This window comes from Apodemus sylvaticus, chromosome 1 (assembly GCF_947179515.1).
Source record: "Apodemus sylvaticus chromosome 1, mApoSyl1.1, whole genome shotgun sequence".
In the NCBI taxonomy this organism is placed as follows: Eukaryota; Metazoa; Chordata; class Mammalia; order Rodentia; family Muridae; genus Apodemus; species Apodemus sylvaticus.
In genome coordinates, this window is record NC_067472.1 from 11,446,000 (window position 1) to 11,590,178 (window position 144,179).

The window sequence follows — 144,179 nt, forward strand, 5'->3', positions numbered from 1 at the left end:
ATAAAATAATTTTCAGGACATTCAGGCATAATTTAAGGATTAACTTACATGTCCCCCTATTCTACTGGCAGATTGTTTTAGTAGCTTTACAAGTAGGAAAATATTTTTATGAGCGATTTGCCAGTGTATGAGTGCAAAACTGGTGCTTTATATAAAATCCAGAGTTGAAAATTTAAGTCTTAAGAATATTCTAAACCCTGAAATATCTATCAAAATTTAAAAAATATATGAAAGATATACAAACTACATTCTTGGCCAAAATGGCATAAAAGGATCCACCATAAACAACTATAAATTCAGGACCATCAACCCTTGAATAGGATGTTTGAGAGAAGGGAAAATAAATGAGGTAGGGATTATAATTTCAACAGCTCAGAACTGTTTTTGACCTTTTTGGTACACTGAAAGAAAAAAATTATAAGAGAAAAAGCCTTATAATTTTCCTAATTGAAACAGACAAATCAAATTCAAGGGCACAAGCAAGTGTCTAGCAAAACACTGAAAGAGAGAAAGCCACAAAGCAATGTAGAATAAAGAACTAGAAAAGTCTGCTTAATAATCATCATAGGGCAAAACTCTAGGAGATGGCAAATATGGACCACAGGGCAATAAACTAATATGACATTTGTCATTGTTTAGAGCACTTTGCTCAATGTTTTCCCAAACTGAAAAAAACAATGTTCATTGACAGATGAAACAATAAAGAACATATAATGAATTCATTCAAAAGGCTCCTTTGTAGCAGTCTAGATTAATATGATACAAATTAATTCCAAACCACTATGTTCATAGCAAGAATGGCAGGCATAGAATAATCCCAATGTATATTTGTCAAAGAGTTAATTCTACCATGTGAGATTTGGTGTTCTTTGGTGGATTCACCTGCTCAAGCAGGTAATGATTCTCAATAAAGTCACATAAATGGGGCCACTTTGGTCACTGGCCAGGCTGTGCAGTTCTAGAGTGACCTGCTCGCTCTGCTTTACAGGTTCAGTGCACACCCCATTGTAGTCACTGCTCTCTAGCAGTCATTACAGGCTGGTAAGACTTGACATTCGGGTGGGACAATTCCACCACATCCTGGGTGCTGCTGTTTCATCAGAGAAATTAGTGATTCTTGTGATATTAACAGAAGAAACATTAGGCAAAGTTCTTCAAAGTTCCTATCATCCTAGTTGAAACAGCAAGACATGGACAGGAGCCGAGGTCTTGGTGGCAGTTTTAGAGTACCAGGAGGAGTGCTCCTGGCAAAGGGAACATGAGTGGTCGGTGGCACATGCTCAGGCTGAGGAGGTGATGGGGTCTCTGAGCAGCTGGCTGGGCTCTGAAGAGTTGGGCATTTGCTTTCATTCAGGCACATCTGAACAAGGATGCCATGCTGACTCTAGGCAGACACCACCCAACACCATTTTCCTCCCTGCCTTGAGTTTCAGTGTGTCTCTAAATCTGAACCTCTTCAATTTGGCTAGCTTCTGGGATTGTAACTTTTTTTCTCCTGCATCTGGCTTTTCATGTGAATGCTGTTAGTTGAATTCAGGTATTCATGTTTATGTAGCAAGCAGTTTAACAACTGAACAATCTTACCCTTAAATAAATGTTTCTTAATTGTATAGAGATATAATTCTAATATAACTATGATTCTCATTTTGGTACAGTTTATTGCATATATTTTGTATTTTAATAAATTGTATAGTCAAAATATTTTCAAGTCAAAGTAAAACAAAGTTCAGCAAAGTATAATATGTTAGATTTTCCTTCCATTTTTTCTTCCATAAAGATAACAGCCATTCAAATCTCTAACTGAGTTCTTTGGAATTAGCCAGTATCGTATATGTCTCCTATTTATCAAAACTGTTTGCTGGGTGAAATTTACAAGTCTGATCTTTGTAACACATCTCAGCAGTACTTGATTCAGTATGATACGTACAGTAGCTAGTAGGATCTCCATGAAGATACTCTCTGGAAAAGCACATATCTACAGTTGGGTATGTAGTGTTAATTTCCCAAGCACTGATTTCTCCCTTGGTGTCCATGATTAAATATATATCCAACTTATTTCTTAATAAATTGCAACTTGTTATAAAAAAGCTTAAGTTATTTTTCACAAGTTCACAAACCAGAGACACAATCAGATATATTTTACAAGCTATTGGCAATAAACACACTACCTCAGATGCCACCTAGATAGAAATTGTAAAATATCTTAAATAATTTTGTAGTTTAGTACATATAAAATACAACAGCAGAATGTAAATCCTATAGTTTTTCAAGATAATTTTTTTAAAGACAGAAGCTAGGTGTAGTGAATCACACTAGTAATCTTAGGAATTTGAGATTAGAAACAAAATTGTGAAGAGTTTAAAGAAAGCCTGGGATACACAGTAAGAATTTATCTTAGAGAACAATGTTCATGGAACACAAAAATGTAGAAAGTCCTCTCAGAGCAATAAAGATGTGTCTTAATTCTGAGCACAGGGAAACCAACTTTAAGATATACATTTATTTGCTAGTTTTAAATAAGGTCTCTGAGTCTTAGTGCTATGTCATGTAGCCACACTTTTGCTAGTCCCAAAGCTAAGCACAAATGTTTTCCTTTCCTGGCTCCAGTAATACGCTTACTCAAGGGGACACACACACACACACACACACACACACACACACACACACACATCCATTGACAAATACTCTTTAGACATTAATGATCAGAAGTAGTTGATGGTGGAGTTAGAAAAAGGACTGAAGGAGCTGAAAGAGTTTGCATCCCCATAAAAAGAATAATTTCAACCAGCCAGATCCCCCAGAGCTCCCAGGAACTAAAACCACCAACCAAAGAGTATACATGGAGGGACCCATGGCTCCAAATGCATATGTAGCAGAGGATGACCTTGTTGGGCATCAGTGGGAGGAGAGGCCCTTGGTCCTGTGAAGGCTTGATACCCCAGTGTAGGGGAATGCCAGGGCAGGGAGGTGGGAGTGGGTAGGTGGGGGAGCACCCTTATAGAAACAAGGGAAGGGGTTGGGATAGGGGTTTTCTGAGGGGGGAAATTGGGAAAAGGAATAATATTTGATATTTAAATAAAGAAAATATCTAATTAAAATACGAAGAAGAAGGAGGAGGAGGAAGAGGAGGAGGAGGAAGAGGAAGAGGAAGAGGAGGAAGAGGAAGAGGAAGAGGAAGAGGAAGAGGAAGAGGAAGAAGAAGAAGAAGAAGAAGAAGAAGAAGAAGAAGAAGAAGAAGAAGAAGAAGAAGAAGAAGAAGAAGAAGAAGAAGAAGAAGAAAAGATGGAGTTGAGAGCCTAGCTTTCAGAACTAAAACTCTGACCTCTGATACATTCTTAGTTTCATAGTTTATCTAGAAGAAATTCAAACTAATAGTTACATAGACTTTTCTGTGATTTATGATCTTACAAACTAGGTCATGAGTAGGAAATAAGTGCCATTTGTCAACTCTTCAGAGCCAGTGGCATAGAATTAGAGTAAAAGGAGCTGCTGGGGCCAGCAAAGAAATAGCTGTCACTACCCAGGAGGAGCAAGAAACACTGCTCTTCTTTAGCCAGAAGCAGGAACTCCATCATAGTCTTCACTAAATACTACTGTTTCAAGCTATTTTTCAGGTCCAATTGGAAGTCTTAAAAAAAAGAAACTGTCAAAATTAATGTTGAGAATTGATGGTGTGAATAAAAAATGTGCCAAATTATCACTTCAGATTTAATTTTATGTGTGGTACCCTGCCAAGTAAGTTAGAACACTTGTAGGTTATTGGAAAATAAAATAGCACAGAGCATTCTTTACTACTTTTTGCTCTCCTCCTCACTTCTTCATAACATCTCTTCTGGGATTTGGGATGTGTGTGTGTGTGTGTGTGTGTGTGTGTGTGTGTGTTTGTGTGTGTGTATTTGTGTTTGTGTGTGTGTGCATATATGTACCATATGTGTGTGCAGTGTGTGTTGGGGTGCATGAGTGCAGTGTGCGTGGTTTGGAGGGCATATTTATAGAGTCTATGTGCAATTTGTATTTGTATGTGTGTATGTATATGCACTGTGTATTGTGTGTACAGTGTATGTTTGTGTCAAGTGTATGCATTCAAGCAGTACATGTGTGTACATGTCTTAACAAAGAAGAGCCTTAATTGGGTCTCTCTAAAGCTCTCAATCTGCAGGAGAATAAATAGAAGAAAACTCAGTCATAATTTGTTCTTTCTAAGATCCCAAAAGGAAACACCATCCAGTTTCTCAAACGCCTTAGACAATGAAAGCAAGCAAGCAGATAAATGAAATATACAGCTTTCTTAATTTGATCATTTAGTTAAAGGAACATTTTTCTAGATCATGAAATATTCACTATCACTTTTTGTTCAAGTCAGTCGCTGCCCTGAAATAAGCACTGAGCTGTTTCACAGAAAATTTACCTTCTTCTCTATATGCATAGTTTGACTCCAAGCCAAGTGATTACCTTAGATAAGTCAAAACCATGTCTGAATTGCTCCATGAAAATGAAAATTTTATTTATTTGGGAGTAGACATTAAAATTCTGCTATTTTGAACCACACGCCACTTCAGGCTGGAGTATGTCACTATCCTGTGTGAGTCTTTGTGTTATATGTTTATATTCATATAGCTACATTGGGAAAAAGATTTAAGAGACCAACTGGCTTTTTTTCTCTTTTGTAAGAAAGGAAATAGTTCCCTTGTGAAATGCTTCACTTACACTAACAAAGAATAATGGAATTTTGTCTTCCTTACCCCACTAATAGGCTGGGCCTAGCCATGGTATTTCTCTGTGTCACACAACTGGGCTAGGGTCTATGTTCACTTGAAGGCTGTACTTTGTCATTCTAAACAGAAAAACTTAAATGTTTGGTGAGTACATATTTGTACAGTTGGCCTCAAAGATGCTCTTGAAATTTTAATGGAGTTTCTTGTTAATCACCCAAATATCTAGACTCATGTACTGCTCATGTGTCCTAGAGTCCAATGCCTTCAGCATTACCAGCATGAAATTTGGCCTTTCTTAATGGACGGCAGTGCAGGGCCAAGCTGAATGCTGTTTGCTTGGTGTATGGAGCAGAATCCTAAGAAAATGATGGAACTGTCCTCAAGCTGGGAGCTAAGGCAAATACCAAACTCTTGTGAGAAAGGAAGTACAAACAATGAAACATTCAGCAGCAGATAGCTCGAAATCATGCCAAAAATCAAATAAGTCATCCTTTTATTTACACACCTAACAAACACTGCAGAGCACCCATTGTATGAATACATCCCGTATAATGTGATAGAAAAATCAAAGCAAACACCTTGGGTGTTCTGGGTTCAAAAATTCAATTAGAAAGCCATCTCTGAAAAACATGATGTAAGGAAAGCTGAAGAAAAATAGTAATACTAGCAGATATATTTTTTTAATTTCTTAGTACACAGCAAATGCTGTGCTAAGCATTATATACTTAAGATTATTTATATAGTGAACACAAGTTTGATCAATTTTAAGTAATTATTCCAAACAAACTTACAGAGCTATGAAATATGCCTGGCACCAATAGTCAGACTCTGGAAATGCAAGTAGAGAGTCATACTTGCACTAAGAAGACATAGAAGGAATGATGATAGAGCTATACTCTGTGCCTCTCCTGCTCCCTGAGGATGTTGGCCAACCGCCTGAGGGAGAATGGAGGTAGTCAAGGAACAGGGTTCAGAAGGCCATGAGTAGGGACTGAATGGTGTCCAGAAACTGCTGCAGTGAAACAATTCTATTGTACTGTTTCAGGGATGGGATTCATAAGAGCTGTTTCAGAGGTACAGGTAGAACGGGTTAATTGGTCACGACATCAAGTGAGCAGGAAGGGGATGATTGGTTATAGCACAGAACCTAATTATCATGAATGCTGCAAGCTGGAGCAGGACTTATGTGCTGAGTTATGCAGCCTGGCAGGGAACTCTGTACAAGGTCACTCTTTGGACCAGGCCAGACAAGGCTAGCCACCTGTGCTCAGGGATACTCTCCAAACAAAGACAGGAAGAGGCAGGCCATGAAAGAGAGTCCCCAAGTTTGCGCCAAATTCAGAAAACCATCTGGTCATAGAGCACTGCTACCTTAATAGCAAAGTTCCCCAACAATAATCACGTGTAAGTTGAATAGATGAAAATGGCAAGAGAAGGGCAAACGGCTGGGAAATTGGCAAATCCCTGCATGGGTTTTGGAGCCTATACCTCATGTTCATCCTATCTGTTGAAATCCTGTCATTGACTTGCTGGTCCTATGCTGTAGCGTGGTGCCACTGGTGGTTGTTTCAAATAATATGACCTGGGAGCAGAGATACAAATTGCAACTCATATCAGGACAGATGACTTATGAAGGTAACTCTTCCTGTGTCACTCCATCTTAGAAGAAAGATAAGCCCTTTGAATCGTTGGCTTTTGTTTATTTTGTAATTTCCTCTGCCCTAGGCTGTGGGTAAAATCACTCATGAAATCCTTTGAGTCTAAAGAAAACTAGCCTTGAGAAAAGGGGAAGACAATGAGAAAAGCATAGACCTGTCTTTTAATAAAAAATGTTCTTTATCAACTAGGCCTGATGGTACAGACCTCCGATACCAGCTATTTCAAAGACCGAGGCCCAGAGAGCCAAAGTTCACAGAATGATTTTACAGCCAGGCAGGGCACAGGACAGTGACTTTTTCTGAAAAAGTAAAAAGAAAGATGGCGCTATTGTTAGAGTTTACACATCATAGGTTTGATCCCTGCAATCACACAAGTGTATGAATGTCCTCATCTAAATCAAAACAGTTGCTGAGAGAGGTGGCCAGCACACATAATCTTAGTATTTTGGAAGCAGAGGCAGAAGGATCCAGAATAGAAGCTCATCCTGGGCTGGATAGCAAGTTCAAAGCCACATATGTATATTGACAATCTGAAACCAGAATAATGCATTTTACCATGCAGCAGTCGAGAAGAACTCAGGTGGAGTGGGTCTCACACTGAAACTAGATCTATTGGAATGATGCTTTAGTAGTTTCCAAGTGGTTTCTGGTATATTTCATCTTAGTCTTTGACATGGTGAGGTGTCCTCCTCACAGGTGGAGAAGCTGGAATAAAGAGCTAGGGATTCAGACATGGCAATGCTGCTGTTCATAACAGTCCCACCTCGTCACTGCTTTGATGATTCTGCCTGGTCTAGATGCATTGTGCCTGTGGAAGTTTTCCACTTAAGTCTCCAAATATACCTTTCTTAGAAGTAAAAATAAATCCAAAATCTGTATGTTAAGTCCTGAATTTATTAACTATTTCTGCCTTTAATGTGAAGGACAGCCACCCCATCTTGGTGTATTTCACAGAAGACACCAGGACAAGCATGTCTCCCTGTATTTGTTGAGTGAGAAGCTACTCACAGGAACTATTGGAACAGACAAGCACCATGCTGGCCACTCCCTGTTTTGTAATTAACCAGACAATAGACCTCAGTGTGTTATGTACCAGTTCTGAGGTCTGAGATGAGTTATTTAACTCTGAAGTTTGAAATGTTTTGCTTTAATTTGCAAAATTGCGAGAGTAATAAAAGATATCTCATTAGTCTTCTGAGATTGATTAGCATGTATTAAATGCCTCACTCAGTTTTGTAGATTGGTTGTTTTCTTACTAAATGTGCCTTTATTGTTTAACCTCACTGAGGTCTGGAAACATCAGACCACAAAAGTTTTCCCTTTCCATGGGGACTTTCTCAAAGTTAGGATGTACAATATTTCTGTAGTAAAGCCTTGCTCCTTCGGAGCAACCACTGGAGCAGAGGAAAAGGACTTCCCGGCAGATAGTAGATTACAAAGAAGAGCAGATCAGAAAGGACATAGCTTACAGTCTGCCACCCTGCATGTGCGGCACTGTAATGATTGGCCCTTTTGTTAAAGCAGATAGATTGTCCCTGGGGTCTTCTGTCCTTTGCTTTGGCTCTGTGCCCAGGGACTGGTAGCCTATGATTGGGTTGATGAGACCAACCTTCCCTCTCCCTTAGCTCTCAGGATCTGTTTGTTTCTTGTTCAGATCCCTGGGTAGAAGACTTCATAGCTCTCCATAATGACATCTATACTGCTGGTAATTACTTTCCTAAAATGGAAAGGGAATTAAAATAAAAGCCTGAACAGAGAAGGAGGTGGCAGGTTTTTAGAAAAGTGTATTGGCAATTTGAGACATGAATAATTAATTTTGTCTTGAAATTAAGTTCAGCCTGTGTTTATGATCTGTTGGAGGAAAAAAAAAACCCAACAACCCTCTAATGGGTTCTAAATAAATTCAGTATCAATTTAAACTATTAGAGGAAGTTAAATCAAAATAATTAGGATATTAAAATACTTTGTGCATTTCCAATCACCGCCTTCTTGAGGCTCAGGATGTGTTCCAAGGAACAATAATAGCCTGAATATATTAGATCCTCACTTCCTTTAGAACGTAGCTGTTTACTCCTGTAAAGATGATTGAGAACTTGTAGGGAACAGAAAGCCAGGCTGATGTGTTGACATATTCAAGGGAGTTGGTGCCATATAAGTGATGGATTAGTTTGTATATACAGATCAGAAACAACGTAGGGACACTCTACGGCTAAAGTAGTTACACTTGATTATTCTTTATATTCAGTAATTACTAATTCACACTAATGTAAAGGGGGCGTGAATCCTGTGACAGTGTCTATTACTCTAATAGAAGCCTGTACATGACTATGAGTAAGGTGAATTTCAGAACTGAAGCCTTCATTATCTGTGTATTTTTCTTGTGGATTTCAAAACCACATACCCCCACCCCCTACTTTTTTTTCCAGCAGCAATCAAGGAACTCTTTCACTGTATGTGATTTCTAATACAGCATCCCCACACCCCATAGACTCCTGGCGCTTACACAGGGTAGAGCATGACAACAACAAATGGAAAGACTGCTGACTGTTTCTTGCCACTTTTATGAGTTAGCATCACATTTCCTTGTAAAGGATTTTTGATAAAATGATAGACTGACTCCCCTTGGTAGGCTCTCCAGGAACGGTAAAGAGTTCAGGAACTCTTGAAATTATGCAACTTAATACACAGTGTCTGACCTTGATTTCCAAGTGATCTCTTTGAAGTATGTTAATGTTTGATTTTTTTTTACCTAAGCATTCTTCTTTTTTATTAGATATTCTCTTTATTTACATTTCAAATGTTATCCCCCTTTCCTGTTTCCCTTCTGAAAACCCCTTATCCCACGCCCTCCACCCCTGCTCCCTAACCCACCCACTCCCACTTCCCTGTCCTGGCATTCCCCTACACTACGGCAATGAGCCTTCACAGGTCCAAGGGCCTCTCTCATTGATGTCCGACAAGGCCATCCTCTGCAATATATGCTGCTGGAGTCATGGGTCCCTCCATATGTACTCTTTGGTTGGTGACTAAGTGTGTGTGTATAAGTATTTATATTAATATCTGCATCTAGACCTAGATATACATTATTCACTGGAAAAATTCTTAATTATTAATGCATAAATATAATCTGACAAATGTTTATCAAACTTGCCCGATAATTATGGTAATGTATGACCTGTATTCCTCTTAATTTGTTTCCAAAAGAAAGACAAAAGGCAAAATTTGGAAGAATTCAAAGGTAATTTACACTGAAACTGAAATATTGGATTGAATGTTCCCGAGAAAATCAGAAAACATAATAAAAATGCACAAACAAAAATCCCCTACCCTTAGAGATATCATAAAATGTAATTGGCAAGAATATGATAAATGATTCAGCAAAAAATGGCTTGGTTACCAAGAAGCTAAATGAAATGATAAAATTAACAAGCAACTGCAAAATCTGATTTGAATAAAATTATGAGAATGTTTGTTATGCATACTTACAAAATGAGTGAAATACACCTGACTGCACACTATTGAATTTTTCCTTGCTTGAGATACGTGTTTCAGTTTATTATGGTACTGGAAATGCTCTGATTTTCTGTTTTATTAGAAAGTGGTTGTCATGGTTTCAAATCATACAAAATCATACACATTTACATTTTCTGAGACAGAGCTCAGCACCAGCATTGGGAAATTACATTTGTAATGGCTTTTATCTCACACCAGAGGATTAAACAGAGTGGTTCTGCCATTGATACTGACAAGCTTTTTAATGAATGACTTTTTCGTCGCTTATCTAACATTGAGATAATCTCTGCCTTTGTCCCAGGACTTTGATTACTCCCTTGTGCCATTTTTTTTTCCATTGGGAATCTCCTATGCTTTAACTATTCATAGATACAATAGAGATAGGACCATCTTCCAGCTTCATTTAGTCACAGTCCCATACAGCATAAAAAAATCAAACATATTGACTAGCTAAATTCCATTCGATGTGGTGGAAATAACTGAATCTGGAATAAGATAAAACTTGGACTTGCAGAGGAAACTAACATGTAACCCTCATTTCCAAAATAAGTAAATCTATAATATTTCCCTTGTCATTTCTTATTAGAATTAGGATAGTTTGTATGTTCCTATGATAGTGCCTTGTGAGTAATGTATACTTGAAAAATACCATTGCTTTGTTGCTGCATGTGGTAACATCCATGTGGGTGAACACTGGTCATTATTCATGGATTACTTTTGTAGTTTTCAAGTCTTCTGATTTCAGGGCCTATGTGTGCTGGGTAGACAGCTTGGAGAAAGTCTTAGATAAGGCCAGACGTGAAGAGTTGCTTACAACATTTAGAGTTTATGTCAGGGAAGAAGCCAGCACATTCTACTGAACACCAGTCATGTGCAAGTGTGGCAAGAAAGAATCCTATCATGCTTCTCCAACAGTTCCTTCTCTAAAGAAGACCTAGAAATCTAGATTCATGCAAGGTGTTTGTCTTTGAATTCTTGCAACAGACCTAAAAGCATTGTACAAAGCAACAGTTGTAAACTGAGAGCCAGCATGGTTGCAGGAATACCTCAGCCTGTGGATCCACATCTGATATCTCTCACCTATCTACTAAATAACAGTTCAGTAGTTATTTAACAGTCACATAGCATTTGTTGATTGTTCAGAAAAGTATATGTAAGCTTCTCAACGGCCCGTGGTTATAGAAATTGATGGTAAGAATAAAGATGATTACTGTCAAGTCTCAGGGAGTCCAACAGGGAGGCCATCTATCAAGAACTGATCTCAAGAGAGACTAGATGAAAATTTCTTGTGGTTAGACAAAGCCTGAATTCCTCAGGAATTTGTGAAACTGGTTCCCACCTTCCAAAAAGACTCAAGTCATTTTCTTTACCTCTGTCAGAAGTAAATATTAGCTTCTAATTACATATTAGCTACGCATAGATTGGTATCACAAAGCCCATGGTGGCCTCCAGCCTCCCTCAGTATCACAAGTACTTGTTATATACTTCAAAGTTCACAGCCATTTCTGGCACTTCCCTCTCCCCAGCTACTCATAGTCCACATGATTTTTCTACCCTGCTCTTTCGAATCTTTTGCTAATAGCACTCTCTTACTCCCTGTGTATCCTATTTCTGTCTTGCTACTAGCTCTGTCTTGCTATCTTCCCCATCCATTCACCTCTCTTTTGTTATGCACTGTCTTTTGTTATCCCCTATGTATCTGTATCTGTATATATCTGACTACCCTCCTGCTTCCTTGATAGTTTTCTTATTCCCCCTCTCTCTCCTCTCTCTTGCTATGTACTCTTTCTACCTCTCTCTTCATTCCTATCTTTACCTCCCATCTCTATCTCTGGCTATCCTCTTGCTTTCTTTTTATTCTCCCCTCTCTCACAGATATCTCTGGCATCCTTGGCCAGGTCCATTCTGCTTCTCTTTCTCTCTGTTCTGGACTCTTCCAGATGCACCTGAATATTTTCTGTCTTTTCACAATAAACCCATGTCCTTATCCATAGTATGGAGTGGTCATTACAGTGGCTTCCTTACTGCACCCTGTTTGCATATCATCACTGAGTCCATCTCATAGCTGGGGAAGCTAAGGAAAAGAGAAGTGAAATAACTTGCCAAAGAACTGAGGTTTGAATCTAGATTACCCCATTTAAAATTGTTTTCATGTAATGCAAGGGTTTGTAGACCCAAGTAATGATTGATGTTTAGGTCTAAGTTTTTCAACATAGAACCACAGAAACAAAGATTCTATATAGGCCTTAAATTTCATTTCAAGCACAAATCACTTAATAACCTTTAGTAAATATGTTTAGCATACACAGTGTTAATAAGCAATGAGAAGAATAAAGAATTTCAGGTTGTGGGTTTTTCCTTGAATAAATGTGCAAGTACTGAAGTGTTACAGTGGGTGTAGGAGCTTCCTGGGTGCTTCTGAGAATTCTGGTATTTTACTGAAGTTTTTAATTGGTATGTTAATGAATGACCTTACAGTTATAGTGGCTTTATAAAAATCCAAATAAATAGCTTATACTTCAACAGACAAAGATGGAGCCCCTACAGGTCACTAATACACAAATGTGTTGCCTGACAGAGTCAATACTTTAGCAAATATAAAAGAATAGATGAAAAACCTAGTCTTTATAGGATTAGGATTATTAGAAGATGGGAAAAGAAGAACATAAAAATATATCTGTTTATAGAATATCTGCTAATGTGTTTGCTTTTCTCTATTGAAGTTGTAAGAGTTCTTTTTCTAATCAATGTGCATGTGTACATGAATTCATATGCATACGTATTCACTCACTATATAAAAACAATAATAACACATATAGATTAACATTTGGAAGGGCTAAAGTATCACAAACTGTTCTGGAGGATCAGATTTTGAAATGACTTACTGCTGGTCGTCCCGTAACAAAATTGTGAACAATCAAAGAATGATGCTATAAAAATGTTGTTCCTTGCTTCAATTCTAAAATAAAGAACATCAAAGGAAATAGAGGGATATTTTGAAATGAGGCCATAGAAAGCAAGATATATTTTAGAAAAGGAAAAAATGGTTATAGATAGCCATGAATGGGAGCTGAAGATTACTCTACCATTAACTCAAAAGAACTGCCATTCTAGCTACCGTACAAGAATAACATAAGACCTTTGCAATCTATTGCATGCACAAAATGGTTTTGGTAGTCGTAGTGACTTCAAACTTAAACTAGCTCTTGAAATCAAATGCCGATGTTCCATCATTGTCAGAAAGCGGAGAGAAGTTGGTCATACTCTCCTTTTCTTCATTCTAAAAATATAAGCTATTACTTAAAAACCTAAATGTAATTTGAAAATGACTTGTTATTATGACACAATGCACAATATTTTTCAGTAGAAGCAACTAAGCCAAAATCTCCCTAGCTTCATATTCTTAAGACTCTTGTTCCTATTGCTCCTCTAGTTTGTTTGTTTTGCATATTTGGGAGTGTTTAGCAGAATGTACCACCGGAGTTTCAGTTTTACTTTGTTATTATTTTTATCAAAATCTGCTGCAGATCTCCCAGGTTGCATTGAAAAGCCTATATCTCTAATTTACATTGGTTATCAACTTCTGACATGGTACTGGATTCATGCAGTATGACAAACCAGAGGTTGGACCATAATCTGTGAAAGGCCATTTCATCACCCATCACCAAGTGTCTATTTGATGCCAAAGATTTAATTTACTGTACTAAATCACAACTATAAAATTGTCAAAACAGATTTTCCCTATCAACTATAAAGCATTAAAATACAGATTACATTTTAAAGCACACATTTATTATTCTTTCTTATTTCTTTTCTTTCTGTTTCATTTTCCCCAGGGGGCTGGAAAAATGGTTGAAGAAAGCCTGTCTTTGAAGTTATTTTAATCTTTATCTAGTCTTTCCTAGACTCATTTAATCTACTTGATTTTTAAGTCATGATTATATCCTCTAGATACCAATTTGTGACATCCTTCCAAAGAATTGTTCATTAAAATCTAATTTTTACCTTCTAATGCTGTTTTTTTAAGCAAATGAAATAAGTAGTAATTATAAATATCTATCTGGTGAAACCTCAGAGTTATTGGCATGCATATATAAAGGAACGCAGAGAGAGAAGGATATAACTTTGAAACTAGGTTTTCCTTTTCATTTCATTGAAGTTAGTACACATATAGCTATGTATATTTAAGTAAAAGAATCTCATTTAGCCTCTCTCAATATTTTTACACTGTCATTAGAGCTCATTTGAATGGTACCCAAGAGATAGCACATCTAATTTAAACTTCATGGCAGGAGAGACACCAGGAAACTTCAGATTCATTATTTAGCTTGATGATCTGAAAAGATGGAAGATAAGTTTCTGTGATATTCTGCTCTGATCTACCCAAGGTGCCCTGTAGGGATAGCTTCTGTTCAATTTTACTAAAGTTTTAGATGGAATTTTATCGAGGCCACATTATTTATGAGAAGCTGGAACAGTTCCTTGTCTCCTGAGCTCAACCAAACTCAAGCAAAGCAATAAGCTCTAAATTCCCTTGGCACTAGTGCAATAGGCTAAGCATGCATCAAGCTCAGCAGGAGTAAACCTGCAGAGGCCTGGGTGCAGATCCATCCTCTGCTTACACAGTTACAAGTAAAGATCCAATCACCAATGAAGAAGACCAGCAAGAGAGGAAGCTTATCCTTTCAGTTAAGAATGAGCATACTGTGTTGTGAAAAGAGAAAATTACTCAAGGATATAGAGTTGAAATATAACAAGCCAAGGTTCAAATACAGCTCTGTTTGATGGCAAACACATTAAATAAGCACAACTCAGTTTGTTACCAGCAAAACAAGCATTGTTTCTCTATTCACAGAATTAAACTAAAGGTTTCATAAGATATTCATCACCATTTATTGAATATTTTATGAGTCAATTTGTCATTTTCATCTTGAAGTATGCCTTTGAGATTGGATTTGAAGGTTAGATACTACTCAGTCACTGAGTAGTACACTAGAACCCAGAATTAAATGAAGTCTGTTGTTACAAACTGATAGTCACAGTAGCCTTATTAATCAGGTGTAATACTTATGTAAATGTATGCTTTATGTGTCTTCTGTATAGAAAATTTAATGGCAAATACAATCTTCATGATTAGGTTAATTGAGGTGGGAAGACTTACCCATTATGAGTGTAACCATTTCCAGGAATGTGATCCTCTATTGTCTCAAAACGAACAATTTGACTTGGCCATAAATATCCATCTCCTCTGCCTTTCGACAGTATATCAAATATGACCAAGTTCCTCTTAATTTTGATGTAGTATCCAGTGAATCATATTTGTGGCTTTCCAATTTGTTCTATCCTATTCATGCATTACTTACAATATCAGATTAAAATGTCACGAGAACATAGGTCAATCAAAACGGGTATTGAGATCTCCAGAGCACATCGTATCTGCTCTCAAGAACTTATTCTGTTTTGTATTCATTTCTTCTTCAATTTATTTTCTGCAGAGGCCATTAAAAACTCAATCTGCTTCATTTTCTCTCTGGTCCATACATTTTCCATACTAACCTCCAGTTTTCACACTTTCCAATACAGAATGAGAAAAGATATTTCACTCTTCCATAGATTGATTTTGCTGGAGAGAATTTTTTTAAGTTCATTTATATTTTTACTGATTATTGTAAAATTCTAACAAATCCACTTATCTATTCATGGCAGTTAGATAATGCAGTTACAAATGATCAATAATGTTCTCTACTTAAAACTGTTCATTTTCTTGAGCCAATTAGTTGTTTTTTGACTCTTTTTTCTGTGATGGATTATTGTCAGAAACCTATGGATTTACTTTACAAACATGCTTCTGGAATAGCTGAGTCACTCATCCTCAGAACTGATAAATTTGACATCTTAAAAAAGAATATTTCAATCATCAATTTAATATCATATTCTTTAATGTAAATTAATACATATGTGCACTATTATTAACATTTTACATTCATTATATTCTTTATTGTATTCAAATATCTACATACAAATTGCAATGTTGTTATGTATGTTCTCAATGTAGTCTTTGTCACATGTAATTTGTATAATAATTATAAAAGAAAAAGAGATACAATTTTTGTCATTACCTACAATTTTATTATTTTAGTAATTTCAGTATTATGAACAATAATTTACCAATTTGTGTCTGGTTATCTTGATTCATACCTCTTGTGAGGATCATGCGATTGATGTCAAAATTGGCAGGCATAAGAGATACAAGTACAGGCATAGCATTGTTTTACTTTAGCTGGAACTATGAAAAAGGAGTTTGGACTTATATAATACATAAATACATTATTCAATCTCAAAAGTAATTATATTAACCATTATGTAGTGTGTCAACCTCCAAACTCCATAATTGATAGAGCCATTTTGTCTAACTCCACAGAGATAGAAGGTTCAAACTAAAATAGGCTACATGTTCTTGAAGATCCATTTGTAGTTTCACAATGTGGAAACCTTCTATCCCCTTAAAATTACTGTAATTCAGAAATTGAGATCAAGGTTGAAGGCACAACTTGTTAGAAGCTATAACTGGTATGCAATGACCCCACAGTGAAGGTCTATGATTTATTATGTAAATATGGAGGCAAGATTATACATTCGGTTTAATTGTGTGGAAGTTCTTTCTTTGGTGGAGTGTCCAAGCATACAAATGAATATGCCGTAAGCCCAAAATCTGCTTCACAAAGAAATGTATTTATATTGGGATAAAATAGCAAGATTTCAGAACTGGTTTATAGATTTGCTTGTTCAATTTTATGAAACAGTTTTTCTTTAAACAATTGAATCTTATAATAATGAGAAAATTACCCAAAGCTCTTATTTACTTATGTTAAATGAAAAATGATTTAATCTATTTTGGACTATAAAGCCTATTGATTACTTGAGTTGACTACTGAAGTTATACAGTCTGAGAATCTTTTTGACTGATATAACCCTCTGTCAACCACAATATATTACTTCATAAACACACTGTAAAGTATGACTTTACAACACTGCAGCAGCAAGCACTGTTCTACCAAGAAACACAAAGAAATAATTCACATAGTCAAGTGTCCTACAGCCAGGTCAGAGCCACATGTCTCTGGCAGGTGTTTCAAAGATCACACAGCGATGCAACTTATATCTCACATCCAACAATCTGACTTGAATGAGAGAGTTTTCCATAAATAATTTTGTTTCTAACCTTTCTTTTTTCAGACTCCAAATACTTCCTTTTAGCAAAATGATCTCTCTTTAAGGTTAGGAAAATGACCTTTCTTTTTGTCAGGAACAATACATACAGTAAAATATCATCATCGGGAAAATAACAAACATTTCAGTCACAACTAGAATTGGGTTGCTTTGAGCTCTGTGAAGAATTATAAGTAAATTCATATTCCTTCACACAACGTTTAGATTGGGGGAATCACATCTATTTTATAGACAGGAAATCTACAGAGAATTTTAGTTAGTTTTCCCAAGACATACAGCTAAGAAATTGCAGGGCTATGATTTCAAAGGTGATTTTGTTTTTCATTTATTTGTTGTATATACTATAAGAGAGAGAGTATCACTGATTTCGGACCTTGATTTTTAAAAAGTGTGAGAAAAGTTGCATTATAAATTAGAAAGTAATGAATACAAGATCAATAAGAAATGTGCTTATCCACAGTTAAAATATAAATGTATATTTTGATAATCTAGATAATTTGATAGCTTTTACTTAGTTAATTTCACACATCAGATCAGTGATGAAAACATAGTGAAGACTGTGGTATTCATTGCACTTATCTACTATCCAAACTCAGCCAGCTTCCTCCAGATTTCCCTGTTTCCCTATATAATGAGAATTTAATACATTATTTCAAGAAGTAAATTTTAGAACTCATTTTTGGAGTGGTGGTAAAGAAGCAATGTAAAAAGGCACAATTAGCACTCAAAGTGGCAGTTTTTAAGGACATGAGATTTGTAAGGAGTGAAGTAAGCCAACACTAAGATTAACTCAGGTTCTTAAATTGATGATAGCCATCTGCCTTCTAGAATGTGAGTACTGCCATAATCTTTGAAATCCTTCATTACTGAGCTAATAATGCAGAATATTAAGCAAGTTTTGTTTATTTGATTGTTGAATTTTAAATAGCTTTCAGTGCTTCAGGGCCTTTTCTAAAAGGCCCAATGTTTTGAAAGAATACTGGCTAATTTCTTTATGTATGTTTTGTCACGTACTCTTTTTTTTTTTTTTAAATTTTCAAAGGCAGATGAATAGAAAAAATATGCTTTTAAAAGTTCATCTTTTCTATTATTTTTGTTTCACCTGAAGTTATTAATGTTGTTTTTTATCATGAGTTGTCATGGAAATGAATGAGCTACTTTGGAATATATGACAGTTTTTGTCTGGTTCTGAAACTTAGGCAAGAAGATAACTAGACTTAAGAAATGCTCTTCATGGAGACAGAGAAAAGCAGAAGGTAGAGAAAAGGATCAACTGAAGCTAATGATGAAAGAGGAAGACCTGCATAAACATACTATTTTTAACTGAATTAAAGTAACAATTAAAAGAAGCCACCTCAGAGCTGGTCAGACAGCTTCTAGAGGTCCTCAAACCCAAAGACATTATTGACATTGTTCCTGATTGTTCACAAGAACTGAATTGCAGGGCTCCTAAAGGTCCTACATATTTGGGTTGTATACCCTAGTGAAAGAAGCTAAGCTGAAACTGCCCTAGAATTTCTTTTCTGGATAGCTCTCATTGTACCAGAAAGGGAATTGAAGGATGTTCAGAGAGAAACCCCTGTGAAGTCCACAAGCTACTGTAATGACTCACCTCCAAGATAGCCTAACTGATTATAATAGTGGCATGGTTTTTATGGGGGTAACCAACCACTATCTTCAGGAGGAAGGTCATTTCTGGTATAAGAAACCTGGTCATGAGCCCATTTGCCTGGGGACATCTTAGAGGGAACTTGTTACTTTTGTTTATTGAAAAAAATGAAATCAGGAACTGGCTCTTAGATATTTATGTTTATACCTGTAGATTATTGCTACATTTGACCATTGTTAGCAAAACTACATTTTGCAGTGGGGTGAGTCGCAAGTTGTCAAAGTGCTTAGAATAAGTGATTGTGAAGCACTATACTGTAGAGAAATTTTAATCCAGCAACATGGCTGCTCTAGCAAGGGATCCCATCCAAATAACTTCTAGGTCTTTGTGATCCAACTGGAATGATGCATTTTAATCCCTCTGGCTGAAATACAGACACACCCTGCCTTAGTACATAGCTTTAATTCCAAACAATGAAGGCAAAGTTAGTTTGTAGAAGGAAGCAGCCATGTTTGAAATTGATTTTCAATTGAGGGACAAAGTGAAGAATCAGATAAAGATTTGACAGAATGAGTCAGCTACACTCAACTCTCATAGGAAAAGACAGAAAGGAAAGGCTACTTCAGACCAGTTCAGGGTGAGTCAGGGACGAAGGGCAGTTCAGTGAGTACAATTCATTTGGGTTCGGGTCAGTTCAGTTCAGGGCAGTTCCATTCAGTTCAGTCAGCTTGGAGGGAAGTTTTGAGCTAGAACAGGTGAGTTGAAATAGCACCACCCACATACCCCCACCCCCTTCCCACCCCCCAACCCCTGTCCTTGAGTTCAGCAAGAACTAAAAAGGGATTAGCTTATTCAGCAGAAAGCTGAACCATTCTAGACCTATGTCAGCAGATGGAGGCTGGATGCTGAAGCAGTCAAGATTTGGGTTAGCAGAAGATTAGATTTCACTGGGCTCAAGAAACTGTTCTCTACTTTAAACTGCAGGGTTCGAACATAAGTGAGAGCATGAAGATACAGGACAGGACAGAGGAGAGGGAAAGGCTGGCTACTGGGAAGTGGTTACTAATAGATTTAGTGGTGTAGCCATTGATTAGTAAGTAACCCATGTTCCAATAAATTATTTCCTCGCTTAATGTTCAGGCAAGTCAGAAGGCCACAAAAATCTGAAATCAGAAGAGAGACTTCTTGTGCAGAGTAAGGCTCTCAGTGGAAAAGAAAAGAAAATGAGAGAGGTTAATTTATGGACATGTATTTAATATTACACACATATACACACACATACACACATACACACAACACATCACACAGGATGAATTATATATTTTCATATAAAACTTGGTTGATTTATTTGTAATGTTTCCTCTATCAGTGTAGGTGGCCATTGCATATATGTGCTCCTCAAGGGAGAGAAAAGGGTAGAGGGCCTGTTCAAATACTCCTCTCTGTTATGGGAGAGAAATGGATGGCAATGGTGGGGACAATAATAAGTTGATCATATTGATAACTGACCAAAAAAAAAAAAAGGCACAGCATGGCCCTGTCCCACTTCTTTCAACTGTGTTTAATATAAGTGACATTCTGTATTTTTCAGCAAGGAAGGTTTTTAATCAAGGCACAGATGATCTCCTAATTAACAGATTGTGCCTGATGCCCTGGGGTAAGCCATACTTTATTCTTATGGAAATGAAATAGATATGAGAGTTACCTTAGAAGAGTTAGAAGAGTTGGAAAGTTGGTATGCCTACCTTACAAGCTTCACAATTCACCAAATATATTATGCCATATCGATACCAGAGAGGCATATCAAAACAGTATGAAGCATGCTGTGGCCATATTTTCTAATTTTGTCTCATTGAAACCAGTGTTCAAAGTACTTTTGTAGCCTGAGACTCACATATGTGTGATTCCAATTTATAGGAATACATGAGTGTGGAAGTTAGTGACTGACATCAGGCATGTCCCTAATCATCCTCCATCTGATTTTTGAGACAAGGTGTATTACAATGTCTAGAATGCCTAGCTAGCAAGATCCAGGGTTTCACCACTCACAACCCCATAGCACTAGGATTAGAGATGCTGGAAGCCTGGCTTTCTATGTGAATGAAAGGTATCCAAACTCAGGTTTTCCAGCAAATGCTTTTACCAACTGAGCTGCTTCCCCAGTCCCCTTTGTCTGAGTGCATATTCTGTATGCCTTTAAGAGGGAAAACATAGTGGAGCATGTGTCCTTATTGTATGCCAGGGAATCCTCTGGGTATATGCCCAGGAGTGCTATAGCAGGGTCCTCCAGAAGTGTCATGCCTAGTTTTCTGAGGAACCACCAGACTGATTTCCAGAGTGGTTGTACCATCTTGCAATCCCACCAGCAGTGAAGGAGTGTTCCTCTTTCTCCACATCCTTGCCAACACCTGCTGTAACCTGAGTTTTTAATCTTAGCCATTCTTACTGGTATGGGAGATTTTTCCATTTTCTGAAGTCTTCTTCAATTTCCTTCTTCAGAGACCTGAAGTTCTTGTCATATAGATCTTTCACTTGTTTGGTTAGAGTCACACCAAGATACTTTATATTGTTTATGGCTATTGTGAAGGGTGTCATTTCCCTAACTTCTTTCTCAGCCTGCTTATCCTTTGAGTATAGGAAGGCAACTGATTTTCTTGAGTTGATTTTATAACCAGCCACTTTGCTGAACTTGGTTATCAGCTGTAGGAGTTCTCTGATGGAGGTTTTCGGGTCACTTAAGTAGACTATCATGTCATCTGCAAATAGTGATAATTTGACTTCTTCCTTTCCAATTTGTATCCCCTTGACCTCCTTATGTTGTCTAATTGCTCCAGCTAGAACTTCAAGTACTATATTGAAAAGATATGGAGAGAGAGGACAGCCTTGTCTAGTCCCTGATTTTAGTGGGATTGCTTCAAGTTTCTCTCCATTTAGTTTGATGTTGGCTACTGGTTTGCTATATATTGCATTAATGATGTTTAGGTATGGGACTTGAATTCCTGTTCTTTCCAAGACTTTTAGCATGAAAGGATGCTGAATTTTGTCAAATGCTTTTTCTGCATCTAATGAGATGATCATATAGTTTTTTTCTTTGAGTTTGTTTATGTAGTGGATAGCATTGATGGATTTCCTTATATTGAACCATCCCTGCATCTCTGGGATGAAGCCTACTTGATCATGGTGGATGATCGTTTTGATGTGTTCTTGGATTCTTTTGGCGAGAATTTTATTAAGTATTTTTGCATCAATATTCATAAGAGAAATTGTCCTGAAGTTCTCTTTCCTTGTTGGATCTTTGTGTGGTTTTGGTGTCAGCGCAATTGTGGCTTCATAGAACGAGTTGGGTAGAGTTCCTTCTGTTTCTATTTTGTGGAATAATTTGAAGAGTATTGGTGTTAGGTCTTCTATGAAGGTCTGATAGAATTCTGCACTGAAGCCATCTGGTCCCGTGCTTTTTTTGGTTGGGAGACTTTCTATGACCTTTTTTATTTCTTCGGGTGTTATGGGACTGTTTAGATGATCTATTTGATCCTGATTTAGTTTTGGTATCGGATATCTGTCTAGGAAACTGTCCATTTCCTCCAGATTCCTCAGTTGTGTTGAGTAGGCTTTTGTAGTAGGATCTAATGATTTTTTTAATTTCCTCAGTATCTGTTCTTATATCCCCCTTTTCATTTCTAAGCTTGTTAATTTGGATACTGTCTTTGTGCCCTTTGGTTAGTCTGGCTAAGGGTTTATCTATCTTGTTGATTTTCTCAAAGAACCAGCTCCTGGTTTTGTTGATTCTTTTTATGGTTCTCTTTGTTTCTACTTGATTGATTTCAGCCCTGAGTTTGATGATTTCCTGCCTTCTACTCCTCCTGGGTGAAATAGCTTCTTTTTGTTCCAGGGCTTTCAGGTGTGTCATAAAGCTGGTAGTGTATGCTCTCTCCACTTTCTTTTTGGAGGCACTCCTCTTAGCACTGCTTTCATTGTGTCCCATAGATTTGGGTATGTTGTGTTTTCATTTTCATTAAGTTCTAAAAAGTCTTTAATTTCTTTCTTTATTTCTTCCTTGACCAAGGTATCATTGAGTAGAATATTGTACCAGTTTCCATGGGAATGTGGGTTTTCTGTTGTTTTTGTTGCTATTGAAGACCACTTTTACTCCATAGTGATCTGATAGGAGGCATGGGATTAGTTCGATCTTCTTATATTTGTTGAGGTCTGTCTTGTGACCAATTATATGGTCAATTTTGGAGAAGGTATGATGAGGGGCTGAGAGAAAGGTATATTCTTTTGCTTTAGGATATAATGTTATATATACATACATATATACATATATGTTAAATCTAATTGGTCCAAAGCTTCAATTAGTTTTGCATTTTCATTAACTGTTGAGTCCATGGTTTCTATGGTATCTTCAGCACCTGAGATTCTTTCTTCTATCTCTTGTATTCTGTGGTTGATATTTGCATCTCTGTCCCCTGATTTCTTCCCAAGGTTTTCTATTTCCAAAGTTGTCTCCCTTTGAGTTTTCTTAGTTGTTTCTACTTCTGAGTTTAGATCCTGGATGGTTTTGCTTAGTTCCTTCACTTGCTTGTTTGTGCTTTCCTGTAATTCTTTAAGAGATTTTTGTGTTTCCTCTTTCATTACCTCAGCCTGTTGACCAAAGTTCTCCTGTATTTCTTTAAGTGATTTTTGTGTTTCCTCCCTATTGGCTTTTGTATTCTCCTGAATTTCTTTCAATTATTTTTGTGTTTCCCTGTAAGGGCTTCTAACTTTTGATCCATTTTCTCCTGAATTTCTTTAAGTATGTCCTTCATGCATTCCTCTACCAGCGTCATGACCAGTGATTTTAAATCCAAATCTTGTTTTTCTGGTGTGATGGGGTATCTAGGACATACCGTTAAAGGAGAATTGGGTTCAGATGCTGCCTTGATTTCTGTTAGTGATGTTCCTGCATTTGCCTTTTGCCATCTAGTTCTCACTGGTGTTAGTTGGTCTTATCAATACTGGACTCACCCGTGCAAGCTGCCTCTTCCCAGGTGACTTCTGGTGCACAGCTGACTTCCTGCACTGCCTGGAGACAGGGTGCTGTGGCCCAGGCTGTTCAGATCCTGAAGCAGACACCTGAAGGCTCCCAGAGCCTGTAAGCAGAGATGTGAGGAAAGATACTCTTTAGTATGACATGAGATTATGAATGATGGAAAAGTATATCACAATATTAGAATCATTCCTACCTAGTGGTTACATGAAGTTACAGTGAAAAGAATGAAGTAACAGTTAGAACAGGTTTTAAAGTTCTAGTGGCCTAAGTTATATCCTATACTAGCAGGGATATAACTGTTCTTTCTTCTAGACTAAGAAAAGCTAGCCTCTAAGAAAAGCAATATGTTATGCATTATGGACATTTAGAGAAAAATAAGCAGTCATGGAGTGATAGGGTTAGGAGGAGGGTTCAAGTTCCCTTTCAGCAAGCAAAGGGGATGTCGTGTGACCCATCTGTAATCTCGAAATTCCTATTTCCTAATGAAGCTTCCAGAGCTTAATGTCTAGGAAACATCATGACAAATGACCACAGATGCTCCCTTGTCTACTGACAGAGATGCCACAAACTTGATAGGACACTTGATGGGAGGCCCAAGGGAGTGTATTGAATGAGAAAGAAATTCATAGTCACTAGAGCCATTGGAGAGCTGTGGGATCATGGTGAGTGCATATACACCTGTCATCAACCTCTGCCTGACACCTGCTTGTCTCACTGAGGAGCTTGTCTTTCTGGGGTGGTGGGAAGAGGGGCCGGGATCTGCATTTTTCCAAACTTGGTGTCACACATTATCTAAGCTAGAGGATACATGGAGAGTGATAAAAGATCGTGGTTAAGTTCACTGTGGGATGGTGATTTAGGGTGATTCTGCCAGGAGTCAAACTGATATTACTTTATGTTTAGATTCCATTTTAAGAATAGGCTTAGGATTTGACTTCTCCTCCACTACAGACCTTGGAGAAATTGGGTGGTTGGTGGTCACTGTGCCCTGGTAGAAGAAGAAAACATCTTACAGCTGCCAGAGATTCACCTTGGCAGAATGCCCAGGCTACATGGAAAATCCCACTTGCCTTATTTCTTCCCCTGCCTGTATAAGTTCCCTGAGAAAATACAGTTTTGGGGACCTTGAACAAAGTTGGTCTTGGCCTCGTTCTTTGTGTCTCCTGTCCTTTTCATTCTCTGTCCTTCTCTCCTAGGTCCCCTGTCACAAACCCCCATGGGCCAGGGCAACTGGTGCCTAATGTGGGGCATCAGGAGGGCTATTCCTGGTTGTCAGTTTGACTATATCTGGAATAAAATACAATCCAGAATTGGAAGGTTCACATGTGATCTTAATCTGGAGGCTGGGAGATACAAGTTTCTGGCCTGGATCTTGGCATGAAGGTCTTGAGGCATAGCGGCTATGGATCCCAGAAGATTTAGACATGGAGATCTCTGAGTTCAAGGTCATCTGGGACAAAGCAAGTCCCAGATCCAGGCATGGTGACACACACCTTTAATCTGGGCCATGCCTTCTGCTGGAGACCTACATAAGGACCTTGGAAGAAGGAAGATTTGCTCTCACTTTTTTGCCTGCTTGCTTTGTGGGACTGAGCAACTGCTAGATCCTTGAACTTCCATTCACAGCTGCCACTGACCAGAGTTGGGGAGATGAACTACAGACTATAAGTCATCAACAAATTCCCTTACTATATAGAAACTACCAATAAGTTCTGTGACTCCAGAGAACCCTGACTAATACAGCTGTATTTTATTTTGCTGATTTATTTGCAGTGGAAACATAACTGAATTTGGTATACAAAGCTGAGGCCAATAAAACAACATAGCCAGTAAATTCTGTTTCATCTTCTGGCCCTTCTGAAAAATTACCCCTTGTATTAACAATGTCAAGTTCTTGACCCCATCATGAGCTGAAACTTTAGCTTGCATTGGTTTTGTTTTCACAAAATGCTGATCTGAAAATTTTAAGAGCTACAAATTATTTAATATAATTCATGAGATTTGTGTTGATAGCTAATAGCAGTCATAATTCCTCATGATGTTTTATTAACATGTAAAAACTTTTATTTGATGGGAACATATATATTCAATTATCATCTCTTCTTTTTTTCTTTCTTATTTATTTATTTATTTAAACCAACATCATCATCAGTATGGTAGATTTCCAGGTCAATAGCAAATTCTAGCTCAGCTCTTACACAGATCCTTACATAGCTATGCCTTTATACCTTTTTTTTTTTAATTTTCATTGTCCTATGATGAAAAAGAGTCTGCTAGAGAGGGAGATTACAACAACCCATATATATTTTCCATGAACTATTAAGTTCACAATCAGATGTCTTCTGACCATTAGTTACTATGTGGCAGCTACACACCTTTCAGAAGCTTCCAAGGAGTGGAATCACAGCAATCCATCTCTAATACTTTTCCCATGTCAATGAGAACAAGAGAAACTGCAGGAAGAGAAAACTCCTTGTCTGAAGCAAAACAAGTATGCAGCAGTCCCAAGCGATATCTATCAGCACAAACAATATCAGTTTAGAACTGATGAACCAACATGGAGGAATAAAGGGTTTCTTGATTTTGGTTAGATGTCTTACAAAGCTAAACACACCGTCTTGTTCTGTGGTATTGGTGATAACTTTTGACACATACAGGACCTTTATTTGAGTGAAGGATTGATTCCTTATTCACATGGGTCTAAGACTGTTAGGCTTGTTTTCATTCCTGAGAGTAAGATATTCAGCTCTTATTCTGTGAACTTCCTACTTTTCAGTTGAATACAACTTAATGTAAAAGGGCTAAAGTTAAAAGGGATCTCATATGCACCTACCTCTCTAGAAGCTAGGTAAATGAAAGAATCATTAGAGTTTAATTTATTCATAGATATGTTCAAGTCCATAAATCCCATCCTGGAATTAGCTTCTGTCTTCATTTCCCATTTCTGTCTTTAGTTTTTGACCTATTCTATGTTGACCATCTGGCCTAATACAGAAGTGATCGTCCCACCTATACATCACCCCTGAGTGCTGAGATTACAAGAGTGCACTTGATTCTATTCCTAGGAAGGGTTTCCCCAGTTTCTTCTCCATATTTGTACCTGAAGTTCTTTTACACAGGAACACTTCTGGGTCAGAAATTTAGACTGTGGGTTGGTAACACCATCCGTCCTCTTGAGGCACTGTCTATCTGCTGGAAGTGGACTCTATTAGTTACCTCTCTCTACTGTTGGGCATTTCACCTAAGGTCACTCCCACTGAGTCCTGAGAATCTCATTTCCTGGGTCTCTGATACTTTCTAGAGGGTCTCCCCATCTCCCACTTTCTGAGGCTGCATATTCCCATGCATTCTGCTGGCATGTGCTGTCATCTGAGCTTTTGATCTTAGTCATTCTGATTGGTGTAAGGTTGACTCTCTGCCTCATTTTCGTTTGCCTTTCCCTGATGACTAAGGTCTGAATATTTCTTTAGGTTATCCTTGGCCACTGGAAATTTCTCTGTTGTGAATTCTCTGTTTAGCTCTGTACCTCATTTTTCGATTGAGTTATTTGGGGTTTTTTTGGAGGATAGATTCTTGAGTTCTTTATATATTTTAGATATTCGTCCTCTATCAGATGTGGGGTTAGTGAAGATTTTTTTTCCTATTCTGTAGATTGTGGATTTGTTCTATTGACTATATCCTTTGTCTTACAACAGGTTTTAGTTTCAGGAGGTCCCATTTATCAACTGCTGATCTTAGAATATGAGTCATTGGAATTCTGTTTAGGAAAATTTTCCCTGTGCCAATGACTTCGAGGTTTTTTCCCAATTTTTTCTTCTATTAGGTTCAGTGTACCTGGCTTTATCTTGAGATCCTTGATCCACATGGACTTAAGGTTTGTACAAGGTGATAAATATGGATCTATTTTCACTCTTCCTCACACAGAGTGCCAGTTAGACAAACACTATTTATTGTTTGTCTATTATTTCTTTTTTCCCTTGTGTGTTTTTGGCTTCTTTGTCAAAGATCAAGTTTCCATAACTGTGTGGGCTTTTTTTTTTTTTTTTGAGTCTTCAATTCTATTACATTGATTGATCTGTCTGTCTCTGTATCAATACCATGTGGTTTTTATCAGTTTTTCTCTGTAGTACAGCTTGAGGTCAGGGATGGTGATCCCCCTAGAAGGTGGTCTAGTGACCAGCTAAACTTGAGATCTGCCTCATGAGGAGAGACCAAGGCTTGACACTATTACTGATGCTATGATGTGCTTACAGACAGGAGCCTAGCATGGCTCTCCTCTGAGAGGCCCAACCCACAGGTGACTGACACAGATGCAGATACTTACACCCCATCATTGGACTAAAGTTGGGGATCCCTATATATGAATTAGGGGAAGGATGGAAAAAGTGGAAGAGGAGAGTGACCCCATAGGAAGACCAGCACTCTCAACTAACCTGGTCTCCTGGAAACTCCCAGACATTGAGCAATCAACCAGAGAGTATACATGAGCTGATCTGAGGTGCTGCACACATATATAGCAGAGGACTACCTGGTGTGGCCTCAGTGGGAGAAGATGTGCCTAATCCTAAAGAGACTTGAGGACCCAGGGAGAGGAAAAGCCTGGTGGTGGGGGAGAGGGGAGGTGGTGGACCAAAGAAAGAATGGGATGAGGAGCTGAGGGAGAAAGGATTGGAAGGGGAGGACAACAGCTAGATTGTAAATAAGTAATATGTGCATGTGTGCCTGTGTGTGTGTGTGTGTGTGTGTGTGTGTGTGTCACCTTGTGATAATATGTGTAATTCCGGGGTTTTAGTTAATGAGATGTACAAAATCTTTTACTTTTCATTAACTTGGGTGCTAGTGACATCTTTAAATCAATTATTCCAGTGAAAGTATCTAATTGGTCAGGCATAGGACATTAATCAAACCTTAGAATAAAGGAGAATGTTCTCCATTGTGTAAATTGTTTATTGTATATTTCTAAATGGATGCTGGACATGCATATATGTAAATTGTTCAATATACCAGCTTTTAGAAAATAATAATCCCCATTGTTTTTTTGTTTAATGTTTTGTTTACTGTTATTTGGTTTTACTTCTGAACAAAGCTTCTTGTGTTCTTATTGTGTAGAATTGTAACAGCAATCAAATATGCATAGATCACACCCTCGCTTATTTACCATGCAATTATAGATGACATTAAATATTTCTTATTTTCTTGCAAAATTGTGATATTACAAACCAAAAGGGCAAAAATCATCTTTACCGCAAATCTTACATGAGTTCTAACAGTGGTTGCTTAGAAGAAGCTCAGAAAGTAAATATCCATGGCCCTGGGATTCATGGGCCACATGCATGCTGTACATGGAAATATTTTATCGTGACTTCAGGAACTTCCAGTTGTTCTCTTCTTCCTCCTTCACATACTTTATCCTTGCCACAGCACATCAGTATGAAAACCGCCATGCAATCCCCTCTTTGAGGACTTGATTCTCTTTAAAGAATACATTTAGCTTACTGTCTAGGTGACTCTTTTGGCTAATATATTTTTATGTCTTTGTGGAAACCTTGGTTACTCAACTATATTGAATAATCATATGTCAAATTATATTCTTCTCTCATATTTCAGGGTCCTTTTATAACTGCTTTATTAATATTTGTCTCAATGAATAGGGAGAGACACAAAACAGGGGAGAAAAGAGATCATGCTGTTTAAAATGGCTAAGAAGACTTCAGCTGAACATATGTGTTAGTGATGTGCACTAAATATTAGGTCAAATCTGTCTAAAGGCACAGATCAGGTTATTTCATTTCCCAGTTTTCTATCACAGAAATACATATATATGTATTTATACATACATATATATATATATATATGGAAAAAATGGTTTTATAAAAACAGCATTAGTTTATTTGGTTTATATAATTCAGTGGACTCTTGATATTTATATTATTTATCTTTATGTTTATGTGTGCAATTATGCATGAATTGAAAAGGAAGTTAAAAATCGAATGTTTCTTATAATATCTCTTTTAAAATTATTTTTTATGGTAGGGGTTTTTATCATCATAGAATGTTATACATGTATCACATTCATCAGCATTTTTGACTACTCATCTCTCATCCACAGCTCTCCCTGCATCTCCTGTTCTCCTCCTGACCCCTTTCTTCAGCATTGAAGAGTGGTCCCTTCCTATTAAGGTCACAGGAATTCCACTTCTCTCTCCTTTTTACCTCCTTTGGGCCTCAGTTAATTTTTTTTTAGTGTTTTATCATGATTACTTTTCTGTTTTCAAAACACATACATGTGCTCACATGTATATCATCACAGGATGCACATCTAAATTTAAATCTAGATTCTCCCCGTGAGAGAAAATGTGGTATTTGTCTTGAATCTTGCTTATTTCTCTTGACATAATAATCTCCCGTTTCATCCTTATTTTCTGGAAATGCCATGATTTTTTAATACCTTAAATATTTCCTTATGTATATGTACCACATATTATTTACCCACTTATCTGTTGATGGGTATCTTAGCTTCTGTGACTACAGTAGTAGTAAAAAATGGGAATGTGTGTATTTTTGTGGTAACTGACTTAGAATCTTTCAGATACTCACCTAGGACTCATAGCCAGGTCTGGGTTTAGTTTTCTGAGGAATAGCCACACTGCCTTCCATAGTGGCTTCATTAATTTACCCTCTTACCCATTATGACTAGACTGATTCAAAATCTTAAAGCAGACTTGATTTATGCTTCCTCGACGTCTATGGATGTGGAACACCTTTTAAAATATTTACTGGCTGCTTATATTTCTGATTCTGAGAATTTCTATTCAGTTTATAAGACTATTAGTTATATGACTTAGTTTGTGGCATTACCTTTTTTGTTCTTCATATATTCTCAATATGAATCTATTAGTTGTTATATATTTTCACAGTTATTTTTACCATTCAGAACACTATTTCTTCACTCTGCTTCCTTCATTATACAGAAGCCTCATGTAACCCATTGGCCAGTTCTTGTGATAAATCTTTGTACTTAATGGAAAGTCCTTGTTTATCTTCATATGATACAAAGGGCTGTATGCTTCCCTCTAGCAGCTCAAGGTTTCAGGTGTTACATTAAGGCCATGTTAAGTTGAATTTTGTGTGTGGTGGGAGACATGGATCTTACTTCATTCCTTACATGTGGACATTCAGTCTTCCCAGTCCTAGTAGTTAAAGTTTTTACTTATGTTCACCAATGCAAGTTTTTGACACTTTTGTCAAAAGTTATATGACTGTAGCCATGCAAGTTTATTTCTGGGCCCTGTATTCTATTCCTGTATCTTATTTTATGTGTATTCCTGGGCTCTGTGCCTATCTTTGGGTCAGAGCCATACAGTTTTGCTTTCGCTTTCATATCTTTGCAGTAAAATGTGAAACCACATATTGTGATATGTCCAACTTAGTGTGCTTTCTGATCAGGATTTCCTTGGCTATTCAGTTATTTCTATTTTCACCTAAGACTTAAGATTTTTATTTTTTGCTGCAGTAAAGAATCTCATTGAAATTTTTATGAGTTACACTCACTGTCTATATTGCCTTTGGCAATAAAGCCATTTAAACAGTATTAATTCTGCAAAACAACGAGGGTAGGATTTATTTCTGTCTTCTTGTTTTTTCTCTTTCTTCAATTTCATTTTTCAATATCTTAAAATTTTTACTGCAAAGGTCTTTCACCTCTGAAGATAAGCTTAATTGCATTTATTTAAATTTTTGAAGATACTGGGAATGAGATGTTTTTCCTGATTTCTTCATGACAAAGTTCATGACTAGCATATAGAGGAGTTTCTGACTTTATGCGTGACTTTCTACCATATTTCTTGATATGAAGTATTTATCAGGCTTAAGGACATTATGGTTGAGCCGCTAGGGTAATTGAATATAGGAGACTGATTTTTCCCTTTCTGTTTGCATTTCTTCTATTTCTTTCCCTTGACTCATTGCTACAGCTAAAATCAAGCCATGGACAGAAATACAAATGGAGTGCACCATTTGTCTTGTTCTTAATTTTGGAGATAATTACTTCAGTTAATCTCCCCACTATTATAAATACTCATTAGATACAGCTCTTATTACCATTAGACACTTGCCTTCCATTCTTTCCTTTAGAACTTTTATTGTGAAGAAGTACTAATCTTTCTTAAAGGCCTATTTTTATTTATTGTGATCATGTGATACCTACTCATAAGTTTTCTTTATGTGCTACATATTTATAGATTTTCCTATGTTGGATCATCATTAGGATACAACCAACTTGCTTATGGTCTGTGCTTCTGAATTCTCCTTGTGAATATTTTATGCAAAATTTATGAACCTACTTTTTTATAGAAGTGCAACTAGCTCTATAGGTCGGGCTGGTCTTCAACTGACAGAGATCGGCCTATCCCTGACTCCAGAGTGCTAGGATTAAGGGCTTGTGCCACCACTGCCCAGCTCAGAGATCAAGAGATAAAAAGCACTTAGAATTAAATTAAAATTCGTCCTAATAGCTGTGGTCTCTGGTCAAGCTATAAAACATCTTTGAACCTTAGGCTCTCCTCTTGTATATTGGAGGTAACACTGGTATTCAGATGAAGTTCTGTACATAGAAGATGTAGGGAGTCCATCACATCATGGAGATTCAACAGACTATTAGTACCCAGAGTGTTCTCAAAGGAGGAACTGGAGCTCAGTGGTCTGGATTTTTAAGCATCACCCAGCTAGTAAGATTAAGAGCCCAGACTAGTTTTGTATAACTGGATGAGCAACAACAGCACCAGGCTATCGACTCGTACCGACCTGTGCCTCTCCTGTTCTGTATGCAACACCTCACCTACTCATTGGAAACTGTGATTATTGTCTCTGGTGCATGGAAGCAAAACTTCCTGCTGGGATCTATTATAATCCAATTTGTGTTCCAGAACTTTAAATTGCTAATTACGTGATTGTAGCACAAACTTTTCATTTGAGTTTTAGCTTTCTCTGAAGATGCTACACTACAGTATCTTGAGATGGTGCTGTCATACATTTAGCCTTTCCAGTAACACCTGAATCTTATTAGAGTGTCCTAGTGCAGGAGTTGGACCGTAAAACTAGACTCTCTTTTCTGATTCTGTTTGTATTATTTAGTGGCTGTGTTTGTGCCTCAAGGTCCTCATTTATAGAGTAATCAGAATACACTTAAATGAAGTTGCTATACAGAAAAAAGAGACATGGTCACATAGAAAATGTTTTAAAGGTTTATGCTTTCATAGAAATTATCTCTGGAAAGGAAAAACTCCATTATACTTGATCTATCATTTCTGCAAAATAAAAGTTAATTTATACACCTGAGACCAGATTATAAGACGACAATATTCATGTAAAAAATATCTTAGTTTGGAACATTTAAGTTGTAAACATAGTCTTTTGTGATTTTAATGAAATTTTCAAAAATAGAAAATATTTTGCAAATTCAATAGAAGGGAACATTTACAATAGAGTAATAGAAAGTGGATGGCTTCTAAATGGATAGAGTCAGGATAAGCACAGAAAGAAGCGCTGTTTGTCTTCTGTGTTTCTAGTTTCTCAGTGTGCTTGTCATAGATGGGTGGTAAGGCTCACACGACACTGGCATGACCCAGAAATCTTTGTCTGAGGGATCCGAACAGTCAGGATCAGAACAACCAGAAGGATAGCATGTGCTACATTTCTGAAGGGTTCTTCACACTTTACATGTTTTCTTTTGTTTTAATATATATTGTTTGGTTATTCAAAATTCTCAATGCCCTGCCCTCAGAATGCTAATTACTTCACCAAGTCAAGACAGCAAACTGATTTAAATCACAAAGCAACCCGATATGAGTGGGTAATCTTTTGTTGGTAAAAGCTTTGAATCAAGTATTTAGGAGAGGTGAAGAGAAAGGAAAGAATGAGAAAGGCCAAGGTGGCTCTGGAGAAGGAAAGTAGAAAATATGGTAGCTGACAGGAAGGAGCCATCATGTAAGGAGGGCATTCCCTTGCTCCCCCTCTCTATACGATTTTGTAGTGTATTTATTATGTAACAGAATGCACTTCAACTTCATACTTTTATACCTTCATGGTTACATTCTTTCTTTCCCACCTGGTTCTTGTCAACTTCTCCTTAAATATTTGTCCTAATAGCTGTGGTCTCTGGTCAAGCTATAAAACATCTTTGAACCTTAGGCTCTCCTCTTGTATATTGGAGGTAACACTGGTAGTCAGATGAAGTTCTGTACATAGAAGATGTAGGGAGTCTATCACATCATGGAGATTCAACAGACTATTAGTACCCAGAATGTTCTCAAAGGAGGAACTGGAGCTCAGTGGTCTGGATTTTTAAGTATCACCCAGCTAGTAAGATTAAGAGTCCAGACCAGTTTTGTGTAACTGGATGACCAATAACAGCACCAGGCTATCAATTTGTACCAACCTGTGCCTCTCCTGTTCTGTATGCAACACCTTACCTACTCATTGGAAACTGTGATTTCTGTCTTTCTACCTTCATTTACTTATTTATTACATACATGTGCATATATAATTAAATCTGGTTATGCATATAAACAAATACCTATGACATCTGCCTTTGTAAGCCCTCTCTCCAAGATGGCTCACCCCTCCCAGGCTAACATCTGTAAGCAGTCTGTCTCTTCATGCCTCAAAACAGACCTTTCTTTATTCACATTCCTGGCACTTCCACTCTTACCTCAATGTACACCAAATAAGACATATACAAAACCGGATGCTGTAATGACAAGAGCTATAAAGGAACTCCCAGTGAAATGTTTTTTCTTTAATATATAGCCTATTACATAATTTAATTTTGATGTTTTGATATTAAGCAAACAAATACAAGAAGTAAAATAGGAAGATACTGTAAGGTTGAATGTCCTCATAAAGAAATAGACTGACCTTTCTTGGAAAAGCTGTTATGGCACCTTGCAGCAAGATTTTCAAAGTTCCAAGATTTGCAAACAACCCTATGGCACTTCTACCCTCTTCTTCTGCTTCTAATGACATTAAACGTGAGGCATTCATTGGTTAAGTCATCTCGGGGTCCCTTGCCTTTCTCATAAACTTGCTGTATCTATCTGGAGTGTGTGGTAAACACCCAACCGTTCTTAAATACGCAGTGCATGCTCTTGGCTTTCTTCCTTTAAAGAGGCAAAACATTAATAATCATTATTATGTTTGCTAAAAAAAAAAAGAACCTTTCTGAAAAAGGAAGCTTCCAGGAAAATCATACACAAATAGTGTTCTACTTTTATAGCATAAGCCCCAGTCCCAAATCATATTGAAATTTTAAATTTCAAACTGAAAACCTACTTTTGGGTTGTTTAAATTTGTTTTTTCTTGTTTTGTTTTTAAATAAATAAAGTCTTGTGAACTGGTCTTGTTAAATAAAAAAAAAAAAAAAAAAGACACCAAGTCATCAAGCAAACTGCTGCCATCCTTCTGCGATTTGTGATTGGAGAGAGAGAGTGACATGAGACGGGAGATTCCCAGCCATTGGGAAGACCTGTCTCCTGAAACAATGCTCTAGGAGAACCAAGTATAAATAAAAGGAGACAAAATGTTCATGACTGTGAAATTCAGAAGGATTCTGATTGTTTTACCATGTGGTCTAGGAGACAACAGGTTCAGAAAGATGAGCATTAGCATAATGTGATAAGACCAGAATTAAAGAACCAGAAACCAGGAAAGAAAAGGATTCGACATGCAGGCACATGAATAGGATAGACCAGAAGAGATGGGTAGTGTGTCAGTTGGCAGGGCGCTCTCAGGGGCTCTCCCAGAAGCAGTCCCATGATTGCAGAAACTGTCACCAGTGAGGACAGAGCATCAGCTCTCTCAGACATGCTCTGCATGTCACGGGATTCTCCTTGCTGACAAAATTCAGACAACTTGGAGAAAATGATGCGTTTGAAAAGACAAATTAAATTCTATTTGCTAAGGCATCAGTGACAATGCCAAGCTGTCAGAATTTTAAAACCTGTAAGGAAAGATGACAGATACTTGGCTTCTTTGTAATTACGGGAATTCAGGTGACATCACTGGGTACTAATTGCTTCTTCACATTTGAAGAAGGGGCTTGTTAAAATTGATTTAGTTGGATTTAACACACAGTCACAGAGCAGGTAAATGGAAGTAATCTTCTCCATAAAGGGCATGCTATTAAGGCAAGTGGATTGCTGTTCATGAGGGGACTCCATAAAATAGACATAAAGAGGGGCCGATCAATTACAGTATAGAAACCATCAAGTCCTATCTTAGGAGATAAATGGGAATTTGTAATGTGTTTTTGATATCTTAATGAGGAATTTATAGGAATTTCAAATTGAACATTTTCCCCTCGTTTTAATAATGATGGAATACTAAGCACTCTTATTGGGTTTTTCTCTTTGCTGACAGATTTTTATAAAATCCACAATGAAATAAAGGAGTGTAATGAAATTAATATAGCCTTATTCTTTTTCAGGACGCAGAAAAGGAATTTGTTAAGTAACTTTATTTGTTTCTAGAGCAAAGGGTGCCCATCAGATTCTCAGGGAGACCTGGCATACCCATTTTCTAAATCATTCCTGAGCAATTTAGAATAAGTCTTGTGCCAGACTTGGCAACAGAGACTGGGAAACAAAATCATGAGGAGAGCTCATTTTATTGCCAAAGTATAACATACTTCATGTCCTTTCCCTTTTTGTTCTGGGGGCAGAGGCTTCTGAGACTGTACATTAAATCACATGGGTGCAACTTTGGCACTGTGTGAGTATTCAACACAAATTTTGGTGGGGTTTGTTTGTTTTTTGTTTTTTTCTATAATATCTTAGAGATATGTTCAAATATCCCTGGAGATTTCACAGGTAGTAAAAGAACATGCTGAGTAGTCCCACATAAATGCCCTTGAGTTTGCATACTTCTTTTCTTGTATGAACTCAGGGTGAATTTGTTTACTTTGTTAGTGTTCGTTATCTGGGCAGGGTTTTAGCAAGCATCTCTTTCCCTCCTCATCCTTTTGGTTTATTCATCACACATCAGAAGTTTAAGAAACTACTCAACTTGGTTCTATTCTGGAAGTATTGTACTACAAAGAACCCCTGCTTTATCATAGGATTAGCTATGATTCATTGTCCTAGCTCCCATAGTTACTCTGGACAGACAAGATATAGATTATCCAAATGCCTATTATTTCTACCTCAGTGATTAGCTGGATTGCTGCCAGCCTCCACAGATCAATTTGAAGCAAATACTTGTTAGACAAAGTTTACCAGAGTTGTTCTCCTTCCCCCCGGGCTTCTGAATTGACCAATCCCTAGCCCGAGGCAGCAAAAACCTCCTCCTTACAGCTCCTGCAGAATGGGATAGCCTCAGGGTAAAACCATCTCTGATCTCCTATCCACTAAGCCAGCCTTTCACAGCCCTTTTCCACACCTGGGTCTTTCTAACCTTGTGTTACACCTCTCTGTGAAAGAAAATATTATTATTGCTTAACCTAGAAAACACTTGCTGCTCTTACAGCAAAATCTTTGTCTCCAGTGCACTAGATGTTGCTCTCTTTGCTGTGATAGCCACTCATTTCTCCTTGCATAACGTGAAGATCCTTATAAATAGAGTCTTTTATTATTAAGTGCCTTGTAACTTGGTACCTAGCAAAAATAATACTAATTCTCAAAAGGAGATGTGAGAGCCATATATAACAATCCTAGAACTCAGGAGACCGAGACAGGAGGATAACATATTCAAGGCTTGCCTGGGCTACACAGTGGAAGGCTGACATAACAGCAAAATTTCTTGTATAGCATCTACATGAGGTTGACTGCCTGTGAAGGAGGATCAGAGGCTCTAATTTATTCAGTAGTCAATTCTGAAGTCCATTTATGGTTTATGAATGTGCATAGAAGAGGTACCTTACAGGATCCCTTGTAATGTTTAGCTTTATAAACAACTTTTTAGAAATCTATTTCTCTCCATCCTTATAGTTTCTTCTCCTGTACTCTCCCAATACAATGTCAAGTCATTGAGAGTCCTTCCTCCATTGGAAGCAAATTGTATTGTATTAATGAAAAAATAAGGTTTTTTAGAATGTTTCTTTGTGACTGTGGTGTGTGTGTGTGTGTGTGTGTGTGTGTGTGTGTGTTAAAGAAAGAAATAGAGGAAAAAGAGAGACTTAAAGAGATTCAGAGAGACAAAGAAAATTTTATTTAAAAAACTAATTAGGAATTTTCATCAAACTCAGATTGTCATTCACAATAGAGACTCAATCATAAATTGGCTGAATTAGAACTTGTATACCCAACAAAATATTAATTTCTTCTGTAGTGTGCATCCTGAATTTAGACTTTCTACTTTGAACACTGGCTCTAACATTTGTATTTTATAATCTCAGAATTAAAATTTCTCTCTGAGGTTGTTACCTTGGAAAAAAGGTGCATAGAATAGATAGTTTCTAAGAGGATTACACATAATGGACACCATAGAATGCTCCAACTACCACACAATGCATTCCACTGAATGCCATTATTATTATCCTTGTCCCATAAGTATTCAGTATCATAAATTATATATTTCCTTTAGTAAATTCGGGCATGTTGCCTATTCTATTAAAAAATTAACTTAAAAATCTCTGTGTTCTTTTCTTTTTCCAAATTGCAGAAATACTTGAAAAGATGATTTTTCCCAGAGAAGAAAGGGTACACAGGTAGAATCACTGTTACCATTATGGAGGAAATGGCCACCACATCTTTATGAGTTTAGTAATGCAATAGGGGGTCTACAATCCTACCTGTGTTCATTGACAATGTTTCCAGCATTTTGTTAAACATAAAGATGCCAATAGAATTCTATCTTCACCAATGCCATAAAATTGACAGGCAGCCATTCATTAAAGGTCCATCTTTTTATTTCTCTTTGTCTTCCATAGTGGCTGTGGGATATGATCCCATGATTATATTTGAATCAAGTCAAGTTGTTTTGAGCAAGAGACCTTGATATATTGCTGAGAGTCTCTGACTCCTATGATTCTGCCCCTGTTGTTTATGGATAGTCACTTGTGTTTTGAAAGCATGCCAAAGTGATGAGTTTGCCAATGACTCTGGTCTCAATTGATTTTGTAATGAAGCCAAAGCATGCCTAGGAGTCACCTGCTACTGCAATGGTTGTGGGATACAAGCAGCAGGAGAGCCTCTAAGAAAACTCTTCTATCTAATTTCCAGTGTCATAGTTTCTCTTAATAGCATGACCCATAATGCCAAAGCCTTTTGCAAAGGTTTATTAACCTGTCAGAGGCATATCTATGCATAGTAATGAAGTCAAAGAGACAACATTGCCTTGCAGCCAAAACGCTGCTTTGGAAGGTTTTCCTTGCCCTCAATTTGGTCTTCACAGCGTAATGAAATGTAGCAGTAGCACCCTTGAGCTTTCAAGCATCCCTCTGCCTTCTATTCCCTTAACAACTTGACATCAGTGTCCAGAAACTAAACAAACAGAATTAGCTTTTAGCAGCCACCAACTCAGTGCGGTTGCAAAGAATTATTTTAATTCCCCGGACAGCACAGGTGTGCGCTCTATCAGCAGGCATTTAAAGAGTCACATCAGTTACTCTGACAGAACAAACCCAGATTGACAGGAAGTGCCACACACAAGCCTCTTGAAACTCTCTGGGTGCCTTTATGTGTCGTTATTCACCTTTAAATAAAATACAGCTTACACCGGCACCCAGGCTCGCAATAAGATGAACACCATTGACATTTTCTGTATAGTAAGATAGGTAACAGATTTTGAAATTCCTGGAGAGAAGAACCCTTCATGTTTTAATGGGTATTGCAGTCATCCAATATTTATTGTACATTTCTTTCCTTCAGTTCTTACGTAGACATTGTGTGGGAACCTAAGAATAAGTGAGTGAAGTGGATTTGTCCTTTAGGAATCGATGGCTTTTCTAAAATGATGAGACCTACACAACAGTTTTGGTCTTTGATATTTTTTAACACAAATGAATCAAGGGCTACATTGAACACTGGAGGCAAATGTTTTTGTATGGATGATAAAGGAAATACGTGTTTGGATGACTAAGAAAGGAGAAGTGGATTTTGATTTGCTATGGGGTAGGGGTAGTAGTAAGTCAACTCAACATTCACCACACAACACAGAGAAGGAAATGGGCTAAACATCTGTCCATAGTGAGTGGCGAGGGGGAAAAGGTACTGGTATAAGGAATAAGGAAAATTTAATTAGCCTCTTCAGTTTTTCCTATGTTTAGCAATGTGCCTATGGTATTATTTTTTGCTTAGACTCCGGGAGGAAGAAAAATAGTTAGTATGAGGCCAGATAGGCTCTAGAGGAGCAAGAAAAAGAAAAAGAGTCCCAGCTTAGAAAGTGGCAAGTATGGAATATGGAATATTCAGCTACAATTATTACCATGATAATTAACCAAAAGCTCAGCTTCCATTTTCATCCTATGACTATGTAGATCAGAAACATGGGCACATGTGCTATCTAGGATCTCTCAGTGCAGTACAACAGGGAGTTTACAGGTATCTGGCTATAAATGTAACTTTTAAAAAAGATTTATTTATTATTATAACGAAGTATACTGTAGCTGTCTTCAGACACACCAGAGCCTCATTACAGATGGTTATGAGCCACCACGTGGTTGCTGGGATTTGAACTCAGGACCTTCAGAAGAACAGTCAGTGCTCTTAACCACTGAGACATCTCTCCTATAACTTTTATTCACCTGATGAAATTGTTTTCTCAGCAGCTTACTGCTGAATAAATTCACCCTTAGTTCTTCTCAACTCTGGCTGGCTAGTTCAACTCATGTATTCTGGCCCAAACTCATCTCAAAGCTGATTGATTCAGTCTGGCTTCTTTTAACTTCTGACTGAATTGCTCTTCTTGACCTCAACTAACTCTGGCAACTTGTTCAAATCTTCAGGCTCTTTCTTAGTCTCTGGCTTCAACTGTCTCTGCTGACCTATACTGAACAGCACGAACTCATGAACAAACTCAACTCTACTGCACTGCACTCACTGCACTGACTCTTCACTGACTGAACATAACTGAACTGCCCCAAACTGAACTGACTGAACTAAACTCAACGGACAGCACAGAACTCATTGGAACTCAGGAGATATTCATGCATCTGTCTGTGAATGTTGGGATTAAAGGTATATACCACCATGCTCAGACTTAACTTTTCTTTACCTAAAACTTGCTCTATACCAAGCTGGCCTTGAATTCAGAGATCTACTTGCCTTCATCTCCTGAGATTAAAGGTGTGTCTGTATTCCAGGCAGATAACACAGACCTTGTACAGAGCCATATTGGGGCAGTCTTGCACTTGGTCAGAGTTTGACTTTGGTCAAGGTTAACTTCTCCCAGTTAACCAGGATCCTTCTCCACCCAGGGTGGAGCGTTCGAAGTAAAGGTTAAGTTCATTGTTCCTCCAGGTCTAGGAATTCCTGAATTAAACAGGTGACCCACCCAGCTGCCGGAGCAGTCAAGACGAGGACCTCCAAGAGAAGCTAGACAACTTCCACCGGAACTCAGCCTGGAGTCTGGGGGGAAGGGTTGCCCAAACTGTTAAAAGGTCTGGTGCCATTAAAGTTTCGGGCTTTGATCAGTGAACATTGTCTTAGCCGCACTTCTTTTCACCCCTCTTCCCTATAACCCCAAAATTCTCTCAACAGGTAACCCGGTTTACATGTGGCTGCTGGCAGCTACATAATTGGCGCCCAACGTGGGGCGACCTGGTACGGGAGAATTTCCTGAGGTAACCCTATCCAGCGAAGCTTCGCAAGAAAGGTGATAAGTGGTATCCGCACGGTAAGCAACATAGAGGTCAAAACTAGCGCTAGTGAATTCGTGTCTATTGTTGTGAGTGCAGGAAGGATACGGTTTTTCAAGCAACTGTGTAGGCCCGGCACAGTGGCTGCTTGGGTTGAAAAGATAGGGAAATATGGGGAAGGAATTTGGTAGGCATTTGCCCAAAGCTCGTAAGAGCTGATTTCGGCGAAAAGAAAGGGGTTTTTAAAAATAGGCATATGTCCACAGCCTCTAAGAGCTGTTTAAAGAGGAAAATGGATGCAATTGCTTAACAAGCACGCTTAACTTTCTGTGTATCTTTCCGTGTTTGTCCCGGTGCACCGACTGTCTATGTGTATGTTTATGTCCTCTCTGTGTCTTTGTGTGAATGACTGTTTCATGTTAAAAAGAAAAATTGGTAAAGATTTCATCTGCTGGTAACCTCTTGAGCCAGCCACAGTTTGTGTGGGGATTGATTTAAAGCCACGCCGTGACAGCGCAGCTCACTCAAGAGGCAAGCATGGCTGGGGAAAAAGCCGCTCTTAAAAGCCCAGAAACCTCAAGATTTGGGAAGACTTTGGTTTGGCTTGTGAAATTCATGTAGTCGCTTTATACTTGTTTCTAATTGGTTTTAATGGTATAAGGCTTTACATTTCTTGACTAAAGAGTTATAAATTAATTGGTTATTATGTAAAAGATATAGTGTTCATAAACAAAAGTTAGGTTAAAGCTGGTAGTTTAGGGTAGTCGCCATTTTTAAACAACACGTGACATTACGGTTAAAGCTGGTAGTTTAGGGTAGTCGCCATTTTTAAACAACACGTGGCATGACGGTTAAAGCTGGTAGGTTAGGGTAGTCGCCATTTTTAAACAACACGTGGCATGACGGTTAAAGCTGGTAGTTTAGGGTAGTCGCCATTTTAAACAACACGTGGCATGACGCAATCCAGGAAATACAGGCCTTTAAGACGCTCCTAAATTGGCATGGTGTTTCATGTGAATCTTGGCCTGGAGATTGGACTTAATGAAGATTAAGATTTAAAATATTGTCTCTTTAATAAGTTACACTGTCATACACTTGAACATGAGAACTGGCAGACAAACCTTGTGTTGTAAATATGTGTTTGCCATTGATTTTAAAGAAAATAGATTGTTTTAAAATTGGGATTTGCTTCCAAAATTACAATTGTGCTCTAATATTACAAGAAAACATTGAGTTACAATAAAAATCAGTGTGTCATTGGCTACAGATTTCAGTTTACAGGCTCATAATTCTTAACATTTTGTAATTATGATAATTTTGAGAGTGATACAGCTATGGGTTTTAGAGGCCCATTGCCACTTTTCCACAAGTTTATAGGCTACAATGGTAGGAGCAAAATTTAACCCTCCAAGATTAAAAAGGAGATCTCTGTGGAAATGTATTTGATATCAAGTAGGTTCCTTTGACCATGGAATTACAGGTTTCTTTTGTTTAATCCTCAAAACACAGGTTTGGGTCTGGTCTTAGATAAAAGGCTCAGATCTAGTCCTTGCCAAGGACTAAAGGTGGATCCTAGGGCAGATAAATAAAAAAAAAAATGTGTTTTGTCTCTGTTTCAATACTAGAAGTTAAGATCTTAAAATTTTCAGTGTATAATGTTCATAAAATGTTTGTTACAGGCCCTTGCTCCTATGGACTTTTCGAATTTTTAGGTAAATGGCTTTCAAAAGTTGTTAGGATATATTAATTGGCTTTATCTTATATTTACCTCATTTTAAGCTTGCCACAAGAGGTCTTAAACCTCTGTTTTCAAGGTAGGAAACGTTTGTTCCTTGCTTCAAGCAACAATCAAATTTATTATTAATGGTTGGTCTATTACATGGCAAGCATTTTTAGGCAAAATTAATAATTGTTATCCAAAAGATAATTTGTACTATCAGATCACATGTTTATTCCTTTGTTTCTCCCTGCTTCAACACAGATACCTGAATTGGGTGCTATAGCAGCTATTTTTAAGATGTTAAAAGTCAAGCTTTTAATAATAGTAGATATATACATAGCTCATGGTTTATAATTGCTTAAAATTGGTCCATTTTTAATACTGCTAATTCTTAATTTCTACAGTTTATACAAATGTGATTCAAATTTCTAAGAACAAAGGATATGTTCTCTAAATGACTGTCCTTTAGGTATTTGAAATAATTTTATATTTTGTGCACATCAAATTATAAAGATTTGTTCTTGATGTCCTCAATTTCTACCTCTACCACGTAATGGTGTTAATCCTAGAGGACTTAGTTATTACAGATAAATGATATTCATATTTCTAAATTAGAAGATTAAAAAATATGTGCATGTGACTAATGATTCATTTTTAGGCTGTCTAGTTGCAACTGCTCTAACAGAAAAAGCAACTAAAAATGCTATGTTTATTTTATATAATTACATAGTTATTGCCTATGTTATGGTGTATACTTTGTGTTCCAACTTAAATTAATAAAACAATATCTTCTTGGAAGAGAGGGGAAATTGTTTCCCTGTGCATATAATTTAAATTATGCTTGCATGTTTTTAAGAAAATTTTAAAATTTGGATGCCAAGAAACTCCTTGCTAAATGTATATGGCATCTTGTAATTAGGCATATTGATGTCTAGGTGAAATGAAGGAATTCACTTATTAACATATGCCGTGATCCTGATTTAATATTGGGGAAGGCATGTCCCCTATGTTTTTTCCACAGAATGCTGCAGAAGATATGCTGACTGTGTGCTTGCTGAATGACCAGACCATGGTAACATAAGAGCTATATTGGGTATATGTTCTTGACTTACCTCAATTGTCAATTGTTCCAGGTTAGATAAATTGCCTAGCTTCAAGCTTTTAGACTTTGTGGGACAGAACATGGAGACTGTTAAGCTAGCTTAGGAAAAATTAATCTAAAGAAGAGTTAAAATGACTCTTCTCCTTATTGTGTTCAGCTGACTTAACCATAGACTGGTCTAGAAATAATTCCAATATTGAAGATTCCAATTTTGAAAATGGCTAACAATCTTCAGCCAGCTGTGTTAATTTAACATATAGTCTCCACCTTTCCTGAGAAGTAACAGCATATCTCTTGATACACAAGGCTACCTCTCCCACCTCAGAGGCCAAGCTTTGGGTCCTTAAAGTTGTTAATTTACAACTGAATTAGATACTTCAGGGACAAGTTAATCCTATTCCACCTTTAACTCTTGACCTTGTCTGTTAAGCAGACTGGCTGTCTCCACCCAGGCTCACCTGGATGGAGAGATTGCATGTCTGTTAAAGACACTTGCAGACCCCCCTGGCTTCAAAACTTACACAAGTGGATCTCCAAAGAGGGAGCCACATAGAACTCAGATCTATGTGTGTTTGTTTATGAACAAACATGGGTACCAGTGAGACGTGCGAGGCAAAGCACTGCATGGGGAGGTGAATTTCTGCTTCTGAGTCCCCAGGAAGTATACCTAATTGCATAGGGGTTAACGTCGAGAGGCTGTCCTTAAAATAATAAGTGAGCCTATTACCCCTCCTCTGAAAAAGACGTTATACAATATTTAAGAGGAATTACGGTCAATGCTTCCCCTCCTGGTTAAGGCCCGCCTTCTTATGAAGGATATTTATCCACTTGTTTTCTACCTCCTCGTGTTCAAATTAATAAAAAAAGGGAGGACATGTACAGAGCCATATTGGGGCAGTCTTGCACTTGGTCAGAGTTTGACTTTGGTCAAGGTTAACTTCTCCCAGTTAGCCAGGATCCTTCTCCACCCAGGGTGGAGCGCTCGAAGTAAAGGTTAAGTTCATTGTTCCTCCAGGTCTAGGAATTCCTGAATTAAACAGGTGACCCACCCAGCTGCCGGAGCAGTCAAGACGAGGACCTCCAAGAGAAGCTAGACAACTTCCACCGGAACTCAGCCTGGAGTCTGGGGGGAAGGGTTGCCCAAACTGTTAAAAGGTCTGGCGCCATTAAAGTTTCGGGCTTTGATCAGTGAACATTGTCTTAGCCGCACTTCTTTTCGCCCCTCTTCCCTATAACCCCAAAATTCTCTCAACAGGTAACCCGGTTTACATGTGGCTGCTGGCAGCTACAAGACCTAGAAGGTTTTTGAATGTTATCTCTTGTCAAGGCAGCTATGCTGTTGAATTAAAATTCCTCTACCCTTGGTAAATAAAGCTGATCAATCGACTAGTTGATGCCATGTATTACCAGATTCACTCAGATGTGGACCAGGTTTAGTTACCTCCAGTGAGCCCTCTTTCCTTGCTCTATCCAATCCGGACTGCTTGCTCTTTGGTGGTTTTGTGTGTGTGTGTGTGTGTGTGTGTGTGTGTGTGAGAGAGAGAGAGAGAGAGAGAGAGAGAGAGAGAGAGAGACAAGTATTACATGTTACCCCATTGGTGCGATGATTGGGTTAGTATGTTGAGACTGTTTCCTCTGTGAGGCTTTCTATCTCTCATCTTCTATCCCATCTCTAAACCTGGGTTTTTTACTTCCCTATTTTTCTTTTAAGGTATCTACCCATCAAATAACCAAAGATGATAAACCTAGCTTAAAGCATCTCATTGGTGACTTTAATTCCATCACAAAAACTTTTCCCATCATGACTTTGATTACACACACACACACACACACACACACACACAATAAAGAAGACATCATTTAATTTTTAAATAAGTTTATTTTCTTTAAAAGTTTATGCATTTATATAATTAACCTTGATCATAAATCTACCTCTACTTCATTCCAGCTTCCTATAGTGTCCTGCTACTCATCTTTTGAGATAAAGAAAGGCACACATAAATGTGCCATGTTTGAATAAAATAAGCTTGGTCTCATGTACTTGTCTTTGAAATAGGAAAAAAAATCTGTAAAAGAAAGCTGTAAGGAACTACACACTGTGTCAGTAGTCATGATATAAATAATATATTGGGCTAGGCAATAACTAAACTTAGAATATTGTTTTGTTCTGGAGAAGTTTTACAAAGTAGAAAAAAGTATTGTCATAGCCAGTGATGATTTTAAAAGGTTTTAATTTTCTTTCAGGGAGTAATAGGAGACAAATAAGAAGGCCTGTCAGGGTCAAATTGAAAAGACCATGACTCCTGAGTAATTAGAATGGAAATTACAGAAGGAAATCAGGTCATGGATGGCTGCGATCTCAAGAGTCAGTGATTAAAATGTAGTGTCATTAACTGAAATAGAAAATAAAACGCAGGAGTCGAGGTCAAAGTTCACTCATACAGTTCCTGAATGGAAATGTCCATCATGCATGTGGAAGAGGCTTGTCCTGTCCGAGCTGCTGCTGTGTATATGTCATCTCTCTGCAAAGAGATGGATAGCAGGGAAAGATGGGAGATCCAGAGCACTGTCATCATAGGAGCTACACCTGCTCCCAAATTCCACATCTCTGGGTTTGAGTGGCACTCAAGTGGACAGCATTCCCAAGTCACAGTTGTGATACAAAACATCTTTCTCTCCATGTTACTATTCCTTTTCCACAATGTTGGCTAATCACAAAGAATCCTCTGGAACTTAGCCTAACTGCAGTATTTCTTCATAGGCTTCTGTAATACTGCCAATCTGTCTTCATTTATAGCTGTCTGCAAGTAGCATTCAGCTGCTTGCTGCCTCTCGTGGTACTATTGGACGCAAGAAAAGAGTATCTCTGTTCTCTACCTGGTCCATGATTCTCAAGGGAAAATAGAAATGAACTGAGTACTCTGCTGTTAATTGTTACTCATAACTTCACAGATCTCAGCTATCTTGGGCTAGTCGGCAGTGAGGAGGGTCAACACCATGCTGTCTTAATTGATCTTTTCTCATCCTGAGAAACTTCATCCCTTAAGCTCAGCCAAACCAATAGTTAAGATTAAATGGATATTTTCCAGCCCATTAAAGTACTTGGCTGTCATGTTTCAATCTATCTTTTAATACCAAGATAATGATGATAGCAAGATCCAATTATTTTGAAAAGCAATAAAAATTACTGTGTACAAATAAAGTAGAAAATGTAGTATTTGACATGGCTAGTAGGAAAAATTGCCTTTACCAAAATGGAGTAAATAAATGCCAAGCAAATATGAGCAAAATGAAATGTGTAAAAAGTTTAAAGGCTCCTGATGTGGGGGCACACACCTTTAATCCCAGTATTTGAAAGGCAGAGGCATGCAGATCTCTGTGAGTTTGAGGCCAGCCTAGACTACTTGATGAATTCCAAGCCAACCATGAGACTATTTTAAATGGGAAGCACTGTAGATGTTCATAGCATTACACTGGCTGTTGTATTAGTTTCTATTGGTGTTGTAACACATTGCCATTAATTCACTGACTTGAAATGCCTTTGAAGCAGAAATTTTGTAATCTACATGTTAACAGATCCTTTGTCCCTTTGTAGAGGAAACTTTGATCTCTGTCTTTCTGCTTCTGGGAACTACCCACACTTCCTATCTCTCTTAATGGCTGCATTGCCTCTTCTTTGATCTGCTGTTGACTCTGGATGTCTCTTACAAGAGACTTCAGCTTATAAGGCAAGTCTGGGATAAACTCTTACTCCCAAAACATTTAAATTAATTACCTGAACATAGGTCCTTTCCAAAATAAGGTAGCATTCTCAAATTCAAGGTTTCGATATATTTACATTTGTTTGGAGGCGAACCATTCACCCAACTACAGACAATTGCCCATGAAGTGGTTCAACTTTGAAATGAGTTTTACTTTGGAATGAAATCTGCACTCTTCCAATAGAAACTGTATTTCAGATACAAAATTTTGATCATTTCCCAAAACAAATGGTATGTGGTATGATATTCTATTGTGAGTCTGGGCAGTTGCAGACAGGCTCAGCTCTCTGAGGAGAATGAGAACACTACCCAGTATGTGCCTGGAACTCTCCAATGTGTTGTGTTGCTAAACTGTGATATTTGGTAGGAACCATTTTTTCGATGGCAATGTGAGGTTACCAGAGAATGAGGCCACCGGAGCTACTCTGAGGGCAAAGACTGAAGTACTATTGAGGTACATGGATAAAGAAGGGAGAGCAGTCTCACAGAAAGGGAGTGGATAGATTTAGTTGGTGGTAGAGTATTAAGGGGGATGGGAACTGCTACAAAGAAAATTTCCTAAACATAACCTTTTATAAGAGTAACTTTGGTCAATATAGGATCATGTAGAAGTTAACAAGATGCTATGATAACTGGATACTGTAATCTTGGATAAGATTCCTGAGACAAGCAGAACATCTAATTCTCATTTCCACAAAGGGCTGGTTCCCTCTGGTTTGGGGACATGGGACAACCTAATAGCTAATATTTATATCTAGGCACTCAACAGGGCCTAGGATCCCCTAGGAGACAAGGCACTGTACATAAACACCATGATCAAGGCAACTATTATAAGGACAACATTTAATTGGGGATGGCTTACAGATTCAGAGTTTTAGACCAGTACCATTGGTGAGAGTATGATAGTGAGCAGGCAGGCATGGGGCAGGAAGAGCTGAGAGTTCTATATCTGAAGACTGGTTTCCAGGTAGCATGGAAGATGGCATTAAAGTCCTTGCCCGATCTTGGATCTCGGGCGCCAGAAAAATCAGTTAGACTGAGGTACACAAATATAACCTGAGGCTAACAACGCAGGGGTCTAAGCCCAACAGGCATTGGCCTGCACCTAGACCCTGGGCTGTTCGGGGGTGGGGAGGGGAGCCATCTGTGTGCCAACCCAGCCAGGAGGTTGTTAGCCTAGCAGACACTCCCGGCACTTTAGGGAGCATGCATACTCCCCTATCCTGGCCACCTGACAGAACCAATTAACAGTCATAGCCTGAGAGGAACTTTGCTCGGGCCTTAGCCTGCCAGGCTTTTGCCTAGACTCAGGGCCTCAGCAGCTAAGTTGTGCACCAACCCGGTTGGGAGATCAACTGCCCAGCAGAGTAACCAGCACTCGAAAAGTTCCCACAGCATATACCATCAGCATTCCCTGAAGGAGCAAACAGGGCACAGCTTGGTTCACACAGACAATCTGGGGCAAGGCACACTAGGGCTCCAAGGGCACCCAAGAGGAGGACAGCACATCAGCAATCTGTAACAGGGAAACCCAGCCATCCAGTGTGGCAGAAATAGCCCTACAGCCTCACAGGAGTCACAAACACCAGCCAGAGACGAGACCAACTAACTCCAGAAATAACAAGATGGCAAAAGGCAAACTCAGGAATGCAACTAACAGAAATCTAGGCAATATGGCAGCGTCTGAACCAAACTCTCCAACACCAGCAAGTCCTGGTTACATAAACACACCAGAAAAACAAGATTTGGATTTAAAATCACTGTTCATGATGCTGCTAGAAGAACACAAAAAGGACATAAATGAATCTCTTAAAGAAATACAGGGGAACATGAATAAGCTAGAAACCCGTATAATGGAAACACAAAAATCAATTAAAGAAATTCAGGAGAATAAGTCTAAAGAGATAGAAGCCAATAAAGAAGAAACACACACACACACACACACACACACAAAACTTAAAGAAATACAGGAGAAAGTCAGTCAAACAGCAGAAGTCATGAAAGAGGAAACACAAAAATCTCTTAAAGAATTACAGGAAAACACAAACAAGCAAGTGAAGGAGCTAAACAAAACCATCCAGGATCTAAAATCAGAAGTAGAAACAACTAAGGAATCACAAGGTGAGACAACTTTGGAGATAGAAAACCTTGAGAAGAAATCAGAGGCCATAGATGCAAATATCAACAACAGAATATAAGAGATGGAAGAAAGAATCTCAGATGCCAAAAATACCATAGAAACCATTGACTCAACAGTCAAAGAAAATGCAAAATGAAAAAAGCTTGTATCCCTGAACATCCAGGAAATCCAGGACACAATGAGAAGACCAAACCTAAGGATTATAGGTATAGATGAGAGTGAAGATTCACAGCTGAAAGGGCCAGCAAATATCTTCAACAAAATTATGGAAGAAAACTTTCCCAACTTAAAGAGAGAGATGCCCATGAATATACAAGAAGCCTACAGAACTCCAAACAGACTGGACCTGAGCAGAAATACCTCTCGTCACATAATAATCAAAACCCCAAATGTACTAAACAAAGAAAGAATATTAAAGGCAGCAAGAGAAAAAGGCCAAGTGACATATAAAGGAAGACCTATCAGAATCACACCAGACTTCTCACCAGAGACCATGAAAACTAGAAGATCCTGGGCAGATCTCATGCAGACTCTAAGAGAACACAAATGTCAGCCAAGACTACTATACCCAGCAAAACTCTCAATCACAATAGATAAAGAAACCAAGATATTCCATGACGAAACCAAATTTACACAATATCTTTCTACAAACCCAGCTCTACAAAGAATAATAGGAGGAAAACTCCAATACAAGGAGGGAAACGACACCCTGGAAAAAGCAAGATAGTTACCTTCTTTCATCACACCCAAAAAAAGATAACCACTCAAATATAAAAATAACATGGAAAATGACAGGAAGTAATAATCACTATTCCTTAATAACTCTTAACGTCAATGGACTCAACTCCCCAATAAAAAGACATAGACTAACAGACTGGATAAGGAAACAGGACCCTACATTTTGCTGCATACAGGAAACACACCTCAATGTCAAATAAAAAAACTACCTTAAAGTAAAAGGCTGGAAGACAATTATACAAGCCATTGGTCTCAGGAAATGAGCTGGAGTAGCCATTCTAATATCAGATAAAATTGACTTTCAACCTAAATTCATCAAAAGAAATACAGAAGGACACTTCTTACTGGTCAAAGGAAAAATCCACCAAGAAGAACTTTCAATTCTAAACATCTATGCGCCAAATGCAAGGGCAGCATCATTCATAAAAGTAACTTTACTAAAGCTCAAAGCACACATTGCACCTAAAACAATAATTGTGGGTGACTTCAACACTCCACTCTCCTCAATGGACCGATCAGGAAAACAGAACCTCAACAGGGACACAATAAAACTAATTGAAGCTTTGGACCAATTGGACTTGACTGATTTCACCCTAAAAAAATAAAAGAATATACCTTTTTCTCAGCACCTCATGGTACCTTCTCCAAAATCGACCATATAATTGGTCACAAGACAGACCTCAACAAATATAAAAAGATCGAACTAATCCCACGTCTCCTATCAGATCACTATGGAGTAAGAGTGGTCTTCGATATCAACAAAAACAAGAGAAAGTCCACATACACATGGAGGCTGAACAATACTCTACTCAATGACACCTTGGCCAAAGAAGAAACAAATAAAGAAATTAAAGAGTTTTTAGAATTTAATGGAAATGAAGACACAACATACCCAAATCTTTGGGACACAATGAAAGGAGTGCTAAGAGGAAAACTCATAGCCTTGAGTGCCTCCAAAAAGAAAATGGAGAGTACATACACTAGCAGCTTAATGACACACCTGAAAGCCCTGGAACAAAAAGAAGCCAATTCACCCAGGAGGAGTAGAAGACAGGAAATCATCAAACACAGGGCTGAAATCAGTCAAGTGGAAACAAAGAGAACCATACAAAGAATCAGCAAATCCAGGCGCTGGTTCTTTGAGAAAATCAACAAGATAGATAAACTCTTAGCCAGACTGACCAAAGGGCACAGAGAAAGTATCCAAATTAACAAAATTAGAAATGAAAAGGGGGATATAATAAGAGAAACTGAGGAAATTCAAAAAATCATCAGATCCTACTACAAAAGCCTATACTCAACACAACTGGAGAATCTGGAGGAAATGGACAATTTCCTAGGCAGATATCAAATACCAAAATTAAATCAGTACCAAATAGATCATCTAAACAGTCCCATAACTCCTAAAGAAATAGAAGGGATCATAGAAAGCCTTCCAACCAAAAAAAGCACGGGACCAGATGGCTTCAGTGCAGAATTCTATCAGACCTTCAAAGAAGACCTAACACCAATACTCTTCAAACTATTCCACAAAATAGAAACAGAAGGAACACTACCTAATTCCTTCTATGAAACCACTATTACGCTGATACCAAAACCACACAAAGATCCAACAAAGAAAGAGAACTTCAGACCAATTTCCCTTATAAACATCGATGCAAAAATACTTAATAAAATTCTTGCCAACCGAATCCAAGAACATATAAAAATGATCATCCACCATGATCAAGTAGGCTTTAATACCGGGGATGCAGGGTTGGTTCAATATGGTCATTTCATTGGACACTGAAAAAGCATTTGACAAAATTCAGCATCCTTTCATGCTTAAAGTCTTGGAAAGAACAGGAATTCAAGGCCCACACCTAAACATAGTAAAAGCAAGATACAGCAAACGGTAGCCAGCATCAAACTAAATGGAGAGAAACTTGAAGCAATCCCACTAAACTCAGGGACTAGACAGGGCTGTCCCCTTTTCAATATTGTACTTGAGATACTAGCTCGGGCAATTAGACAACATAGAAAGGTCAAAGGGATACAAATTGGGAAGGAAGAAGTCATCATTATTTGCAGATGATATGATAGTATACCTAAGTGATCCAAAAAACTCCACTAGAGAACTCCTACAGCTGATAAACAACTTCAGCAAAGTGGCAGGTTATAAAATCAACTCAAGCAAATCATTAGCCTTCCTATACTCAAAGGATAAGCAGGCTGAGAAAGAAATTAGGGAAATGACCCCCTTCACAATAGCCACAAACAGTATAAAGTACCTTGGGGTGACTCTTACCAAATATGTGAAAGATCTGTATGACAAGAACTTCAAGACTCGGAAGAAGGAAATAGAAAAGACCTCAAAAAATGAGAAAATCTCCCATGCTCATGGATCGGCAGGATCAATATAGTTAAAATGGCCATTTTGCCAAAAGCAATATACAGGTTCAACGCAATACCCATTAAAATCCCAACTCAATTCTTCATAGAGTTAGAAAGAGCAGTTCTCAAATTCATCTGGAATAACAAAAATCCCAGGATAGCTAAAACTATTCTCAACAACAAAAGAAATTCTGGGGGAATCAGTATCCCTGACCTCAAGCAATACTACCAAGCAATAGTGTTAAAAACTGCATGGTATTGGTACAGTGACAGGCAGGCGGATCAATGGAACAGGACTGAAGATCCAGAAATGAACCCACACACCTAGGGCCACTTGATCCTCGACAAAGGTGCTGAAAACATCCAATGGAAAAAAGATAGCCTTTTCAACAAATGGTGCTGGTTCAACTGGAGATCAGCATGCAGAAGAATGCGAATTGATCCATCCTTGTCTCCTTGTACTAAGCTCAACTCTAAATGGATCAAGGACCTCCACATAAAGCCAGACACCCTGAAGGTAATAGAAAAGAAACTGAGGAAAACCCTTGAGGACATCGGTACAGGGGGAAAGTTCCTGAACAGAACATCAATAGCTTATGCTTTAAGATCAAGAATTGACAAATGGGACCTCATAAAATTACAAAGTTTCTGTAAAGCAAAGGACACCATCAACAGGAGAAATCGGCAACAAACAAATTGGGAAAAGATCTTCACCAACCCTACATCAGATAGAGGGCTAATATCCAATATATACAAAGAACTCAAGAAGTTAGACCCCAGAAAACCAAATAACCCTATTAAAAATGGGGTACAGAGTTAAACAAAGAATTCTCACCTGAAAAACTTCAGATGGGGAGAAACATCTTAAAAAATGTTCAACTTCATTAGTCATCAGGGAAATGCAAATCAAAACAACCCTGAGATTTCACCTTACTCCAGTCAGAATGGCTAAGATTAAAAACTCAGGAGACAGCAGGTGTTGGAGAGGGTGTGGAGAAAGAGGACCACTCCTCCACTGCTGATGGGATTGCAAATTGGTGCAACCACTCTGGAAATCAGTTTGGCTGTTCGTCAGAAAACAGGGCACGTCACTTCTGAAAGATCCTGCTATACCATTCCTGGGCATATACCCAGAGGATTCCCCACCATGTAATAAGGATATATGCTCCACTATGTTCATAGCAGTCCTATTTATAATAGCCAGAAGCTGGAAAGAACCCAGGTATCCCTCAACAGAAGAATGGATGCAAAAAATGTGGTATATCCACACAATAGAGTACTATTCAGCCATTAGAAACAATGAATTCATGAAATTCTTAGGCAATGGATGGAGCTGGAGAACATCATACTAAGTGAGGTAACCCAGTCTCAAAAGATCAGTCATGGTATGCACTCACTAATAAGTGGGTATTAGCCTGGAAAACTGGAATACCCAAAACATAATCCACACATCAAATGAGGTACAAGAAGAACGGAGGAGTGGCCCCTGGTTCTGGAAAGTCTCAGTGTAGCAGTATAAGGCAAAACCAGAATAGGGAAGTGGGAAGGGGTAGGTGGGAGAACAGGGGGAGGGAGTGGGGCTTTTGAGACTTTTGGGGAGTGGGGGGCCAGAAAAGGGGAAATGATTTGAAATGTAAATAAAAAATATTTGGAGAAAAAAAAAAAGAAAAGAAAAAGGAGCAAAAAAAAAAAAATGTCCTTGCCCACAGGGACACACCTACTCCAATAAGGCCACACCTACTCTAATTAGACTGCACCACTTCCTGAGCCAAGAATATACATATACTGTCACACCTTAAAAGAAATGAGCACTGCTCCCTGGGAGTGGACTGACTGGCTGAGCATGGGCACTCACTGCTTTCTGCTTTCTTACTGAGGTGCAATGTGACCCACTGTGTCAAGCACCTGTGTCTGTGAGTTCCTTGCATGATGGACTGAACATTCTTTCCTGAAATCACTTTGGGCAGTGTAAATTATCACAACAAGAGGAAAACAAAACTATTATCACTAGTACAAGCATTTTTCTATTTCACCGATTTTCAATGTGGTAATATCTATTATGGTGGTATAAGTGATAATGATTAAAATTAGCCTTACATAGTATGGGGAAATGACTAGTTAAAATTATAATTATATAAAATAAAGCATATTTATGCCTGCTCTACAATTCTAAAATTGTAAACATTCTAGAATGTCTACATCTAAACATGGACATTAAAGAAAAAGCTGAATAAAAATATACTTTAAATACAAATAATAAAAGGTTGAATTCATGATGAAAAATAAATTTTATGCTTACCTCACTCTAGAAGAATTTAATTTTGATTTCACTTTATTTAAGCATTTTAATATATAGAAACTGGTATTTATAATAAAATATTATTTTAATATGTTTTCAGATGCAGTAGAATAAATTGAAGTTATTTTAAGTCATAATTAAGTAAATGAAATAAAACAGAAATATACTTCATTAGAATTATCAGTGTAAAATGAATATTTAAAACCATAAGTTTTCCATATTTTATAAATTAGAAAATTTAATGGAAAAATTCTTACTATATGATTTTTTTAGAAGGGGGAACAAAATACTCACAGGAGAAAATACAAAGACAAAATGTGGAGCAGAGACTAAAGGAAAGGTCATCAAGAGGCTGCCCCACCTGGGGATCCATCCCATATACAGTCACCAGACCCAGACACTATTGCTGACAGAAGCCTGATAGAGCTGCCTCCTGAGAGGCTCTTCCAGAGCCTGACAAATTTGCAGGTCCCAGATGGAGGAATTAGAGAAAGGACTAAAGGAGCTGGAGGGGTTTACAACCCAATAGGAAGAACAACAGTAATAACCAATCAGACCTCCCCAGATCTCCAAGGGACTAGTACACCAACCAAGGAGTATACATGGAGCAACCCAAGTTTCCAGCAGCATATGTTGCAGAGGATGTCAATGGGAAGTGAGATACTTGGTTCTGTGAAGGCAAGATGCCTCAGTGTAGGGGAATTCTATCACAGGGAGGTGGGAGTGGGTGGATTGGTGGGGGAACACCCTCATAGAAGCAGGGGGAGGATGGATGGGTTAGGGGATTTCCTGAGAGGAGAGTGGGAGGGGTGAATAACATTTGAAATGTAAATGAAGAAAATATCCAATAAAAGAAAAGAAAAATATGTATGTTTTTTAAAAATACAACCTAAGGCTGACTCAGTGGCTGTGATAGTTTGAAGAAGAATGGCCTCCATGGTTGCACTGGCTGGTTTTGTGTGTCAATATGATACAAGATGGAGTTGTCACAGAGAAAGGAGTCTTCATTGTGTAAATGCCTTCATGAGATCCAACTTTAAGGTATTTTCTCAACTACTGATTAAGGTGGGAGGGTCTATTGTGAGTGACACCATTCTTGGACTGGTGGTCCTGGGTTCTATAAGAAGGCAAGCTGAGCAAACCAGAGGAAGCAATTCAGTAAGCAGCATTCCTCCCTGATCTCTGCATCAGCTACTTCTTCCAGGTTCCTGACTCGTAAAAGTTCCAGTCCTGACTTCCTTTGGTGATGAACAGCAATGTCGAAGTGTAAGTTGAATAAACCCTTTCCTCTCCAACTTGCTTCTTGGTCATGGTGTGTGTGCAGGAATAGAAACCCTGACTAAGACAATAGGCAAATATATTTGAATACCTGGTCATCAAGGAGTGACACTGCTTGAGAGAGATCAAGAACCATGTCCTTGTAGTAGTAAGTATGTTCTTCTTAGGGAAAGTGTGTCACTGGGGTTGGGCTTTGGAATTTCAAGTGCCCAAACCAGGCCCTGTATCCCTCATTTCCTGCTGCCTGAAGATTCAGATGTAGAAATCTCAACTACTTCTCCAGCACCATATCTGTTGCCTGTCTCCATACTCCCTACTATGATGAAGCTGGACAAAACCTCTGAAAAAGTAAGCAACCCTTAGGTAAATGCTTGCCTTTGTAAGAGTTGCCGTGGTCATGGGATCTGTTTACAGCCATAGAACAATGATTAAGACAGTGGCTAAAAGCACATATGGCCATCTATACCTCCAGTTACAGGAGAGTCAAGGGCCTCTTTTAACTCCTGCTGACACTCATGCACATGGTACACATGCTTATATTCTGATACATATATAGAAAATATAATAAATGTTTAAAAAATAAAGATATGAGTGACTATGCTGCATCTACATGAAGAAAAACACTAAAAATTATTTATTGAACTATTACATATAAATATTGATGTATTACTCGATGGACAGATATTATGGTAAAATGTCAAACCTTAAAGTATATAGTGAATCAAAAAACCAAAGGTCAATGCAGCTCTCTGTCTTTTTGAGGTTCAGCAAGATCAGTGATCTTATGAAAGTGCTGGAATGACAAAGTCTTGAACTCTGTTTTCAAGGTATTATGTTCAGTGCTTGAACTAATTCTCACTGACCTAAGTTCATTCACTTATAAGATGTGCATGTAAACAGCCATCAACATTCTAGGTTGACTGTGAGAATCACCCATGCAATAGACATAAAGATGCTTGGCATTGCTATAAGTAAATCTCAAACTTGTATTGTTCTTTCTGTCTATACATATTTAAATGTAAGTAACCTGGGGTCTAGAAGGGTATCAACACAGAAATTTTACTGGGCATATGTTATAATATTTCATTTATCTTAAATGTTTCAAATTATTTCCATTATTATTTTTAAGAGCAAATTTTGATTCATCTGACTTACAGGAACTTAATATTTTAGACAGTGGTAGAAGAGATGGTTGTAATTAAAATACTTAGTGCTTCTTTTTACTTTATAGATAAGGAAACTAGTCCCTGAGGATTAATCAAATTTCTAAAGCATACACAGTGATGAAGAAGGAAATGAGCAGCTGTGGATCTGGACCTCTTTTCTGAACACTAATATTAGAACATACAATGAATGAATAGAGTTGCCCTTTTCATGGCAACATTAAGCAAGACATCATTGAATAAATGTTGGGCAATGCTGATCTGATTTTCCTTAGTGTATTTTAAACTACTCTCTTATTCACGTAAGAGGTACCCAATTTGGCATGGTGCACATGTCTATAATCCCAGCACATGAATTATGGAGGCAGGAGGGTAACAAATTCAATAACAGCATGGTCTATGTAATGAGATCAACCCCTTCATAAAGGCCAGGAATGCTAACATATAAAATAAGTGCCTCTTATTTTATCTAAGTAATGAAATTATAAAAATCACCAGACTTGGGCATATACCCAGAGGATTCCCCACCATGTAATAAGGATACATGCTCTAGTATGTTCATAGCAGCCCTATTTATAATTGCCAGATGCTGGAAAGAACCCAGGTATCCCTCAACAGAAGAGTGGATGCAAAAAATGTGGTATATCTACACAATGGAGTACTATTCAGCCATTAGAAACAATGAATTCATGAAATTCTTAGGCAAATGGATGGAGCTAGAGAACATCATACTAAGTGAGGTAACCCAGACTCAAAAGGTGAATCATGGTATACACTCACTAATAAGTGGTTATTAACCTAGAAAACTGGAATACCCAAAACATAATCCACACATCAAATGAGATACAAGAAGAAAGCAGGAGTGGTCCCTGGTTCTGGAAAGACTCAGTGAAACAGTATTTGACAAAACCAGAACGGGGAACTGGGAAGGGGTGGGAGGGAGGACAGGGGAAGAGAAGGGGGCTTACGGGACTTTCGGGGAGTGGGGGGGGCTAGAAAAGGGGAAATCATTTGAAATGTAAATAAATTATATCGAATAAAAAAAAATCACCAGACTTTGTATACCATAGAAGCTTAACTGAAAATTTTCACTTAGAAGAGTTAGGAATAGGGTTTGCATTTAGTATATGGATCAAGTTTCCAGATCTGCTGACCTGAAATTGGGAAGATGTAACAGTATGGTTTATGAAATGAGAAAATCAATAATGCTTATGATATTAATGAAATTTGAAGCTAGAATGTGCTCTGTTAATATTTCTCATGTTAGGAATGGCAAATAGCACAAACAAAAGATTATTTTTGCTTAGTTACCTATGATCCTTAGCAAAGATATTGGACCCATTTGATTAACCAGACTGAAACATGAACTCTAGAAGATCAGTCCACTTTAACCTGTTTATACCTATGGTTTCCCTAGGTCATTTGGCTTAAAAACGTGCCCTGTGTTTCATATTCAAACTTAAACCTACTTCCAGTATCCACACCCACTTGCTGAGTTATCTCACACGACCTTTAGAATTTCTTTTCTGGTAAGTCAAAGAGCAGAAAGTCACAGCTATAAAATGCTCCCATGATGACACTGGCGATTGGGTAGTTATTTATCTTGTCCTTCTATGCATGAAAAATTAGATTAAAGGCAGAGATACTTTTGCAGTACCTTATTTTTCAGAACTCTTGTTGTAACCTAAAAAATAGGAAGAAGAGAAGCATTTTTGTAATCTGTTAAGATGCAGCTGGTAGATATTTGTCCACAATTGCCACATTTGTTTTAATTTTGCATCTTCATGAGTCTTTCATGCCTGAAAACTGGTAAACTATGACACTGTTCTACAAATGAATTTTAGGCAGTTCTAGACTATTTATAAAGACATTTCTCTGTGTCCTTCAATATAATATTAAAATTATATTGAACATCTATTAAAAATTTAGAATCAGAAGACAGGAAAATTTTAGAGATATAAAGGAAAGGATGAGTCTTTTTTCTTCATGATACCACTTTCATTTCTAAATATCATATTTACATTTTATTAGAAATATTGAGCCTATGCTGGCCAGTGTTTGCTCTGAAAAAGTCTTTCAGTGTCCCTTGGATTGTGAGTTTACTCTCTCTCTCTCTTTCTTTTTCATCTTTGCCATTTTGGGTTGTTAGCATTTTTATCCAGATTTTATTATCTACAGCATTAAAACATGATTATTAAAATCCTGCCAGATGCAAAATTAATTACCTGCTTTCACGCACCTTAGACTGCCATGATCTTCCATCAATTAGAACAGAAACATTTATTTTTGTGAGGTTTTAAAAATTAACAGATACATTAATTTCTGTTGGGTTTTGTTTATTTGGGTTCAAGCGTTTCTCCTCCTACAGGAGTTTGCAATAAAATGTGAAATCTGACTGCTTAGAGAGAGCACAGTCAGGTTATTATTGACCCAGAAGGCTGCAATCCTACTTAGGCGTGCTCAACAACTTCTCAACCAAGTAGCTCATCCTTTCATCCTGTAACTAATTTGGGAGCTGATGTAGGGGAACAAAACCAAACCAAACCACTTTCTTAAGTTAACTAAAAGAAAATATTTTAGGATACTTTCCAGAAAGTACATTAATTCTAAAAAGAAACACAAAAGTAATTGTCCTACTTCTATGAAAATCTTTGCATTGAAAAGTTGTCTGGGCCAGAAGGTGGATAGTGGGTAAAGGTGCTTGCTGCTAAAGCCTAGTGGCCTGGATTTGATGCTTAGATACTACATAAAAGTGAATGGTGAAAGTGGAGTCACAAGTGGTCCTCTGATTGTCACATGAACACTGCTGCATTTGATACCACCAGCATATATACCCTTCAACTAATAATATAACATAGAAAATAAAAAGTAAAAGTTATATGTATCATGACCAAGATGCAATTAGCAATTTGGAAATTTTGGGTGTAGTGACCTTGATTGGATTAGCATATGACTAGCTATGAACTGTATTTCTAATGATAGATGTATTTCCAAAGGAGATTAGTAGTTAAATCGGGGCACTGAAGATCATCATTTTGGTCTCATCAAGTTTGCTAAGGACTGTCTCAGTTGCCTTGCTAAGTAAACAGAAAAAAATTCATGTATTATATTTCAACCACAGTTTCCCACCCTTTCTTTCCTCCCAGTTCTCCCTACCCACGTCCACCCTCTCCCAGATCCACTCTTACTTTGTTTCCCTTTGTTAAAGAGCAGGCCTCCCAGGGATATTGGCCAAGGATGGCTTATTAAGTTGTAATAAAAATATTAACATATTAAACCTGGATGAGTCAACCCAGTAGAAGGAAAGGATGCCAAAGCAGGTGAATGAGTTTGAGGCAGCCTTGCGGCCACTGTTCAGGGAACCACCAGAATACCAAGCTGCACAACCATAGCATATATACTGAGGACTTAGATCAGACCTGTGCACTCTCTCTGGTTGTCAGTTCAATCTCTGTGAGCCCCTGTGAGCTCTGGTTAGTTGATTCTGTTAATTTTCTCATGGTGTTCTTGATCACTCTGGCTCCCATAGTCCTTCCTACCCTTCTTCCACAGGATTCCCCAAGCTCCACCTAATGTTTGGATGTGGGTCTTTGCATCTGCTCCTATTAGTGATGGATGTAGCCTCTCTGATGGTGATTATAAATATAGAAAAGTATCTTTAACAATCACTTTATTGACTCCCCCACCCTAGTTATATTTGTTTCTATCCAAGGTCTCTGGGTTATCTAGCCTCTAGTTCCTGGACTTTCAGGAAGTTGCATGTGGGCTCCCTCTCATGGCATGGGTCTGAAAAATAACTGTTGTATTGTCATAACAAAATATTAAGACCAAGACAACTTATAGAAAAGGTGTTTAGTTAGGGCCCTACAATTTCAGAGGGTAGTCTATGATCATTATAATTAGGGCAGCATGTAGGCAGATATGGCACTGGGGTAGTAGTTCAGAGTTTATCTCCTCATCAGCATGTAGAAGACAGATAGAGACAAAGACTGGGCCTGGTGTGGGCTTTTTTTTTTTTTTTTTTTTTTTTTTTTTTTTTTTTTTGGTTTTTCGAGACAGGGTTTCTCTGTGGGGTCCTGGCTGTTCTGGAACTCACTCTGTAGACCAGGCTGGCCTCAAACTCAAATCTGCCTGCCTCTGCCTCCAAAGTTCTGGGATTACAGGTGTATGCCACCAGGCTCGGCTAGGTGTGGGCTTTTGAAATCTTAAAGTCCATCCCTAGTGACACACTTTCTTTCACAAGGCCACACCTCCAAATCCTTCTCAAACAGTTCCACTATTCAGAGTCAAGTATTCAAGTACTGAGCTTATGAGGGCCATTATCATTCAAACCATGATAGGGACTACATTTAGTAGATGGTGGAATAAGGAAAAGCTTACTTTGTAGCACAGCTGCCTCCTTCATCTTTTCATTCTTTGAACTTTGGTATTCTCACATCTATTGAGTTTGGATACAGACTTGGATTGAAACCATTGGTTTTGCCAGGCATTCATCTTCCAGTTGATAGACCATCAAGTTTTTCAGTCTTGGCAGTCACATGAGGCATTCTCCTAAGCACAACCCACTCATCTATATACTGGCCTACACATTCTTATAGTCTGTTTCCCCAGAGAACTTTGTCACTAGAGCCACTCTTGGTATTGTTGAGATAATAAAGAGTGTACCTTGAAATATTTTAGGACTGTTTGAAGTAGAACTTTCTGGTTTCTTTGGAGTCTCAGTAGACTTGTGATGGTTTTTTCTGGAAACTGTCTTATGAGAGGCTGTTTTGGTAAGAACAGACATGCGGTGTTTTTTCTGGAAGCAGTCTGGAAGAAAGGACATGTGATGTTTTGCTATAGCAGATGCTTGAGGGAGCAGATGATATTTGAAAAGGATATATATATATATATATATATATATATATATATATATATACATATAAAACCTAACAAACAGTGGATGATGCTGAATGGTTGAATGGTATTGGTACGCCTTGCCATTCTTTGCTGGTCATCATTTGTCATGATTTCATAAAGAGAAATGCACCAAAAAAAACTTCTGGTGAGGTTACAGTGACTTGTTACTCTGTTGACTTAAGCTGATTGACAGAGCCTGGAAGTTTCTTCTGGATCAAACTGACATTGCTGATTTGTCAATGGTGTTTTGGAGTATTTGGAGTTGCTTCTGCTGATTCATTTGAAGGAACTGCTGATATCCTGTTAACACAGACTGGATTTCCTCCAAAGAATTATTTCTGAACAGGTCTACATTTTTCTTTTCTCTTAACCTTTCCTGTCTATTACCTCTGGTGGATGGTGGGCTAGAAAGGAGGGTAAATCATTTACAAACCTTTATTAAAAGTAGTTACTGAAAAATCTAAACCTACAACTTTTTTCTGCATTTTAAAAATTCAATTAATGTTTCATGTGTTTGTGTATATTGCTTGCATGTGCATCTGTTCACTGCATGCATGCCTGGTATCTAAGCAGTCCAGAAGAAGGCATTGGGCCATCTGTGGATGGAGATTCAGAGTTATGCAAGCAAGAATATGACTGCTTAGAGTTGGACATGGGTCTCCTGGAAGTGCAGCCAGTGCTCTTAAGTGCTGTGTAATACCTCCATCTCCATTATGTCCACATTTTGAGTTGTATTGCATGTTAATCAAAATTCATTTAAAGTTCATTGATCTTGTGTCCCTGAAAAAAAGATAATAGGTGTGCTTATGTGAGGAAAAAGACACAAAAAAACCACAAATATAGGGCACAAGAACATGCTAATAAAGGCCAGAGATAATTTTGCATTTCAGGAAATTTAGGGAAAATAGTCTTGTTACTAGGTGATATCATGTTTAGTCTCTTAATAAAGTTTGTGTGGTAAAGTTGATTGAAAATAACTATATGTAGACTAAAGTGCAGTCTGCTTAGCAACTGACACTGCTTAAGGCACATCTCCAGAATTCAATCAAGCAGAACTTCAAATGTGAGCACTTTCGACATAGAAGATTCTAGGCAAAAATATCTCAGCCCAAAGGTCAAAGCAGAAGGCCATGAGGTTGTGAGAGGAAAATATAGACCCGTGTCATTGCAACTGCCTTACAAACTACATTTTCTTTAAACTAGAAACCAGGGACTTTTATGTGAATTTTTCACATGCTTAATTACAGTAAGATGCAGTCTAATGCAGAGACACAAACACACATCCTCATGCAAATGGAGAGTATTAATCCTTTTCTTTTTTTTTTATATTGACTTTTTTTTCTTTTTTTTTAATTCGATATAATTTATTTACATTTCAAATGATTTCCCCTTTTCTAGCCCCCCCTCCCCGAAAGTCCCGCAAGCGCCCTTCTCTTCCCCTGTCCTCCCACCCACCCCTTCCCACTTCCCCGTTCTGGTTTTGCTGTATACTGTTTCACTGAGTCTTTCCAGAACCAGGGGCCACTCCTCCTTTCTTCTTGTACCTCATTTGATGTGTGGATTATGTTTTGGGTATTCCAGTTTTCTAGGCTAATATCCACTTATTAGTGAGTGCATACCATGATTCACCTTTTGAGTCTGGGTTACCTCACTTAGTATGATATTCTCTAGCTCCATCCATTTGCCTAAGAATTTCATGAATTCATTGTTTCTAATGGCTGAATAGTACTCCATTGTGTAGATATACCACATTTTTTGCATCCACTCTTCTGTTGAGGGATACCTGGGTTCTTTCCAGCATCTGGCAATTACAAATAGGGCTGCTATGAACATAGTAGAACATGTATCCTTATTACATGGTGGGGAGTCTTCTGGGTATATGCCCAGGAGTGGTATAGCAGGATCTTCTGGAAGTAAGGTGCCCAGTTTTCGGAGGAACCGCCAGACTGATTTCCAGAGTGGATGTACCAATTTGCAACCCCACCAGCAGTGGAGGAGTGTTCCTCTTTCTCCACACCCTCTCCAACACCTGCTGTCTCCTGAATTTTTAATCTTAGCCATTCTGACTGGTGTAAGATGAAATCTTAGGGTTGTTTTGATTTGCATTTCCCTAATGACTAATGAAGTTGAGCATTTTTTAAGATGCTTCTCCGCCATCCGAAGTTCTTCAGGTGAGAATTCTTTGTTTAACTCTGTACCCCATTTTTTAATAGGGTTGTTTGGTTTTCTGGAGTCTAACTTCTTGAGTTCTTTATATATATTGGATATTAGCCCTCTATCTGATGTAGGATTGGTGAAGATCTTTTCCCAATTTGTTGGTTGCCGATTTGTCCTCTTGATGGTGTCCTTTGCCTTACAGAAACGTTGTAATTTTATGAGGTCCCATTTGTCAATTCTTGCTCTTAGAGCATACGCTATTGGTGTTCTGTTCAGAAACTTTCTCCCTGTACCGATGTCCTCAAGGGTCTTCCCCAGTTTTTTTTCTATTAGCTTCAGAGTGTCTGGCTTTATGTGGAGGTCCTTGATCCATTTGGATTTGAGCTTAGTACAAGGAGACAAGGATGGATCAATTCGCATTCTTCTGCATGCTGACCTCCAGTTGAACCAGCACCATTTGTTGAAAAGGCTATCTTTTTTCCATTGGATGTTTTCAGCCTCTTTGTCGAGGATCAAGTGGCCATAGGTGTGTGGGTTCATTTCTGGATCTTCAATCCTGTTCCATTGATCCTCCTGCCTGTCACTGTACCAATACCATGCAGTTTTTAACACTATTGCTCTGTAGTATTGCTTGAGGTCAGGGATACTGATTCCCCCAGATTTCCTTTTGTTGCTGAGAATAGTTTTAGCTATCCTGGGTTTTTTGTTGTTCCAGATGAATTTGATAATTGCTCTTTCTAACTCTGTGAAGAATTGAGTTGGGATTTTGATGGGTATTGCATTGAATCTGTATAGTGCTTTAGGCAAAATGGCCATTTTAACTATATTGATTCTACCGATCCATGAGCATGGGAGGTTTTCCCATTTATTGAGGTCTTCTTCCATTTCCTTCTTCAGAGTCTTGAAGTTCTTGTCATACAGATCTTTCACATGTTTGGTAAGAGTCACCCCAAGATACTTTATACTGTTTGTGGCTATTGTGAAGGGGGTCATTTCCCTAATTTCTTTCTCAGCCTGCTTATCCTTTGAGTATAGGAAGGCCACTGATTTGCTTGAGTTGACTTTATAACCTGCCACTTTGCTGAAGTTGTTTATCAGCTGTAGGAGCTCTCTAGTGGAGTTCTTTGGGTCACTTAGGTAGACGATCATGTCGTCTGCAAATAATGATAGTTTGACTTCTTCCTTTCCAATTTGTATCCCTTTGACCTCCTTATGTTGTCGAATTGCCCGAGCTAGTACCTCAAGTACAATATTGAAAAGATAAGGAGAAAGGGGGCAGCCTTGTCTGGTCCCTGATTTCAGTGGGATTGCTTCAAGTTTCTCTCCATTTAGTTTGATGCTGGCTACCGGTTTGCTGTATATTGCTTTTACTATGTTTAGGTATGGGCCTTGAATTCCTGTTCTCTCCAAGACTTTAAGCATGAAGGGATGCTGAATTTTGTCAAATGCTTTTTCAGCATCCAATGAAATGACCATGTGGTTTTGTTCTTTGAGTTTGTTTATGTAGTGGATTGTATTGATGGATTTCCGTATATTGAACCAACCCTGCATTCCCGGGATAAAGCCTACTTGATCATGGTGGATGATCGTTTTGATGTGTTCTTGGATTCGGTTGGCAAGAATTTTATTGAGTATTTTTGCATCGATGTTCATAAGGGAAATTGGTCTGAAGTTCTCTTTCTTTGTTGGATCTTTGTGTGGCTTTGGTATCAGCGTAATTGTGGCTTCGTAGAAGGAATTGGGTAGTGTTCCTTCTGTTTCTATTTTGTGGAATAGTTTGAAGAGTATTGGTGTTAACTCTTCTTTGAAGGTCTGGTAGAATTCTGCACTGAAGCCATCTGGTCCTGTGCTTTTTTTGGTTGGAAGACTTTCTATGACTCCTTCTATTTCTTTAGGCATTATGGGACTGTTTAGATGGTCTAGTTGGTCCTGATTTAATTTTGGTATTTGGTATCTGTCAAGGAAATTGTCCATTTCCTCCAGATTCTCCAGTTGTGTTGAGTATAGGCTCTTGTAGTAGGATCTGATGATTTTTTGGATTTCCTCAGTTTCCGTTGTTATATCTCCCTTTTCATTTCTAAGTTTGTTAATTTGGATACTTTCTCTGTGCCCTTTGGTCATTCTGGCTAAGGGTTTATCTATCTTGTTGATTTTCTCAAAGAACCAGCTCCTGGTATTGTTGATTTTTTGTATGGTTCTCTTTGTTTCTACTTGATTGATTTCGGCCCTGAGTTTGATGATTTCCTGCCTTCTACTCCTCCTGGGCGAAATAGCTTCTTTTTGTTCCAGGGCTTTCAGGTGTGTCATTAAGCTGGTAATGTATGCTCTCTCCATTTTCTTTTTGGAGGCACTCAGGGCTATGAGTTTTCCTCTTAGCACTGCTTTCATTGTGTCCCATAGATTTGGGTATGTTGTGTTTTCATTTTCATTGTGTTCTAAAAAGTCTTTAATTTCTTTCTTTATTTCTTCCTTGACCAAGGTATCATTGAGTAGAGTATTGTTCAGTTTCCACGTGTATGTGGGCTTTCTGTTGTTTCTGTTGCTATTGAAGACCACTTTTACTCCATAGTGATCAGATAGGAGGCATGGGATTAGTTCGATCTTCTTATATTTGTTGAGGTCTGTCTTGTGACCAATTATATGGTCGATTTTGGAGAAGGTACCATGAGGTGCTGAGAAAAAGGTATATTCTTTTGTTTTAGGATAGAATGTTCTATATATATCTGTTAAATCTAATTGGTCCAAAGCTTCAATTAGTTTCATTGTGTCCCTGTTTAGTTTCTGTTTTCCTGATCGGTCCATTGAGGAAAGTGCAGTGTTGAAGTCACCCACAATTATTGTGTTAGGTGCAATGTGTGCTTTTAGTTTTAATAAAGTTTCTTTTACGAAAGAGGGTGCCCTTGCATTTGGGGCATAGATGTTCAGGATTGACAGTTCTTCTTTTTGTATTTTTCCTTTGACCAGCAAGAAGTGTCCCTCAGGGTCTCTTTTGATGACTTTGGGTTGAAAGTCAATTTTATCTGATATTAAAATGGCTACTCCAGCTTGTTTCCTGAGACCATTTGCTTGTAAAATTGTCTTCCAGCCTTTTACTCTAAGGTAGTGTTTGTCTTTGACCCTGAGGTGTGTTTCCTGTAAGCAGCAAAATGTAGGGTCCTGTTTACGTATCCATTCAGTTAGTCTGTGTCTTTTTATTGGGGCATTAAGTCCATTGATGTTAAGAGATATTAAGGAATAGTGATTGTTACTTCCTATCATTTTTGACGTTATTTTTTAAATTTGAATGCTTAACTTCTTTTGGGTTTGATGAAAGGTTACTATCTTGCTTTTTCCAGGGTGAAGTTTCCCTCCTTGTATTGGTGTTGTCCTCCTATTATCCTTTGTAGGGCCGGGTTTGTGGATAGATATTGGGTAAACTTGGTTTTGTCATGAAATATCTTAGTTTCTCCATCTATGGTGATTGAGAGTTTTGCTGGATATAGTAGTTTTGGTTGGCATTTGTGTTCTCTTAGAGTCTGCATGAGATCTGCCCAGGACCTTCTAGCCTTCATAGTCTCAGGTGAAAAGTCTGCTGTGATTCTGATAGGTCTTCCTTTATATGTTACTTGGCCTTTTTCTCTTACTGCCTTTAGTATTCTTTCTTTGTTTAGAACATTTGGTGTTTTGATTATTATGTGACGGGAAGTATTTCTGTTCTGGTCCAGTCTGTTTGGAGTTCTGTAGGCTTCTTGTATATTTATGGGCATCTCTCTCTTTAGGTTAGGGAAGTTTTCTTCCATAATTTTATTGAAGATATTTGCTGGCCCTTTAAGTTGTAAATCTTCACTCTCATCTATGCCTATAATCCTTAGGTTTGGTCTTCTCATTGTGTCCTGGATTTCCTGGATATTTTGGGTTACAAGCTTTTTGCATTTTGCATTTTCTTTAACTGTTGAGTCCATGGTTTCTATGGAATCTTCAGCATCTGAGATTCTTTCTTCTATCTCTTGTATTCTGTTGTTGATATTTGTATCTCTGTCCCCTGATTTCTTCCCAAGGCTTTCTATCTCCAAAGTTGTCTCCCTTTGAGTTTTCTTAGTTGTTTCTACTTCTGATTTTAGATCCTGGATGGTTTTGCTTAGCTCCTTCACTTGCATGTTTGTGTTTTCCTGTAATTCTTTAAGAGATTTTTGTGTTTCCTCTTTCATGAGCTCAGCCTGTTGACCAAAGTTCTCCTCTATTTCTTTAAGAGATTTTTGTGTTTCGTCTTTCATGACCTCAGCCTGTTGAGCAAAGTTCTCCTGTATTTCTTTAAGTGTTTTTTGCATTTCCTCCTTGTTGGCTTTTGTATTCTCCTGGATTTCTTTCAATAATTTTTGTGTTTCCCTTGCAAGGGCTTCTAACTTTTGATCCATTTTCTCCTGAATTTCTTTATGTATGACCTTCATGTGTTCCTGTACCAGCATCATGACCAGTGATTTTAAATCCAAATCTTGTTTTACTGGTGTGATGGGGTATCCAGGACATGTTGGTAGAGGAGAATTGGGTTCAGATGTTGCCATATTGCCTTGATTTCTGTTAGTGACGTTCCTGCGCTTGCCTTTTGCCATCTAGATCTCACTGGTGTTAGTTTATCTTGTCAGTGCTGGACTCACCAGTGCAAGCTGCCTCTTCCCAGTTGGCCTCTGGTGCACAGCTTACCTCCTGCACTGCTTGTAGACAGTGTGCTGCTGCCCAGGCTGTTCCGATCCCAAAGCAGGCACCCAAAGGCTCCCGCTGGGGCCCGCTGGATTCACTGGAGCACACTGACTTCTCCCAGCTGGCCGCCCGGAAGCCCAGCTAGCCACTTGCAGGACTTGGAGATGTAATGCTGCTGCCCAGACTGATCTGGATCCGGAAGCGGAGAGAGTAGAGCTAAGGGCTTCTGCCTGAGGCCTTGCCCCAGATTGTGTCTGTGGAGCAGATGGAGCCCGTGTGCACTCCCAGGGAGTGCCGACGGTGTATGCTACTGTGACCTCCCCTGTGTTCTGCTCACTCCGCTGGGCAGCCGATCTGCCAACCGGGCTGTCGCACACAAGGTTAGCCTGGCCGCCCAGTCCCTGAGTCCAGGCAAAAGCCTGGGAGGCCAAGGTCCGAGCAAAGTTCCCCTAGGGCTATGACTGTTAATTGGGTTTGCCAGGTGACTAGGATGGCGGGCGTGCGCGCCTGCGCTCCCTGAAAGCGCCGGGAGAGTCTGCTTTGCTAACAATCACCTGGGCGGGTTGACTCACAGATGGCCCACCAAGCCGCCCAGTTCTTGGGGTCAGTCCTGTGCCCTTTGGGGCCTGGACCCCCGCTTTGTTAGCCTTAGGCTATGCCTGTTACAGGTCTGCCCGCCTGAGCTCTCTGTCGCCCTGCAGGCAAAATGGCGGCGGCGCGCTCGCAGGCCTGGGCAAAAAACCTCCTGGTTGGGTTGGCACCCCGATGGCCCCCCGACCCGCCCAGGGCCTGGGTGCAGGCCAACGCCCGTCGGGCTCAGACCACCGCGGTGTTGGCCTCGGATTATGTTTGTGTACCTCAGTCTGTCCGATTCCTGGAGTACGGAACCAAGATGGATGCTCCTCTCCTGACTGGTGGGAGGCCGAGTTCTGAAGTGGTCTCCGTGCAGGAAAGGCGCTGCACAACTGCAGCTGCTTGCTGCCCGGCTGGTCAGCGAAGGTCAGTGGTCGTGGGCGCAGGGCCTAACTGGTCCCTGTGACGCCTTGGTTCCACTGCTGATGGCCCTTCAACTGGAGCAGCCACTGCTGCCGCTGCCGCTGCCACCGCCGCCGCCGCCCAATCCTTTTCTTGTTGTATCCTCTTCTGCTTGTTGCATAACAAGTAGACCAATTTAGAAATTGTCAAAAAATGACAGTATATGGTACAAGTTGGGGAAGATGTGATGTAGTTACTGGCTAAACTTCATGACAGAACTAGATTCTGAGGAAGCTCTGAGGTTTTCCCCAGTGTCCCATGAAGATAGTGTCTTTGGCCATAACTTAAATAGAAAAGCATATGGACAGTACCATCTTCCATCAGTTCATGCTGGAAATTCTAAACCAGAAACCATGTAATAATGATCTCAGAGAAAGAAAGAATAAAGACAACATGATATGATGATGCCCTCAGGCTGTCTTAAATAAGGACCCAAAGACCACCATCTGTCTGAGGAATGACTGGAGAAATAGCTTTCTTTCAAGTTAAAAAATTTGACACTGCTTGTTTATATTGGGAGTTCCAGACATAAATATTGGTCTCTTTCTCTTAAAACTAAAGTTGACTTTTTTTGTTTGGGTAAGAAAGTAAAGAAGCTGAATCTCTCTCTCTCTCTTCTCTCTCTCTCTCTCTCTCTCTCTCTCTCTCTCTCTCTCTCTCTCTCTCTCTCTTTGTGTGTGTGTGTGTGTGTGTGTGTGTGTGTGCAGTGTGCATGTGTGTGTTGGGGGAAGTATTAAAAAAGTAGAACTGGCACATTCCAGTGGCTCTGCCCCAGCGGCCTGACCCATCATGCATGGGCAGGCAATGGCCAACCTGTTTTTATCTCGTGGAGATTCTGACTCTGAACTCCACAGTCTGTCTACTCAGCTCACTAGGTTCCCACTGGTGAGTTGCTACCACACCAATCCCTGGCTTCAAATTCCCCATGGCCTTTGTGGAGCACCTCAGGCAAACCCACTATACCTTTATTTCTTGAACCCAGAAGAGCCTTGGTGTGAAGGAAAACAACACAAACTTAGTTCAGAAACAATGGTAACTCAATCTCTGGGTACAACAACTAAAACCTAATTTTGTAAGCCTTATTAAAATCTGATCCCTCTGGTGGCTGATCCACCATGATACTAGGAAACTCTAGCAGCTACATCTTACCCCTCTGCTGTCCTGATTCCAAAGAGACTTAATTGTCTCCTGCTTTCTCCCTTCTTCAGTCCAATCTGAAAGTCCTGCCTACTTGCCCAGTGATTGGCTCCTTTATTCATTAGGGGATTGCTTCATAAGAACAGCACCAGGCCTATCCACAACAAATATGTGTATATACTGTATGTGTTTCTGTAGTGTGTCTCCATGTATACTGTGTATTTGTGTCTATGTACAGTGTGTGTCATTTGAGTATGTGTAGTGGTGTCTCATGAATGAGTGTGTGTTTTGTTAGTGTGTGGTTGGTGTGAGATGTGAGGTTTTGTTATAATATGTATGGATAGTATGTCTGGGTATATATGTATAGGGTATATGTATGTGAGTAGCATATGTTATATTCATGTGGTACACGTATTCCCTCGGGTGGTTTGCTTATATGTTTGCATTTGTATATATGTGGATATATATGTGGTATAATGTATGGTGTATATATGTATGTGCTGTGTATATGTGTACATATATATATATCTATATATACATGTGTGTTTTCCATATATGTATGTGTATATATGTATATATACACACATGTGTAGTATCCATATATGTATGTATATATGTTTATATATATGTGTGTGTGGTATCCATATATGTATGTATATATGTGTGTATATATATACACACATATATACACACACACACACACACACACACGTGTGTGGTATCCATGTATTTGTGTGTATTTGTATGTGTGTTTGTGTCTGTTCATATGTTAGTCTATGGTGTATTGTTTATGTCTGTATGATATAATAATGTAGCATCTTTATGTTGATGTCCATATGCCTGTGTGGAGGTTGTAGAACATATACATGCATGTATTTGTATGTACATGCCTGTGTGTTTGTGCCTGTGTTGAGTGTGATGCTGCATTTCAAGAAAAAGTGAGACTCATTTGGTTTACGCTAAGGCCGATTTTCAAGTTGGTCTAATACATTTTGTATCAGTCAATCATCCTGAATTTTGCTACTCTATCCAGCAATATGGGTTTACCGGGCTCACTCAATTCTTAGAATTCTTATATTTGGATCTCAAGAGAAGCAACACAAGATGGAAAAGAAACATGGGTGAGGCGGCTTTACCTCTGCTTTCATGGGATCATTTATAGTTCACGGGTTTTTTGTTTGTTTGTTTATTGCCATCTGGGTCCCATCCTTCAGCAAGCTAACTGTGTCCTTGAAACCATACCCAAAGCAGAAGGATGTTTGAACAGGATGTAGTAATTTCTTAAGAAGTATACTTTAGATCATCTGGGGATGGAAAAAAAAAAAGAAAGAAATCCTCTATTTCTTGTGTTGTATTTGAAATTTCTTTGGTACTGTTCACTGTTCGGTGATGCTGTAGGGAATAGGTAAGGACGCCACCTTTGGTCTGGTGCGAGGCCGGTATATGCCAATGATACGTTTTGACAAACATTCACTGCTGATTTCAAATGCCAGTTCTTGGAAAGCAGTCATCGGTTACATGCAGAGCCTCTTGGCTCCAGAAGCCTAAGGAACAGCTGCTATAAAAGGAGTTTGGCTCATTAGTATCTGACAAAACCCTGAGTGCATCCAGAAGACTGGGAGTGAAGGCAGAATGAGATGGGAAAACGAGCTTAAAACTGCTTTAGTTGTCCTGGTAGAAGGGAAAACCTTCTCCACCATTCCTAAGTCAACCACATTTAAGGTTGTCATGAAAACAGAGTGTGACTTTCCTGTAAATCCTCATTGTCTTGGAGCCTGACGTTATCTTTTGATTCTGTCACTGAGAGGCAGGAGAGGCAAGGGCTGCTCCCGTCAGACAAAGCAGAGTTAATAGGCAGTGTATATGTGTAGTGAGGAGGCATTTGGCCTTAATGCCAGGAGGCCTGGCTTCGGAAGTTCCTTTTTTAAAACTACTGCAAGTGCAGCCTCCAGCAAGCTGCTAAATTCTTTGAATTTCAAGGCAAAAAAGCTGGTGAAAATGCCCACACCCTAAGGATGCTACTAAGGATACATGGGAGGACCAATGCATCACAAAGACAGTGTCCGGAAAGTAGTTCATAGTGGCTGTCAATAGGTGGCTGCTTATTACTAAAGAAGCTCTTGCTTTCCTACACTGAGCTTGTAGATTCATCACATTTTAGTTTTTAAAAAATGTGCTTTTTTACAGGTAGCATTTACCTCTTTAGCTCTGCTCATGGCATCAAGAAGGCACACATCTTCACAAGCTTGAGGGCATTTAAGTCCTAAGTGGGTGAAAGTCTGTAACTCCCTGTGGAGGACTCTTCAGCTTTCTGAATCAAGAGATAAATAAGCCAGCTCAAGAGAATAAAAAAAATATCAGCTTACTGTGCTAGAGTGTGACAAATTTGTTGAAGTCATGGAAGTCTGTGCTACAGAGGAAACATTCTTTTATAAGCCTTCATCTTTCATGAGGGTATAATGATCCTTAAAGATATTTTCCATTCCTGAAAATAATGACTCATTTTATTTTGCACATGTACCTAGAGAAGCTGCCATATGTCCTTATTCCTCTAAACTTTGTGGTTGTGAAATTCTTCTCAGATAATGTCAGTGACTGGGAGTAAACACTCAGTAATGCATTAACATCATGAGATGAATCAGTCACAAAGATGTGGCAGCCCCTTGTGTTGGAGACATCTCATAACATGTTTGTGTTATGAGCTATGGCTGTCACCCATTAATTAGATAATTTTTAGGCCTCTAAGCACCAAATCGTAAAACAGGCAGTTTGGCTAGCTCAAGGTCAAGTGTCATTTCTATGATGTGCTGTTATCTGAAACAGGGTTCTGCCAGCTTGATCTCTGGAATTTTCAGTAAAACAGTTTATATTTAAAAAATATTAACTAATATCAATGTCAAGGAAGACACATTGATGAAGCCCTGTATGAATGGGAAGTATTTAGCTAGCACAGATTACCTAAAGCTAGCTGACAAATTCCATGATGTCCGCTATAAGGGTCTTCCTAAGGAGACCTGATAGGACTGGAACTATGGCTTAGCAATTAGGAGTGTCTCTTGCTTCTTCAGAGAACAGTGTATGGGTATCAGCAGTCATGGGAAGCGGCTCACAACCTCCTGTAATGCCGACTCCAGGTGATTTGACATCTTCTGGATATTAGGTATGAATATGTGCACATGTGAGTGAACTGGGAAATTATCACAGACACATGTATACACATAATTAAAAACTAAAACTAAATTGATCTGAGATTCATTTATCAGTCATATCCCCATGATATTTAATTAAATATTAGACTCATATTTTTAGAGATGGCTTTGTTTTCTTCTGGGTTAGAAGTGAAATGACTTCACTAGGATTCAATCAAAGAGAAATAGAGATATCTGACAACCTCAGGAGTATTGAGAAAGAATGACTAGTAAACCACTACTGTTTAAAATTATAACATGTCTTATAAGGTAATGAAGAAAAATAGCTATTATTTTTGTTACATTTCTTTGTTATTGATTCTACTGTAAGAGGGGGAGAAATATTCTTAGATTTTAATGTTCATAAAAATCATTCTTTGTATTTATTAAAATATGATATTTCTTTGTCTATGTCAGAGCCACTAAATAAAGGCTGAATCCTATACACAGCAAAGTTTGATTGGCATAAAGCACCTTCCAATTGTTTTCTTGTTTGTGTCTTTGCTATAAATAGCATGAATTATCTTCCCATCATCTTCATATATGAAGATGATATATGGATGTATACACAGACACACACATATGTATATATATATATATATATATATATATATATATATATATATATATATATATACATATACACTACACATGCATATAGCCATTTTGAAGTTAGATAATTTTCCTTGGTGTTTTAAGAATGGGACCTGAAGCCTTTTCTATATGAGGCAAGTGCTCTACCATCAAGCTATAGTTTCAACCCAATAAATCCTTTAATAGATAAAGAAAGAAGACTTGGCCAATAAAAACTTAAGCCCAGCCTATATTTTATAACTTTTATTGATCAGCAACTTTCTTCTAGGTATAAGACACCTGGTTTTCAGTCTTTCATATGATGTCTGCCACCATGAGACTTATGCTTGAATACAAAATGCAATCAAGATGATAGACAAATGTGTCTGGTCAGTAACCAGTGAGAAGTCCTTTGAGGATAGCACCCAGCCGAGCCTTGCATGTATGGATGGTCAGGACAAGACTATAGTCTAAAATGATAAGCTGGCTTTATTTTGGACTTGGTATATTGAGCAGGCTGAAGAAACATAATTGGGGTGTGTGTGATATAATAACTAAGAGGTACAGGAATAGAAAGGAGAGTACGAGAGAAAACCAACAAAAAACAAAAGATGGATGAACACTGATTTTATGCAGTAGATTTGTGGCTTCAGGACAGCACTTGTAACACCATTGTCTTTCTATAAGATGAAGTTAACATCATGGATATCATTTATTTGTCATGAGAATTAAGCTAGTGAATATACAACATACCTAGCTTGTTTCTAGTCTTCTGCTATTATGCTAGACCTCCATAAGGATAAAATGGATGAGATAAAACATGGTAGATAAAACCTATAATTTTATTAAAATCTTCTGATGGGACTTATGTGTCAGTAAAGCAGAATGTTTGATGTGAGTAGTTAGTCTTGAGTATAGAGATCCAGTTTTATTCTTTGCTGTTTGAACTGTCATCATTTGCATACCTGTATTGTTTATTAATATGAAATTCAATAGAATTAAAAAGAAAGAAGGTATGACAGTAAGAATAGTTGCTGTCCCACCAGATGGTAAGATTAAGTGATATAATATGTAGAATGTAGCTTTGTGCCTGACAGGCAGAAGTCCTCAGAACCCATACTTATTGTCATTATTGGAAGAACAAATATCCTCTGAATGTTCATGGGACCATTGAGATGATCAAAGTAAGGAGAGATTATGGAAGGATGAGGCTTTGGGATATGTCATTTTGTCTGTGTTGCTTAGCTGGCCCCATTTTGAAGTATGTTCGATTATAATTTGCATAGTGTGGGTTATATACATGGTGAATATTAGGCTATCTCCTTTAATGTCCAATAATCATGCAGGAGCAGAATTTTTTATTAGGTGAGAAAGACTTTACACAATGGTTTTGAGGTGTTTCTAAAAGTTTCCTCTCATTGGTTTCCTGCCCCAATATATGCACCTTCCCTTTTAGGGTATGTTACAATTTCATTTCATGCTTAGGTAAAAGTTCATAATTTAAGCAAAAATCCCAGAAGGATGCATGCTTTCAAGTTAATATTATGGACATTAAATCTAGTTGTGCAAACTAGATTGTCCAACAAAAGGATTTCTTTAAAGCCTTAGGTTCTTGCTATTAAGCAAAATTGTAGTAATATCAGTTTCACTTTGAGCACTTGGAAAGTGATAAAATTAGGTGCTAAGTGTGTTTGTGTGTGCGAGTGTGTTACAGCATTAAATAAGAATGGGAAAGTAGGAAGCCTTAAAGGGGCAATCTTTCAGAGGCTAACTTACACCACTATTCTCATACCGGCCCTTCATGGGCATGTTTTATTTATGGAGTTATTCAATGAGACACGATACATACCTGACATTCTGGATGCCTGTACTGAAAAACCTGTTTTCTTTTTTTCTTTTTTTGCACCTGGACCAATGAGAGGCTACCTTTAATTGGTGGTTTGAAGAAAAACAACTGGACTAGTGAGTCAGAGCTGATGGCTCAAAGGCCATTTTTGGAAAGAAGCTGAAGCACTTGCTGTCTGTTGCAAACTTATTATTATAGCACATCTAAACTTAGGCCATGGAAAAACAATCTAGGAGAAATACTTTGTATTTATCATATATTTTATTGGAACTTTATATGTAATATATATTGGCATGCAATTATATATAACAAAACACATATGTGCATATACATACATATATACATACATACATATACATATATGTATCCATTCATGTATACATATATTTATGTATGATATATATATAAAATCTGTGATGGTTTGTATATGCTTGTCCCAGGGAGTGGCAGTATTAGAAGGTGTGACCTAGTTGGAGGGAGTGTGTTACTGTGGGGTCCGGCTTAGAGATTTTTCTCCTAGATGCCTGAGGATTCCCAGTCTGTTCCTGGCTTCCTTTGGATAAAGATGTAGAACCCTCAGCTCCTTCTGTACCATGCTTGCCTGGATGTTGCTATGCTTCTACCTTGATGACAATGGACTGAACCTCTGAACCTGTAAGCCAGTCCCTATTAAATGTCGTCTTTTATACAACTTGTATTGGTCATGGTGTCTATACACAGCAGGAAAACCCTAACTAAGACAATATCCCACCCTTCAACTTGTATACATGAGCATGATACCTATTTCACCTTGTTGGAAAATATATCCAATTTTAGCCAGGCAGTGGTGGCTCACACCTTTAATCCCAGGACTTGGGAGGCAGAGGCAGGCGGATTTCTGAGTTTGAGGCCAGCCTGGTCTACAGAGTGAGTTCCAGGACAGCCACGGCTATATAGAGAAACCCTGTCTCAAAAAAAAAAAAAAAAAAAACAAAAAAACAAAAAACAAAAAACAAAAAACAAAAAACAAAAAAAAAAATATCCAATTTTATTTGTCAAAACATCATAATAACCCAAGTGGCCCAAGGAATAAGAATAATTCCAGGCTTCTTTCTTTATATTTTCTTTTGGGTTTCTTTTGTCACTCTATATTTTTTTGTAAGTCTATACATTATGCATTGCATAAACATAAGACTCAGTTAGCAGACTCAGTAGAAAAGCATTTGTCAGTTGCCACTTTTAGTAAAACATTGACGATATTTGTCACCTTAGAATCAAAACAAGAATAACAGGTTTGCCTGTCTCCGTAGTTATTTTGGGAACTGGATGTTGTGGCAAGATAATTATTAGCTTTCTTTTCCTCAAGGGTCTATAATTCAGGTGAACTGAACTGCTTCTATGATAAGTCTGTCTGCATCCTTGCATGTTGATTCAGAATGAAACCCTAGTTCTGAAATTCTAGGATTGGACTTGCTATATTCAGTGTTCTTGTAACTGTATTTTAATGCATCTATCCATGGATACATTGTGTTTTCAGTGTAACCTTTATTGACCACTTACCATATTCAAAGCAATAAGCCATGTGACATAAGTTTGTGAAAGACAGTCAATGCAAAATCTGATTTGCTGATATAAATAGACATTCTACCATGACAAATGAAAAAATAGTACGAAAGAGAATGTTCTAGACATATAAAATATGGACACTTAATTTCCATTAGAGTGGGCTGGAGGATGAGGACATAGTCCGAGGAGTGGATACTGAGTTGAATATCAGAACACATTTTGATATTGGTTTGCTAAAGAGTCATAAAAATACACTTCCCTGAGGGTTAAAATTGTGTCTCTGCTTAGTAGATAGCAGATAAAATAAAACTCTTTGGGAAATCTTGCGTCAGAAAAATAAATCTATTTTTGTAAGGATAACATTGAATCTATAGAACCTGATCAAATCTCAAAATAAGCATCCTCTGTTTGACTGATATTTTGAGAACAGTTTATTTTTATTCTAACCATCAGCCTAGATTTATGGTAATCTGAAGAAAATGAAAACAAGTTTCAAAGAAGGAAATTTCTGTTTAGCTAAAATAAAGGTCAAAAATAAAATCCCTATCCAAAGTACTTCATTTTTAACAAAATTTTGTTTGGCTTCCTAGATACATACATAAAGCATAAAGCATAAGTTAATGCTTAATTAAGGAAGCAGGGGAATGATCTATCTCATGACTTTTATCAGTATGAAATTGTACTCTGTTATCAAATAAATTCAGCACTGTTTACTGAGACTCTTTTGATTGCATTGAGGAAAATGTTGACTTATAAGGATCAGTAAAACAGGTATGGTCATTGATTTCAAGGAATTTATATTTTATTCTCAAGGCCCTACATTCTGCTTTCTATGTACTCGCTAGCCTATCTCAACAAGCCACGCACACAGCTGACTTTCAAGGTAACTTTGACCTGCCTCTTGGTTTTCAGATTCAGTGCTCATGTTCTGATTGCCATCTCCACCAGAACAATTATCTGACAGTTCACATGACAGTCATGACAGTAATTTTTATTGCCAGTTTGATTAGATTATGAGATGCCTAGATTTATAAAGCACACTTGTGTGTGTGTGTGTGTGCGCGCGCGTGTATGTGCGCGTGCGTGCACACGTGAGCATTCCCAGAGAAGATTAACTCAAGAGGACTCTGAGATAAGGAATGGTTTAATCCCTTGATAGATATAAAACAGGATAGCAGTATTGGGGGATAATGAAAGACAGAAAGAAGAACCCTGTTATAGAGAGAGGTCATTGGAGGTCTGTTCCTGGAAGAGAGTCTTATTTTACCCTCACCTTCTCTCTCTACTCTTTTGTTTCTTCCTCTTTACTTCAAGAATTTAAAAAAGAGACCTGGCCATACATTTCTGCTCCCATGAAGTCATGCCCAAGCATATGAGGCCTAGAGTCTATGGAGTGCAACGTCGAAAGCCATGGGCCAGAATCTTCTTGCTTAGTCAAGTTGTCTGTGATGGATGTTTTGTCATAATGCTGAGACAGTTAAGTAATTCATTGCCACAAATAATTCTCTCTTCTTTCCTCATCAGTCATTCCCTGAAAATTTGTTGTTGCTCTTCTTCACTGCACAAAACAAGAAAACAAAACCTCATTTCATTCTGGTCAATTAGTTTAAAATTTTTAGTGTCACTCCACCTCTGTATGCCTATGTGTCTTTCTTACTCTCCCTTCTATTCTTTCTCCACATCCACTCTCACATCTCCCTTTCTCTTTCTCTCTCCACTCTATCTAACCTGTAACACATTCTGAGAAGCCAACCCTACCCCATCTTGAGACCAGCCTCCATTTTAAATGAAATAGGGTCTGAGAAGTTGACCTCCAACTGAACTCAAGCTGCACCCAAGTTCCTGGAAGAACAATATAGCTTGTCCGAGAGTTACTCTAGCTACTCTCTAGCAACAGCCAATAAGGATTACTCTGATAGTTCCAGATGTACTTTCAGACAGGGTTTGTGATTATTCATGGTTTTGCTTTAGAGTACCCACCAGTAGGCTTACAATAGTCATTCAATTAGATGCTTGCCAGGCTAGAAACTCCCTCGCCTACTGGCCATGTCCTATAAAACCTTGTCCTTCTGAGTGTTCTTGGTTTTACCATCCCATTCTGCTTGAAGGGTGAGGCCAAGCTTCAACTTGAATAAGCACCCTAGAGTGACTGCTTCAGAATCAGTTCCTCGATGGTCTTTTGGGGCTCAAGAACACTTCCTGAATGGGCACAACAATTCTATTAATGGCAACTGTGAAACATATTTCACAAGCCCTGACTTATACCATTACTCTAGAATAAACCACCATCTTTTCTGCTCTGGAATACTGTACTATTTTTCCATCAGTTTCTTCGCTTCCATTGCTGACACATTCATTTTGGTTTAATGCCTCTATTTGTAAATGTCAAGTACTGTTTTCTGCTGCTCAAAAGGCTCAAAAGGCTCCAGTAATTTTCCATCTCTTTCTGAGTTGTAATCACTTCCCAACCCACAGCAATACACCCCAAAGTTCTACTGGGTTTTGAAGGGACTCTGGCCGGCCCAAGGGTGCCAAGCATGTCTCTGACAGACTTTGCCATTCTCTCCCTTTCCCTTTGCCTTAATAAAAACGGTTACATTCCGGAACACATTCCTGTAGCAAGCCACTAAAGTCTATTTTCTTATTTGACTAAGACTCCTCCTGAGACTGACTCCCAAGGTCCAGCTATCAAAGTATTGAAGTCCAGCAATCTAAAGTTCCCTTAGATCCATGGCTCCAGCTACATATGTAGCAGAGGATAGCCTTTTCAGGCATCCATGAGAGGAGAGGACATTGGTCCTGTGAAGACTGGATGCCCCAGTGTAGGGGAATTCCAGGTCTGGAAAGTAGGAGGGAAAGTTGGTAAGCAGTGGGAAGGGGGATGGGATAGGGGGTTTTTAGAGGAAAGGGGATAGCATTTTAAAAGTAAATAAAACAAATATCTATTTAAAAAAAAAAGCCCCCTTAGGCTCACCCAAGCAACATGCCCAATTAAAATTAAACACTTCATTTTAACATGAGGTTTACTCTTTTACCTTCATAAAGTTCCATTTCATTTCCTTTGTGTTACATCTGTCTTTTTTCTATCCAGAGGTAGTCCTTTGTCCCACTCAGGGACAAACAGGATTCTTTCAGTGACCTGCCCCTTCCCAGTCTTCCTCTTCCTCTGTCTCCCTCTGTCCCTCTGGGCAAATATATCTCCTTTGTGCTGAGAACTTGGTGTGATAACTTTGTCTTAGGGGTCCTGAGCTGATCCTTTTCCTAACAGTCCCTCCTCCAACTCCAACTCTATTATCCCATCGACTTCCTGCCTTCTTCCTTCGATTCCAGGAGCAATCTTTCTCCCAGATTTCATGTTTGTTGTTCATCGCAACTAACATTTTTTTCTCACAAACTAAATAAGGGAGCTAGTTTCAGCTCTCAGGCTATGAGCAAGAGCCCCTTTTATATGCCACTTAACGGCAGGGATTTCTCATTCTCTTCCTCTTTATTGGTGACATTGCAGCTTAAAAGGCTCTCAAGCACAATACTTAAGTAGGTTTCAAATGTGAGACAAGCCTATAAAATATCACAGAGAGCAAGTATATGCATGATATAAGTTTTGGCGAAGCAGGAGTTACAGTGATTTCAGCTATGAGTTTCATGCTAATAAACTAACATTATATTAAATAAAATGCTTGTAATAGAAGCATTGTTTAAAACTATCATGTGATGAAAATGCATCATGACTCAGAAGACTGTGGAGCTATTATGGTTAGTTTTCAACTTGACAGGTTTTTTTGTTTGCTTGTTTTTTTAAGAATTACTTGTGAGTTGGGTCTTTGGGTAAGCATGTGGAAGATTATCTTGATTGTATTGAGTTAACTGAGGTGGGAAGGCTTGCCAAAATGAATTCTGCCATCAGCAATTGGAGTCTGGTGTTAGAGTAGGGAACAGAAATTGTAATGCCCCAAGTTCTCATTATGTCTAAAATGAATTATTTGATGAAAGTGTGCATTATTTCCTGTGGAACATTAACCCCACTGAATACACAGAAGATGAATACCATGTAGAACTTTTAAAAAAATCTTACAGCATCATTTTAAAAGTGTGCTCTTGATCTGGTAAGACTTGGAGGAGGGCAATAATATGTTCAAAATATATTTAAAATTAAAAATTGCCTTACACAGTAAAATATATCATTTGAAAAGTACATAAATCCTCTATTTACTTTCTATTTTTAAGATGATGATCACAGGTCTGAAGAGATGTCTCAGTGGTTAAGAGTACTTGTTGCACTCACAGAGGACCCAGGTTCAATTCCCAGCACCTGCATGGCGGTTTACAACCATCTATAACCCAGTTCCAAGACACATAATACCCTCTTCTGACCCTTGTGTGCATCAACATGCAAGTGATACATATGATACATACATGCAGACAAATATTTGCACATAAAAAATGAATAAATCTAATACAATTTAAAAAGAAAGTGATGATCAATTCAGACAGTGGATATAAACACATAATTCAAGTTAACATATGCTTCCTTTAAATTCAAAATTCTCTAATCTCTGGGGAGAACATTTTGTTTGAGGGGTTGAGCAGCTACTTGTGGTTTGATGGTCCCTGAGTGTAGTAGCCACAGAATTTAAATCCTACCTCTGTTACTATCTTACCCTATGGCTTGACAGTGTATTCTTACTTATCTTTCTGAATTCAGTTCATATAACATTAGCTTATTCTTACTAGAGCTGAAATTCAACAGCATCTGTCTTCAGAATCTGCCATACTCTTTTTATCAACTGTCATCTTCTTGTTCCTCTGGAAGCTCTCCTGTTAGGAGAACTTCAGCTTTTGACAAAAGATTAGACTTTGTTATATATAAAATATGAAGAACTTTCTTCTCTTTATTCCTCCTTGATATATATATATCCTTTAAATGTCTGTGTATAAGCAAGACAAAAGCTATTGAAAGATAGTAGTATCTGATGGAAGGGCTTGGGTGCTAGTAAAGAGATGACACAGATTATAAATCATCGTTCATAGTCCCTCTTCATTCAATTGGCTTTTTACTGATTAGTTTCTGTAGAGCAGACATGGACCAAGTACTCTATAACATCTATAAAGGAGGCTCTACTCTGATCTTGTCCATTGTTAAGGAAGATATAGGAAACACAAGTGTCAAATTCTGTGAAGTATTTGTCAAGTGGCGAGTGTAAATCTTACATGGTGAATACAGAGGTTTTAAATCCACTCAGATCTTCTTTGTCTGTGAAATTATCAGTGGCTTCATTGAGGACGATCCATCCAAAAACTTTTTTAGGAAATGAAAACATCTAAACACATGGTCTTAAGAGAGAGGGCAGAAGTGCTAATCGAGTATACTCTCATAAACTCATCTGTTTGTTTAATGAAGAGTCCATGTGGGTTTTTGTAAAGCTATGTTTGGGAAAGTTTCAGTGAAAGTTCACAAGATTTTTTTTTTTGATACCTGTGGGTCATCATGATAATTAATAATATTATAATATAGAAAAACAAATAGTTTGGACTGATTGCAACAGTGTTTGACACATTTAAGTTTCACAACAGTTGTGAAGGATATCCTGGTAATATCTACTTATGAATGCTTATGGACAGGACAGTGTCATATAGAAATGGGTAAAATATGTTATCCTTTCAATGAGTTTCAGACAATGAACATGACCAGAAGATAAAAAACAAAATGGAGAGAAGTTTAATATCCCTGTAAGGAAGGAGAGCTCTACACCTACTGGCAAACCCTCAGACAGATTATAAGAAGACTGGAAATTTTATTTTCAAAGCCTATTCATCAGAGGGAAAACACATTAATGGAAGCACATTTTTGAGCTTTTTTCAGTTTAAGCTACAGTTTAAGAATTAATGAAAGCCAGAAACACTTTTCTTCACTCAGAGGATATAGACCACATGGTCAAAAATGGAAGATGGCAGATAGGCATACTTCTGGGCATGGTGTTTAACATTACAGTATGCCAAATTCAATTGAGTGCCTGGTATAAGAAAGTCTCAGTTGCTTTATCTGGTTCTTTGTTAGGGTTTTGCAGAAAGTTTCAGTAGAAGCAAAAATAAAGAATACATTAGAGGTTAGTTAAATGTAGGAATTTACCCCTATGTGTTGGCACAAAACATCCTACCCAGCATTGGAATCAGAAAAACCAGAGTTCATATATGAAGAATATCACAATATGAGTTGTATTGTAAAGTGAAACCACATAAGAATTTCTAAATTATTATTTGTAAAAATAGTTGGCATTTATACTTGTATATTAAAAAAGTAATTTATCTTTAAATATATTATACTAGTATGCTAAATAATTTTATTGTAAATGCATTTTGTTGTTTTTGGTTTTTGATTGTTTGGTTGTTAGCTTGTTTTGAGACAAAGTTTCACTATGTTTCCCTAACTGACTCAAAATTCATTATATGGACCAGGATGGCCTTGAACTGACAGAGATCTACCTCTCCTTGATGTCCCAGTGCTTAGATTAAAGGCATGAACCATTATAGCTGGATCTTTTATGTAACAATGAGAAAATGATAAATGAATAGCTTTTCAACAGCAAAATATTTTAACATAGTTGAATTGTGAATACATCATGTCAGATTCCTCTATCAAACAGTATGTTAAATTTATGAGATAGAGGAATAAAAAACTCATCAGTCACTTATGTAAAATGTATGTGTCAAGAAAGTAACCTCTGTAGCATTTTATTACATTTCTACATGTTTTTTGGTCAAATGGAATGGTTTATTAGCTGGTGCTAAATTGTCAGCTCACATGTGTGTACTTCCAAGTTAGTTCATTCAGAAGGATTTATCATCTGGCCAAGGAACACAACATGTGAACTGGTGACCTTGTTCCTTCATGGCATTGCTTGCAGAAGAGACATTAAGTGCATACAAGTATTGATTTTCTTATTTCATAAATGCTCCTAAAGCTCTTAACTTGACCTTCTGCAGCACAGGGCCAACAATTTGTCAACGATAATATGTAATTTCAGAATATTTGCTCAGGTTGAATTCTTTTCTCACAATTTTTGAGTAATACCTTTAGTAGAACATAAATGTGTGGTAAAGGTCAAGAGAAGACTTGGCAACTGGGTTTCCAATATCGAGATCCAATTGTCTGAGGATTTCTGCATTGTTTTATAGACTATGTTAACCCAATAGCTTAAATAATTTTACCATTTTAGTTTTATTGAAAAATAACGTCTACGGATCTATCATCTATTGTTCTACCATCTATTACTTATCTATATATTTATATAGAGAAAAATGAGAGTCAAGAATGAAAATGGACAGATAGCAAAAAATAAACTTGATTTCTTCTTCTAAATCCAGTTAAGGTTTTGGTGTGTAGCTTTCACAAAAGCTTATATTACAGAGGCTGCTTTTACTGCTATGCTACTTTACTGTTAGGTTCTTTTTTTTAAAACATAGAACAAAACTTAGTTTGTATAGGTGGATAAGCATATGAATTTTACTGTACACATAGTTTTTGAATGTGCAGTATTATAATGATGATAAAAACCAAAAACCCTTTTACTGCATAAAAACAAGAATTTTCTTATCACAAATAATCCTTTCATGTTGTCTTTTTATAATCATGTCCTTTCCTTGCCCTGATTTCTAGCTACCACTGATCTCCAATTATTATTGTGGCTTTTCAAGACTGTTATTTATTCCTGAAATGTCAAGAATCCATTCAATGTGAAAACTGTAACCTTGTATAATATCTTTGGAATTTATCTGAGTTCTGAATATATCAACAATTCATTCTTTCTCCTCTCCAGACTAGTATTCCTGTTTTGGAGTATATTTTCATTTGTCTATCCATCCATTGATGGTATATTGGTTTATCTCAACTTTATAGTTTGGATCTTTTTTCAATAAAACTGATATTAAAATTTACCCAGATGTCTTTGTACAAAGTTTTGTTTTCATTTTTGAAAGTTGGATACCTTATAATTTTGCTATAGGGCAATCAGGAAAAATGTTTAAATAGATTTTTAAAAAAGTAGAAAACTGTTTTCCTAATGGTCTGATTTCTACAGTAATATATGAGAATTCAGGTTGCCTTGGAGACTTTCAGCTCTTGGTTTTATAATTTTTGTTCAGTGTAATGATTTTGTGATCATATAGTTTTGGTGCAGATATGAAGTCTGTGGGCTTCATGTACAGAAATGGAAAAATAATCAGAAAGAGGAAAAGTGGATCTTTTCACTGTTCTTCCAACCATTAAGGTCACCTGTTAATTCTAAGCAAACAAAAAAGCTGGTCTCAGCTGGTTTTAGTTGGTATCCATAAGCACATGCAGTTACCCCTGGCTTTGGTCTATGTAAAAGAAGTAAAAAGGAGTCCCTACTCCATTCTGGGTGAAGCACCATCCCAGGCACCTCATGTGGTAGGAAAGGGAGGAAATTGTAGGAAGAAGCTATGTGCCCTCAGATCCCACAAAATGAAGGTACTTGATGCTTCATCCCATTGAGTGGTTTCTCCAAGGATATGCTTTAGCTTTATCATATGGTTCAATAAGGCTTGACTGCTTTCTATACAACTTTGCCCACTTGAATTCTCTCTTAGGAACAGAAAATCCAAGAGTTCTGCTGCAGTGGGCAGCTGGAACCATGAGACCTCCACCAAATTATACCTCGTAGTAGCTTAAGTTTTACTCCAGAATGTCTATTGATCATATATCTTCTGTTCATTTCAAATATGTATATGTTTTTGATTTAATGATTATGCAAATATTCTGTCCATTGAGCAACTGGGTTTCTTTTTTCCATTGCTTTCAGTGATTTATATATTTATTATTGATTTCTAATTGATGTTAACATACACTTGTTCCCACAACTGTATGTTTTTTGTTTTTTGTTTTTTCACAAAATCAGTGGGTTAGATGAATGTCTTCAGTCACCAGATTTTGAAGACTTGGCCTCCAAATCTGTACTTCTGTGAGAGCATGGATCCCTAAGAGAGGTCCATAGGTGGGTCATAGGGGAATGTCTGAGACAGAGCTGTAAGACCCTAACTTTCCTTTCATTCTTTTCTTTTTTTGCACAAACCACAAGTGGTTTGTTTTCTCTAGCAAACACTCCTTCCAAAGATCCAATGTGATGGAAAGATAGTGTAAAATGAACTGTTTGAATTTTGCTGAAAGGCAATTTATCAATAATCAGTTCAATATAGCATACTTTTGGAGCTGTAACTACACATTATTTATTATTTGTCTAAATTTGCAACACTAAAGAAAGATTGGGGAAACTGATAAATTCATCATTATGTTTGGATATTTTAATGCTTCCCTTCCAATAATTAATACAACCAACAATTAATAGAAATTCAACAAAATATAATGGAGCTGAGAAACATGAACCCACTTTACCTAACTGATATTTCTAGAACACTCTTAAACAGTAGTCAACCATACAATCTTTCTAAGACCAAAACAAATATTAACTGAGATAAACCAGGTTATGTAATAAATAAAGTAAAAACATATTATATCCAGGATAAAGAAGGCCACACCATAAACCCTTATGAAATATAAAACAATGAACAACTTTTCATATCATGCAAGATGTGATGACAATGAAACATTGTAGACATCAATATTAAAAACTGGTAAATTACCAAGTAATTGGAAATTAAGCAATATGGGTCAATAAAGAAGTATCAAGGGGAATTAGAAAATATCTCAACTTAAATGCTTGATTTCACAGCATGTGGAATTTAGTGAAATATTGCTGAAGAATACAGAGGAGGAATTTATAGCAATAAAACTTATGTTTATAGCAATAAAGCTTAAATCAAGCTTGCTGTGAATTTATGTTGATGCTAATGGAGCCATTCTAGCTATCTGCTTATTTTATAATTTACACTTTCCTTTCCCCCTCATTATTTATTCAACGATGTATTTCAAACTCCACTTTAGCTATTCAGAGATATCAGCCATTTATTAGTGCAAGAAAATTTTGACTTACTCAGGAAATTACAAGATATTTTGTTGTTACTCCCACCACTTGATACTCCATTTTAACTTTATTCAATATGAGTTAGAAAATGTTATTTCACTACTTCTGTTTCTGTCAAGAACTTATTTCTTGATCAATAGATGATCAGTTTAGTAAATGTTTTGTAAACACTGGAAGCTGTATATAAACACTCATATGTTTATGAATATTTGTTCATTTCTCAGATTTGGGCAATATAATTTTTGATTGTATCATGGCCTCTTAAATATTATTTATTTATTTATTATGTGTTTGTGTGCTACCTGTGTATGTATGCATTCCACATACCCGCAAGTACCCATGTAGGACAGTAGAGAGCAACAGAACTAGAGTTATAGATGGTTGCGAATTGCCATGTGTGGGTACTGCAAATGAAACTAGGGTAGTGTACAAGAGCAGTAAAAGCTCTTAACCGCTCAGCCATGGCACTGAGCCATGGCTTCTTGAACAAACATACTGCATTCATCCTACCTAAAGATCAATTCTAAATAATTATATCCAAAATGTCATCTCTTAATCTCTAGAAAAAAATTAAGGAGTTAGGTTCCAGATGTTGTTGGCATGCTTTCCTCTGTATGCCTATTCTGAGGTTGAGAAGGTGAAGATGAATACTAGAATTCCATCTTGTGTCATTACACTGCCTGTCATTAAACCTTTATTATCCCGGGGTGATGGCCCATAGGAATATCAGATTCTTAAGAGTTTAAATTAGTCATACTCTGTATATTCAATGCTTGGATTTTAAAATACACAAATTTATATATACTTTGTGAATGGGTCTTGAATTGTCAAGTTGACACTACCTAGAGTCACTAAGAAACAGGTAAGTTTGATTAAGAATTGTCTTAATCATTTTGGCCTGTTGGCATGTCTTTAGGGACATTACTTTCACTGTGAGGTGATAAAGAAGGGCTCAGGCAGCTGTGGGCGATGCTGTCCTTAGGCAGCTGTGGGCGATGCTGTCCTTAGGCAGCTGTGGGCGATGCTGTCCTTAGGCAGCTGTGGGCAATGCTGTCCTTAGGCAGCTGTGGGCAATGCTGTCCTTAGGCAGCTGTGGGCGATGCTGTCCTTAGGCAGCTAGTTTTGGGATGGTGATGAGCACTTGCTGAACATATATGCCTAGGTATAGCAACATTTCTTCCTGGTTTCTGCTCAATTTTCCATTTGAATTCCTGCCTTAATTTACCTCAATGGCTTATTATGATCTGGAAGTAGAACCCCCCCCCCCAAAAAAAAAACCCTTTCCTCCCCTTCATTGCTATTGGTCAACGTGTTTTATCACAGCCACAAAAAAAGCAAGCTATCACATATACATACACACATACAAACACACATACACACACATACAAACACACATACACACACATACAAATACACACATAAGCACACATATACACTACATCCTCACAATTTGTTTTTCTCAAATGACTGTTACTATTTGGCTGTATTTGCTACAGGAATCTAGAGTGGTGTAGGACATTTTTTAGTTTGTTGATATATCATGATGGTAGGTATCATAATTAATACCTGTGAATTTGTATTCTTATTTTTTATTAGACAAGAGTAGCCTGTTGGCTCTTTATCTTACCTGGGTGAAGTTGATGTCATTATGCCTTCTCCATTAGAGTATGGTTCATCTCATAGATCAAAGTGTACTCTCTGCGTTCCTCATTAGCTGTGCCACCCATCTCTTCATTTCCACCCTGGACTGCTTGGGGAGACATTGTCTTTGTGCATATGGCATTGCTGGATATTGTCATTTTCTTTTATTTCATGTTCTACATTAGCTAAAGAATGATTTTTCAACTATCCTCACCATAGGAAGCATTTGTTCGAAGGACATACCCTGACTCAAAGCCAGTGAGATGCTTTTATATCATGGTGCATCACATGACACCATGTGGTAAATCACAAGAAAACCTTAAAAAAAGATCGTAGCCACCATGTCTAAAAGATCTAGATTAGTTATGGATGACCTGCACAGTAAAACATGTGCAACTTCTTGCCTGTGAATAATTTAGTTTTTCTGTCCAGCAATCATGTTCGCCTAAGGCCTTTGCTTTTCCTTAACTCATCATTTTTTAAGATTTTAGAAGTGTTTTTTTTTTCATTTATAGGCAGTCTCTACAGTCTATGTGGTAAGAATTAGAATTTTGTCAGTAACCAGTGAGGGGGAAATAAATCTAAATATATAAATTGATCATTAGTATTTTTTATGCTTAACACACTCTGACTTTCTGGGATGTTATCGTGGAAGAATCAGATTTCCAAGCCACAGGCGCATCTGTTCCATTCTAGGTGAAACATCATGGCTGAAAACACTGACAGTGATCTTCAGGAGCATCTTTGCGTAGACTCTAGTTAAAATCTGACATTTTTACTTGAACACAGAAGGGTGAAGAGCAAAAGATCGCTGTGTTTAAATACTGTTGGCTATATCTCCCCTTCCAAATGTCAGAATTAGTTTCTGTGATCACTGTAACACATGATCTCAAAGTCAAAGGCTGGGATGCCAGGACTAGAGTGTCAAGGTTGAAGCAGGACTGCTACCTCTTGGCAGAAGCTTCAAGTGTCCTCTTGCAGCGTGTGTCCTGCAATTCCTGGGGTTTCTGAAATAAGGGTGGTAAAGTTAATGCCTGCCACCATTTGTAATTTTTTTCCATCCTGAATGTCTCTGTTTCAAGTCTTTTAATCTGCCCTTTTCTTATATGGACAACCCTATGAGAATGATGTCAAGACCTTGAACTTCTTAAAATCTACAAAAAATTCTTTGTCTAGCCAAGATTATACTTGCTCCTGTTGAAAGTAAGCAGATTTTTATCAGGGACATTTTCATCTCACTAAAATATCCATCACATGTTCAGTTAATTCCACTCATCTCTATGTTTAGACACTGTAACCCAGGCACTAGGATACAAATAGCATATCTTCAAAATAATTATGGAGAAAAGTTGAACATTGAAGCTCATAGTAGGATGGAAGTACTCTCTGATCACAGGTAACATGCTGTGTGTTTCCAAACCATGTGCACATTGCTTTAGAATATTGTTTTTCCCAACATACAGTGTAAATATAGGAATTATATTTCACACAAAGAAATTGCTTCACACCAAATCATTATTTTCACTCTAGGATTTCAATTTAACATAATGTTTTCAAAAATAGCTGTTGATTAAAAACAGGTAAGTATACATTTGGGTAAAATAAGTATGTAAGGTTTGAATGTTCTACCATCTAAGGTGTTAATGGATTTTGTTGAAAAACTTACTGAACCACTGCTGAAGGTTATTTATGACAATTTACAAAGAACTGGGAAATGACAGGATTGAGTGTTAACAGTGTATCAATTTTTCAGAATAGAAGGAGCTGCTATCAAGGCAATTATGGTTCAGTGAATGTAACTTAAATCTTTTAGTAATGGGACAACTATTAAAAAGAAAAACCCATAAAAACCTCTCAAAGGTAAGTGAATCATGAACGATAAATAGAATTGGTTTATAAAGAAAAACTTGTGACAGATGGGATTTAATCGCTTTTTGATAGGATTACCAAATTAATAGACTATGGAAAAGAAGCAATTGTAATATGTTTTTACTTTATTATGTAAGATGGTCTCTAGTGAAATTTATATCAGTTCAAATTTCCTGGAAAATGAGTAGTCTTGTGGTTTGAAAATGATGTAAGATCTCAAACTGAACAGAAGAATATTTTATGTGGGGAAGAATAGGCTATTCTGATGTATTTGGGTTATAAATAAAGCTATATTTTAGCAACTCATTTGTAGTCTCAAGGAGGCAATTTTGTTGTGAGAAACTTTTAACAATTTTAGAGAAAAAACCTTAACATATGAATATAAACCAATGAGACTAGCACATGACAACCATTTTCCCTTGCTTCATTACTTTTTCTCTTAAAGGAGAAGCAGGAAGATTTTTTGAAAATAAAGAGTCCTAATAGATAAGAATCAATGTAAAGATCTTGGCTCTGGGCCTTAGCTTAGCTCTAGACATCCAGTTTTGCTTTAAGGGGCCTTCCTATTTTACTTCATTTTATTAAAAGAATGGTTTTTATAAAGATGTTTCTGTGTTTGTTGGTTTTTTGATGTATATTTTATCCACAAGAGAGAAATAAAAGGGTTGCTATTTAATGGGTATGTATTATACTTTTGAAGAAACAACATATACAAGCAGAGTAAGCCCTCACGATTCCCATCAGGAATTATAACCACACTACTGCACAGAAGAGCTCAGAGGTGGCATAATATCTAGAATGTAGTTAAATGCATTATATACTTACAAAATACATAGCGTTATAAAGAAAAATGTAAAAAGGTAGACATATTTTCTTAAAGTTAAAAAAAGAAACAAATGAGAGGTCAATGTTTTGAATAGCTAAGCCAATATAAACTACATGCAGTTCTTATTTTGGATTTTAATGATAAGTTCTGAAAATTAGAAGGAATAGAAATGGGAGGAGAAGAAGAGTAAATTTAATGTGCATTAAAGCTGACTGTTAGTATCAACCTCCTGGGGCAATTACTTATAAAAATGATGATAGGAGGATATTATGCTCAATATAATTTCTTATCTTCATTTTGTAATATGACTTTATGGTAGGAAGACTTTTGACATGATTGAACTTTACTTATTGGTGACCACAATGAATACATAAACAAATGGAACTTGACAGATGCAATTAAGATAATTGGTTACACAATGATTAAAATGAAAGAACTCAAGTAAATAGTCTTAATATAATCACATGACTTTCTACAAGATTCTCCTTTGGGGCAAAAATCAGAGATTACTAGAATGTTCATCCACCATACCCTTGTTTGCTTAAAAATGGAAGGATCTCCTGTCATGCAGGGACAAAGATAGAGCAGAGACCAAGGGAACAGCCAACCAAGGACTGCCCCAACTTGAGACCCATTCAATGAGCAAGAACAGATTTCTGACATGATTAATGATACTCTGCTACACTTGCAGACAGGACCCTAACATTACTGTCCTCTGAGAGGCTCCACTCAGGAGCCAATGGAAAGAGATGCAAAGATTCACATCAAAACATTAGATGGAGCTTAGGGTATTTTATAGAAGAGTTGGAAGGACTGAGGGACCTGAAGAGGACAGGGACTCCACAGGAAGGCCAATAGAGTCAACTATCCTGGAACCTTGGGGGCTCCCAGATACTGAACCTCCACCCAAAGAGCAAGCTTAGGCTGGACCTGGGCCCCCTGAACATATGAAGCAGATGAGCAGCTAGGTTTTCATGCAGTCCCCCCAACAATGGGTCAGGGACTGTCCTGAGCCTATTGCTTGTTTGCCTGCCTGTGAATCCCATTCCTCTAAATGGACTGCCTTGTCTGACCTCAATGGGAGTGACTGCACCCAGTCCCATAGCCTCTTATGTAGGGAAGGTAGGGAGATTGGGAGTGGGGGTGTGGAGGGTAACACACAGGGTGGGGCCTCCCCTTCTCAAAAGAGAAGGATAAGATGGAGTGAAGGGAGAACTTGCCTGAGGTGGTACTGGGGGGACAGGAGGGGCTGAATTGGGATGTAAAGTGATTAAATAAATAAATTAAATTAAAGATAAAATGAATGACAATCTCCTCCAGAGCCTCCAATTAAGAGCCAACCTAGCATTTGCAAGACCCAGCACAGTGCAGCTCGCTCTGCCCAGAGGTCTGATTCATAGAAATGTGAGGATGAGTGGGTGTTCTTTACACCAGCAAGTGCACAGATGTGTTACTGTAGCAATGAAAACACAACAGCCATATCAGTGATGGTTTTGATAATATGGTAAGCTTTTATATTTTGACAGTACATGCATTTGACATTGAAAATTACACACTGTAATTTTCTTTTCTACTACTTGTAATTTTCTTTCCTTCTACTTGTAAACTGTCCCTTAATACAAATGCATGCTGCCTCGTAGGGAGATCTGAAAGTGGTATTGCTGAAGTGAGTGTTTTCAGTGTTACACACCCTTTTATATAACATAAACAGAAATATACCTTTGCTGAGTCTCTTGTGGTATTATATCTAGGAATTAGATATGACAACAAACTCTGATTGGAATACACTTTGAATTCGATTTCACAAGGTCATTTTTAATCACCTGAGGTTTATAAAAATCAGCTTAGTCCTCAGTGTGTTCATTCTGTACATGTAGCTGATATAAAACTGCTGATGTAAAAATAAGTCTTTTATCCAGAAGACATGGTCAAAAAAGAGAGAGAAAGAAAGAAAAGAAAAAATGCTATTTGAAGTTGAAAGTAAAAACTTAAAGCAGAACAAGCTTAATGTAGAAAACAATAGAAAATGAGATTTGCTTTCTTTAAGATACTAGCTAAAATGAATGGAGCTGGAGAACATCACACTAAGTGAGGTAACCCAGACTCAAAAGATGAATCATGGTATGCACTCACTAATAAGTGGATATTAACCTAGAAAACTGGAATACCAAAAACATAATCCACACATCAAATGAGGTACAAGAAGAACGGAGGAGTGGCCCCTTGTTCTGGAAAGACTCAGTGAAGCAGTATAGGGCAAAACCAGAACGGGGAAGTGGGAAGGGGTGGGTGGGAGAACAGGGGGAGGGAAGGGGGCTGATGGGACTTTCGGGGAGTGGGGGTCTAGAAAAGGGGAAATCATTTGAAATGTAAATAAAAATATATCGAATAAAAGATACTAGCTGAAATAAAGAAGTGTTGTGTGATTTTACAAATTAACATGGAAAATACTACCAGTGAACATATGAACCAACAGAACAGAATTTTTTGTCTTCTTCTTGTCCTTCCTTTCTTTTCACTGACTATTACATCTTATATGCTATTGCATTCAGTATGATGATTGTAAATGTGCAATACAGGATAAGTGTACCAAAGCGGTCACCTTATGCATTTACTCACCATCTTACATACTTAGAACATGTGTGTGTGTGTGTGTGTGTGTGTGTGTGTGTGTGAAAATGAACTTAAAATCTATTCTTAGCAACTTTCGAGATGGTAACACTAGATAATTATACCAAATTAAGTTAATCCCTCCTTCATAATCTAACTTAATTTTATATCAATTGATCAATACCTTTCGACTCCATTGCAGCCCCAGTCTCTGATACTTCCTAACAGTTGGTAAACTGTTTAAGATTCTCTGTGTGAGTATAGCCATATAATATTTGCCTTTTGTGTTCTTCGTATAGAATTAAAAATGCTACAACCCTTTTAGTAGGCAGTGTGTTGGTTATTATTTTATCAGGGTGTATTACATCTCGGCATATAATGAACTAATTTAGCTTGCAGTATTTGCTAAACTGGTTTGTAAATAGACGTGCTTACACAACCCTACCTATAAAGCTCAATGCAGCTTGGTTTACGATTTTCACAACCTGTATCCAAGGTAACTGAAACATGTAGATGAATAAACAAGCTTAGGTTCAAATGATGTGGTATTGTTCAGTGACAACAAGAAGGAACAACTGAATCTGAGGTGCTTCCAGGGTAAAAAGAGCCAGAGGAGAAATCTACCTGCTCCACGGCTTCACTTAGGATAAACAAGGGAAAAGAAAAATAATGAGGAAACAGGAAATGTACCAAGAGTTGGTAGAAATTGAAGTGAATGGCAGTTGAATGGGGAAGTTGGATGGGGCAGGAGGATGGGGGCAGTTGGGTGGGGCAGTTGGTTGAGTGGAACAGAATTTTTTGAGTTAGTTATGATATTCTATAGTCTATAATTGTGGCTATATCACAGTTTGCATTTTTCAAAACTGATTAAAGTATACAGCAGGAAGAATGTATGCAAATATAAAAACAAACATTTAGGAAGTTGGGGAATGTCCATGCTCTGTGACATATGTGACAAAAAGTATAAGCATATTATATACATATATACATACACATACACATACATTACACATGCGCGCGCGCACACACACACACACACATATATATATATTAGCCACTAAAAGATTGGGGGACCTGCTGACATAAGTAGCTTTTTAAATAAGTGTACTATAGAAAAATCACAGTAAAATAAACTGTGAGTACATAGTAAATTCAGTTGATAAGGATGCATCCTCTAGGGATGTGGGTTAATAAATCTGATGCTATACTGTACAAAGCCACTACAATTAACCATTAAAATAAATAACTTGCCAGATCACATGAACCAGGGTTTTCACTGCTGTAGTGAGAATAAGCAAGGGGAGGCAGTGAGAGTCACTCCTGTGGTAAGAAAAAAAATTAATGCCAAATAAGTCAATATGAACTTATACTTATTTTAATGTTTAATGTATACGAAATAGAAATATATCTATAGATATAAGAATATACATGATTTAACATACATGCATATGTGTGTACCCTTTTATGTGTGTGTGTGTGAATAAGTGTGTGTGTGTGTATGTGTGTGTGTGTGTGTATGTTTGTGTGTGTGTGTGTGTGTGTGTGTGTGTGTGTGTGTATGTGTATGTGTTTGAATGTGTGAGCATAAAAGTTCAGCCAGGTCCCAAAGTAATGAGCATATCCATTTATTCATTGCATAGATCTTGGTTTCTTCTTACTGCTTTTTTAATATGAACTTCTTAAGCTGGCAATACTAATACTAGCATGAGTCATGGTGGCATTTTCATACAGAAGTGTCATTGTATCTAGTTCTAATTACTTCTCAGTTCTCTATTTTCCTCTACCAGTGCCCCCATCTCATACTGACTCATTTTCATGTTCTAGTTAGATATTTATTTAAAATTATAATCTCCAAATATTGGACCAGGGTACTTCGGAAAATGGCTGATTTTAGGTGTATGAGAAAATCTGAATGGAGAATCTTGTGGTGAGAAAAAAATAGGGAGTACTCTAAGTTTTAATGAAACTCAGTGATTGGTGTTTGTCAAAAAGGTACAAAACAGCAACAAAACTTGCTTCCTAGAGCAACCTCTGGAATGTTTTGAGTTACAAAATAGAACAGTATTGGATTATAACTGCCAGAAGCATATATTGTCGTGGTTTCTATGTCAATGTAAACAGTATCAACATCTAAGGACTGAGATGCATAGATAATTGGTCTATGAATAAGGGGAAAGTGGCAAGTTTTTATATACAAATTAATTTCAGGTGTTTTGTGACTATCAAACTATCAAGAAACAACTCTTTGATTCTGTACTCTATTCCCTTAAGTTTAGAATTTTTGTGATCTCATCTACTAACCATTTCATACAAAAACCCTATATGTAATATTTCTCTTTTTTTCATGGTATTTTTCCTCAGATGTAGTCTCTGACTTAATATCAGTCCTCCCTAGAACTCATTGCCTAGCCTAGCATGAAGACTTCAAACACATGGGAATCCTCCTGTCTTTATCTCCAAAGAACTGGGATTACAAACATGAGCCACACAGTGCATTGGCACTTTTGAAATGATTTATGGAGTTTGATTTTACTATGAATTGAGAGAAAGTATCCCTGTCTGTTGAATCTGTTTGGGGATTTGTGAGGTTCATGGTTCTGGAATTGGATTTTTCCCCAAGACTTGGGAAAGATTTAGCAAGTACTCTCTTATATATAATTTGTGCATTTCTCTACTTCCTCTCTTCATCAAAATGTCATGATGTAAATAATTATGAACCTACCTGGGTCTCACAAGCCCTAAACACTATCTATTATATTTTTCTGTGATTGGGTCAAAAACAAGATTTAACTTTAAGTTCATTGGTTTTTCAACTTGACCTTACCTTCTGTGGAGGATCACAACTGAATTTTTATGACACTAGTTTTATTCGGTAGTTCCTGAATGTGTTATATATTAGTCTTTTCACAGTAATACTTCTTGACTGATTTTGTCATTCATATTGTGATTTGTTGTCGCATTATGTTGCTGCCTGCAGCTACTGCAAACTGGTTCCTGGAAGAGAAGCTGAGAAATGGATGGGGAAGTGGTGAAAAGAATGAGGGCCAGGACGATAGTTTACCAATCGAAGCCAAAACTTTAATACATGCTAGCCAATATATAGCTTGGGAAAAGCCCTCCCCCACACTCCAGGCTGAGTTCCAGGGAAGTTGTCTGGTGGTTCTTGGCTTCACTGCTCAGGCAGCTGGGTGGGTCACCTGCTTAATTCAGGAATTCGTAGACCTGGAGGAACAATGAACTATTTGTTTCTCTGCTGTGTGGTACAGCATATTTTCATTCTCTTATCTCACATAATTTCCTTAAGATCATTATTATTTTAACTTTCTTCAGATAAATTCTGCCTCGAGTTTGAACTTCAAATGCTGATTTTCTTTTAGAGAATCCAGTAAGAAAAAAATAAAATGAAAAGATCACACACTTTCTCAGTTTGGGTTTCATGAGAAGAGACAGCAGTTGACCTGGGCAACTCTTAAAAAGGCAAACATTTAATTGGGACTAACTTAAAGTGTCTGAGGTTTAGTCCATTATAATTGTGGCAGAAAGCATGGCAGTCTGCAGATAGACTTGGTGTGAGAGCAGCAGACAGGTCTACGTCTTGATCCAAAGGCAGCCAGGAAAAAACTATCTTCCACTCTGGGCTGAGCTTCAGTACAAAGAGACTTCAAAGCCTGCCTACACAGTGACATACTACCTCCATAAAGACCACACCTATTCCAACAAGGCCACACCTCCTAATAGTGCTACTTCCCATGGGTCACACATATTCAAATCACACACACACACACATGCACACACACAAAGGGCCACTATATCATGGAGAAAGACAATAAACACAACCTCGGCAAGCTAATCAAGGCCAAAATGAACATTAGAACTAACTACCCATGTGTGCTGTGTCCACATTTGATATGGTATAATGAAATTGAAACCATGCAAGACTACTATGTGAACAAAATTCACAATCACATATCCTCAATGGAAAAACAGTCAGCCCTGGAAAGGACAACATTGAACACACCATCACTAGGTGTAATACAGTGTATGACTAAATATACAATGACACTTTGTATAGGTTCCTGAGGCAGGAAAGTACAATGGAAAACCCATAAGATAGTAATCAATAAGGAATCCAACTGGTTTAACATATCAATATTGTTTTAATAATATCAGAAGTATATTAATATATAATGCTAGTAACAGGAGAAACAGTATGTGTCTATGTGCATGTGTGTGATGTATGTGCATGTGTGTGTTGTTTACATGTGTGGTGTATGTGCATGGTGTGCATGTATGTGTCTGTGGTGTGCATATATGTGTATATGGTATGTGTATGGTTTGTGTGTATATATGTCTGTGGTGTATGTATGTATATGTATGTGTATATATATGTCTGTGGTATGTGTATGTATGTGTATGTGTGTATATATATGTCTGTGGTGTGTGAATGTATGTGTATGTGTGTATATATACGTCTGTGGTATGTGTATGTATAAGTCTATGGTGTGTGTGTGTGTGTGTGTATGTGTGTGTGTGTATTGTCTGTATGGTATGCTTATGTGTATATATGTATGTGTGGTATGTGTGTGTGCGTACATGTAGTGTGTATGTGTGTGTGTGTATGTGTGTGTAGTATACCTATGTTTGCCACACTTGTGAAAGCCAGAGGACAGCGTTATGAAGTTGAATTTCTGCTTCCACCTCTCTGTAGGTTGCAAAGGTCAAGCTCAGGTTGTCAGGCTTTCCTAAGCACTTTACCAATCGAGTCAATTTACCCGTTCTCTCAAATGTATTGTATTTGGGAAAAGACTTCATGAGTGACAGTAAAATATTTAAGTTAAAACCATAGTACAATTATGAATTGTGATTAAAAGTTAAAAATACAGTTTTAAAAGAAACAAGTAGTTCCAATAAAGATTGATCATACAGTTGGTGCCAGCCACTGATATTTGGAATTGCTTCAGCGTTAATTATAGTATTAAGGTTCTTAAAGATGTACATCTGGGGAACTAGGATTTACTTCAAAGGGGTCCGTTTGGGGAGAGGAAAGACAAGAGTCTATCTGAGAAAGAGGCAAAAGAAACAGAAGTTTGTATGAAACTAACCACATGTTGGGAATATTAAATGCATCTATGTGTACTGAGAGTTTATTATGTTATTCTATGTCTCTGTAGGCATTTTAAATGTTGTTTTACCAACAGTATCTATTTGCATTTAGAAGACATATGTGTTGGAGAAAACAGAGAAGCCAGCAAATATAGTAGGAAATCCACCAGCATTTATTTTGGGGAAAGTGGTGTAAATGTATTTTGGGTTTTATTCTTAAGTCTTTGCAGTGCTGGCAGAGAATATGTCCTAAATGGCTTTATATGTTTAAGCAAAGAATGCAGTGCTCACTTTTAAGATGGTTTCTAAGGGCAATGGGACATCTGTGGAAAATGTGTGATTTCACTAGTTTCAAACCATTTCATTGGAAGCGTTTTTGTCCTAAAGCATCCATTGTAGTGGTCTACTAACCAACTCATAATCCACTGAGTAAGTTTATGAAGCAGTATTTTATCTTATCAATGAGCTGTAAATTATTTCTGGAAAAAAAGACAAAATGTATTTCTCTTCACTTAAGATGCTTTTCTATTCGTTGATATGCCTGCATGTCCATACACATCAAGCACACACACACACACACACACACACACACACACACACACACACAAAGGTATGGAATAAAACCTTTTTCTCTGTCAATTTTTACTTGGGAAAACAATCATTAAGAATTGTTTTATGAACATTTGCAACTTAAGAGTAACTGCTGCCTAAATTCAAGGCGAGTTCATCGAAGCCACTTGTGCCCCAAATGGGATTTTGTCTTAGCTTGATAGGAAGTCGGTTTACCATGAGTGTTCTATGATTAGTTAGGACGAGTTTATTGCCTTCTTTCTTTTTTATTTCTTCAGTTGTAAAACAAAACTAGATAATGGCAATTTGAGAAGAAAGGCTACACTTGCTTTGGAAAATTACAAATAATCACTATGTCACCTAGATAATAATAACTATACTGCATGAGGTCATTTGAAAATGGAAATTTTATTACCTTTGATTTTTGGAGAATATGTGTGTATGTAGAAATATTAACGATTTCATCTTCCCCCGACCTTGCTTATACCCCACCCCCATTTCATCTTCCTCTTTCCTACCTCTGTTCCTTCTCTGTTCTGTCTCTCTGGATATTAGTCCCTCATTCAGAAGCAAATTTCCTATAGTCACAATATTTATCAAAAGTAGAAAGAACCTACAACCTCCACCAACTTTCCTCAAATTCTCAGTATTTCTCTCTATTTTCAAATATCTTCATCACACCTTGTTTGCGTGATCCCTGTACAAAAATGTTTATGTATTTATCCATACATAAATAAGTGTATGGATTTGTTTTGCAAATAGATAACATGCTGATAAATAGATTTTAAAAGCAGGACTCTGATAAACATGTAGTTACTTATATCAAGTATGTAACATATTCATGTAACCTTTGGCAAATATTTTCATCATAAAATTTACCATTTGTGCAGACAATTATTGCTTTCCTGAATGAACACAAAAATATCTTTCTTAACTTATAATCTACTATGATACTATCTCATGTTTCTGATTAAACACTCATGTTGGCATTCAATGTTCTGCCTCCATTTTCCATCATCTTGTGATTATCCCCTCCATAACGCATGCTTACTCTTTTCTTGAAGATGTCCTAAGCTTTTGTCTTTTTATGCCAGTTCTAGACATATCTTCCTCCTTACTTGCTTCATTCATCTGACCCAAGCTGCCATTTATGGGAATAGACTTACGTTCTCTCTGGCTTCATAATCTCCCATTAAAGCTTCCTCAGGCAACCCCCTGTTCTAATAATTCAGTATAGTTTTAAAATCGAAGACGACAAAACACATACACCAACAGGCCAGTTTCCTTGAAACCCAGGCCATCCTGTCCTCTGAATTCAGAATTCCTTTCATTTACTATTTGCTTTGAATCACTGTGTTCTTCTTATGACATTGTAGTCTTATGTTATTTTAACAACATGAATGAGAACAAAGTAGACAATTATTCTAATGTGAGGCAAACACTTGAGAAGAACTGCTGGACTTCTGGCGCATTACAGACAAGCACAGATGTGATTCTACTTGTTCCTCGGAGACACATGTGCACATCAACCTTTGGCAACTATAGTGAGAAAAAAGAATGCCCTATTTGGGCCTCTGTTCTAAAGACAGAAAGGATATGCCAACTAGTTCTATAAATAAAAGTGATTTATGGCTAGAGTACAGAAGCTCAAAGGTACATACGTCCTCCTTCCATGGCAGGTTGTGTACTCGCTTCTACAGAGCTCGGTACAGGGTTGCATTTGTGTGGAATGCAGGGTCATGATGTATCAGTGAAATGCTCAGGAGGAATTTCTTTACAGGTTTTGAGCACTTATGTACTGATTACATTTTGTATCTTCAATTATTTCCAAAGGAAGTAATAATTCCTAATTCCATAGATGTGTGGAGAGAGTCTCCAACACAAGTCATTATAGCCAAATTAACTAAAACAAGCAATTAATTAAAGCAAGTTTCTTGTTCACAAACACAGGCTGCCTTTCCTAAGGCAGGCTTCAAGAGGTCAGCATTGGATGTGGTTAAGATAAGGTTTTTATAGATCTGAGGTTGGGGGTTTCCAACAAGGGCTTTTGGCAAGCAAATAGGCAGGAATGCAGAAGCAGAACATAAGAAGGCGGTTGTAACAATGTAGTCATAGCAACTTTTTAAAACAAAGGTAAGCTTCCAAGATGGCTATAACAGCTTTTTGAAAGGAAGAAATGGTTGTAAGTCATTTCCTGGACCAGGCATTACAGAACCATTGTAGTTTAGGTTACAGGTAGGGCATATACCAATCTTTGAGAAAGAAAAACTTATAAACAGGAATGAGCCTAGTTTGTCATTACTACAAGATAGCTTTTAAGCCTATAGAGGCAGGCTGCTTTATCATATTACTTACTGTAACACAACGTTAGTTCTAGAACATGCCTGTCTAGTTTTGAGAATAGGGATCTGAACCTTTGGATATTTGATGTACATGTTTTTTTAAATGTTGAAATAGCCAATGGTCAATGTGATGGGCATTTCATAGCTGCTTAAAGGATTTCTTCCTTCTGATGAACACAGTGTGTCCCACTCCCCTTCAACTTGAGAATGATTGCTGTGATTAACTAAAATCATTGACATGAGAAAAATCACTTTCATGACTGGTTTATATTTAAGATATCAGCAAGCTTTATGAGGGATTTAAAGAAATGTGGAAAGCCTTCAGGACCTATATGGTCAATAACACTTGAGGGCTGCCCTCTATTCAACTGTTCTTCCTCATTCATACAGCCATAGTGATATTCTAAATACCTAGTTGAGCTTGAAATTTGATCCATCCCTCCATCCAGCATTGAGATGAGAACATAGCCTATAGGACTTGGTGATGATAGCATCCTAACACCACAAGCAAAATGCCAAGATAAGTCATATCTGGCTGTCTGATATCTACTGACTGAGGAAATAAATATACTGTGATAACTTTCTTATGCAGCAGTAGAAAATTGATGAAATCAGGATCCTATAGAAGTTATTTAAGTAACAGATTATTTTATGCGGTGTTTGTCTAAACCAATTAATTAATACATGGTGGATTAAATAAGTAAAGACATTGTGACCCGACTTGACAGATGAGTGCAGGAACAGAAAGAACTTTCACTCTTTGTGACCAGAAACCAAACTTTTTATGAAAAACTAAACTTTCCTGTTATGTCCTCACATGCCCTCCCTGTAATACACTGGCTTGCATTTTCTTCTTGTTCTACTCCTCATAAATTTTCATCATAAGGACGAGAGGGCAATCTTCATTTCTTATCAATGAAAGTATTGTTTCCAATTCTGCATTTTCTAAGGATCACTTCTGAAAAGTGACAAAGGAATTCATTACTGAAGCTGGGCTTCCGGGACCTGATAATTCATTCCCTTGGTTATTCAGTGTTCAGTGGGAGAGCTAAAGGCAGCCTTCTCAATCTTTAGAGTCAGACAATGATACAATGTAATTCCAATCAGTAGCTAGATGGAAGGTGGCATTGCACATAATGCAGAATTCAATTAAGTACATTGGTTGAATAAGGTCTGCATCACTGTTAGAAATGCCCAACTGGAAAAATGGCATTACTCCATCACTTTCTTTGGTCAATTATATTTTCCTGTTCCTGCACTATTAAAATGAAATTTTGTGAATTTTTCTTGATATATTTACTAGCATCCTAATTTTTCTAAAGTCCTCTAATAGAGTAAGAGCAGAAAGGGTAATAAGTACATGAAAAATCATTAATAAAAGGTGACTAAGCATATCAAATATGCTTAGTCACATAGCATCAAGACATAAACAATGTGATTTCACAAGTGATTGCATTTAACTAGTATACTGGTTAACTTTTACAAATGTGTAGGTAGGTGTACTTGTAGCCTCTGAAGGTCCGATTGATTTTAGGGAAAATGACTCCCCATGAGATTTGGCTATGTAGCTGTGCAATGGTTTAGATCTCAAATATTCCCCATAGATGCCAGCATTTGAAGCCAGTAGATGGTGCCTTTCTGAGGCAGCTTTAGGAGGTGAGACATTACTGCAGGAAAAGTTACAAGAGGTGGACTTTAAGATTAAAAGACTTCAGTACTTCCAGTTTGCTCTCTGCTTGCTGTGGGCTTCACATCCAAGATGGGTACTCTCAGCCTCCTGCCTCTGTCCATGACATCTACTGTCATGCTGTCCCTATATTAAATGGACTAACTCTTGGGAACTGTGAACTAAATTAAACTTTTCTTTTGGAAGTCATCTTGTTTTATCACAGCAACAAAAATGATAACTAATATAATCTACCAGCCAGCCATCACTTTTCCATCACAGAATTGGCCCATGTTCAAATGAAAACAGCAGCCTTATTTATAATAGCCAGAAGCTGGAAAGAACCCAGATGCCCCTCAAAGGAGGAATGGATACAGAAAATGTGGTATATTTACACAATGGAATACTACTCAGCAATTAGAAACAATGAATTCACAAAATTTTTAGGCAAATGGTTTGATCTGGAAAATATCATCCTAAGTGAGGTAACCCAGTCACAAAAGAATACACATGGAATGCAATCTCTGATAAGTGGATATTAATTAGCTTAGAATCCCTGAATACCCAAGGCACAAATCGCATAACAAATGACTCCCATGAAGAAGTATGGAGAGGGTCCTGATACTGGAAATGATTCATCTAGCATTGGCAGGGAATATAAGGACAGAGAAAAAGGAGGGAGGTGATTGGAGAAGGGATGGAGAGAAGAAGGTTTATGGGACATATGGGGAGAGGGGATCCGGGAAAGGGGAAATCATTTGGAATATAAACAAAGAATATAGAAAATAAAAATATTAAAAAAAATAATGTTCATTTAAAAGTCAAGTGTGTTGTACACTGAATGCCTGCATGTATTAATAGGGTGTGCCAGAGACAATGAGAGAGCATTTTATTCTCTTGGCCAGTACTTCTCACTCTCTTAGGACTCTTGCTGTGTGAATCACTACAGAGAACTTTTGAAACTGAGAAGAATATCTTCTGACATTAATTAATAATTAATTAATTGAACCTTTCACAATTTTTTTTTATCTTCAGCATTTCTGCATCAGTTAGCCAGTTTTGCCAATAAGGAATTTAGAATTTTCTTTTCTTCTTCTTTTTTTTTTTTTTGATGCAAATGCATGAGGTTTATTCAGGAGAAACCAGTGCTCTAGGGTCTCATCTAGTAACCATGCAGGGCTAGAGGAGATCGACCCCCAGTAACTGGAGTCAGGGGTATTAAAAGGGAAAAATCACAAGGCAGGGGGTGGAAGAAAAAGAAAAGAATTCCCAAGGCAAGGGGTGGAGGACACAATTTGCCAGGCAAGGGGTGGAGGAGAAATTATGCATGGAATGGGGAAGAATAGAATGAGGGAGTCAGGCAGTAGTTTATACCTTAAGGAAGGTTAGAGATTATCTGGAACAAACATCCTTGGGGTTAAACATTGGAATGAGGCAAGTCATTCAGACATTCTTTTTGGTCAGCTAGTTCCTAAAACAGTGCATCTCAGGATCAGTTAAGCAACTGTTGGCTATTTCCAAGGTCAGAGGCTTGACCTCAGAGGCTTTTCTAAAGGATTGGATGAATTCTGCAAGTCCACTGTTACTTAACAATCTATGTAGGGTGTTGCGTGTAATAATTAAAAAGCAACCCACACTATCATCGGCTACATTCTAGTAATATTGTCCCCTTCCCCATTGGGAGCTATAAGTCTTGGTCTTCCCTGTTTCAGTTTGCCTGCCTCCAAACCACTCTTCCCAGCAATCTGCCCCCAGTGCCTAGCTGTCACAAATCCTTGTAACCCAGTAAAATCAAAACTCTAGCGCCTTGTAATTTATCGGTTAGATTTATAACAGTAAATTCTCAACTCACAAAATGCCCACACAATGAACTCAGAGCCAGTTGATATGGATACAAGCTGCCCACCTAGCCTGCACGAATTTCCCTGTATTACTCTATTGTCCTTCTATGATATCCATAGCTACATGTGGCTATTTCAAGCCATGTGGATCTGATTCATCCTCTTTCTCTATCTTCTCTGTCCTTCTCGGTCCCTCTCTGTCCAGTCTCTAAAACTTCCAGCCTGCCTTCTTTCTCCACTGCCCAATCACAGGCTCTAGCCTTATGTTTCTGCTCTCACCTTGCTTACAGAAAACAATCCACAGCAGGGAGCTCTGTTTCTTAACAATCAATTAATTAGGCAACACTCTTGCTTAGCAATGTATGGTTCTTGAGACAAAATCCATTGCTGTGTTGCACACTGTTTAAAAACACAAGGCTATATTATCTTCATCATCTTTTCAAAGGCATTCATGATAACATTAGGAAGAATATTGCGATAACAGTGGTTATTTTGTGAGATATTTCTTGTTTTCATAGGTTAACAATTGCCTCGAAGCGTGAGTTAGAAGTTTTCTGATAGTATAACTTTGGCAGATGTTGAGAAGGATTTGTCTCTTGAGGTTTAAGAGCATCGTTGAGCAGTTTGGAAATCAGGTGGGGTGGGGGGTGGGGACATCCACATGGAGGCGGGGGTGGGGGTGGGGGGGGTGAGGAGGTAGGATGGTATGAGATGTGCAACAGTAGGAGGGTGGGCTCTGTGGGGATAAAATATGGAGTCTAAAATAAATAAATATGGTTTTTTAGAAGGAAGGATTTGTCATAATACATTTTTAAACAAAGGATAAATCCTACTAGTGAGTCTATAGCTAAGTGTTTCTTTGCGACAAGAATATACTTATTTCTTTAAATTATTAACTAAATTAGTAAATTATTGATTTAAGTTCTTATGTCCAACCAATGGGCAGAAGCTGGTTGGACAGAAGACTCCTATGGATGAATTAGGGAAAAGCTGGAAGGAATAGAGGAGGAAGGCGGCCCTATAGGAAGACTGGCAGGCTCAACTAACCTTGACCCCGAGATCTCTCAGACACTGAGCCACCACTCAGGCTCACTAGGCAGCATACACCAGCTGATATGAGCCCCACCCCACCCCCGCCAATACATATACAGCAGAGGGCTGCTGGGATTGGACTCAGAGAAGATACACTTAACACTCAAGAGACTTGAGGCCCTAGGGGATGTGTGGTGGGATGGGAGTATGGGGATAGAGGCATCCTCTTGGAGATTGGGGGAGGAGGTATGGGATGTGAAACAGTCAGAGAGTAGACCTGGAGGAGGAAAAAGTCTGAACTGTAAAGAAATAAAAATAAAAATTAATTAATTAATTAATTAAAGAATAAGTAATTTTAAGCTCTTATTTTATATCTATTAAAATTTTTATTTATAAAAATTAGTTTTAACTTTTTTTACATTTCTAGAATTTTGCCCATCTTATCTAAATTATGTGGTTATTGGCAAGCGATTATTCATAAATTTCTTAACTTGCCTAAGGTTCATAATATTGTTTTGTCATCATTCTTCCCAATTTTATTAATTTGACATGTCCTCTGTTTATTCGGTCTACCTAGTCAATTATGTTGATTTGAGAATGTAAAACAATTGTTAGGTTGATTTTCCCCATATAACCTTCCACCTATTACAGCTATTTATCTCTAGTATTTGTGATTTCTTGATTCTGGGTGCTTGGGGATTTACTTATCTCTTTGTACATCATACTCCCACAGAAGAGGAATAGCTTTGTGGTGTGAGATCTTTACTTTTTTAATAACTATGATTTTATTTTAATGACTTTCTTTGCTCGATGCATTAAGTTTTGACTTAAATGGTCTTACTTTCATCATCTAAAAATATTTCTCAATTTCAATGTAATTTTCTTTGTGACCTGATGTTTTCTTAGGATTATGTTGTTTAATTTTCACATTTTTGACTTTTCCAATTTTTTCTTCTTCTTTTAATCCTTAATTCCATTATTTTGTGACATTTTGTGTAGAGCAAATGAATGAAATATTCATTCCATTTTATTCTTGAAATCCTACAACGTTTTAATCCCCTGGAGAACTATTTATATCTAAGTCTGTCTTCTTCCACTGTATTTTCTTTTGTCTACAGCAGAATTAATATTGCATCAAGATGGTCAAACTTGTTAAGTTATAATGTTTTCAGATGGGTCATGTATGCCTGGAATGGTACTGATTCTATCCCTCTATCCCCAAGCTTGTGCTGCCCTGTTATGAAAAGCATTTATTGACATATTGGAAAAGTCCTTGTGACTATGAGACATGAAGCTACATTCCTTTGAATCTTCAGAAGTTAAAGTTGTTGACTATGCTCAGGCTATCTTTCAATAAGTAATTTCCAATAATCCAATCTCAGTTCTATTGACATACTAGGTGATATCAGCATACGCTGACTCTTAGGACAAATACTGTATGTGGCAATAAGGCAATGTTACTGAATATACCCCTACCTTCGTTTTCTGATAATAATTTGTCAATGTGGCATTTTCTCAGAAACAGATAGCTTAAGGCTTGGCCTTGCCAAATAGAAGTTTTAAAAATATTTATTCATCCTTGCTCAACCTAGAGGATCTAAGGCACCGGGCAGGCAAGGTGGTGCACACCTTTAATTCCAGCACTTGGGAGGCAGAGGCAGGCAGAGTTCTGAGTCTGAGGCCAGCCTGGTCTACAGAGAGTTCCAGGACAGCCAGGACTGCTCAGAGAAACCGTGTCTGGAAAAACCAAAAAGGAAAACAAACAAACAAACAAACAAACAAACCAAAAACCCTAGAAGATCTATTTACTGGAATGAAAGGGAATTTGAACAAAAAATAAGAAAACTACACTGTCAATTCAGTCATGCTATTGGGTCGCTACCCAGCTTTTCAAATGACCACATATGTCAGCCTCTGTAAGCAAAGCAGTGAGGAGGGACAAATGACATTGAAAACTCATTTCCAATCCTAGCTTCTTAGAACTCTCATTAAATAAAAAAAGGAATCATCTTATGAATCCTTTATATACCATATTAACCAAGTTAACATTAGGTTATCAGTTATAATTATTAGTTTGTTGGTTATTAGATACATAAGTATATATCTACTTATATATAATATGCATTATGGAAAAAATGTTGATGGTGCAGATGAATTGAAACTCTAGAATTTACTATTTTATTTTTAGTAATGCTTCTTCTAAGTTTTAATTTTGAGTTTCAGAAGGCAAGAATTCTACATGACTTTAAACTTTCAGCATATGTTATCCAAACTTTCAAAACCCACCAAGCCAGGCAAACAACTGCCTAGAATAATATATTAAAACTTTGTTTATATTTCTCTTAGAGTTTTGATATTAACATCCCAACATAGAACAGTGACTATTAAAATATAGAAACAATTAAATTAACACTTTTCCTTAAATGACTAATTTAGAGGTTAAATTCAAGTATGAATATGTCAATATTACATAGCAGTTAGTAACACACATTGTAGGCTCTTGCTGCTTTTTTACAGATAACAGCTGATATCTGCTATATTACTTCTGGAAATATGAGCGTAAAATAAAAGAATAATACCCATCACTGGGGATAATTTGGCACATTCAGCTTTAGACATTAGCATATATTTTCCTAAAAGCATTGAATTTCTATATACTTTCTATACTTTAAATTTATTTTTAAAATAGATAAACATTGAAGAGTATCAATATCTTAGAAATCTCTTGCATACTTGCTTTTATACTGTCCTCGGCTACCATATGTTTATTCTCAGAAGTGTTTAAACAAGTCCCAGAACTCCAGGTGACTCATACTATGCCTCTTTTGAGCATTTAGTGCTGCAACCTTGTGACTTACTTAAGGAGAACCAGGAATATTCTATAGGGCACCACTTTAAATTCCAGGAAAGCATCCATTCAGATCAGTTACTTAGTGTTATATGGTCTGCTAGAATTCAGTTCAGACTGTTTTATGTCTATGCCACATTGCTTCAGACCAAGAACAAAAGATTGATCTATATATGAAAGTTAATTTTTCAAAGGCATACTTGATCCTAACACTGAATTTAAAATGCTCTTTGAGAAGGCTCTTGGAAATAACATAATAATAAATCAAAGACCCTCAACTACATGAAGTTTATTTCAGTTCTTTGAAGAAATTTTGCTAACAAGGAGACATTATGCTCCATAAGAAAAATGTTTCAGAAAACAGATCTGTAATTCTAAGAAACGTATTATTCATGAGAAGTCAGTTAGTGGAGAAACGTGAGTCACAGTAAACATTTTCCTCTTGGCACAGATGGCATTTTGGGGACTCTTATATATGGGGAAAGGAGACCCATATATAGGGTTTTGGGGATGGAACACATGTCAAGAAAATGGTATCATATAGGCCCTATGGTGCTGGATGCTTCACTATAGTCATACTGTCAACCACTCGTGGGTTCATTGTGAAATCATGTTTAGTTGACTGACTGAGAGGTCCTCTGTGGTAGTTTTCAAACAAATTGTCGCACAACAAAAAGTATAAAAACTAAATTTATTATTGATAATGAGTGAATTACTTAAGAGAAATATTACAAATACTGAGACTTTATATGGGCAATATCTGGAAGAGATGAAAATTCAAAAGAAACGAATTGCTATTTGATGCTGCTTTTCCACTGAGGGTAATTTCTGGATATTGCCTACAACGTTTCTAATTTTGTGGTTTGGCTTTTAAGACAGGCTTTCATGTATTTCAGGCAGTTGTCAAATCTACTATGGAACTGAAACGGGCCTTGGGCTCCTGATCCTCCTGCTTAGGCCTCAGAATGTTGCTATTATATTTGCAAGTACATGTGAGTGCTAAAATGGCAGGAATAATAAATTATATCATGAAAGTTAGGATAACAAAACACTAGAATTCATGATTGGCCAATCAATACTTGCTCTAAGAGGAAACCTGCTTAGAACTTCACTGTGCTATATCTTAGGCTGAAAGTAAAGTAGAATTTCATAGCCTTTTCAAGTCCTACAGCCAAACTTTGAATTGTGTTAAGTCCTTATTGGATTAAGACTGAGACAGAAGCAACTTAAATCATTTCTGAGATGGGAGTTATGAGTCAAATGTTTTATGTATTAAATTTCTGTTGTTATAAAACAATAACCACTTGCAAAGCAAAATAAGATTTTCTTGAAAACTATACAAATAGAGAGCATAATTGGACACCTAGCAGACACAGTTGTTTTAAGTTATGAGATACGATCTTGAAATTATCTATAATGAATACTTTTTCACATGTATATGGAACATTGCATGGGTATGTATGCATGTATATTTTGCACATGTATATACGAGGTTTGTGCATGTGCACGTGGAGGCCAGAGACTATGTGGTTTGACTTGCTTGAATAGTCTCCTCCTTATTCATTGAGGCATGATCTCTAAATTGAAGCCAGAGTTTGACAGAGGGCTAGTCTAGCTTGCCATCTCAACTCATGAACTCCTTTGTAGGGGGTGGTTCTCATGTTAAGATCCTGTTCATGAATTGGTTCTTGATCCAATAATAAAGATGCTAGCAGCCAATGAGCTGGGTAGAATAGGCAGGACTTCCGGGTCCCTGTAGGCAAGCTAGGAGAGCGTGGGAGAAAAGAGTTTTTGCATGCTTCCATGCGTCCACTTCGGAGTGACAAAAGGTGATCAGCTACGTGAGAACTTGGGCAAAATGAACATGGGAAGCTTTTCCAGGTGGAAGGTTAGGGTGTTGAGCTGGGAGAAAAGGTAAAGGAGCAACTGAAGCTAGAGCAGGTTGAAAGGTGATGAGCTAAAAGTTTTGGGAAGGGCACGCTAGGCAGGGAAGGCTTAGAAGAGCCCAAAAATTGAGGCAATAAGGCAGGATGAAATTGAGCAACGTGTGTGTCATGTCTGTTTTTCATCCACAGATCCGGTGGGGAAGCGAAAGCTACATGCTACACTCCTTGTTCCTGCTTTCCAAGTGCTGGGATTACTGGTCAGTTACTCTGCCCGCCCAGAAACTGAGAACTTGAAAATGAATCTTCATGTTTCTACTGTAAGCACTTTATCTACTGAGCAGTATAATCAGTAGCTCCAGTATAATCACTATCTTTAGTGGCATTAAATGGCATAATGGCATCATAGGGCTTGTAGATACAGATATGGAAAGTTAAAACCACTTCCGATGGCCAGGCAGAACTCTGAAGGATGACAGAAGCCCTCCCCTAAAACCTGTGACCCAAAATGTGTCCTGCATACAAGATATTCAGGGACAAAGATAGAGCAGAACGACCAACCAATAATTGCTCTATATTGAGACCCATTTATCAGGCAAGAACCAATTTAAACATTATTGATGATGCTCTGTTATGCTTTCAGACAGGAGCCTAGCAAAACTGTACTTTGAGAGACTCTATGAGAGACTCTACCCAGGAGCCAATGGAAAGAGATGCAGAGGTTCACACCAAAATATTAGATGGAGCTTGGTAAGCTTACAGAAGAGTTGGGAGAAGGATTGAGGGACCGGAAGAGCATAGGGACAACAAGAAGACCAACGGAGTCAACTATTCTAGACCCTTGGATGCTCCCAGAGACTGAATCACCAGCAAACGAGCAAGCTCATGCTGGACCTAGGTCCTCTGCACATATGTAGCAGATGAGCAGATTTGTTTTCATGTGTGTCCCCAACAACTGGAGCAGGAGCTGCCACTGAGCCTGTTTGCCTGCATGCCTGTGGATCCTGTACACCTAAAAGGATCACCTTGCCTGGTTTCAGTGGGAGAGGATGCATGTAGTCCCACAGCAGTGCCTTGACATGCAGAGGTTGGGGATGAGGGATTGGAGGATAGGGGCTGAGGGAACTTTTCCTTCCCTTTTGAGAAGGGGAAGTTGTACTGGGGAGAGGATTTACATAAGGGGTACTGGCAGGAGAGGAAGGGATGATATTGAGGTGTAAAGTGAATAAATATATAAATTAAAAATAAACAAGTAAATAAATAAATAGAAATGTTCAATGTGTGTTCACAGAAGTAAAGTCTAAACAAGTTATTTTTCAGAAATATGAACTAACGCAAAAAAATCTACATGTACAGTTGACAAATCAAAGAACAGTTCTTTTTCTCTTACAAAATTATGAGAGAGAAAAGTAATTTTAAGTATTTTTCTCCTCAAAATTACATGTGTTTCATGTAACATCATCACCTCTAAAAATTTATCTTATAGAATAAAACACCAAAGACTTTGAAATTCAATAATATGTGTCAATGTTCTGAAAAATGGAAATGAATATCTTCAAAGGGACATGTGTTTTAAGTACAAAAGCAGTTGACAGCATGCATTGGCAAAACCCTGTGCCAAAAAGAGGGATCAGCCTCCACAGGGTTAAGCTCAGAACAGAGAGAAAGACCAATACAGGTTGGCAGTTGTTCAAAGATCTCCCCAGACTGACTCTGATATAAAAGAGTGTCTGGTGATCACAGGACAAGGTAAAATTCCCTGCTTGCAGCACACTTAGATCTGGTAGGTACCAGGAGAAGGAAAAAAGAGATAGAGAAAAGACCAGTTTCTGATAGTGTGTATTTTTGATTGATTTTTTTTCATTTTGCTATGCATGTTTATTTGGAGGCATAGTTGAGGTTTTCTGTACTCTATGGCAAGAAGGGGAAGAAGCTTCCAGTGCTGCTGGCTACAGGGCTATCTGGGTGTGACAGTGTTTCTGTGTGCTTCCAGTTATCATCTCTATCAACCTAGCTCTGTGGCCACATTCCTCTGTGCAGTCTTGACTGAATGCTCTGAGACTTTAATTGAAATGTATGCTTTGATATTTTTGAAAATTCATAGAGGTACAGTCCATGTCTGGAAAATGATTAGTGGAAATCTATCATCCTTCATTACATGAAGAAAGTGAGTGCAGTTCAAAAAATTCTAATTCCTCATGTAAAGTGGTATAATACATATAATCTATGTGAAGCCTAGTATATACATAGTCTTCAAGCAACTTTTATCTACTGTAGTGTAGATATATAAATATTTGTTGTATTTATGCAATAAGAAAGTAAGCCTGAATAATCTTTCTTGTTTCCTGAGTAGTTTGAATTTGTCAACATGGAACCCAGAAAATATAAACGTCTGCCTGCATAGTGAATTCCATTAACAATCTAACCAAAAACTGTTCACAGATTGCCACAGCATATAGACACTACTGTTTTATATGGTAACTTTGGATTTGTTACAATAGTCATAATAGGTTGATGTCAGCCTGATCCTTGAACTGTCTTCAGCACAGAAGTGTAGAAAGTGAGGGGTTTCTCGGCAAGACAGTTCTTTTGGAATTGACTGCTAGAGGGGAGGAAGGCAGAGAACACAAAGAGTGATGGATGGAAAGGAATGAGCAGGGGAAAGTCAGTCTCCTGCCAGTGTGTTTCCCATTGGGAACCTCAGCAGCACTTAGGGAGCTGGAGACGAAGAGTTATTGTATACTAAAGAATCTGCACCTTGTTCTTTACAACTGAACTGAATTATTTACTGTTATTCTGGATAGATCAATTATGTATTTTTACTTCAGAAACTATTGTTTCTTGTTTGTTTTGAGACAGGATTTCTCTGTGTAGCTTTGGCTATCTTAGACCTCACTCTGTAGATCAGGCTGGTCTTGATAATCGTAAGTGAAATTGGCCTGAAATTCTCTTTCTTTGTTGGGTCTTATATGTTTTTGGTATCAGCGTAACTGGCTTCATAGAACAAATTGTGTAGTGTTCCTTCTGTTTCTATTTTGTGGAATAGTTTGAAAAGCATTGGTATTAGGTCTTCTTTGAAGGTCTGATAGAATTCTGCACTAAAGCCATCTGGTCCTGGGCTTTTTTTTTTTTTTTTTTTTTGGTTGGGAGACTTTTAATCATTTCTTCTATTATCTAGGGGTTATCGAACTGTTTAGATGGTTTATCTAATCCTTACTTAACTTTGGTACCTGGTATCTGTCTAGAAAATTGTTCCTTTCATCCAGATTTTCCAATTTGGTTGAATATAGGCTTTTGTAGTAGGATCTGATAAATTTTTGAATACCTCAGTTTCAGTTGTTATATCTCCCTTTTCATTTCTGATTTTCTTAATTTGGATACTGTTTCTGTGCCATCTGGTTAGTCTGGCTAAAGGTTTATCTATCTTGTTGATTTTCTAAAAGAACCAGCTCCTACTTTTGTTGATTCTTTGTATATTTCTTTTTGTTTCTACTTGGTTTATTTCAGTCCTAAGTTTGGTTATTTCCTGACATCTACTCATCTTGAGTGTATTTGCTTCTTTTTGTTCTAGAGCTTTCAGGTGTGCTGTTAAGCTGTTAGTGTAAGCTCTCTCCAGTTTTTTGTGGAGGCACTCAGAGCTATGAGTTTTCTTTTTAGCACTTCTTTCATTGTGTCCCATAAATTTGGGTATGTTGTGCCTTCATTTTCATTAAATTCTAAAAAGTCTTTAATTTCTTTCTTTATTCCTTCCTTGACCAACTTATCATTGAATAAGGCATTGTTCAGCTTCCATGTGCATGTGGGCTTTCTGTTATTCTTGTTGTTTTTGAAGACCAGTCTTAGTTCATGGTGATCTGAAGGATTCATGGGATTATTTCAATCTTCTTGTATCTGTTGTGGCCTGTTTTCTGACTGGTTATATTGGTTAATTTTGGAGAAGGTACCATGAGGTGCTGAGAAGGAAGTTTATTCTTTTGTTTTATGATGAAATGTTCTATAAATATTTGTTAAATCCACTTGTCCATAACTTCTGTTAGTTTCACCATGTCTCTGTTTAGTTTCTGTTTCTATGATCTATCCATTGATAAGATTTGGGTGTTGACAACTCACACCATTATTGTGTGAGGTGCAATGTGTGCTTTGAGCTTTAGTAAAGTTTCTTTTATGAATGTGGGTGTGTTTCATTTGGAGCATAGATGTTCAAAATTGAGAGTTCTTGGTGGATTTTTTTCCTTTAATGAGTAAGAAGTGTCCTTCCTTATCATTTTGATAACTTTTGATTGAAAGTTGATTTTATTTAATATTAGAATGGTTACTCCAGCTTGTTTCTTTGGACCACTTGTTTGGAAATTTGTTTTCCAGCCTTTTACTCTGAGGTAGTGTTTGTCTTTGACACTGAGGTGCATTTCCTGTATGCAGCAATATGATGGGTCCTGTTTACACAACCAGTCTGTTAATCTATGTCTTTTTACTGGGAACTTTAGTCCATTGATGTTAAGAGATATTAAGTAATAGTGATTGTTGCTTCCTGTTATTTTTGTTGTTAGAGGTTGAATTATGTTTGTGTGGTTATCTTATTTTTGGTTTGTTGAAAGAAGATTACTTTCTTTGTTTTTCTAGGGTATAGTATCTCTTCTTGTTGGAGTTTTCCATATATTATCCTTTGTAGGGCTGGATTTGTGGAAAGATATTGTGTAAATTTAGTGTTGTCATGAAATATCTTGGTTTCTTCATCTATGGTAATTGAGAGTTTAGCTGGATATAGTAGCCTAGGCTGGCATTTGGGTTCTCTTAGGGTTTGTATGACATTTACCCAGGATCTTCTAACTTTCATAGTCTCTGGTGAGAAGTCTGATATAATTCTGAAAGAATTGCCTTTACATGTTGCTTGACCTTTTTTCTCTTACTGCTTTTAATATTCTTTGTTTTGTGAATTTGGTGTTTTGACTAGTATATGAGAGGAGGAATTTCTTTTCTGGTCCAATGTATTTAGAGTTCTGTAGGATTCTAGTATATTGATGGGCATCTCTTTCTTTAGGTTAGGGAAGTTTTCTTCTGTAATTTTGAATGATAGAAGAATTGAAGGTATTTACTGGTCCTTAAGTTGGGAATTTTCACTCACTTCTATACCTGTTATTCTTAGGTTTGGTCTTCTCATTGTGTCTTGGATTTTCTGGATGTTTTGGGTTAGGAGATTTTTGCATTTTGCTTTATTTATTTATTTATTTATTTTTACTGTGTGTCAATGTCTTCTATGGTATCCTCTGCCCCTGAGATTCTTCTGTCTCTTGTATTTTGTTGGTGTTGCTTGGGTCTATGACTCCTTATCTCTTTCATAGGTATTCTATCTCCAGGATGGTCTCCTTTTTCTGATTTATTTATTGTTTATATTTCCATTTATGGTTTATATAAACCCTAGATGGTTTTGTCCAATTACTTAACCTGTTTGGTTGTGTTTTCCTGTAAATCTTTAAGGGATTTTTGTTTTTCCTCTTTAAGGGATTCTACCTGTTTACCTGTGTTCTCCTGTATTTCTTTAATAGAGGACTTTAAGGGAGTTATTTATGTCCTTCTTAAAGTCCTCTATCATCACCATGAGATGTGATTTTAAATCAGAGTCTTGCTGTTCTGGTGTGTTGGGGTATCCATGGCTCACTGTGCTGGGAGAACTGAGTTCTGATGATGACAAATAGCCTTGGTTTCTGTTGCTTGTGTTCTTGCCACCTGGTTATCTCTGGTGTTTGCTGGTCTTGCTGTCTCTGACTGTGCCTTGTCCCTCCTGCAAGTTTGTGTGTCAGTACTTCTGGGACACAAGATCTCTCCATGAGAAATTTGGGTATGGAGAGCTGTGGCACAGGGTTCGCTCCAGGATGCTGACTGTTACCAAAAGGATCCTGGCTCAAACTGCTCATTAGTTGCTGTGTCCTGATGACTCTGGGCCAATCCCTCTTGGGCAAGGAATTTGAGTAAAAGCAGAGGTCTGACCTGTGCTCACAAGTGTGTCCGCAGTCCTGGGCGACCAGCTTTCTTCTGGCAGTATTTGGGTATAGAGAGCTATGGCACAGGATCTGTCCTGGTGCAGATGGAAACCGGAAGGATCCTATCCCAGGCTGCTCCTCCATTCCTGTGTCCTGAGGACTTCAGGCAGGTCTCTCGGAGCAGAAGTGGTAGTCTTACCTGTGCTCACAGGTATGTCTGCATTCCTGGGAGACCAGCTTTCTCTTGGCAGTATTTGGGTATAAAGAGTTGTAACACAGGATCAGCTCTGGGTGCTGTTGAACAGGATCAGCTCCAGGTACAGACGAAAACACGAAGGATCCCATATTCCAATTTGTAAGAGTTTTTTTTTTTTTCCCTAGATGACTTTCTGTTTACATTGCTCCATTTTTTGGGTGGGTGGGGTGAAGGTCAGGGTCATCACAGAAACCTTCTGTGTCCTCAATCCTCAACTGTGAGACTGCAGTCATTGATACTACTGCAACATGGCTTCCTTCTCCTTCACAGTCAGTGGCAACATGAATCATGGACTTCAGCATGGTTTCTAGTGACTGCATTGACAAGTCACAGACCTCAGCAAGGTCTCCAGTGGCAGGATAGACTATAAACACACTCTGGCCTTTGGTGGTTATGTGAGCCACAGACACAGACCTTGGCCACAGTATGACTCTGACTCAGGATAGTATGGAGAGAGAGAGATGAAGCTGATGAGTTTGTTTTATTTGGAAATGAACAAAATGATAAAAGGCATTAAAATATAGAAAAAGGAGAGGAAAGTTAATCAAAAGAAAGAGCCAGAGAATGAAAATGAGTTAAGAGAAAAAATTAAGTGTTAAATCCATATGTATGTAAGCATTATCCTGAATATATATATATATATATATATATATATATATATATATATATATATTTAAATATGTCATACTTTCCTTTTCTGTTTGAAAACAAATGAGCACAGAGAGCACTATTACAGACAAGAGCCCATAGCAGCTGTGAATACACGCACAGGACCTACACAAGACCAAGTTAGCCAAATACCCAGCATGGGAGAAGAAGAGGCTCAAGAAGGTTGAAGAACTGTTGGGAGTTGATGGCACCTGGGAGGGGAATCCATTCCTCTAGAAATAGAGCCCCTGAAAAGCCATCTATACTCTAGAAGATGGTCTCCTAACCATGCCATCTATAGGTAACACATAATGGACTTGGTACATTTAAGATCAAAACAAAATAGAAGAATATGAAATTAGGAGGGAAAATCCAGACATGTGAGAGATAGGGAGAGCATTAAAGCAGAGGGGAAGAGGTGGATTCGATAAAAAATATGTATCCATGTAAAACATTCTCAAGCAAAACTAATTTCATCAATAAAAATGTAATATTCTGGTTTAAAAGTAGAATATTTTAGCAGCACAGATCATTATGTAATTGAAAACACAAAAATATTACTTAGTTAAATTGAAGCAATAGATTAAGCTATAATGCGATGAAAATATTTGACAGAAGATCCACCTAAATATCAAATTATGTTCACAGTACTTCTATTGCTGTTTGCACCAAAGCCTAAATGAAGAGCTACTTATTAAAGAAAATAAGCAGTCCGCCAATTGGAGCATATGTTCAAAATATGTCCTTCCCTAAAGCTTTCTGTTGAAAAGTTATGGTTTATCTACTCAGAGTCACACCCCCCCCCCCATGTAAAACCAAAGATATCTTTACTAATTCTCTTCCTTGAAGTAATAAAACTGTTAGGATCCACAAAACACACTATGCATAATGCTTCATAAAATGACAAGCCATATGCTGAAGACAAAGCAATCATAATTGGCTAATTTTTCTAAAGTACATTTGTAAACCTTTGCACATTAATCTCCGTGATTCATAAGGGAGGGAGGCCGGCTGGTGAAGTTTCAGTGATTGAAAATGACGCCACTGGCCTTCTGCAAAGTCTGATTACATGTCTGGTGATTGATTGTCGGCCATTAGAACAGAAGGGGAGATGCTCAGAAATTGAACCGAGTAAATCAAGCAAAATCATTTTGGTTTATAGGGAACACTTAAGACATGATTCAGAAATGTTTTAACCAAGATTTCATTTTCTGTAAATATATGTTGTCTTCAAATCTGAAGTATTCATTTCAGTGACTTTTCCCTGAACTGCCCTTTAATCTTGTCTTCAGGAAGAGTTCAGCTTGCCCTGCATTGCACAGGCTTCAGGGATGTGATTTTCTTAATCCAGAGTCCCCCTCCCCACCCCACTTTATTTGTGTTCTTCTTTGCACAGCAGCTTCTAAGGGATGAGTGTTGCTGTTGCTGGGAGACATGAACAGTGAGGAAAAGCAGATATAAGCAGTGTGAGGAATCTGTTCTGTGCTGGGAAACTTCTCTGCATTTGTAAAATGTCCCACGTTGATTTGACATAAGGGACAAACTGCCACAGATCACAGATCGTTACCTTGCGCTTGAGTGCATTGATTATGCATTCATGCCTCTCCATAACGTCAGGGACCAGAAAAGAGACTTAATAGTATCGCACATCTAGCTGGGAATGCTTCCTAAGAGTTTAAGCAGAGAAAGGTTGGCTTGCTAGGATTTGTTAGCAGCTGACATGTGACATGGGCCCTAATGCTTCAAATTTCTAGTAGTTTGTCAGGGGAGCTTATGAAGGAAGTGTGTGTGTGTGAGTGTGTGTGTGTTAATTATCATATCCAGTACTGTTTTTGTAATCTATTAAGCAGCTTATATGTACCAATTGTTTTTAATTAATTAATTTATTCTCTCATATATTACATCCTTACCTCAGGTTTCTTCTTCTCCCAGCACCCCCTTTACCTCCTCTCGTTTATTCCCAACCCACTCCTCCATTTCCCTTGAGAAAAGGGCAGATCTCCAAAGCATCAATCAAACAGGGCATATCAGGTTGCAATGAGACTAGGCAGCTCCTCTCATATTAAGGCTTAAAGAGTCAACCCAGTGAATGGAAAGGGGTCTAGGGGGAGCATTTCATTGTGAATAAGAGAAAGAAAGCATCCAGAAGTATCTGAAAGTGTCCAGAGCAGAGAGATAAGAAAGCATACTGGACATGGCCAGGGCTAGGAAAACTGGGTGTGGAAAAATCCTATGGGAATGGGGAAGCCTGAGGACCTGATGGGAGGGAGGCCTGTAACACAAACAGGCCCAAGAGTTTAGGCTAGAGAAGAAACTAGCCAGGATGTGCTTTGGGAGGGACTTTTGAATATGGACTGAGGGAGGCCATACCAAGCTTTGGTATGCCAAGGGTAGGTCAGCAAAGAGCCATATGTATCTTCTGCCAGAGGCAAAGGAAATAGCTTTTTTTGTCTAAGGAGAACCCCAGTTACAAGTTCTTGAGCAATAATGGCTTTTATCTAACAACTTAGAAATCCTTCTAGAGTTCAGCTTGGCCTGAGCCAAGGTTGTCATTTCTGGACATAGGCACTTCATGAGACTGAACACTTCTGTGTCAGTCAGGGTTCTCTAGAGTCACAGGATGTATTGGTAGTCTCTATATAGTTAGGCAATTTGTTGATGATTTACAGTCTGTAGTCCGATTACAAAACAATGGTCAGCAGCAGCTGTGGATAGAAGTCCAAGGATCTAGCAGTTGCTCAGTCCCAAGAGGCAAGCAGGCAAAGAATGAGTGAGTCTTCCTTCTTCCAATGTCCTTATATAGGTTTCCAGCAAGTGGGTGTGGCTCAGATTAAAGGTGTGTGACATCACACCTTTAATCCCAGATGACCTTGAACTCAGAGATCTCCATATCTTAATCTTTCGGAATTCATGGCCACTATGCCTCAAGATCTCCATGCCAAGGTCCAGGTCAGAAACTTGTATCTCTCAGCTTCTAGATTAAGAACATAGGTGAGCCTTTCAATTCTGGGTTGTAGTTCATTCCAGATATAGTCAAGTTGACAACCAGGAATAGCCACTACAGCTTCCTTGGGGTTCTAGTTAACTAGCTGCAGTTGGTTGAAATCCCCTGAGAGTTTGCTGCTAGGGAAGAACAAAGGAGAAGCATTTATGAATGAAGAAGACAATACTCACCAAGTCTAATAACTTCTTCCCATGAGTCTTCTATTCTCCTTTCCTTGCATAAAAATTCTTTGTTTCATGAAATTCCTTGAGATAGAAATTTAAGACATGGAATATTTGTGTTCTTCAAGAACAGCTTTAGGAAAAAAACTCATTTTTTTTTTTTTGTTCATTTGTTTCAACAACAACTTTGCCTCCTGAGTATTTGATAGAACAGTAAATCTTAAGAACCTTAGATAATGGGGCTAGAAGGATGGCTTTGATAGTATAGAGATTTCTGTGTAAGAATAAAATCTATGTTGGGATCTGCAGAATCCATGTGGTACGTATCTATAATCCCATCTTTTAGAAGACTGAGAGGAAGAATACTGGGTATTCACTGGCTAGTTACTCTAGCTTAATGAGAGAGTTCTAGCTTGGCTTAATAAGAGAACCTGCCCCCAAAAAATAAGGTAGAAAGCTGTTAAGGGCCATACTTTACGCTGACCTCTGTCTTCCACAGACACACATATTCAGGTACACATGCATACACACACACACACACACACACACACACACTTAAGCATAAACAAAACACACATATGAACCTCTAAATGCCAGTAGCATGACCTCTTCTGTTGACTCACAACCATCTTCTGCTTTCACAATCATCAGCAACAGTTTTAAGACTTCACCACAGTGCGCGTTAAATTAACTGCAGGTTTAACCATCACAGTTTCGATTCATCTTCCCATTTTTTAATAATGAGCCCTGAACACTGAATCCTCCAAGATATTCCTTGATACTTTTCTATTTCAGTTTTGTGTTTTACCCATGTCTATAAAGCACCTTTTAAAAGGCTAAGTCACATTTTCAGAGGTTCTAGCACTTGAGTTATGAGTATATTTATGGGGTTATTATTCCACCTACCACACAGTCCATGCAGCTAAATAGAAGAAATTGGGAAAACTCCTATTGGGAGCATTATTTTAAAAGATGGCAGAACTATAATCTGAAGCACATTATCATTTGGGTAGTTAAATAAGATTTGTTTTGATTCAAATCACCTACTGATTTGCTGGTTATGACCTTGCCTGTGTGTGAAACTCTGGATTTTAAGGATTGATGCATAGGCAATTTGACATAGATAAGGGAAGGCTATTAGAAAAGAGTGAGTTCATGGGTTTGAGATTCGACATTTGTGTCTGTAAAACCAATACAAAGTGAATGATTTAATCTCTTTCTCTTAAAAGGAAAGAACTAGACTGTATATACAATTTTGGTAAGTTTATTTTAATAACTCTGAACAGACTGGATTTTTAAAATGAGATTTTTCAAGTTCATTACAACTCAAGTAGAGTTACAGTCTTTAATCGTCTCTGCAGGCAATATTTTAATCTCCAAACCACCAAGATTAAGTAATCCATATTGTTTTTCATCAATGTAACTTTTGTTTATATTTGCCAGCTCCAGTTTCGCATTCAATTTTCCCACTCTTTTGCACAGCCGTCACTCAGTTTTCAAAGTGACTTTGTCTCAGGATTCTTCTCATGTGACAACACTTGTAGATATTCAAGTCTATCCTGGGAAGTGTCAGTGTGTTTGCACAAAGCCATATACACATTTACCATACTCTTCAAACCTTTACCTCTAGGTTGCCTCTGATACTATGTATTATGAGAATAACTGTCATACCATATCATTTGTGCAACAATAGAAAGAAAAGCATGTCTATACATGTCCCATAAAGGTCTCTTCTTTTTTTCTGTGATACTTTTGAACTTCCAATGGTTGGATGTGCTTGATGCACACAGAGCTTTTGAAGTCACCAAGCCAGCTGTATTTTTAAAACTGAAATTATTCTCTCTCAGTTGAGATTTTAAACTTTCAATAGTCTCTTTAGGCAAAATTTGTTTTTCTTTACTTTTCCTTTTGTTGCCTACAGTGTTAAGAGATCTGTAGATACTTTGGAGCAAAAGGTTGGGGTGATTTCTAAAACCTTTGCCCAACTTCAATAGAAGTACCTTACCTGTTGTATGACTGAAGCATCTGCTTTCATTGTGGAAACTGTATTTAAAGAAAAGTGTCCCCTGAGGTAGTAGGCGGTCATTATATCAATGTTCTTCCTGAACAGTTGTTTAGCTGCATGTCCTCCTCACTGGGGACTAGGCAGCTCTTACACTCACCACCGTTTTCCTTCTTTCTGGTTTATTCTGTCCTCTCTAGTTCCTTGATGTAAGATACTGTATAAGCTTCTTGTGTGTAAGAATTTTTCTTTTAACTCATTTCACCAAGTGCAACCTTTCCTTCTGAAAGATAAAGCATCATGCTGAATCACAAGTTGCCCTTGTAAAAGTGACTTAGCGATGTTAGGTAGAACTGTGTGTGCATGATGTTAATCTGCTACCTGGACATTTCTTCCAAATAAAATGGCCTAGTGTCTATTGCCCTGAGATACTGTGGTGTTCTTATCGTGTGCCCGGGGGCTGGCAGAAAAGAAATAAACTTGGTGGACTTGTTCTTTTCTAGCTAAAGCCACGGGCCAGCTTACTTTTGTCTATCATCTATGTCCTCCAAGGTGGAGAATAACCAATAGTGCTGCTCCTGAATCCTGAGACAGTGAAATACCTGCTCTGTGGAAATGTCTACTGTATTCTTCTTATTTGGTGTGTGTGCATGCATGTGTGTATTCACAGGTATGCAAACACGCACATATTCTTTTAATTTTCACAATGAGTTACCTAAAACATTGATGTGTGATACTTTTATTGTGGAGTAATTGATCAGGGGACTCATCCTCAGTATCATGCTCTACTAATTGTTACTGCAGAAAATCTGGGGAAATTTTTGTGTTATCACGTGCTTAAGAAAACAGCTCTGGTATCAGTGAGTGTCAGCTTTCACATACAAATTTTGTTTTGTTTTCCATGGCAAGGTCTTACTATAAAGCTCTGGCAGTCTTGCAACTCACTATATAGATCAAACTGGCCTTAAACAGACAGAGATACTCCTGTCTCTGACTGGTGAGTTCTGGGATTAAAGGTGAGAGCCATCACTCATGGCACATCTATAATTTTCATATCTGACCTCATATGTGTATTGTGTACACATGAGTGTATATACATAAATATGAGAGAAATTTGACTGAGAAATTCTCATGTGGATGAAACATGATGCTACCTCAGTCCTACTGAACGTCTAGTACATTGAAGCCTTTGTTATGTGGCAACTGCTATTGTATCATTACTAGAAAAAGAACCTGCTATTTGGTTCATTCTTTCTCAGAATGACCCAAATTCATTCATTCTGACTTCCTAAGAAGTCAAAAATGGCATAGAGGCTTGTCAGTAGAGCAACTCCAGTCAACATCTCTCAAGTTCTTCTAGTGAACTGTTCATTTGACAGAACAGTCTTTTGAAAGCAACCAGAACAAAGAACATTCCGGTGACTTATGGTTTGCTAACAATGGAACTAGTTATTGTATGCTCTGTGTCCAAGAGAAAAGATTAGTGATGACACGCTATGATGCTATGGTTTTAGTAAAACAAACTTCTAGCAGAAATATACTCACCTATACCACTCTGTCACTCTGGTTCATTTTCTCACTAAAAGAGAAAGTGCCAACTCCACAAAAATCTTACAAAGCTTATAGTAAGAACAGGAATGAATATGACCACTTTGTTCTTAATGATGTAGGGGAACAATTGGAGCTGCATACAATATTTAAAATACTTCTATTTCTATTCATTCACTGCTTTGCTCTGCAAGTATTTTAACCTTTTACTTTGAGTTCCCTCCCATCATATGGGGATTATATTCTGAGGTGATCCTCCATCTAGAGTCTTTCACTCAGTCTACATATAGTGTCCTTGCTATTGTCCATAATATGTTTCTAAGATAGGCATACTGAGAATGGGAATGGCATTGTTATGGGTCTGCAGAAAATCATGACAATGTGATAATGATGTGAAATGTAATGGCTATTTTATACTGATGAAGTTGTGGGGAGCTTATGCATCTGCATATGTATCCAACTGTGTACATGTGTTTGTCTTCCACCATCTGTGTAGTTATTAAACCTCACAGGCGACAGTTTTCTATGTCATAGTCAGCTTTCTTTGATGTGCTTTCAAAATGTGCTACATTTATTGTCCCTTATTTATTTTCATTTCACACTTATTCTTAGATAATATTATTCAGCCTCATGGTTTTAAATACCATGTACTGGCTGATAACTATCATTTCTTTGTGCAACATTATCCCTTGAGCTCTAACCATGAAATCATTTACACATTTTATGTCTTCTATTGAATGTCTATCAATTGTTTTGATTGTTACAAGCCTCGAGTGCAATCTCTGATTCTCATCACACATACTCCTTGGTGATTTCTCGTGCACAATTCCCCATTCTAGGCTGTTGTCTGAACCATTTCCCAAGAAATCTAAAAATCTGCCCTTGGTTCTTCCCTTCATATGTATGTCTAATCACTACATTCTACAAACTCTGTGTTCACATTATATCTGCAGTGGTATTGCTTCTTCTATTGCCCACAGCCCCAGCTGTTGTTGCTGTGACCTGGCCATCTGTGTTGATCTCAGGTCTGGTTTTGTTCTTTTTACTTCCACCTTCTTCTAAACAGCTTCTATAGCAGCTGTGTGACATTCACAAAACTGTGAATCAGATCGTGGTATTAATGTATTCACAGTCATTCAGTGATCTTCATTCACACTCAGAATGAAGTCTCTGCCACAACTCAGCAAGGATTTCTAACTGGTCAGTAAATACACTCCTGATATCACCATATATATCTTCCATCCCAGTCACCTTGTATCAGGCACACTGATAATTGAGTCACTCATAGGTTATAGTATCTTTCCTTATAAAATTCTGGCCCTTCCGTGTGTGTGTGTGTGTGTGTGTGTGTGTCCATGAACACATGTAAACCATTCCATAATATGTAGCTTCTTCAGGGATCAGCACTTAAGAGTCACTCAATAAATGTATGTGAAGTTAGGGTGAATCAATTCAGTGCCCTTCACATTTAGTTCTCATTTGCTTGCATAGATTTTTTTTCAATTGATTAAATGATTAAATAAGGCATCTTTGCTGGCTCATATAAAGCATTAAAATAGTTAAAATAAAAATAAATTAGTGTTAACTTCTTTACTTGCTGTGTAATAGCAATGCTTGCTTGGAAAGTTCATTCCAATAATTTTCAAATAAGGCAATTCTTTGAGGAAATGAAAAGGTAACCATTTTATTCTTAATTTGAATTTTAAGAATATTAAACAATCTGCTTTGATTTTACTATAACAAATTGTAAAACCACCAAAGGATTGTAAGCATAGCTAGGTACTCCTGATGAATAAACTGAGGCTAAGCAAAGCTAACAGAATTTCTCAAGTTCTTATATACACTGAGGACAAAAGCTCAAAGTTTATTTGTTAATAATAGTGGAATAAGAAAACCTGTTCTCTTTTAGCATCTATGGCATCATTAATGAATTTTTTGTGTCTTCTCTCCTTATTTGGAAGATATACTTCTGAGGAATGGGAAACCTAGTAATGAAAATCATGTGGATTCAAGATATGCATAGTCATATCAAAGAGCAAGTTCAAGGTGGACATGGACTGCAGCGACAATTACCTGTCATCCTGTTCCCCATTCACGCTCTAACAGGGGTTATCATAATATTCAATTATAATGTTACTTGGAATGCATTTATATTGATGTAAGTGTGGACAAATCAGAATTTTTATTTTCTGATGACCATATGGATATAGAAACTGCTGGGTTGGTGCCAGTTGGGTAATTTATTTTTAACATTATCTGGAAGTGATCATTTTTCTGAAAATGCATCAACGTTAAAAGAAGGCCGAGGCTGAATTAACCCTCAGGAAAGAATAAGTTCATGTGCCTACACTACTGAAGTATGATTAAATATGGTAACTGTCAACATTATACAGAAGCACCCAGATCTGTAATTTTTTCTTCTAACTTAGAGGTTGGTAACTTATATTGTGCAATATAATCAAGGAAAGAGTTTATTGGATAATTAACTGATTTATTATTTATTTTTTTCATGCAATGTGTTATGGTCATATACTTTCTCTTCTCCCAACTGTCACCTCTCCATCCCAACTTTATGTTTCTTCCCTCTTCCAATTTCAAAAACAAACATAACAAACAAAAATGAAAATCAGAACAAAGAAATCCCTTAAGTATATGAAATTTCAAAACAAGATATCATGGAGCCCATTTATTTTGACTAACTACTTCTAGACATAGCGCCTAACCCAGAGTATGGCTGGTATATTCAGTAATATCCCACTGAAGAAAATGACTTTCCCTTTTCTATCAGCTATAAATCACAATTGCTTCTGGGTTAGGAATGGAACTTTGCGTCTACTTCCCCTTTTCAGTGCTGGAATCCCTTCTGGTTTGAACCTGTGCTGTCACAGAATATTGGCTTCATGTATACATCAGTTTTGTGTCTGAAAGAGACTGTATGGTTATTCCCCACCTCTGGCTCTGACATTCTTTGCACCATTTTTTTCCCATATACCTCTGAACCTTGTGGTAGGTGGTGTTTACTAAGGAAATCTCATTAGTGATGATTCCTACAGAGTTCTCCCACTTTGCACAGTCCTTGTGTGAGTCTGTTCTCTACAGGTCTCTGAATGAACTACCATCCACTGTAAGAAGAAGCTTCTCTAGTGAAGGTTGAGTGATGCTATTACATATGGGTATAATAATATGCCATTAGGAATTATTTTATTATTTTATTGCTCTATTCAGTTTCCTCCTTTTATGTTCACTAAACATAGCATTTTAAGTATAAGTAGTTACAACTTATTTTTGATTTGCAGGTTCTTCCCATTGCTCATGTACTTATTAAATGTTGACTTTTAAATGTTCAAAACTACTTGTTTACCATTAAAAGTGAAACCTCAACCGAAGAAGTATGGAGAGGGTCCTGATCCTGGAAAGGATTGATCTAGCATTGGAGGGGAATATAAGGACAGAGAAAAAGGAGGGAGGTGATTGGAGAATGGACGGAGAGAAGAAGGTTTATGGGACATATGGGGATGGGGGATCCAGGAAAGGGGAGATCATTTGGAATATAAACAAAGAATATAGAAAATAAAAATATAAAAAAATCTGAAATTTAAAAAAAAAGAACAGGCAATATTAGAACTTAAATAAACAAAAAACTTTTCATTTCTCGAGTATTCTAATTTAGGGTGTAGAATTAAGTCTTAATGGCACTAAATCCTGGGGCTGTAAACTCTTAAGACTCAAATACCATCTAATAAGAGGATTTCCTTTCAAGTTCTACAACTATTGACTTCTCTATTAGTGTTCCTAAGAATTCAAGCTTCTAGGTTTACATATTGTTATAAATTGACCAGTGGAAATTACCTAGTATCAATTAATCCCTAGTTAAACGATTAAAGTAAAGTTGGCCAAGTAAACTTGAATTGAACAAATTGGGTAAGATATCTACTTTTGCATGAAGCAGCATATCTGTAGATGAACACTGTTAGGGCATACCAGATTTAGGATCCAGGTTTTATGTAGAACATGGCAGGAGGTAATCCAAAAATGAAAGTTATGAGTGAGGCAGATATTGCAAAAGTCATGTATCTTTGTACTTATATGTAGAAGAACTTTAATCCAGCTGGCAAGAGAGCACATCCAAATACCTTCTAATTCTATATGATCCAGATGGAATGATACACCTTTAATCCCTCTGACTGGAATAGAGACATGCTCTGAGTACATTGTAGGTAAAGTTAATTTGTCATGTTTGAAATTGACTTCTAATTGAGGGACAGACAAAGTGACAAATCACATAATGATTTAACAGAATGAGTCAGAAAGAGGATATGACAAATTGTCATTAGAACAGACAAAAAAGAGAGACTATTTAAGAGACAAGTGATGGGGGGAGAAAGACACACACACACACACACACACAGAGACAGAGAGACAGAGAGACAGAGACAGAGAGAGACAGAGACAAAGAGAGCGACAGAGTCAGAGACAGACAGAGAGACAGAGACGAGACAGACAGAGAGAGACAGACAAATTTTTTTACTATGACGGTTTTACTGAGACAGATGGCAGGTGAAGACAGAAAGAGCCTGTACTGGCTGGTTTTGCATGTCAACTTGACACAAGCCGGAGTCGTCATAGAGAAAGGAACCTCACTTGCTGAAATGTCTCCATGAGATCTAGCTATAAGGTATTTTCTCAATTAGTGATCAACTGTGGCAGGGACCATTGTGGGTGGTGCCATCCCTGGGCTGATTATCCTGGCTTCTATATGAAAACAAGCTGAGCAAGCTAGGGAAAGCAAGCCAGTGAACAGCACACTCCATGGCCTCTGCCTCAGCTCTTGCCTCCAAGTTCCTGCCTGTGTGAGTCTTTATCCTGACTTCTTTTGTTGATAAAAAGCAATGTGGCAGTGTAAGCTGAATAAACATTTTCCTCCCCAGGTTCTTTCTAGGTCATGGTGTTTTGTACCAGAATACAAACCCTGACAGAGCCAGAGAATGGCAGGTTTATATACACATACTCATACACACATACATACACACAAACACACCAAAAATTAAAGCAAACAATAATAACAAAAACCCACACTTTTGTTTTCAACATATCAACCTTCAAACTTTGTTTACATATGTCAGGATCTTTTAGCATGCTTTTCTCTAATCTAACACCATAGACTGGGTGGTTTATATCAAAAAGTATACATTTCTAATAGTTATGGTATCTTGCATCCTGACAGTCTATGGTCTAGGTGCTGACAATTTCAATGTCAAGATCCTTGTCCTGACTTTCATAAGGCACGTTCTTGGTGCATCCTTACCTGGAGATGCTGAAGAGTAGGCTTTCTGTCTGTTCTCTTAGGGCTGTTGATACAATCACTGAATTATGCTCTCATATCCTTATTTAAACTAATTACCTCTTGCAGGTTTTGACTTTCAGAATATTAAGGATATGGATTTGTGGAACATGCAAATATTCAGTCAATCATACAACCTTTGCGCTAATGCTCAAAATGGATTTCTCCTTTATTTTCTCTCCACTATTTCCCCAACATCCAGATTTCAGCCTTACTATGCTCTTCTGAAGAAATACTCCAGAACACCCACTTCCATTTTATCATGTTGCTCTATTTTGCCACTGGCAGAGAATTTATCTCTTTAGATGGCAATAGTTTATGTCTTATTTGTACATTCTCAATAAATATTTGTTGTTGCTGTTTTTGCATACTACCATTGACATTATATAGGGCAGGGTTTTGTTTATAATATTTTGTTTCCTAAAGAAATAAATGAGCAACATCTAATTTGATTTGAATTATAGTAATTAAGACACAATATAGAAGTGCTATTGAAAACAAAGGAAGTAGCAAATTGAACCCTAAATTGAAAATTTTTGAGGCAACGTGTAATTAACCAGTGCAGAATAAATCTTCTCTTGAGAAAATGGGTAAAAACAAGAACACAAAATGCTTATAGCCTTGAGATTCTGTTTTTAAATTTCATGGATAAGAATTATACTAGCAAATTATCTTTACCCTTCATTGTCCATGAGTTTCCAACACTTTTAGTCTGTTTTTGTTTTGTGGGTAGATTGAAACTAGACCTCTGCTTGCTAGTTTATCTTATGTTTTGTCCTAACAGTAGCCCAGAATGAAACGCATCAGGAAAATACACTGATACCATGGAAACACTTAGGTCACAGGAAGCTCAGCAAGCCTGTACTATCCAAAGGATGGTATTTAATTTTATAGTTTGTTTTCCTAGATCCTTTAGGATTTAAAAATGGCGAGTTAGATTGTTTCTCCAATTACAGATTGAAGTATCCATAATTCCACTTTCACAAATAGCAGAAACTTGTGTTATCTATATTTCCCAGTAGACCTTTTTCTGATAACAGCATTTGCCCTGGGAAACCATTTCTTTTCCCTACTTTAGTCTTATGTGTTTTCTGTGTACTTGGAAATCATCAGCCTGGTATGTGTATGCATGTCTGTGTATGTGCATGTATGTGCATGTGCATGTGCGTGAATGTGTGTGTGCATGCATGTACACATGCATGTGCATTTGTTTTTGTGTTAACCTATTCATTTAGACTATTTCCTGACCTTGACCTAGATGTTGGTTCATGGAAAATCAACATCAGAAAAATAACCCTGAGATATTTCTTGCCAGGTTCTGCGTGGGATGCTCTTACTCCAACTGACCATCCCTCATGGCCGTGAGCTGAGGATCCACCTGCCCCTTCTTCCTTCTTCCTCTTCTCTTTTCTTCCTGGTATCTGCTTCATACTCCAAGCCTAGGAACCAAAGCTCCAGCTACAGGCTGTAGGCATCTTTATAACCAATCAGAGATAACTTGAGCAACAAGGCTTATACAATGAAAGGTGCTATACATGAAGACCTACTTATCTTGGAGCAAACAAATCTTGGGTTGCAGAGTGCAAGCAGCATCAGAACAAAGGAAAATGAGACAGAGAGAACCATTCTGCTATTTTCTTCTCCTAATAGTGACAGAATTGAGGTTTCGATCTGTAATGGAGATTATATCTACCTCAGTGAAGGTGAGTAGATGCATATGAATGACCCAGAAGACAGAGAGTGATCATTTTATAACATTCAGTTCCCTTCAGTCATGGTGCTTTAGTTTATGAGAGTGAGTAACCTGCATTCTGAATTTTGTGAGCATCTATTAACATGTTAAAGAAATTTCACAGGTTGCAGGGGGCACCAAATGTACTGGTATCACATTCAGGAATGAACAAAGAAACATTCTCTTGGAATACTTTGATCATGCACAAGCCTAAATGTTAGTTCTCTGCTGCTCGATCCCTATGTCTATAGACTGTCTTCGCATCTGTCTCTCCATCTGCTTATATTTGTGGTTACTGGCCTGTCTGTGCTGTCTCCTTACTGTACCTGCTTGTTTCTCTGTCCTTCATGCCAGTGAATTGTGCTTGTCCACAACAAAGGGTTTGCTTTGTATTTATTGAACAACACAAAAAATAGGGTATGGAGAAATGAGAAAAATTTGAAAGAAAAAAAATGAGTTTTATAGAAGTTAAGTTACTCTCCCTAACTGACTATGAATAGCAATCAAAATTGAAAATAAATGGCGTCTATCCACATAGATATCCATATGTTGCTCCCAACATTTAAGGAACATTTAATTTGTTTAAGGTTGCTTTGTAACTGCTACTTATTTTTAGAAAATGATTATGACCACACAGCTATACATTGTTGTAGAACAAGGACATGGCAGAATACAAATCAAGATGAAAGCTATACCTTTAGCTTAAGTTTTAAAAGCTAATTGCTTGGGAAATCCAAGGCATAGTGAAGTTAGTGATGTTTCTCTCTAAAAAAAACAAGTAAACTTAAGCAAACCAAGTCAAGTACACAGTAGGACAGCAAGTCAACTACACAGTAGGACAGCAAGTCAAGTACATAGCCTTAAATGATCTTAAGGATTAACTTCCCTAATGCCTGGCAAAAGTTTAGGTTCTTTGAGGACAAGAGATACTTTCATAAACTATTTCTTATTTTGTTATTCCTAGGAAAAATGTTCTCCTAGACATGTTAAACCTCAGGTATATTGTTCTACTTTTTGAATTGTGTTTGTATGTGGTGTTTCTCTGTGTGTTTGTTTTTGTTTGTTTGTTTTTGTTTATTGGTTTTTTAATACCTTGTAAGAATTAAGACAGAATTACTATGGTCATAATTCATGTTAACTTGTATTGATTTCCATATTGTGCTTATTGGTGTTCTGATTGCAATGGAGATGTTTAACACTGTAATTTTGAGAATTTTTGAGACTAAACATAAAATCACTGTTTGTGGACTATGGATGCATTAATGGGGATTATATTTAAATTTTAATTTGTGTAGATTATAACAGTTGGGTTTCAGACCTGGGACAAGAGTCTGAGGTGCATATTTTACATACCAAAACAGACCTGGCCTCCATGTTCTTTCAGCATTCCTCAGTTCCGACCTGGCATACCCTGCCTCCAACCCTGAATTTTCTCTGTTCCTCCCCACTTTTCCCAGGGCATCTTCCCTGGCCTTGATCTTTGGTGCCAGTGAACTTGCCAGAGTACAGCTTCCCAATAAACCTGCCCTTAATATAATCTAATCTGACTTATAGTCACTCATTTCATGGGCAGCAGAGAAATAACCTATCGATAATATTAGGTTTGAAATAATCACATTTAGGGGTTTAAAAAAAGAATATTGTATCATCAAAGCTTTTATTTTGTATGATGATTTAGGGTTTCTAATGTAATATAAATGAATGAGCACATAGCTGGAATGAGAAAACAGTTATTCAAAATGAGAGATTCTTAAGGGAAATATAAACTTCATGATGTTAGGAAAAGCTCATGTTAATCTGGTGAGATAGATGCAAATGCTAAAACCTTTGTGTGGTCTGCACAGAGGATGCTACCCAAGACCCTATCCACTCTAAGTATAATGCACCAAGTAGATGATTTCAAGAATGTGATGTTTATAGAAATCAAATACTACTTTGAAAATGTTTCATTACGATTTCATGCTATGCAAATTTGAGAATTTGTGCAGTTATACTTTCTTCATATTTCTTACCTTTAAGCAGTGTAGTTGTGCATGGAAAACATATTTATGGATGTAGCATGTGCTTTGGGAAGTTGTCTTAAGCACTCTTCTATTGCGATGAAGAGACTCCATGACCAAGGTAACTGAAAAAAGAGAGTATTTCATCGGGAGCTTGCTGGCAGTTTCAAAGGCTAAGACCATTGCTGTTATGGGATAGAGCATGGAGGCAGGCAAGTGGGATGCTGGAGAAATAGCTGATAGCTACATCCTGATGTACAAGCAGAAAGAAACACAGAGTGCATGGGGCAGGCATGTAACATCCCAGCCCAGCTGCCATTGTGTACTTCCTCCAACAAGGTCACTCCTCAAAATCCTACTAATCCAGTTCAAATAATTCAATCTCCTAATGACTAAGCATTCAGATATATGAACATATGGGGGTCATTCTTATTCAATTCACCATAGTGGTGGGCATGGGCTGGGCTAGTTCATAGAAGCCTTCAAAATCAGGCTATTTCAGGCAGTCTCTTTGGAATCCATGATAACACTGATAAAGAAGTACCCTTGCACATTTGAACAGACTTAAACTGGATCTCTGTTTATCCCAAATTTCCTGGGAGCATTTTGTCCTTATCCCTGTATCTATTTCCCAGCTGGTTTCTGCAGGTTAGAAGGAAATTTTAATTGCAACGAGGAAGTTAAATCCTGGTCTGTATTAGATGTATTTAAAGTCTATTTGTAAATTTTTTTCTAAAAGCTGCAAAGTGGCTTTTTAACACATCCAGTAATTGAAATTATTTTGAAATGCTAGTCTTGCCATACATCATTAGGATCACACTCCTACCTCTAGGCCAATTTAGGAGTGGCTTAGACATTTTCACTGCCCTGCTGAATAAATCTAATTTGTTTATAGCTATCAAGAATGCAACATTAGGTTTGGTGGTTCCTGGGTGACTTGTATATCTGAATGTTTACAGCCTTCTCAGCTTTAGAGTTGTTCTGCTGAGGATGTCCTTGTCTGAGTTACCAGGGTGTGGGAATGCCTGTTTTATATTATTTATTATAGTTGATAATCCTTTCCCGTGAGATCTATGTCTCTGTCTCTCACCATTAAGTTTAGAAATACAGAGTTGCTCCAAATGTTATCTTCAGTTGGAAGTGGTTAGTTTGCCTCTAAACTTCTTTTCATTCTTGTCTTGATTTTCCTGGTTGTTTGCTGCCACCGCTGTCGTCTTTGCTGCTGCTTTTGCTGCTGTATTGTTAGCATCTCAGGCTCTTGAATTCATAGCAATAACAAGAAATTCATAAGCTGTAAATATGTTGCTAATTGGTCTAAGGAATGCTACTTATATATGCCCTTATTGGTTTGCACGTACTCAAATTGTGCTGAATATCACAATTAAGGAAAAGAACAGCCAAACCTGGAGCTGGAGGAGCTTATCAAATATGCACTAAAATAAATGTTCTTTCTTCCTTCAAACTGTCCAAATATGAAAGAGTAGAGCACACCAAGGTGACAGTTATGCTCCACACCAGGGAAGGAGGGACAGCCAGGAAGAGCCAGACCCAGGGATTTTGACTAATTCAGGGCAATAGAGCAACAGAAACTAGAAGCCCATGGTGGGTCAACCCCAGGCCAAGTCAGGTATTACTTGGCTGAGAGAGTTCTGCCTAGCAGGCCCTGATGCATAGGGCTTTTGTTTTTTATATGTCATTTAAAGCTGTTCTACATTTCCTCGGAGAAATGCTTTAAACACCAGGCAATTTATTCCCCCCTTGATTGAGAACTGCTGCATGGTGCTTTGCATATATTAGCTCTAATCCTCAAGAACCCTCCAGGTAAGTATTTTTACTTCAGTTTCACTGATGAAGAATTTGTAACTCATAGTGATTTAGTCAATCTATCCAGGGATCTGCAGCTATGGTGTGTCAGAGCCAGGATTCATAGCCAGTGATGTCTGAGTTCCAAACACACTAGCTTTTCTCTCAAGTCTCTTCCCCTGATTTCCTTTTTCTTAGTCAGATTCCAAGCCAGAACAGTATCTTTCCAGCTGGATTCATAACTATACATGCAGAGAAGATGAGAAATTGAAAATGAAAGTATTCTAAGTCTTTGTCTTTACCAGAAATCTCTGAGAGGTTACGTTGCTTGCCAGGTGGCTGTTATGACAGCACTGTAAAAGTCAGAACAAAAAATCTGGGTCAGTATAATGCTTCTTGAATGCCTACCATGCCAGTGAGTGCAGACAGTGAGAAGAGAGAAGTTTGTAAATTGTTGGAAATATTTGTTTATTCTTACTTTATATATGTGTGATTTTTGTCAGAACATGCACCTCATGTGTGCAGTGCCCTTGAAAATCAGTGAATGACATGGACATCAGACCTCCCAGAATTGGAATTATTGGCATTTGTGAGATACCATGTGGGTGCTAGGAGTCTATCCTGCATTTCTCCAGTACTCACCAGTGCTCCTAACTGTAGGGTCATCTCTCCAGCCCAGAAAATATTGGGGTTTCTGTCCTTTACGTTCTTTTCTGTCATTCTTGATAGATTAACTGAATGTAGAAATATATTTACTGACTGATCAAACACCTGGGCTTTATTAAGGTTCAAAAGGTATTTCCCTCCCCAAGAATATCCCTGTAGGAGAGGTTTTACATTAGGGAGGTCCTAGAAGAGTGTCTTGTCTCAAAATTGATACATCATACATGAGCAGGCAGTATGCAATCCTAGTTTTGTGTTACTTGATGCTAGGCAATAATAAATTCTTTTAGCCTCAAGGGATTTGTTGTAGCTTGAATTCTGCCACAGACAATTCCATCAATCTAGTTACACTGAACTTCTACTGGAAGAGAAATGTATAAATTACTTCTGATATTGAGAAAATAATGCACAGATTTAGTCATTTACATGGAAATTAGACTCTTCGTTGTAGCTTGGGACCAGGCATTGTTTTCGACCTCATTGAAAAAGAAAAACATTTATGAGATGCCAGAGAGACAAGACATTTCCCTCGAATCAGACATCATATTAAAAGTGATAAGGGCAACACAAGTCACGGATTTCTCAATCCTATTTGCTGCAGTTCTTTTTACCTACCAAACCTGCTATTTAAGCGGGTGGAAGCAGCAGTTGTCAGAGCATGGTGTCTAGGCTTGCAGCCCAGCCAACGGGCTAGAAATGAAAAGCTGAAGACTTCTGAGTCAGAACCCTTGAGAGCAGAGCGCAGCGCCCTTTGCAGGTTATTTTCATGTCCACTTTTAAGAGATTATGTACTAAAATATGTACTTATTTGTCTTATGGTAAGTATGTAAATGAAAATCATGCTTTGCATATGTGTCAGAAACTCAGCATAGCTTAAATGCAGAGGATTCTTTTTACTTAGTAAGTCAAAAGCAGCTAGTTTACTATCCTTGAGCCTAAATGTCACTGTGGCATCCTTTAACTGCAGCTCTTGGGTCTGTTTTCCCTAGGATCCTCTCCTTATAATGAAGATTTATTGCATTTAAAGAGACAGTGTCCACACTAGCATTATGTAAATTTCCATAATCCTTTGTCCTGACAGCTTTAAAGCCTGATGGCATTGCTCTCATTGGCTTCTCCTGAGTTGCTTGTTCATCCCAGAACTAATTAAATCGCTTTCTACCTCAAGCCTTGGAGCAGTGTCAAAACTACCTGAGCCACATCTGATGCAAGTTCAGAAAGAAAGAGTGCCAATAAAGAGATCACAGTAGCAACAACAACTCACAAGAGCAGCAATTTATTAGGAAATCCTTCCTCCAGGTTGCTTTAGGTTGGCGCGTTTGTTCCTTCAGTGTACTATGTTGAAATCTTAACCTCAGTAGCTCAGAATGTTACCTTATTTGGAAGTAGTCATTGCTGATACAATCCTAGATTCAGGCGATTCAAATCTACTATGCCTGGTGTTCCCATGTAAAGGAGAACTCTGGACACTGACAAGCACCCAGAGTCATTTATACAAAGGTTAAAAAAAGGCCTCAAGCCACAGACCTTTCAGAAGATAGGAAAGTGGCTGCAAATTGATCCTTTCCTGTTACTTTTACTCAAAGTTAAGGACTTTCTGATCCCTTGAATTTTGGAGTTTACCCCCAGAACTGTGAGACCATTAATTTATATTATTTAAGCCTTGATCTTTGCAGTCTTTCGCTATAGTGACTACAGAAAATTAATACAGGACTTGTGTGCTCACCTCTAATGCTATCTATAAGATTTAGATCAAGGTCGTTGAACATTGCTTCTGTATTAGAACTACTGAAGTAGTTTTTCAATAATGCTCTCAGAAAACACGGCCGACAGCAGAAGCAAATGAAGATAAGCGATAAGCTTACAGATGTAGAGGCAGAACTGTGGAAACTAACTGCTAGCCAGTAGTACTGTTTTCAATATTTCCAGCAAGGAAAAAAATGGCTTCAGGAACCTTGCTAAATGCAAGAGATAAGGTTCTGATCATACATTGTATTAATCAATGTAAGAGTCTACAAATTAATACATCAATGGTATTGCCCTCTTTTTTATTTTTGGATCAAAGGTCAGAGGTTAGGCAGATAAGTACTGATGTGATATCTTGCAGTACAGGGACTCCCTAGATGGTAAGTTTGGGATACAGACAAAACTATATGGCTGGAGATAGTTAATATATACTGCATACTGTGTCAGAGTGCTGTTCCCCATTCCAAGCATATTCAAACCATCACAGTAGAAAAAAGCTACATTTGATCTCTTTTTCCTTTGCCCAAACCCAAAAGGAATCAGAGATTGAAGGGGTTGAGATTCACTTTTTGGTTGTAAGCCTGTGTTAAGTGTGTTAAGGTGTCTACGGCTGCAGCAACTCTTATAAAAGAAAACATTTAACTGGGACTGGCTTACAGCCCAGAGGTTTAGTCCATTATCATCATGGAGGGAAGCATGGCAGCATGCAGGCAGACATGATGCCGGAGAAGAAGCTGAGAGTTCTACATCTGGATCAAGCTGGGCTACTGAGACACAGTAGCCCAGCTTGAGCATCTGAGATCACAAAGCCTAAGCCCTAGGGACAGACTTCCTCCAACAAAGCCACAGTCCCTCATAGTACCACTCCCTGTAGGTCCATGGGGACCATTTTTACTGAAACCACCACAGCCTACCAGACACAAAGCAGAACAGAACAGAAGAATAAGTAGAAAGGACACCATCGCAAAATCACTTTCAACTTTGAATAAGGGCCTGTGCTAGCTCATTCCACTTGATAAACCATTGAAGTTTTTGGACATAGGTATATGTATTAGTATGTAAATTTCAGAGAAAATTTATAATTCAAGTAATAAGTATAGTGAAGAAATGTTCATATTGTAAGTGTAGGGTTCTACATCTAGCTATCCACCACAGGAGATGAGGAGACAAGACAGAATGACACCCAGAAGGCCTGTAATAATACCAACCTCTAGTTTTCCACCAAAGATAACCAGTCCTAATTGCTGACATCTCAGGGTTATCTGATTCTTAATTTTAAAATATTACAAGGCTTTTATGCAGGATCCATCCTAATAGGCATCTTTCTCAGGAAAAGGACTTTGAACAATGCACCCATGTGGCTTATTATGATGTCACTATTTGTCAATGAAAAAGGTTTTTCTGGATTATATATAAGGATAGATTCCTTCATATGTGGACTTACCTAAAAATTGAGACCCCATTTCTTTACTTCTTTAGAAAGAAGAGAGTTATAGGTACAGTGCCATTAAATATTTATCAATTGTTGCTTATTCATTTAAGCCAAATATATTGTCACCTGTATATTCAAAGAAGGCATGCCAGTGTTCTCAAGATAAGATTCTTTGAATCACACAAGATTAGCAAGTCTATCAAAGGTGATGTCAAAAGAACCGCTTTCATTTCCGAGGCTGCACGATCTTGTAAAGATCTTACTTTCTGAAAGCAAGCCAAAAAGGCCTTTTTCAGTTCTGGGTCAGGATAACAAGAATTTGGTGTTGAGTTAGTAAATACTAATTAATGAGTCTAGCTGTTGAAATAAGTGTGAATTATATGCAAAAGAGAAATTGACATAAATGAAGGATTGGTGTAGTACTTTCTGATTTACGTTAGACTTTAAAAGATTCTAAGGTTTACTCCTACAGCAAAAGTGTAACACTGATGTCCTGTTGTTGGGAAAGAAAGTTATTGAGTACATATGCTGAACATTACGGATGGGAACTTAATATCTGACTCGAGTCTTATGTAATTTCAAGTGATGGACAAGATTTCAAGTTTTAAATCCAAATGGGACTTTTTAGGAAGTCAGTGTTGTGTGACTAGGACAAGCATGTTGTGCTTGGTGGCTAAAATCCAGTTAGTGCTGTTTTGCAGAGCAAATATAATTAGAGTTTAGTTTGAAGAGAATAATATTTGACAGGGACTTCTCTAGAGAGTTTCATATTTTTTAAGGAAATGAGTATTTACGAAAGGTGTCTGTTCTGCCCGTATGGCTCTACAGAAAGGGCAGTATTGCAATAAGAGAATTGGGTGGGGACAAACAATGGCTTCTGAGGGGAAATCTTTATATAGGAAATAATCATAAATACTTTCTTTCAATCAAATTTTAGTTCTCAAAGAGACAGGTTACATTGTGACATTTTAAAACTCACATTATTATACATCTTCTGTCCTCTTTGGCTTGCCCTGTTTTCCTTTTTTCTTACCTCTTCTTTCCTTCAAATAGTTTGTTCTTCTGCATTCCCTACATACCTCCATTGTTCCCCTTGCTCTCCTCCAATTTCTTCCTCACATTTGATAATACTTTTTACACATACACATAGACAAAACACACACACACACACACACACACACACACACAAAGCCAAACACACACACATATTTATTATAGCTTTACCATGTAAAACAAATGTGCAAAGTTTGTTATTGAATTATTTCACTTTATGTGTTACCTCTCAATTTGTATCCATAACCCTGTGAATAACATGATTTCAATCTTTATCGGGGAGTGGGGGGGGGGGCTAGAAAAGGGGAAATCATTTGGAATGTAAATAAATTATATCGAATAAAAAAAAAGAAAAAAAAAGCTACAGAGAATCTCGGCAGGCCTGTTGCAGCATATACCTTCAATCCCTACTCTTGGGGGTGGGGCAGAGGCAGGCAGATGTCAAAGTTTGAGTTCTGGTGTACAGAGCAAGTTGTAAGACAGCCAGGGCTATACTGAGAAACCCTGTCTCAAAAAAAAAAAAAAAGCTATATAAAATCCCATTGTATATATGCTGCACCTCAATTCCTTTTTTCATTAACCCATTAATCTAATTAGTATCTTAGTTATTTTGAAAGCATGCGAAAGCTTTGTGATAAGTTTCTTTCGAATGCATCCTCAGAGTTGTCAGATAATAGCTCTCTCTCTCTCTCTCTCTCTCTCTCTCTCTCTCTCTCTCTCTTCTCTCTGTTGTTGGTTGTAGAACAGTTATATTGGTTCTATGGTGGCTACGAAAGCACCAGCAGGCAACAGTGTTCTTCTTTTCCCAAATCCTCACCAGGATTTATTGCCATTTGTTTTCTTGATGTTAATTGTTCTGATTGCGATGAGGCTGGATCTCACAATAGTTATTAGTTTGCATGAAAGTGAAGGATGTTGATCACTTCCTCAAATATTTACTGGTCATTTGTGTTTTGTTTCTTATAAGCTGTTTACTCAGTTCATTAGGCTGACTGAATGATTTGATTTTAAGGATAATTTTTTGCAAAGGAACCTAGCTATTAACTGCTGTCTATTGTAAAACTGTCTATTAGCATTTCTCCTCCTCTGTATTCTGGTTTTGCTTTGGTGTTGTGGTGCAGATGGTTGCTTACTTTCTTAGGGTCATTTCCTATACCACCAGAGTCCTTTTGGGAAATTTATTCCTGTGCCTTTGTCTTAATGTGTTTTTACCTATTTCTTTTTCTCTATTGCTTACAAAGTTCTGATTCATAGATTAAGGACTTCCATTTGGTTAGAAGAAAAGTTTTAGAGGGCCCGAGTTATGAATATAATTTTTTTCTGCACATGGATATCTACACTTCTTAGCACTATTTTCAAAGAATATTTTTAATCAGTATATATTCTTGATATTTTGTCAAATATCAATTGGCT